Below are 144,179 nucleotides of genomic sequence, written 5' to 3' on the forward strand. Positions count from 1 at the left end.
TTTCCGATAATCCACAACTTCATGGTTCCTTTCCAGAATTTCCCAGGAATAATTCTCTTCAGTCCTTGGTTCTAAGCAACACAAAGTTTTCAGGGATATTGCCAAAATCTATTGGCAATCTCAAAATGTTGTTGATGATAGATATTTCGGGTTGTAGTTTCTCTGGATCAATCCCAAAGTCAATTCAAAAACTCACACAATTGGTTCATTTGTATATGTCATCAAATAGGTTCAGTGGTCCTATTGATTCTATTCACTGGGAAAAACTTGTTAATCTGCTAAATATTGTGTTGGACTCGAATTTACTCAGCGGGATTATTCCATCTTCGATTGTTTCTCCACCCTTTTTGGAGGAACTACTGCTTTCCCACAATCAATTCTCCGGTCAACTCCATGAATTTTCAGATGTTTCCTCCTACTTAGTTACCCTCGATCTAAGTTTCAATAATTTGGAAGGAATAGTACCCTTGTCTATATATAATTTTCAAGGGCTTGAAACCCTTGATCTTTCTTCAAACAATTTCAGCGGCTTTCATTTTAACAGTCCTCAACAGTTGAGTAATCTTTCGGTCATTAATCTTTCGAACAACAGCTTGTTGGTTTTATACAATGGTACAACTTCCTCATATTCCTCATTTCCTCAAATTGTGAATTTGAACTTGGCTTCTAACAATTTGAGAACATTCCCGGATTTCTTTAGAAATCACAACGGCTTAACTGTTTTGGACCTTTCACAAAACCAGATTCAAGGCACGATTCCTAATTGGATTTGGGGGCTCATTTCACTTCTTAATGTCAATCTTTCTTGCAACTCCTTCGTGACTCTAGAATGGCCATTAACTAATTCTTCCGGCGTGTCTGAGCTTGACCTTCACTCAAATCAACTTCAGGGACAAATCCCAGTTTTCCTACCTTATGCCGGTTATCTGGATTACTCAAGAAATCATTTCAGCTCAAGTATACCAACTGACATTGGTAATTTCCTTAGCATGACTAGGTACTTGTCTCTTTCAAGGAATAACTTGCATGGGATCATTCCCGTTTCCATATGCAATGCAAGTTTGGAGTTTCTTGATATGTCCGATAACTCTCTGAGTGGCATGATTCCTCAATGTTTGACTGCAATGAGCAGTCGAGTACTTAGTTTAAGGAGAAACAACCTTACCGGAACAATTCCTGGTGGAGTTCTTGAATACTGTAGTTTCAGGATTCTAGACCTTGGTGAAAATCAGATAGAAGGTCAGGTTCCAAAATCTCTAGCCAACTGCACAGAACTAGAGATTCTAAACCTTGGAATCAATCAGATAACGGACACTTTTCCATGCTTTTTGAAAAACATCTCCACCTTGCGCATTCTGCTTATGCGATCCAATAATTTATATGGAGGGATTGGTTGTTCAGAGACCAATGGCACCTGGCCAAAGCTTCAAATCATAGACCTAGCTCACAACAATTTCAGTGGTGGAATACCAGCAAGATCTTTGACAACATGGCAAGCAATGATGGCTAACAAAGATGATTCCCGATCAAGGGCTAGGGCTCTAGAATTTCCAAATGATCCAGGGAGAGCTGTGGTTGAATTTGATTATTATGCTGCAATAACAGTTATTGGGAAAGGTTTGGAGATGGATCTGCAAAAGATTCTAACCATCTTCACTTTGATTGACTTCTCTGGTAACAAATTCAGCGGATCAATACCTAAGGAATTGGGAGACCTCAAATCCTTGTATGTCCTCAACTTGTCAAGTAATGCTTTCACTGGTGAAATCCCATCATCCTTGGGTAACTTGCAAAAGCTGGAGTCCTTAGACATGTCAAGGAACAAGCTAAGCGGGCAAATTCCACCAGAGTTTGCAGAGCTTAACTTCCTTTCGTTCTTGAATCTCTCAAATAATCAACTAGTCGGCAGGATCCCAACAAGTACTCAGTTTACGACATTTCCCAAAGCCTCCTTCATTGGAAACAAAGGATTATGGGGGCCTCCTTTGACAGTGGATAGCAAAGCAGGATCACCACCACCACCACCAACATTAAATGGAAGTCAGCAAAATTCTGGAGATGAGATTGATTGGGATCTTATCAGTGTCGAAATTGGATTTGTATTTGGCTTTGGAATTGCAGTCGGGTCACTTGTGTTCTACAAAAGATGGAGTAAATGGTATTACAAAGCTATGTATAAAATCCTTGTTAAGATATTCCCTCAACTTGAAGAAAGAATTGGTCCTCATGTTCACATGACTCAAAGGCCAAGACGTTGAAATTGTAATGAGGAGCAATGCAGCTGGCCTCCTTGTTGTGATTGTGTTCTGTAAGAAATAAGATATTTGCTTCTGCTGTCGCATAATTATGAATTACGAGATGTAGTGCGAGTTGTTCTGTTACTTTATTATATATTGCTGTTGCAAGTTTTTAATCTTTTTGAATGCCAGGATTATCAATGTTTTCAAAATGGATTTCAAATCTTCTTTTCGATACAGGAATCATCATTGCTCGCTATAAGATCGACATATTTGTGATTAAATTTTCAAAGTACGGAATTTGACATATAAAACAAAATCCAAAAACACAGTTAAAACAAAATTGGCGATGCAAGCAACATTGAATCAATATAGCTTTACTTAAATCGCGCTTCATTCGACTCTGTTTTTTCTTTTTTGGCTTTGGTTCTTAGCTTTCTTTCTTTCGTGGTTTCTCCTCTTGCCTTTATTCTTCTGTTCGTTTGTTATCATGAACGCTTACTCTGTTTTAGCTTTGATTTTTCCGGATGAAGACTTCGTAGTCGTTGATACAACGTACAGCCGCCACCGCATCAATACTAGCTAAGCGGGGAAATTTATTCGCATTTCGGTGACTTAGCATGTTGAATCTCCCCTTCTTTCTAGATTGGCTGTGAGCCTTTGGCATCTATTACAACACTGTTTATAAAATTAACGGTACTACACTATTTACAAAACTTAACGGTACACTGTTTATGAAACTTAACAGTACTACACTGCTTATGAAACTTAACAGTACTCACTGTTCTAAAAGTCCTCGCCTAGGCCCCACCTAGGCACTAGACGGTTGGTCACCGCCCCGATTAATGCCTAGGCGTTAGAAAATTAAGAAAAGATGCCTAAACCTGCTAAGACGCCCGCCTAGACCGCATAGGCACCTGCCTAGCTCGCCCAAACCCGCCTAGGTTGCGACTCACTTAGACAGAAAATAGATAACTTTTCATTTTGCATTTTATTTTTTTCAATAAATTGTAAGAAACTTGTTGATTAATTAAATGAATACACATTATACGCATGTTCCTCATGTTTTAATTATGTTCCAATACTTCCTAATATATATGTCATTCTATTTTGTAATTTATAATGAAAATATATATATATATATATTATATTAAATATAAACAGACACTTATTTACATAAAAATAATAAATTTACTTAAATCTGCCTAGTCCGCCTAGGCCCCACCTAGCTGTCTAGGTGCTTAGCCCCAGCTTGCCGCCAGACTAGCGCCTAGTATCTTTTAGAACCTTGACGGTACTGCACTGTTTATGAAACATAACGCGCGCTAGGCACACGTGTTTATATTTTATGTTTTTTTTCTTTTTATCCTTATCATTAAATAAAGTTATTAGATGGTTTTTTATTAAAATGCAAAGTTTTAAAACCCTCTCCATTAATTTTTCTTAAAATGAAAATTATTTGTTGCTGGTAAGATGTGTGGCTATGATTTCCTCTGACCTAAACAAATAACATGCCAAATGTTTGGATACAGAGACAAACATACTTCCAGGTAGTGAGATAAAACTAGTGTCTTAAACTGCTCATCCATTTGCTAATAAATAATTAGAGTAAACAACAAAGGGAATTAACTGAATAACCTTCGTTGGCCAACGTTGAATAACATTCAACATCCAAAATATCTCAAATTTTGATATCGAAATTTGTCGAGAGGATGAAAGAGAAAACCAGAAACTAATGAGATATGAATAAATATGCAACTTGAAAACCATACTACAATTTTGGCTTGCACACATAGAGTGCACAACCTATTTGAAACCTCGGCCACCCATCTGTAAGAAAACATTTAACACACTTCTTATTTACAACTAAAAGAAATGTTCCAATGCAGCAAGATTTAGTACAGACCTTAACCAAGATGCGAGAAACAATTTGGGTGCCCTCCCAGCCAACTTTCCGGCATCCATGTGGTCAATGGACCAACTTTGACCCACCGTTGATCCGCCCCTGCGTAGGGGTATGTCTTATGTTCAATGTATTGCAAAACGGGAAGATTCCATTGCAACAGCTCCCTAAACTCAAACTAAAACATGCAATTGTACCTAAAAGGGGAGGGCAGCTAGGAAAAGACATAAAATTTCACAACGTAGTTTAGATGTTGAGTGGGCATAGAGCCTGAAGTTTGTTTCTACTACAACAAATCCCCGAACAAAGAAGTGAGTAAAAAATCTCGTAAGTAGCATGTATGGATGCACATCAGCTGTCTTGAAGATTAGGAATTAGTTGTGGAATAAACGATTAGAGACAAAGCTAGAATGAGTACAAATAACCTACTTGTTTCCTTGATGATGAGTCTGTCAAGCTAACTAAAAGATTAGTAGCTAAGTTAGTAGGTATAAACCAACTGTCTTTCCTTCCCTGGATAAGTACACAAAGATAGAAATTTAAAACTTGAGGTCAGGAAATGGTTAAACTTTCATCTGGGAAATTCTTACCAATTTAGTGCACGTTATACCAAGAATAAATCACAAAAGTATAACCTGCTGAAGTTTGATCAGTCCCAAATCTGCAAGATCCTTGACTATTTTCTTTTGCCTCTCATTCAATGTATTTATGTTATATGCCTAAAACACAAAAAAGCGAATAGAATCAAGAGGTGAGTGATTAATTCCAGGTAGAAACTTTCCATGTGGAAGAAAATACTTTTCTACAAAAGAAATAAAAGGGTGAATACTATGAAAAGTTCTTATGGCAACATTTACTGAACCACTATTCATATTTTAGTCGGAAATAACTACAAACAAAAAAAAATAGAGAACTTTAACGAAAAGCTCTTGGTACTATTTATTTTAACGAAAAACCATATTTTTACACTAAAAATTCAATCATGGAACAATTCTCTTTATCCTTTATTTTGTCCTTAATATTAAAACTCAAAGTTTTCAAGCTCTTTTCATTAGTTTTCCTAAAAAAATATAGGGGAATTCAATGAAGCATATGCTACTCAAAGAGAATAGTCATGTATAAAGAGCATACAACTAATACCTCGCCATTAACATGAAAATTAAGTTCTACCAGGAATGAAATCAAATCTGCAGAATCTAATCCACGCTCCTATGCCAAAAAGGAGAGGTGAGGAGAGACCAGCATAACTACTGTGAAGTAAAAAAAACACAAAATATCAGAACAACATCAAAAGTTACAGACTTGCAGAATCCCAAATTCATCGAGACAAATTTCTTAACTAATGTAACTTCTCTAGCTTTCGTAAAAATATTAGGTCGTACCCAGTACACAAGGCTCCCGCTTTATGCAGGGTCTGGAGAGGTGAATGTCGGCTAATCTTACCCCCATTTATGGAGAGGCTGCTCTCAAGTCTCGAACCCGAGACCTACTGCTCATGGGCGAAGGCACTTGCCATCGCACCAAGTGCGACCTCTTTTCGTAAAAATATTAACTTGGGTAAAATCATATTCCACAAAATCAGAAATTGGGGAGTGAGATTAAAGACCAAAACTTCACAGGGAGGCTTACCATTATATACGCAGGCATTGAAATCAAAACCTTCTTCCGCCATGGAAGTCAAATGTGATGTTTGAACTGAAAATCTATAAGTTGGCATCCTCATCTTCAATACATCCCTTGGGAACAATACAAAGTTGAATCTGCACCAAAATCAACAAACACACATCATCAAATCACATTCTATACATACATACATATAAATTTATATATGTAAGCTGGAACTGCTCGGCGGCGTACTTAGCCTTGCAATACGACGTGTCGGCGGTGTCGAAGCGAGATGGGCACGAAGTCGGAAGTGGACAGGTGGTTCTTGAACTCCTCCAGGGACCCGGGCAAATTGGACTTCGTCACTTCCTTCACGGCCCATTTCTTTGAGACATTGGTGGTGGTGGTGCTGAGAAAACGGCGCCGTATTAGTGGCGGCAGAGACGCACTCCGTGTCCTGAACTTGTGCGGACACCTGCCTGAACCTCCGCCTGAACTCGTCAATGTCGTTGAACGAACTCAACTCGCTCACTTCATAAACCTCGTCATGGTCGTCGCCGTAGCCGACGAACTTCACTCTCAGTCGATCACAGCCATCCTTCCCCTATCAGGACGTCGTACCAGGGGTCGTCCAAGCCAGACCTGAACTCGACCGCCATCCCAACTCCCCCTCTCTCTATACCTCTGCAATCCCTAGTCACAGGCCCTGAGCCATTTCGAGGGCAGGCCTCCAAAACCCAGGGCGAAGCCCACACACGGCCCAAAGGCGACAGCCCAAATCAGGACACGTGTGAGGAATGGTATAACTGTAGATATTTCAAATTCGAAGCCCAATTTCATAATGAAGATAAATAGTTCAATTTGAACCTCGACTTTAGCCTAAGGTAACTAGAAAAATTGTCGCACTCAGCTCCAGATTTTCAAACTATAATCGCCATGAATAATTCACAGAAAAATACATTAAAAAAGCAGTAGGAACACAACTGCATTCAAATGCAAGCCACTCGAATTCCGAACATGAGATTGGCAGGGATCTAATCAGTGTTGAAATTGGATTTACGTTTGGACTAGGAATTGCGATTATTTCTCCGGCAATAGTGAGTTGAAGCTACGTGCAAAACTAATCTAAATTATAGCTTAGTTTGGCTTAAAATTGTGTTCTGCTTTAAAGTTCTTTTTGTTGGGACTAAGCAAGTGCATGATGCAATGCAAATATCAATAAAATGAAAATCCATCAATTTCAACAGAAGCTTCATAGCCATTTGATCCGAAACTACATGGAAAGCTTTAGATTATGTACTTGCCGCATGCATGTAGTTTTTTCTTCAAATATGAAAAAACTAATGCCATGTTATATATGTCTGCTATACAATTACCTCTTCCAGCCTTGAAAAATATACGTTCAGTCATTTAATGGGAACCCGAAGAGCACGGGGGTAGTGTGAATGTGACTGTCAGTCATCTTCCACTTGGCTGTGCTGGTGTTTGTAGGGGCGAAATTTCTCTTTTGTTTCGCTCCTACAAAGAGTATATTAGCAAAACCGAGTCATAACTGCAACAATAGAGTATATTAGCAAAACCGAGTCATAACTCGAAACAAAGTGAGATTTTCCTTCTTGCCATAGATAAGCCTTTGCACGGTGACATCTTACATGGTTTTACATAAAACTAACTACGACGGTAGAGTATTTAGGTAACATTTAAGTAACACACAAGTCTTGTAGAGCTGTAACTATCTGCAATTTTCATTCTCAATCAAAATTAGAGACAGATAAATGAAAGAAACGAGAGAAATCGACATAATAAAGATTGTAATCAACAGCTGTGGGGCACAATCGTGCCTTGTACCTTCGAGGATATGAAGGTAAAAGAGTTTCCCATCGATGAAAGGAAAAACCTTGCACAATCTTGCCTTATATCTGCAATTTTTAGTCTCAATCAAAATTAGTAAGGTCTCTAAATAACTTATAATAAGTTGATATGTGTAAAATAAATAAATTAATAATTAAAAGATACATGGTCGGTTCGATTTAGTTCTGGTCGGTTTCCAAAGTATCAAAACTGAACCAAATTAAAAGTAAATCGGTTTGGTTCCCATTTTAAATTGTTTGACCTTTTTCTTGGTCAAAACCAAACCAAATCGACCAATATGTTCATATCGGTCATTTCAGTCAGTTGGATGTCCACTCCTATCCAAAATATACAGAAAAAGAAGAAAGAAAATAATATAGGCTTATTTTTAGCTACACCCCTTGAAACTCCGTTTAGATTTCACTTTACTCTCTGTAACTCAAAAGACATCACTTTACTCCTTAAAACTCAAAATTCTTTCCACATTGACTTGTGGACTCTCTCTTCTCCATAAAACTTATAAGTCACCTCTGCAAACATATGTGGGACACAACACCTAATAAGACTATGTCACATGATGTAATAAATTAACAAATCTAAGGTAATGTGGAGCGAATTTGGAGTTTTGTAGATACGACTTTCAAGTTTCAAGGGGCAAAATGGGATCAAAACCAAGTTCCAAGTGGCACAAAGGAGTGAAGTATGAGTTCCAATGAGTAAAGTGACAACTTTTGACTTATAAGGAGCAAAGTGATATTAAAATCTAGTTTCAATGAGCATTGCTAAAAATAAGCCAATAATTTATATTGGAATATTTAGAGCACCAACACGTATTAAATGCAAATAATCTAGAAAGCCATATTAGATGTTGTATTATAAAAATCAGATAATGTGGTAGAATTCTTATAAGAGAAAATTATAAAGACATTACAAATCTAAAGATAAAACTCTTTAAGACTAAGAAAAATTTTTGCAGCTTTTTGAGGTCTGTTGGTTTTTCCTGTTCTCGTGGGGAAGGAGGGATTGGCGCATCTACCTAGTCCTAGCAAAGAGCGGTAATGCCCCATCTATTCTAGCAAATCAAGGGAGACACAAGCATCAAGAATCAGGGGGATTTTGCCGATTCCGATTAACTTGTGAAAACAGGGGATGAAACATTTAGGGGAATTTTGATATAGGCGCCCCGTTTTTTAATTTTTTAGACTAAACATACACTCCTTTTGAAAATTTGATCAAACATTTTCCTAACATTTTGGTTATTAATTTCAGTTCCTATTATCCCTATTATCCCTATATTTATGCATTTATTATCCATCTCCTGGGCATTTCGTTTTTTTTTCTTTTCCTATTATCCCTATATTTATGCATTTATTATCCATCTCTATGCATTTTTTTTATTGTTTGTTATAATATTTACTTTTTTGTGAATATAGTAGAATATTTATAAAAAAAAGTTGTCAAATTTTATTATTTAGAAGACCCAACACATAGTAAAGATTTGTTTGATTATATAGCTACGTCTAGTTACCTATAATATAAACACATTTAGTTTTATAGTGGATTTGATTTTTTGTATTTCTTGGTACATTTGGAATGTAAATGTACCAAAAAGGTTATCTGATAGAGACATTTAGTTTTGTGGTACATTTGAGATTTTTTGTTCATTTGGTCTTTTAGTACAATAGGAATCTAAACGTACCAACATGATTACCTGACAATGGGCACATTTGGTTTTATGGTACATTTGAAATTTTGGTACATTTGGTTTCTCTGTATATTTGAAATCTAAACGTACCAAAATGGGTACATTTGGTTTCTCGGTACATTTGAAATCTAAACGTACCAAAAGTCGATACTTTTGTTCTCAAATGTACCATAAGTTTTAAGTATATTTTTTATATATCTATACATGAAAAAAATATGTATTGAAGACTTTTTATTGATACAATTTTAATAGAAAGAGTATTTTTTTTTTAAATACTGATAATAAGGAAATCAGGAATTAGTTAATTAATTTTTTTATTTTATTTTATTAAAAAAATGTCATTTAATGCACAGAAGGGGATTGAGGAAATTAAATTCCTATATTATAGGCAATTAGTTGCTAAGCTACCTTATGCCTCTATATAAATGCATTTAAATTAATGACATGTAAATTAAATAAATAGAAAATTATTGAGGTGGCAATTGATTGAAGCACCTTAATCAAATCTTTAAAAGAGATGAATGTTTAATCTAACAACAACAACAACAACAACAAAGCCTTTTCCCACTAAGTGGGGTCGGCTATATGAATCCTAGAACGCCATTGCGCTCGGTTTTGTGTCATGCCCTCCGTTAGATCCAAGTACTCTAAGTCTTTTCTTAGAGTCTCTTCCAAAGTTTTCCTAGGTCTTCCTCTACCCCTTCGGCCCTGAACCTCTGTCCCGTAGTCACATCTTCGAACCGGAGCGTCAGTCGACCTTCTTTGCACATGTCCAAATCACCAGAGCCGATTTTCTCTCATCTTTCCTACAATTTCGGCTACTCCTACTTTACCTCGGATATCCTCATTCCCAATCTTATCCTTTCTCGTGTGCCCACACATCCCACGAAGCATCCTCATCTCCGCTACACCCATTTTGTGTACGTGTTGATGCTTCACCACCCAACATTCTCTGCCATACAACATCGCTGGCCTTATTGCCGTCCTATAAAATTTTTCCTTGAGCTTCAGTGGCCTACGACGGTCACACAACACGCCGGATGCACTCTTTCCATCCAGCTCGTATTCTATGGTTGAGATCTCCATCTAATTCTCCGTTCTCTTGCAAGATAGATCCTAGGTAACGAAAACGGTCGCTTTTTGTGATCTTCGCTAGATTGCTCCGGTCATTAGTGTGGATAAGTATATAAATGGATAGAGATAGGAAAGCAAACACAAGATGTACGTGGTTCACCCAGATTGGCTACGTCCACGGAATAGAAGAGTTCTCATTAATTGTGAAGGGTTTACACAAGTACATAGGTTCAAGCTCTCCTTTAGTGAGTACGAGTGAATGATTTAGTACAAATGACATTAGGAAGTATTGTGGGAGAATGATCTCGTAATCACGAAACTTCTAAGTATCGGAGTGTGGTGTCGTCTTGACTTGCCTTATCTGTCTCATAGGTAGATGTGGCATCTTCTCTGGAAGTACTCTTCCTCCATCCAGGGGTGGTATCTTTAACTGGTGGAGATGCACAAGGTAATGTATCAATTTCACTTGAAGCTTACTTGTAGTTTCAGGCTTGGTCAAGCGCGATACAAACCATGTAGTAGGAGTCCCCCAAGTCGCCGAGCTAGGGGGTCTGCTGAAAGAGGTGACAGACAAGGTAAGCAATCAGAGCTCCGACTGATTGTTCACCTTCTCCCCATCTTGCAGCAGCATGAAGGATAAAGAGAAGAAAAATGAGAAGATATGATATGAGATACTTTTGCTTTTGAAGAAGTAACTTTCCACAGGCTTATTCTTGAACTGAGCTGGAGGGTTTTCTGGTTTCCTCCAGAGTATAAGGCCGACTGAAGAATTTGAGGGTCAAAACAAGTCCATCAAATCTAGAGTACGTTCCACCCTGCTGATATGGGATACTTTTGCTTTTGACAGAGTAATGGATGTATCGGCACGTGTGCTGTTACGCTTGTCTCCACATGCTTCCTTGTATCCTTCGCACTTGCCCTATCTGTTCCTCAAGCAGATGCGGAATCTTCCCTGGAAACATAAGATGATGAAGATGAGTACTCGAGAGCAATGCCAGGTAAGTAATCAGGTAAGGGGTTCCAGGCAGTCAGTTCCTGGCTGGAAGCTTGATTCCAAGTGCTGACTGATTGCTCTCTTTCTCCTTGTCTTGCAGGTAAAAACAAGGCCAAAAGAAAAAACAGGGAAAAAGCATGATATGGGATACTCTTGCTTTTAACCCTGATGATATGAGATATTCTTGCTCTAGTATAGCTTGTTTGCAGAGGTATTATCGGGGGGAAAGAAAGCTGAATATTTCGAAAGGCTTTGTTGGGAGTGCCCTCTCAGATATGATGAAGGGTTGAGCATTTTTGCAGGTCTGCCTGTCCGTTGGGGATGGAGGTCGACATATATAGGAGTCTCCCTAACAACAAGTAGTAATGCTATTCCTTTACCCTGCTTGGTCATAGCACGGTAGTGGGAGCTGCCAGTTTCACATGTTTTAACTCTGTCAGAGCACTTTGAAAAAGTGGTCTGTGGTATCTGGCTCTCGAGATTCGGAGAACGATGCCTCTTCGATTTTTGAGAAAGCAATCATGCTGGGGGTCTGACTCTCGAGATTCGGAGAGCAGTGTCTCTTCGATTTTTGAGGAAGTAATCATGTTGGGAGTCTGGCTCTCGAGATTCGGAAGGCGGTGCCTCTTCGATTTTGGAGCAAGCAATCTTGTTGGGAGTGTTGTCTCGAATGTGAGTAAAGGTTGGACATGTTTGCTAGTCTACCTTGCCACGAAGCACAAAGGTTGACACACAGGGACTTTCCAATTATCCAGCAATGGTACTGTTCCTTTACCCTCTCTTCGATTTTGAGAAAGTAGTCATGTTGGGAGTCTGGCTCTCGAGATTCGGAGGACGGTGCCTCTTCGATTTTGGAGCAAGCAATCTTGTTGGGACTGTTTTCTCGAATGTGAGTAAAGGTTGGGCATGTTTGCTAGTCTACCTTGCCACGAAGCACAGAGGTTGACACACAGGGACTTTCCAATTATCCAGCAGTGGTACTGTTCCTTTACCCTTGTGGGTAATAATATGGTAGCTAGACCTTCAAAATTTATGTGTCTAAACTTTGTTAGTGCTGTTTCTTTGCTATTCTTTTACCTTTCTTGGTCAGAGCGATGTAGTGGGAGCTGCAAGCTTCACGTGCTCAACTTTGGCAGAGAACTTTGGCAAAGTGATCTGTGGTACCCATGAGTTATTGTTGCGTGTGGGAAGTGGGTGATTGAACAGTAAGATTCATGTGCTTTCTACTTCACCAGAAGTCTTCGACAGAATGCCCATAATTTCTGCAAAGCTGAGTGTGCGTGTGACAGGTGCTGACAAGGCTAGAAAAGTAGATGCCTCTTCGATTTCTGAGATCGGCCCTCGTGGTCTCTGAGCAGCCCAGCTTTTGAGAAAGCGAGCGCCTTTTCGATTGATTCGGAGAACGGTGCCTCACCGATTTTTGAGAAAGCAATCATGCTGGGGGTCTGGCTCTCGAGATTCGGGGAGCAGTGTCTCTTCGATTTTTGAGAAAGTAATCATGTTGGGAGAGTGGCTCTCGAGATTCGGAGGGCGGTGCCTCTTCGATTTTGGAGCAAGCAATCTTGTTGGGAGTGTTTTCTCGAATGTGAGTAAAGGTTGGGCATGTTTGCTAGTCTACCTTGCCACGAAGTACAGAGGTTGACACACAGGGACTTTCCAATTATCTAGCAATGGTACTGTTCCTTTACCCTCTCTTCGATTTTTAAGAAAGTAGTCATGTTGGGAGTCTGGCTCTTTAGATTCGGAGGACGGTGCCTCTTCGATTTTGGAGCAAGCAATCTTATTGGGAGTGTTTTCTCGAATGTGAGTAAAGGTTGGGCATGTTTGCTAGTCTACCTTGCCACGAAGCACAGAGGTTGACATACATGGACTTTCCAATTATCCAGCAGTGGTACTGTTCCTTTACCCTTGTGGGTAATAATATGGTAGCTAGACCTTCAAAATTTATGGGTCTAAACTTTGTTAGTGCTGTTTCTTTGCTATTCTTTTACCCTTCTTGGTCAGAGCGATGTAGTGGGAGCTGCAAGCTTCACGTGCTCAACTTTGGCAGAGAACTTTGGCAAAGTTATCTGTGGTACCCATGAGCTATTGTTGCGTGTGGGAAGTGGGTGATTGAACAGTAAGATTCCTGTGTTTTCTACTTCCCCAGAAGTCTTTGACAGAATGCCCATAATTTCCGCAAAGCTGAGTGTGCGTGTGACAGGTGCTGACAAGGCTGGAAAAGTAGGTGCCTCTTCGATTTCTGAGATCGGCCCTCGTGGTCTCTAGGGAGCCCAGCTTTTGAGAAAGCGAGCGCCTCTTCGATTTCTGAGATCGGCCTTCGTGGTCTTTGAGCAGCCCAACTTTTGAGAAAGCAAACGGCTCTTCGATTTCTGAGATCAACCCTCGTGATCTCTAAGCAGCCCAACTTTTGAGAAAGCAAACGCCTCTTCGATTTCTGAGCAGGCGCCTCTTTGATTTCTGAAGCTCCGTCGAGTGCAGATTTTTATAGAGGCTGGCATTAAGTTCCAAAGAACACTTGAATCTCCACCAGTAGAAGCTTCATTCTTGCACTTCTAAGATCTTGATTTGTCCGACCTCTTCTCTCTTCAACACCTTTGAAAATGTCTGGCCCCTCCGACCGTCGTTTTGACTTGAACCTTGTTGAAGAGGCAGCCCCGCCTTCTCCAGACAACATATGGCGCCCATCCTTCGTCTCCCCAACTGGTCCTCTTACCGTTGGGGATTCCGTGATGAAGAATGATATGACTGCTGCGGTGGTGGCCAGGAACCTTCTCACTCCCAAAGATAACAGACTACTTTCCAAACGGTCTGATGAGTTAGCTGTTAAGGATTCGCTGGCTCTCAGTGTTCAGTGTGCAGGTTCTGTGTCTAATATGGCCCAACGCCTATTTGCTCGAACCCGCCAAGTTGAATCATTGGCGGCTGAAGTGATGAGTCTCAAACAGGAGATTAGAGGGCTCAAGCATGAGAATAAACAGTTGCACCGGCTCGCACATGACTATGCTACAAACATGAAGAGGAAGCTTGACCAGATGAAGGAAACTGATGGTCAGGTTTTACTTGATCATCAGAGATTTGTGGGTTTGTTCCAAAGGCATTTATTGCCTTCGTCTTCTGGGGCTGTACCGCGTAATGAAGCTCCAAATGATCAACCTCTGATGCCTCCTCCTTCTAGGGTTCTGTCCAGTACTGAGGCTCCAAATGATCCCCCTCCGGTGCCTTCTCTTTCTGGGGCTCTACCGACTGCTGAGACTTCTCCTAAGCAACCTTTGTGAAGGCTCCCTCTTGTGTGTTTATTTTGACTCATGTATATGTACATATTTGTAGCTTATCGGGGATATCAATAAATAAGCTTTCCTTCATTTCAACGTATTGTGTTAAATACACCAAAGCCTTCTTCGCTAAGTTCTTTGAAAATATGTAGGACATTCTAATTTTCCCAAACATTTATTACTATGTGACCATGATTAAAGTGAAATACAATTTTATTTTTTTTATTAAAAACATAATTATATAGAATTTCTCTTACTATATGAAATCTACATTTTGGCTAAATCCATTAGGATCATCAGAATGCATCGAGACATTTATCTTCATTTTTTTACAAAGATACATTGGTAACATATTTAAGGGTAGCCTACCTAGTTTCCTAACATACTTAGTAACATGTATAGATATTTTAAATGAATTTGCTCAAAATCGCAAGGAGAGATGTGTGATTTGTCATGCTTGTATACGCTATGAATTATGTCCAATTCCCACAAATTGCAAAGATTTCATAGTACATTTTAAGCATTTACAAATCTCAGGTTTTTCCCCTGTTGTAAATAATGAGTATGTTTGCCCACATGTGTATAGTAATGTGTATAGTAAAGTATCACATGTGTATACTATATACTCATAAGCTAAATAGTAATGTTTTGTAATTTTCCATTGAAGTAGCTCTATAAATAGAGCACTTCAATTGTGCAAAGATTAGTGAATGAGAAGAAGAAAGAAAAGAGAAATATATCTAATAGCAATAATATACATTACTTCCTCTGCAACAGCTTGTGTCGGTATATTACTCTGCAACTGCTTCGTTCCTTCACCGAGTAAAGGTTATCTCTCTATAAATTTTGCCTATTTATAACACGTTGTTGATGCACAAAACCGGAGATCTTGGAACAACGTAAATCCGACCGTGAATCTGCAAGAAATGTAAATAACACAAGATGTATCGTGGTTCACCCCAAGGTTTGGGCTACGTCCACACTGATTGTATTATATTTCTTTGTTGAAGAGGGAGAGAGAGCTTAGGGGATGTGAGGAGGCTTGGAGAGGGGTGAGGAACCTTATGAATTGGCCCCCCCTAATTGTGAGGATGAGGAGTCCTTTTATAGAATAAGGACTCCTCACTTATTACATATTTGCCCCTTCCCTTATTGCATAATTACATTTGAGTCCCCCGAGTATTTATACGAGGTCTAAATACGGAGGCCCTAAATATGGTATAAACAGTAGTCCCCCAAGTCTTCAGTCAAGAGAGTCTTTTGGCTGGAGACTTGAAATTCAGTCCATGTGTGGGCCGAAGTAACTAGATGTCGTCTAGAACTAATGCTTGATATGAGGCGGTGCCCAATTTGAAATGATGCTCAACTAGAAGTAGCACATGTTGCGAGGTCGCTCTGCTTGTAGCTTATGTTGCCTTGGTTGGCTCGGCTTGTGGCGTTGAAGGTGAGGGAGTCCCTTTTATAGAATAAGGGCTCGCTCCTCAATACATAAGTGATGGGCTAAGAGTTGATGATAACGGCGAGGCGGTTGCTCAGCTGGTGGCGATGCTCTTCTAATGATGGTGAGGGAGTCCCTTTTATACAATAAAGGCTTGCTCCTCGATACATGAATAATGTGGTAGAGTTGATGCTCACGGCGAGGCGGTTGCTCAGCTGGCGGTGATGCTCTCTAATGATGGTGAGGGAGTCCTTTTTATAAAATAAGGGTTCGCTCCTCAATACATAAGTGATGGGCCAAGTCCCCCAAGTATTTTTTATGAGGCCCAGTTGAGGCCCAATATATGGTACATAATGTAGTCCCCCAAGTCTTCGGTCAATAGAGTCTGTTGGCTGGAGACTTCAAATTGAATCCATGTATGGGCCGAAGTGGCGGTTATTCGAAGGCGGTATTTGTATACCCTGCACTGAAGCTTTGTAGGTGAAGTTTTGCAAGTGAAGCTTTGAAGCTAGAGCTCTGTAAATGAAGCTTTCGAAGTTGGAGCTTTTGTAAATGAAGCTTTTGAAGCTGATTGACATGAGTGATGCTCATGAATGTTTATGTTGATTGACATGAGTGATGCTCATGGATGTTGTCATGAGTGATGTTCATGAATGTTAACATGAGTGATGCTCATGAATGCTAACATGAGTGATGCTCATGAATGTTGACATGAATGATGGTCATGAATGTTTATGTATGATTGTCATAAGTGATGCTCATGAATGTTTATGTATGAATGACATGAGTAATGCTCATGTATAATTTGGAGTACTGGGCGTACTTTTGATCACCTGGTTGGTGGCATCAAGGAGAGTACGGGTTGTACATTTCATCACCTCGTTGGTGGCATGAATGGCTAGTTGCCAAATGATATTAGAGTATTTCATCACCTGGTTGGTAGCATGAATGGCTAGTTTCCAAATGATATTAGAGTACGGGTTGTACATTTCATCACCTGGTTGGTGGTAATAGCGGCAGGTTGCCGAATAATTTTAGAGTACTGGGCATACTTTTGGTCACCTGGTTGGTGATAATAGAGACAGGTTGCCAAATAATTTTGGAGTACTGGGCGTACTTTTGGTCACCTTGTTGGTGCTATTTTGGGCTTATGGGCCTTCGCCCTCCACACAACATTCCAGCCCATTTATTTTCGGCTTTGCCGTTTTTTTTTTTTTTTTACCCTCTGATGGGGTTTATACATATTACCCTCTGATGGGGTTTATACAGATGTCTTCGAAAGATAATAAAAATAAATTACATCATTCAGGTGGGGTGTTTATTCCTTACTTATGCTTTATCTTTTGCTTTCTGCTTTTGTTTTTTTGCTTTCTCTTTTATGCTTTGTTCCCCATTGCTTTTCTGCTTTTCTTCTCTTTTTTTGCTTTGTTATGTGCTCCCGAGGGAGCCGTCCTTTTTCTTTTCTCTTTTTTGTGTTGCCCACCATGTGTTCCCCCATGATTCTCCCTTTTTCTTTTTCTTTTTCTTTTGCATCTCTCTCTTTCGGCCTAGTTGCTGCTTGGGGTGCCTGGAGTAGCAGAGAAATCCTCCAATTTTAGCATCTTTTTCTCAAGCAAGGGAAACAACACTTGCAGGAAATTTTGCAAACTCTGCCACCTGAATACCAAAACTTTGATCATAAGCTCCTGGCTCAACCTTGTACAGCATAGTCAACTTGCGGCTTGGTGAGTCAATATGCGCACTGACGTGATAGTTTGCTACGCCAACAATTTGCTTCATATTAGCTTCCTGAACGCCATTTTCCTGAGATAATTCAGTTAATTCATGGAAGTGGGTTGCAAACGACGTAGGTGCTTTAATCACTTCAACAAGGTGTTCACAAATGGCCCAAGCTAAACCAAATCTATCATAAGTTGAAGTCCCTCAGCCTAACTCATCGATGATTATCAGTGACTTGTCTGTAGCTCCTTTCCGTATAAATGCAGTCTCAAGCATTTCTTGCATAAAGGTAGAAAGCCCACGTAGTTGGCAGTCGTTAACTCCCACCAGGGACTTTCTTATGGACAAGATTGTACCGAAGGAGCAGGTGACTCTTCTTTCTCAAGAGTTGTCAGGTGGGGGGAGAGAGAAAAAGGTATAGAGCTGTTGAGGTTGTTGCTGTGGAGGCTGGGCTTGCAGAGGTCGCGTAGGTCGGCGAGGTGGTCAGTAATTCGGCCGCTGAGGTGAAGACGAGGTAGGCGGAGCTCCTGAACTCGGTTATCTTCACTGCCAACGCCACATCAGTCGCACGGGGCTGACGGTGTGGACGCATCCCAGTTGTCCAGCGCGCCAAGCGGGTCGTAGAAGTTGCGTGGCGTCGAAGGATCGATCAGATCTGAAATCGAACGGTTGTGGTTCTGTTTCCCCTCGCCGCCGCAGTTCTTCACCAGAGTGCTCAGCTGCTGAACTTGAGCATTAGTCATCACAGCTGATTCCTCCTTCGTGCCGCAGTTCCCTATCTTGACTTAATTTGACCGTTACAAGTAGCATAAACGTCAGCGGAGGACGTAGTCCTGGAGCCAGTTCCCCATCTTAGAACCTAGGGAAGGACTGAATCAGTGCCCACCATTCGGCGGATAAGTCATCCACTGTCAGACACGTCAGCGGCATGAACACCGGAGCGTTGGGATTCAAATTCGACGGCGTCGTCGCGCTTCTAGAGATCGCGTCCATGGTCAGTTTGCTGTTTGCTTTCCTTGCTGTCAATCTTGAAACGACGTCGTTGAGAGAGAAAGAAAGAAACTGATACGTTTAAGGAGATGAACCAGCGGATCTTTTCTGTTTATGGGTCTTGTGATTTTGCAGATTCACGGTGAAGGTGAAAAATTGAGAAAGAACCGACATAACTTTTTGTATCGATTCCCACAGACGGCGCCAAATGTTGATGCACAAAACCGGAGGTCTTGGTACAACGTAAATCCGACCGTGAATCTGCATGTAATGTAAATGACACAAGATGTATTGTGGTTCACCCCAAGGTTTGGGCTACGTCCACACTGATTGTATTATATTTCTCTGAGAAGTGAGGGAGAGAAAGAGCTCTATGAGTGAGAGCTTTGAGAGGGGTGAGGAGAAACTTAGGAATTGGCCTCTGAGGATGAGAGTGAGGCCTCCTCTCATTGTGAGGGTGAGGGGTCCTTTTATAGAATAAGGACTCCTCATTTATTACATATTTGCCCCTTTCTTTATTACATAATTACATTTAAGTCCCTCGAGTATTTGTACGAGATCTAAATACGAGGCCCTAAATATGGTATAAACACACGTTATCAGCACGACTCTCTAATCTTTTTCTCATTTCCTTTCACCGAAAAAAAAATGTTTCTTCTAAGGTTTTTTCTGTTCTTCTTCTTCCTCTCCCTCAATTGCTGGGTATACCCTCGCGAAGAACTGTTTGCACCATGTTTACTTCTAGTTCTCCAACTAACAGTCACTTATATCTTTGATTTCTTGTTTGGTGTAGATATTGACTACTAACCCACTGATTATTTATGCAATCCAAGATTGTGCGGTTCTATCGCCTATCTTGGACTGCAGATCTAATTTTACTGCAAATTTTAAGTGGAGCGGTATAATCGCCCGCTCTATCCTGCATATTTAAATTTTCCCGTTATTTAATTTTATCGCAATTTTAGGTGGTGTGAAATAATCACCTACCCTGCTTTACATATTTAATTTTATCACAATTTTAGGTGGTGTGAAAATCACCCACCCTGCTTTACATATTTAATTTTATCGCAATTTTAGGTGGTGTGAAATAATCACCCACCCTGCTTTACATATTTAAATTTTATCGCAATTTAAATTTTATTGCAATTTTAGGTGGTGCGGTATAATCGTCCACCCTGCTTTGCATATTTAATTTTATCGCAATTTTAGGTGGTGCGGTATAATCGTCCACTTTGCTCTACATATTTAAATTTTCCTGCTGTTTAAAGTAGTGCGGAATAATCACCCATCCTATACTTATTTCGATGAGAATGGTGCGGTACAATTGCCCTTCTCATTAATTGTGTAAATCTCGAGCCTGAAGTTTCGAGTACTTATCATTTTGGCCTGAAGATCAAAAAAAAAATTTGTAAGAACCAGAAGTTCTAACAATATATTTCTCCAGTACACATATTACTGCAAGTCCTTACACACCTCATTTTTCTTTCAGAAAAGAAAATGGCAAACTTGGCAAAGCTTGATTTTGCTGCCCTGGATATTACTGGAAAGAATTATCTTACATGGGTACTGGATACCAAGATCCATCTGGAAGCAGCAAATCTTGGAGATACCATCAAGGAAGAAAGCAGCTCATCCTCTCAAGATCGGGCAAAGGCCATGATTTTTATTCGTCGCCATCTTAATGAGGCACTAAAGAGCGAGTACTTAACGGTTGAAGATCCGTTATCCCTTTGGAATGCCTTGAGAAGCAAATACAATCACCAGACAACGATGATTCTTCCAAAAGCTCGCTATGACTGGACTCACCTAAGGATCCAGGATTTCAAATCAGTGGCTGAGTACAATTCGGCGTTGTTCAGAATTACCTCTCAGATGAAACTCTGTGGGGATACTATCACTGAGGAGATGTTATTGGAAAAGACTTTCAGCACATTCCACGCCTCTAACATGGTACTGCAACAACAGTATAGAGCGCGAGGCTTCACTGAATACAACCAGCCGATATCTGTGCTCCTGGTAGCTGAACAGAACAATCAGCTTCTCATGAAAAACCATAATTCCCGACCTACTGGATCAGCACTGTTCCCAGAAGTGAATGTTGCTTCCCTTGAAAGGAATACCATATCCTCCCGTGGCAATAATTACAAATGAGGACGTGGCCACAAGCAAGGTCGGTGGAAAGGGAAAAGCAAGAACCATGGTGTCCAGTTTCACAACCAGGTTCCAAGGTATAATCCAGGCCCGAGCTTTAAAAATACCAATCGCCAGAAAGGAAAAGCTCATGTGAACACTCCTAGAAATCATGAAGGAGGTTGCCATAGGTGTGGTGGCAACGGACATTGGGCGCGTACTTGTCGCACCCCAAAGCATCTGGTGGAACTATATCAAGCCTCCTTCAAGGAGAAGGGTGTCGAGATCAATTTCCTTGACCAGGCTAAACCAATGGAAACCCCTGATCCATTGACCAATTTATCAGGACAGTTAAACACAACCCACCTGGATGCTACAAACTTTATTAATGAAAGAGGGAATGAAGTTTATGGGTCCGATTGAATTATTTATGTTTAATGTACTCATGTTATTTGTACCTGTGGTTTAATGCTCGCATTTTCAATTCAATAAAAGTAGTATTCCAGTATGAATAAACTGCTTTTTCTTTACTCAGAGATCATGGATAAAAATTATGGTTATTCTCAAAACAAGATCAATGGCGGAGACTTTTGTCTTGCAGATAGCGCAACCACGCATTCAATACTTCGAGATCGAAAGTATTTCTCGAATTTGGTACTTGCAAAAGTAAAGGTAACAACAATATCAGGACCATCAGATGTAATTGAAGGCTCGGGAAAAGCCCAGATTATGTTACCAAATGGAACAATATTGTCTATAAAGAATGCATTATATGCTACTCGGTCCATTCGAAATTTGTTGAGTTTTAAATACATACGTCTAAATGGATACCACCTTGAAACAAAAAGTGTAGAAAATGTGGAATATTTATGCATTACCTCCAATGATACCCAGAAGCGTATATTGGAGAAGTTGCATGGTTTATCGAGTGGATTGTATTGTACATACATAAAGACAGTTGAGGCATATACTGTCATGAACCAGAAGTTCATTGATTCAAAGGTTTACATGCTTTGGCATGACCGTCTAGGTCATCCAGGATCTACCATGATGCGTAGAATCATTACCAACTCTAATGGACATCCATTACTGAGCACACACATTAATGTCTCGAATAATAATCCTTGCAAGGCTTGTTCCCAAGGGAAGTTGGTAATTAGACCATCACAACTAAAGGTTGATGATGAATCCCCATCATTTTTGCAAAGAATTCAAGGGGACATTTGTGGACCTATTCAACCACCTTGTGGACCATTTCGATATTTTATGGTTTTGGTTGATGCATCTACCCGATGGTCACATGTTTGCCTATTGTCTACTCGAAATGTAGCTTTTGCGAGACTTCTTGCTCAGATAATTAAGTTGCGAGCACATTTCCCAGATCATCCCATTAAGTCCATTCGACTTGATAACGCTGGTGAATTTACGTCTCAAACCTTTGATGATTACTATATGGCACTGGGCATTAATGTTAAACACCCTGTTCCTCATGTCCATACTCAAAATGGTTTAGTAGAGGCATTTATCAAGCGGCTTCAATTAATAGCCCGCACTCTGCTCATGCAAACGAAATTACCAGTTTCTACATGGGGACATGCCATATTACATGTTGCATCATTGGTTAGATTGAGACCCATAGCCAACCACCAATACTCATCAATACAACTCGTGTTTGGACATCAGCCAAATATTTCACATTTACGAGTTTTTGGTTGTGCTGCTTATGTGCCTATTGCACCACCACAACGAACTAAAATGGGACCTCAGCGCAGATTGGGAATTTATGTGGGTTTTGATTCACCATCTATCATTAGATATTTGGAACCTTTGACTGGTGATGTGTTTACAGCTCATTTTGCTGATTGTCATTTTGATGAGACAATTTTCCCGTCGTTAGGGGGAGAAAAGACTGTTCCAGAAGAACGACAAGAGCTAACATGGGTTGTTCCCACCTTATCTCATTTTGATCCAAGAAGCACTCAATGTGAAAACGAAGTGAAAAGAATCGTTCATCTTCAAGATATTGCTAATCAAATGCCAGATGCATTTAATGATGCTTCGAAAGTGACACAGTCATATATACCGGCCGCAAACGCACCTGCAAGAATTGATGTCCCTGTTGGACAAAATAAAGTGGCAGCGAATGATTCATCCAGTGCACGCCTGAAGCGTGGTAGACCCCCAGGTTCAAAAGATTCAGCCCCTCGAAAGAGAAAGATGAGGGCCCAATTGAACCCAAATGATATCATTCAAGAAAAGGAATTGAATGATAAATCCACAATTCGTGACTCTGTACTTCCAGAAAAAGAAAATGTCCTTGATGAGACACATGTCCCTGAAGAGACAGAAGTACATGAAAGCAAAGAAATATCCATAAATTATGTATGTACTAATGAATTGTGGGATCGAAATGAAATAATCATCGATGACATGTTTGCATTTGCAATAGCCACTGAAATCATATTAAGTGATGATATTGAGCCCTGCTCTGTTGATGAATGCAAACAGAGACAAGATTGGCCTAAGTGGAAAGATGCAATCCAGGCAGAATTAAAATCCTTGGAAAGACAAAGTGTTTTTGGACCAGTAGTCCAAACCCCGCCTGGTGTGAACCCCGTAGGTTATAAATGGGTATTCACAAGGAAACGCAACGAGAAAAACGAGATTGCAAGATATAAAGCACGACTCGTTGCACAAGGTTTTTCACAAAGACCTGGAGTTGATTATGAAGAGACATACTCTCCTGTAATGGACGCAATTACGTTTCGTTACTTAATAAGTTTGGTGATTTCAGAAAAACTTGACATGCGACTTATGGATGTCATCACCGCGTATCTATATAGAGAATTAGATACTGACATATATATGAAAGTCCCAGAAGGACTTAAGTTGCCTGAAGCAACTAACAAACCACGGGGTATGTTCTCAATCAAATTAAGGCGATCACAATATGGGCTGAAACAATCTGGGCGAATGTGGTATAATCGTCTTAGTGAGTATTTGATTAAAGAAGGATATGCCAACAATGTCATCTGCCCTTGTGTATTCATTAAGAAATCAAATACTGGATTTGCTATAGTGGCAGTATATGTCGATGATATGAACCTAGTTGGAACCCCTGAAGAGCTCAACAAAACTGCTAAATATCTGAAAAGCGAATTTGAAATGAAAGACCTTGGGAAAACTAAATATTGTCTAGGCCTGCAGATCGAGCATTGTGTTAGTGGAATTTTGATCCATCAATCAACTTACATTGAAAAAATACTGAAGCGATTTGGCATGGACAAGGCTTATCCACTTAGCACCCCAATGGTCGTTCATTCTTTGGACATTAAGAAAGATCCATTTCATCCAAAAGAAGATGATGAACTGGTCCTTGGTCCAGAAGTACCATATTTGAGCGCAATAGGTGCTTTATTGTATTTAGCACAATGTACTAGACCAGATATAGCTTTTTCAGTTAACTTGTTAGCCAGGTACAGCTCTGCTCCAACAATTCGTCATTGGAAGGGAGTCAAAGATGTTCTACGATACCTTCGTGGGACAACAGATATGAGTCTCTTCTACTCAGACAAGCCCACAAATGAACAAATCCTTGTTGGATACGCAGATGCTGGTTTTCTCTCTGATCCGCATAAAGCCCGCTCACAAAATGGATATGTGTTCACTAATGGAGATACTGCAATTTCATGGCGATCAACAAAGCAAACGCTAGTTGCAACATCTTCCAATCATTCGGAAATAATTGCTTTACATGAAGCAAGTCGTGAATGTTCTTGGTTAAGATCAATGATCCATCACATCCGGAATTCATGTGGTCTACTTTCAAAGACAGACACTCCAACTGTCATCCATGAAGATAATGCAGCCTGTGTCGCCCAGATGAAGGAAGGATTTATCAAAGGTGATAAGACTAAACACATATCTCCAAGATTTTTCAGCGCACATGAGCTTCAGAAGGCTAAAGTTATTGAAGTCAGACAAATCCGTTCCAATGAAAATTTAGCAGACTTGTTCACCAAATCTCTACCAAAGTGCACATTTCAGAAGTTGGTACAGGGAATCGGATTACGTCGGCTTACAGATTTGAAGAATGCGGAATCAGGGGGAGATACAATTCAGGGGGAGCATCCATGATACATGCATGTTGTACTCTTTTTCCTTCGCTTAGGATTTTTCCCACTGGGTTTTTCCTATCAAGGTTTTAACGAGGCAACCTAAGCATGCTCAACACCATCCGGGTAAAGTTGTACTCTTTTTCCTTCGCTATGGTTTTTTCCCACAGGGTTTTTCCAAGCAAGGTTTTAATGAGGCAACTGATGTTGATATGTGGGCATCCAAGGGGGAGTGTTGTAAATAATGGGTATGTTTGCCCACATGTGTATAGTAATGTGTATAGTAAAGTATCACATGTGTATACTATATACTCATAAGCTAAATAGTAATGTTTTGTAATTTTCCATTGAAGTAGCTCTATAAATAGAGCACTTCAATTGTGCAAAGATTAGTGAATGAGAAGAAGAAAGAAAAGAGAAATATATCTAATAGCAATAATATACATTACTTCCTCTGCAACAGCTTGTGTCGGTATATTACTCTGCAACTGCTTCGTTCCTTCACCGAGTAAAGGTTATCTCTCTATAAATTTTGCCTATTTATAACATCCCCATAATTTTGAAGAATTTCACTCATCAAAATCCATAACTTTAGACAAACCAATCAAGACTTCAAAAATCAACGTCAATCCATAGAAGCAATCTCACAATTCCACAACGTTGTGAAATCCAATAATATCAATTAGTATCTCTCATGTTACAAATTTCGACATGCGTTGTATAAACTTAGAGGTTTTTTTCTAAATTTGTGATTAGGGCTTGGTCAAGGGACTTCCCTACACTCACGATGCAATAATATATTGCTACTAATAAAATTATTTAACTGAACATAATAAATCATACACTCTTTTTGTCTCTCTAGACTCTTATTTTTTTCTGTGATTTTACAAGAATTATTTAATTCAATGATCTAAAATAAAGCGGCATATGTATAAGAGATAAAAAAATGTGTGGGATTTTCATTTTCGTATTTGCTAATGAATGCAAAAAGAAAAAAAACTAAGACTTCAAAGTCTATAAGAGCAGTTCCACCCCTAACAAAAATGCGCCAATACCCAGCATATTTATCAACTCAGTAAACAGTAATAGACCCCAATGAACAGTAATAGGCCAAATGTATCTTCACACCTAAAACTAAATAGTTCAGTCAATTTTATTAAAATTTTATTATAAAATAATAATTTAATTTTTAATTTCTAACATGATCCCTTCTTCTTCTTCTTCCCAATTTTCTCAAAAGGGTCTCTCTGGACTCCCTTCTTCTTTTTCTTCCCTGATTTTGGGACACAAATTGTGTTGCTTGACAAGCCTTAGATTGCAACTGACGTAACTTCGATGCCATTGATCCCCAAATCAATCCTAAGTTACAGTACAACCAATCACCCAATACAATAATCAGTTAATCGCCCCCCCCCCCCCCCCCCCCCCCCCAAAAAAAAACTAAGTAAAATAACTACAATTCACCAAAAATAAGTAATCTTAGCACCACCCAACACACACAAAAATTTCATCATTTTGCACCAAGCACAATAAACCCCTTATTTTTTTTCGAAATTTACATAAAACCTAAGTTTTATCAGCCTCAAAGCAGAAAATTGACAATTGGGTATTGAGCTAAACCCTAATCATCGAGATTAAAACTAAATTAAATCAGCAGAAAACTTCATACTCTAGAACAAATCAAATCTTTGTCAAAACCCCCATATCAACCATACAGATTTTCACGCTCCGATTAAAAATTCAAAGCAAAACACCAAAAGGGTCAGTCCTAAATCGCAAGATCTAAACAAGCAAAAGCTTCAGAGCCATGAGAAAAATCAACAAATAGTGAATTGAACCAAGGAGAGCAAAATCTAAAGGGGTTTTACCTTCGCGTTCATGCTCCTGGATTCCAATGCAAATCCGAAGAGAGAGTGAGACTCTCGGAGTCCTTAATCTCACCAACCTCGCTAGGAAATTCGGCGACTGCTTCCTCCTCCGCATGGGGCAGTGCAACCTCGTTGTCGTCTCCTCACCGGAGCTCGCCAAGGAGGTGTTCACACCCAGGGAGTCGAATTCGGGTCGAGGGAGGCGTGGCAGTATCACGTGGCATCATGTAGGCCGGGCAAGGGCTCAGCACATTGTAACATCCCATATCGCCCAGGGGAATGATTCTTAAATGTATATTCTCATCCCTACCTAGCACGAGGCCTTTTGGGAGCTCACTGGCTTCGAGTTCCGTAGGAACTCCGAAGTTAAGCTAGAAGGAGGCCAGAGCATTCCCAGGATGGGTGACCCACTGGGAAGTTGCTCGTGAGTTCCCAAAAAAAAAACCGTGAGGGAATGGTAAGCCCAAAGCGGACAATATCGTGCTACGGTGGTGGAGCGGGCCCGAGAAGTGGTCCGCCCCGGGTCGAGATATGATAACATTCTGAGCCAGCCTAGAGACCAGCTTGGGCTGGGTGCCAACCTATCTGCTCGGCTAGAGTGGATTGGCTGGGTGCCGGCCTAAAGGTTCCCTGGTGGAACTACTCTAAATCAACAAGTCAACCAAGCAATATTGCAATTCCACATCATAACTTATCTCATCTACTCCAGGCTTACGCTACATTGATGGCCCAAAGAATTTAATGGCAACCCCAGAAAGCACGTAGTCAAGCCACCAAAACCTGACACTTTTTTCCCATTTCGCTGGCCAATGGCCATTTAATGGGAAGGATGAGGATCCCCTCACATTTTATCTGTTAATTGTATATTGAGAGATCATTTTTCGTTAGGTACAGTTTGTGTTTAATTTTAAATAAAAATTTTAAAATAATTTATGACCACACGATATACGATGAACGGATAAAATGTAAGGATCACTAGGATCCTCACAATGTTATAATAATTACCATAAAAGGTTCAATGATGGATATGGTTAAGATTCTATTTCGGGACTAAGCAAGTGCATGATGCAATGCAAATATCAATAAAATGAAAATCCATCAATTTGAACAGAAGCTTCATAATAATATGATCCTAAGCTACATGGAAAGCTTTAGATTATGTACTTGCCGCATGCATGTAGTTTTTTCTTCATATATGAAAAAATTAATGCTATGTTATGTCTGCTATACCATTACCTCTTCCAGCCTTGGAAAATCGACATTCAAAGTCATTTAATGGGAACCTGAGAGCACGGAGGTAGTGTGAATGCGACTGTCATCTACGCTTCTTCCACTTGGCTATGCTGGTGGTGTTTGTAGGGGCGAAATTTCTCGCTCTCTTCCACACCCTTTTTTTTTCTTTGTGCACGTTAATTAATCAGGCAGATGTGGTAAGACTTCAAAGCCAAGTAACGCACAAGTCTTCTGGAGCTGTAGCTATCTACAATTTTCAATCTCAATCATAATTATAGACAGATAAATGAAGAAACAAGAGAAATAGAGACAATGAAGATTGTAATCAACAGCTGCGGGGCACAATTGTGCCTTATACATACGAGAATGTGAAGGCAAAAGAGTCTCATATCGGTGAAAGGATAACCCTTGCACAATTGTGCCTTATATGTGCAATTTTCAGTCTCAATCAAAATTAGTAAGGTCTCTAAATAACCTATAATAAATTGACATGTGTAAAATAAATAAATTAATAATTAAAAGATACATGGTCGGTTCGGTTTAGTTTTGGTACTTTTCAAAAGTATCAAAACGGAATCAAATAAAAAGTAAATCAGTGTGGTTCCCATTTTTAAATTGCTTGACCTTTTTCTAGGTCAAAACCAAACCAAATCGTCCAATATGGTTCACATTGGCCGCTTCGGTCAGTAAGATGCCACTCCTATCCAAAATAAATAGAAAAAGAAGAAAATAATTTAGGCTTATTTTTAGCTACATCCCCTGAAATTTCGTTTTGGTTTCACTTTATTCTCTTAAACTCAAAATTTATTCCACTTTGACTTGGGGACTCTCTCTTCTCCTTAAAACTTATAGGTCGTCTCCGCAAACATATGTAGAACCCAACACCCAATAAGACTATGCCACATGGTACGATAAATTTGATTATTAATCTCCATTATGCATTAACATTCAACAATCAGTAAATATTAAGTTTAAAAGAAATTTAAGAGATGAAAAAAAAATTTTGATTAGCTTGATGCACTCAAATCAAACCCACGCAAGAAACTAATATATCTAAGGTAATGTGGGGGCGAATTTTGAGTTTTATAGAGACAATTTTAGTTTCAAGGGGCAAAATGGGATCAAAATAAAGTTCCAAGGGGCACAGTGGAGCGAAGCATGAGTTTCAAGAAGTAAAGTGACGACTTTTGAGTTACAGGGAGCAGAGTGAGATTAAAATTGTGTTTCAAGAAATGTAGTTAAAAATAAGCCAATAATTTATATGAGAATATTTAGAGTACGAACACGTATTAAATGCAAATGATCTAGAATGGCATAGTAGATGTTTTATTAGAAAAATTAGATAATGTAGTAGAATTCTTATCAGAGAAAATTATAAAGACAATACAAATTTAAAACAAAACTCTTAAGACTAGGAAGGATTTTTGCAGCTTTTTTCATACGTATCAGTGTTTGTGGTCTGTTAATCTTTTTTGTTCTCGTGGGGGAAGGCGGGAATGGTGCATCTAACTGGTCCTACCAAAGAGCGGTAATACACCATCTATTCTACCAAAGAGCGGTAATACCCAAGCATCAAGAACAAGAGGGGATCTTGCCGATTCTGATTAACTTGTGAAAAACAGGGAAAACCATACTTGAACATTTATTACTGTGTGGACCATAGGTGTTGCCCCGTATTCATATCCAACCGAACTTAAAGTGAAATACAAGTTTTTTTTTTTTTTAAAAAAAACATAATTATATAGAAATTTTCTTACGATATGAAATCTACATTTTGGCTAAATTCGTTAGGATCATCAGAAGGAATCGAGATTTTTATCTCCATTTTTTACAAAAACACCATTGGTAAAATATTTATGGGTAGTCTACCTGGTTTCCTAACAAGCATGGTAACGTGTATAGATATTTTAAATGAATTTGTTCAAAATCGCAGGAAGAGAGGTGGGGTTTGTGATGCTGAAAATACACTATGAATTATGTCAAATTCCCTCGAATTGAAGAGATTTCATAGTACATTTTAAGCATTTTCAAATCTCACATTTCTCCCCATGATTTTGAAGAATTTCACTCATCAAAATCCATAACTTTAGACAAGCCAATCAAGACTTCAAAAATCAACGTCAATCCATAGAAGCAGTCTCACAATTCCACAACGTTATGAATAAATCCAATAATATCAAATAGTATCTCTAATGTTACAAATTTCGACTTGCGTTGTATAAACTTATAGGCTTTTTCTAAAATTGTGATTAGGGTTTGGTCAAGGGACTTCCCTACACTCACGATGCAATAATATATCTCTACTAATAAAATAATTTAACTGAACATAATAAATTATACACACTTTTTTTTCTCTCTAGACTCTTATTTAATGTTTTCGTTGATTTTACAAGAATTATTTAATTCAATGATCTAAAATAAAGAGACATATGTCTAAGAGATAAAAAATGTGTGGGATTTTCGTATTCGCTAATCAATGCATAAAGAAAAAGAGAGAAAAAGAAAAAGATTAAGACTTCAAAGTCCATAAATCAACAAGTCAACCAAGCAATATCGCAATTCCACAACGTGACTTGTCTCATGTACCCCAGCCTTACGCTACATTAATGGCCCAAAGAATTTAAAGAAAACTAATGAAATAGACATGCAAACTTTGAGTTTCAACAATAAAAACAAAATAAAGGGTAAAGTGAATAGTACCAGGATTGACTTTTTAGTATTAAAATGTGGTTTTTCATTAAAGTTCCCAAGAATTTAATGGCAACCCCAGAGAACATGTAGTCAAGCCACCAAAACCTGACACCTTTTTGCCATTTTGCTCGTCAATGGCCATTTAATGGGAAGGATGAGGATCCCCTCACATTTTATCCATTCATTGCATGTTAAGATGTCAGTTTTCGTTAGATACAGTTTGTGTTTAAATTTAAATAAAAAAATTTAAAATAATTTATGACCGCACGATGTACGATGAACGAATAAGATGTAAAGATCCGGATGCGATCCAAATCCTAATGGGAATCCGAAGAGCACGGGGTAGTGTGAATGTGACTTGTCATCTACGTTCATCTTCCACTTAGCTATGCTAGTGTTTGTGGGGGCGAAAGGGGTATAAGGTGCCTGAGTTTGTTCTCTTTTCCGGTGAGGAGAAGAAGTCGACCATTGAGCATATAGCTAGCCCTCTTCCCCACTTCTTTTCTTTGAAGGATTTGGATCCTCTCCTGAGCCAATGGAGAGGATCCTCCTGACCAACCTTTGTGGGCCGTTGAATTTTCATCAAACGGCTCTGTTTGTAGTCGTTGGATGAAAATCTAGCGGCCCACAATGGTTGGTCAGGAGGATCCTCTCCATTGGCTCAGGAAAGGATCCAAATCCTTCTTTGAGCACCTTTAGTCAGCCCTAGCCCCACTAGACAGATGTGGAAAGACTTGAAAGTCAACAAAGCACAAGTCTTTTGAAGCCGTAGCTATCTGCAGTTTTCAGTCTCATCAAAATTAGAGAAAGATAAATGAAAAAACTGAAGAGAAATAGAGATAACAAAGATTGTAATCAACAACTGCGGGGCACAATCGTGCATGATACCTTGAAAAGAGAAAAAAAAAACTGAAAGTGTTTGGATACAAAGAAAATTATGAAGTCAGAGAGACATTAACGTAATGATAATAACTAATTAACCGAAATCATAACAACTAAACTCGTCTAAACAACAATAGATTTCGTGTGAGTTTAGGCTCAGACCAGTTTTCGTCAGTGACACTTGTTTTTCTTTTAAGTGAGATATGCTATTAATAGTCAATTATCTTTCAAAATTTTGGATTAGCTTTAATTGGTACTTAGGCACTGATGATGTCTGGTTTAAAATCTTCGGCTTCCAACCCTAAAGTTCAATAACAATTGTAGTCCGAAGCCATGAATACGGAACTGTGAGGGTGAATTATCGCAGCTTTCTTCCCCACGTACACGCAGTGCAGTGCTGGCCCTACCGGGCCTACCCCCACTCTCCTTTCCCAAGTCCGTCATTTTTTACCCATGTGGTGTGCCCCACATGTGAGAGTGGAAAACCGAATGTGAAGCCCAGTCACCCAGGTCTCACTCTCAGACTCGCTGGCACGTGCCAACCGCAGCACCAACGAACCCCACCCACGTGGGCATGTACCCCACGTATTGGCAGCCATAATGAGCCTAACGGCTCTTTTTTCTAATCCAACGACCACAATTTAAATGGGCCGTTGGTTGATCCAATGGTCCACGTTCAATTTATTTATTTGCTTTATATTTATATATTTATTGAATCCAACGGTTGAGATCAAATATAATCGAATTTAACAGTAAAACAAAATATCTAAAGGCCAAAATTTAAATTCAACGGCTAAAATAATTAAAAAAAATTATATAACTCAAAATTCACCCAAAGATTCTATAAATACCTATTTAGTTTATCAATTGTCGTTTGTATTAAGTTTATAGCTTATTAATTATTGTTTCTATTAATCATGGTTTATTAATGATCTGATTTATGGATGCCTTCAATAATTCAAAGGGCCTTCAATGTCACATCCCGGCCCGGGCCCTCACCGCATTCTGGGCTCGACTCAGCCGTAGCACGATATTGTCCAGTTTGAGCCTCAACTACACCCTCACGGTTTTGTTTCTAGGAACTCACATGAGAACTTCCCAGTTGGTCACCCATCCTAGGAATGCTCTCGCGTGAACTCGCTTAACTTCGAAGTTTTGATGGAACCTGAAGTCAGTGAGCTCTCAAAAAACCTCGTGCTACGTAAAGATGAGAATATACATATAAGGCTTACAAGATCCACTCCCCTGGATGATGTGGGATCTTACATTCAATCATTCAAAAGACTTGACAAAAAACATGTCAGAAGAAAACAACGACACTAGCACACTTAAAATTATTACAAGAAAACAACCACACTAGCACACTTAAATTTATTAGAAGAAAACAACGACACTAGCACACTTAAAATTATCCATCATCACCGTTCTCCTTCTCGATGCCACATATGCTCAAAACCAAACCAAACCGACCAATATGGTTCAGATCAGTTGGTTTGGTCAGTTTGGTCGATTCGATGTCCACTTTTATCCAAAATAAATAGAAAATGAAGAAAAAAAATTATATGAGAATATTTAAGTTACGAACACATATTACATGCAAATAATCTAAAATGCCATATTAGATGGTGTATCAGACAAATCAGATAATGTAGTAGATTTTTTTTTTTTTCATACGTGCCCATGTTCGTGGTCTATTTGTTTTTCTGTTCTTGTGCGGGAAGGTGGGATTGGTGTATCTAACTAGTTCTAGCAAAGAGTGGTATTGACTCATCTATTCTAGCAAGAACAAGACGGGATCTTGCCGATTCTGATTAACTTGCGGAAAATAGGGAAAACCATACTTCGAAACATTTATTATTGTGCAGGCCATAGGCACTGCTGCATATTCCTATATATATATATATGTATATTTATTTAACCGGACTTAATGTGAAATACAAGTTTTTATAAAAATCATAACCATATGAATTTTTTCTAACTATATGAAATCCATACTTTCGCTAAATTCTTAAGGATAATTAGAATGCATCGAGACTTTTATCTCCATTTTTAAGAAAAATACCATTGCTTACATCTTTAAGGGTAGCCAACCTGGTTTTCTAACAAGCTTAGTAACATGTCGAGATATTTTAGATGAATTCTCTCAAAATCACATGGGAGATGTAAGATTTATGAATGCTTAAAATACACTACGAATTAGTCCAATTCCCTCGAATCAGAGAGATTTCATAGTGCATTTTTCAGCAATCACAAATCTCACATTCCTCTAAGATTTTGAAGAATTTCACTCAAAAATTTACATGAAAATATCTAAAAATTAAATTCCATCAAAATCCATAAATTTAGACAACCCAATGAAGACTTCGAAATCAACATCGAGTCATCAACCCATAAAAGTAATCTCACAATTCCACAATGTCATGGATAAATCCAATTATATCATTAGTATCGTCTCAAGTGATAAATTTCCACTTGCTTTGTAATAACTTAGAGGCTATTGTAAATTTGTAATTAGGGGTTGTCAAGGGACTTACCTACACTCTTATTTAATCTTTTTTGTTGATTTTATTGAAATTATTCAATTTAATGATAGAAAATTTTAAAGAGATATTGATAATTTAATTTAAAATAAGGAGTTTTTGAACTTTAATCCTTCAAGAAGATTAAAATTTAATAAAAACAGGTGTTAGATTGAATATTGATTTTAGTCCCTTAATGAGTACTTAATTCAAATTTATATTATATTTTTTTAATATTTAATAGATATCGTATTTAATGTCATTACATTAAATTTTAAATTTACTATTATACACATTTTAATTCATTAATTTTATTTAACTTCATCTAATTAGTGTACCTAAACGTCTGTATCATAATATATTTTTACTAATTTAGTGTACCAAAATGTATGTACCTAAATATATTGTAGTAAATTAGTGGCACATAAGAAAATATGCAAAAATATAAGTGTATTAAAAATTCCGTACCTAACTATATGATCCTAAACTAGTGTACTGAAATGTCGATATCTAAATATATTATACTAAACTAGTGCACCTAAATGTCTGTACCTAAACATATTATACTAACTCAGTATACCTAAATGTTCGTATCTAAATATATTAATTAGGTTCTAGTAATTATTGAGCTTTTGTATGTAGGTTATATATACCTCATAAACAATAAAAATATTATTTGACAATTACTATTAAGTTCCCACAATAAAAAAAAGCTATATATATATATCATATATTCTTCATTGTGCGTAAATTTCTCTATATATATGTATATGCATATTACGTACCTATTTATGTATTATATTTATGTTCCGAAACATTTTGTACCAAAACTTATGTACCGATACATTTGTATTGAAACTTATGTACCAATGTAATCGTACCGAAACTTATGTACTAATACATTCGTACTGAAACATATGTACTGATACATTCGTGTCGAAACTTATGTACTGATGCATTCATACCAAAACTTATGTACCGATGCATTCGTACCGAAACTTATGTACACTATAATATTCGAATTGTCCTTTTCATATCAAGTAAATTATATGGATTGGACATGAGACCCACATTTGTACCAAAACATATGTACTGATACATTCGTACCGAAACTTATGTACCGATACAATCATACCACTATAATATTGTATCGAAACTTATGTATCAATACATTTGTGCCGAGACATTGAATACATATGCTGACATTTAATAGAATCTAGGGACTAAAATGTGTGTAATTATTTTTTTCATATTCACTTATCATTGTAAAAAGAAAAGAAAAAAAATGGAGAAAAAAAACCAAGACTTTGAAGTCTATAAGTCAAGAAGTCAACCTAGAAATATCACAATTCCACAAAATGGCTCATCTCCTCTAGCCCCTGCCTTACGCTACATTTATAATGGCCCGAAGAATTTAATGCCAACCCTAGAGAGCACATAGTCAAGCCAACAACACCTGAGGCCTTTTATCCAATTCGCTGGCCAATGGATGTGCCTATAAAAGTCACCCAAACCGTTCTCTGTTGTCCAATTGTTTTTTGTTACTTTCTCTGCTAATTAAGCTTAGCAAATTCAGTGTTTGAAAAATGAAAACTTTGCTCCAATATTTCTTCCTCCTATTCTTGTTCAATATCTCCACCTCACTACTACATGTGCTAATACCATCCCTGCAGTTCACCACCAATGTATTCAACACCAGCAACTGTTGTTGCTCAATCTCAAGAAAACCCTTACATTCGATGATCCCCAGTTGAAAGCTACTCCCTCACCCCAGTTCATATCATGGAATTCAAGTATCGACTGTTGTTCTTGGTTGGGTGTTACTTGCAGTACTAATGGACATGTTGTTGGTCTTGACATTAGCAGCCAATCTATCTCCGGTGGGATTGACAATTCGAATAGCCTCTTTGATCTTCAACAGCTTCAAAGCCTCAATTTAGCCAATAATGTATTTAGCTATGGCTCTCACATTCCATCTGCAATTGGAAAGCTTACAAACTTGAGGTACCTAAATTTATCAAATAGCTATAATTACGGCGAGGGGAAGATTCCAGTTGAGATTTCACAATTGGCAAGGTTGGCTGTCCTTGATATTTCTCAATCTTACAATCAGTGGTATAGGTCACTTGAGAGCTCTAATTTAAGCATGCTCTTTCACAACCTCACAGATCTCACATAGCTATATCTTGATGGTGTAAATATATCAGCACCGGGGAAAGAGTGGTGCCAAGCGATATCATCTTCACTCCCAGACCTGAGGGTGTTGAGCTTGTCTAACACTCTTCTTTCAGGTCCTGTTGATCAGTCCCTGGCTAAGCTTCAGTCCCTATCCGTGATTAAATTGGATAATAATTACGGAATCTCCGGTCCAATACCAAGATTCTTTGCTAACTTTTCAAACTTGAGGGAGTTCAGCTGGGATGGTAACAACGTCTCCGCTCCGTTTCTATGTTTCTTTTGCGAATTTTTCAAAGTTGGCTTCCTTGAGTCTCTTCGATTGTTCGTTGCAAGGTATATTTCCCAAAGAGATCTTTTAGGTACCTACTCTGAAAATTATTGACCTTTCAGGTAATGAAGAACTTCTTGGTTCCTTGCCGGAATTTCCAAACAATGGATCTCTTCGGTCCTTGGTTCTACCCTCCACAAATTTTTCAGGGTTACTGCCAGGCTCTATTGGAAACCTCAAGCATTTGGAGAGATTGAACTTTTCAACTACAGTTTCACTGGATCACTTCCAAAATCAATGAAGAATCTAACACATTGGTTTATTTGGAAATGGTCTCAAACCTGTTCAATGGTGCAATTAGTTCTATACAATGGGAAAACCTTATTAATCTAGCAAACCTTCATTTGGCCGACAATCTACTTGAAAGAAGTATTCCGCCGTCTCTCTTTTCTCTTCCCTTGTTGTCAGAATTAGAACTTTCCCAAAATCGATTCTCTGGTCAACTCAGTGAGTTTTCTAACGCCTCTTCCAACTTGGTTACCCTTGATTTGAGTTTTAATAATTTGGAAGGTCCAATTCCTGTGTCTATCTATAATTCTCGAGGGCTTCAGGATCTCTCTCTTTCTTGAAACAATATCAGTGCCTTTCCTTTCAACGGTCCTCGGCATCTGAAAAATCTGACCTTCATTGATCTTTCGTACAATAGCTTGCTGATTCTGTATAATGGTACCAATTCCTCATACTCCTCATTTCCTCAAATTGCTACACTGAATTTGGCTTCTAACAAGTTGAGAGAGATACCAGGTTTCCTGAGAAACCAATCCCATTTATTTGATTTGGACCTTTCAGAAAATCATATTCAGGGTGAGATACCCCATTGGATTTGGAGTTTCACAATTCTTTCCCTAAATCTTTCTTGTAACTCCTTGGAAACTCTTGAAGCTCCTTTCAGTAATTCTACTTTGAGGGAGATTGACCTTCATTCAAACCAACTCAGGAGAAATCCCTTACACCTTCCCGTTTGCCCATTATCTAGATTACTCCAACAATCATTTATGTTGTAGTATTCCAGTTGACATAGGCGATTTCTTTAATCCGGACGCTTCATTCTTATCTCTTTCAAACAATAACTTACGTGGCATCATTCCAGCGTCAATATGCAATGGAGGTCTTAGGGTTATTGATTTGTCCAATAATTCTTTGAGTGGCATGGTTCCTCGATGTCTGTTTACAAAAAAGGGTCTGGGAGTACTTAATTTGAGGAGAAACAACCTCACTGGAACTACTTCAAATTTTGAGTTTTCAGAACCATGTGAATTGCACACGTTAGACCTTGGGGAAAATCATATTAAAGGTCAGTTTCCAAAATCTCTAGCCAACTGCACATCATTAGAGTTTTTAAACCTTGGAAACAATCAGATAAAAGAAGCCTTTCCTTGTTTTTTGAAGAAGATATCCACTTTGCGTGTTCTTCTTATGCGGTCCAACAAATTTTATGGAGGCATTGCATGTCCCAAAACCAATGGCACCTGGCCAATGCTTCAAATCATAGACCTGGCTCACAACAATTTGAGTGGTGAAATACCGAGAAGATCTTTGACAACATAGCTGGCAATGAGGGCTAATGCAGATGATTCCCTTGCCAAGGCCAAACACCTAGAATTTTCAAGTGAAGCAGGAAGATGGGGCGGAGTTGGTTTTTCTTTTGAGGATGGCATAACAATTACCGGAAAAGGTTCAAGGATGGATATGGTTAAGATTCTAACTATCTTGACCTTGGTTGATTTCTCAGGCAACAATTTCAGTGGACCAATACCTATGGAAATGGGAGAGTTTAAGTCACTACATTTCCTTAACCTGTCTAGTATTTTTTTCACAGGCAAAATCCCATCGTCATTCGGCAACATGCATCAACTCGAGTCGTTAGACCTCTCACAGAACAAATTGAGCGGGGAAATTCCACCACAATTGGCGAAGCTTAATTTCCTTGCATCCTTGAATCTTTCAAATAATCAACTTGTCGGCAAGATCCCAACTGGTACTCAAATTTCAACATTTCCAAAAAAATCATTTACGGGTAATTAAGGATAATGGGGGCCTCCGCTGACGATGGATAACAAGGCAAGATTGTCACCACCACAGGCAAATGGAAACCATCCAAATTCTAGACATGAGATTGACTGGGCTCTTATTAGTGTCGAAATTGGATTTGTGCCTAGCTTTGCGGTTGCCGTTGGGTCACTTGTGTTGTGCAAGAGATGGAGTAAATGGTATTACAGGGCTATGTATAAAATCCTTGTTAAGATATTCCCTCAGCTTGAAGAAAGAATTGGTCCTCACTTAAGGCATGTTCACATAAATTAGAGGTGGTGAAGTTGAAATGTTCACATAAAGCGTTTGGGGGTAGCGTAACTGGTAAACCCTCAGGAGACACAACTTCTCCTACTAGGGACACCTAGGGGTTTAAAGGCTTGTTGCACATGCCCAGTGTAATCGTTTCGCCAGTGAAAGTGAGCTTAGATTTTTACCTTTTATTTTAGTTAATTTCTTGTTTTTGTTTAATGTTTTGCTTAAGGACTAGCAAAAGATAAGTTGGGTTGCATATTTTGTATTTCTTTTTATCTATTAAAGTAGCTATGACTTTATGTTAAATTGCTGAACTTAATTTTTTTTATACGAGTTATGTAAAAAAGATAAGTTGTGAATAAAGCATGGAATTTGAGTTTTAAATTGAACATGTTCGATTTGCAGAGGATGTAGTGTGAACACAGAAATTCCTGCGATGAACGAGACAAGAACACGTGTACAAAATAATATTTGTATTAATGATTTAGGGGTTACAATCTCTTCTAACTTGATCCTCTGATTCGGTCTCCGTAAGGTGTAAATTTGTGGATCGTGTTGTTGATCCAATGGCCGTCGGGGCTTGATCCTGGATAAACAGTTGTGCGGATTTGTTGATGTCGTTGATCCAAAGGGTCGTCGGGGCTTGATCTTGGGATGAACGGATGACGAACACTTTCTTCAAGGGCCGTCGGGGCTTGATCTTGAATTGGTGGAAGTTCTTCAAGGGCCGTCGGGGCTTGATCTTGAATGATGAACGGATGGAAGTTTGATGAACACTTTCTTCAAGGGTCATCGGGGCTTGATCTTGAAGGAGGATTTGACGAAGAACGAAGAGAGCTTTCTTGATCCTTCGGGATTTGCTTGGGAGCTTTAGAGTTTCAAAGTTTCAAGGTTTTGGTGTAATGTGAATTGGTGAATTGAAATGAATGAAATTGGCTTCTATTTATAGAATTATAAAACTTGATTTTTGGATTTAAATAATCAGATGAAATAAATAATTTCTGCCAGGTGTTGACACATGTCCTATTTGATGACTTTTCCGATTTATTTTGATTTTTTGTTTAGTTACACGCTACGTGTAAAATTTATGTGACACGTGAGCGTTGAAATTGTAACTATTAGTCAACATTTATTTCACCGAAATTTCGATGTCTACATGTAGTTGTCTTCCTAATGATATCTCTCAGCTAGTAGTACCAAAACAGTCGTATGACTGTTCTAAGATCCCACATGCACATTACGCTGTCTGCTGAGACGATGCCCATACATAATTACATGCATATTACGCAGTACTGCATTCAGAAAAATTCATACATACATACATATATGTTTTCTCATTTCCGATATACAAATTAAATCAGGAAATGTTTATTGAAAGCTTCAAGCTATGTCAATACTAGTTGTTTTGTGATAATTTTGATACTTTGATTTATATTTTCAATGTAGAACATTTGACTTTCTCTGGAGTGAAACGTGGTCAAAAGAAGGAATTTCGGAGTGATTCGAATTTGAGGACATTCATGTGTCCCTCAGCTAGTTCGTGTCAAAGTTTCACATTTTCCCACCGAACAGTTATTTATGGCAATCAAATAAATGAGCAGCATGCAATGCTGTCAAAGTGACGTTTTGGGCTTAATTGGGCTTTTTGCCGGCTAAGACGATGTCTTTTGGGTTCTAGGCTTTCTGCAATTATGTTCTAAACATCTCAAGCTTTAACTCTAGCCATTTTGGGTCTGTTTGAAAGTCCATAAATGTGGCTGTTTTGAGGCTGTGCAGATTTTGGGCGAATTTTACTAGTCAATTTAGAATTATATTTTTAAATTTATTTTAATTTATTTGATTTCCTAGTATTATTCTAAGACCTTTTCTAGGTAGGGTTTTATTTTCTACTAGTGTAAATAAGGCTTTTTTAGCCATTAGGGTTTAGAGACTGAGGAAGGAGAAGAATGCATAATATATTGGAAAACTTTGCTAGGCTTTGACAATTTGTATTTCAAGGTGTTTTATATTCTTATTGTTAATAATATTTTGTTTATGATTGTTCAAAATTGATGCCGTTGCCAGAGATTGAGCTGGGACACCGTGTGACAGACGGGAATACTTACCACAATAATACAACAAAAGAAATTTTTTAAACTAACACAAAAATTAAAAACCTAAAAATTCTTATTTCTCACTCCCAAACTTAAAACACACATTGTCCTCAAGATGTGAAAAATAAAATAAAAGTAACAATAAACTTAAAAGAAAAAAAAAGAAAAATAAACAAAGACCCTATTTTAATAAAAAGAAAAGACAAAAATGAAAACTAGAAAAAAAAAGGGAGACTTTGGATGCGGTCCCTAGTTATGAATAGTCTTTGACTGAAACCTTGTTGGTTTTCAATTTTTGATCCAAGTCCCTGAAATTAATTGATAATTTATTTCTATGTACGTTACTATATTTTTTAAATTAAAAATTAAAATTTATAGTTGTTTATAGTAATGAGATTTTAAATAAAAAACCATAATTTGTGGGATTAAAAATATTAAAATATAAATATACTATTGTGTGTGTGTGTAAACATGGGTACATTCATAAAAAATAACCAAAAAATTATTGTATCAAAACATGGGTACATTCTTCAAAATGGGTACATTTAGCAAAAATAAAAATGGGTACAAATAAATAAAAAAATATGGGTACAATACAAATAAAACTTTAAAAAATATAGGCACAAAAAGAAATTAATATATGGGTACAAATTAAAACTGAAAGGAAAATTGGTACAAATTAAAAAAGGGTTGCAAATTAAAAATGGGTACAAACTAAAAATAAAAATATATGATAAAAAATTTAGCCATAAATATAAATATACTAATTGTAATATTTTTAATATTAAATGAATATATTTAGAAATAAAAAATATTTTATTATTGAAATAATTAATGATATTATTAATACAAAGGACCTTGATCAAAAATTGAAAAGTAATAAGGTTTTAATCAATAGAATAGTAAAAATAAGGATGAAAACCTAATTACTCCAAAAAAAAATAATAATAATCAACAAAACAGAAAATAAAAGAAATAAGAGGGAATTGGACACACCTGGATTCGAATCGATGACCTCGTGCTTGATAGATTGATGTGAACTATTGGGCTAGGAGAGATCCAAGTCAGCCACAAGCCTGAGCAGCCATTTGTTTGTTGAAGTCCAATCTCCGAAGCAAGCCCAGAACCAAAAAGAGATGAAAATGCTGAGGAACATAAAAAGAAAACACCATCATGAGGTGTCGAAACCCCAGCTGCTCCTCCATAGCTGCCTCACCTCTTCTCTTCTCTCTAACCTCTCATCCGTTCTTGCATCTCAGAACCAAAACCACACAAATATCCCAAGTTAAAACCCCCAAACTTTTTCTCTGCTGTCTCCATTTCTTGATTTCAGAAGGAAAAATAAAATACTAACACATGCAGGTGGTCTTTCTGTGCTAGGTGAACATGGATCTAAAACCCCAACGCCGATCTGCTACTCCAAGGGAGACAAACGAAACCGCTTAAAGTCTCCAGATACGTGAGCCAAATGTATAGATTTGTCTCAGTGCATGCTCAGTCGTGATTTTGTTTTCTGAAAAGTCTGAATCTGTAAACTCTGAATGAATTTGTCATGCATGAACGAAAATAAAAGCAAGGAAATAAAATGAACGAAAATAAAAATAGGGGTTTTTGACCTCTAATTCTTGAAGAAGATTAAAATTTAATATAAAATTGGTATTAGATTAGATATTGATTTTCGTTCTGTACTTAATTCAAATTCATATGATATTTGTTTTAATATTTAATAGATACCTTATTTAATGTCATTACATTAAATTTTAAAGTTATTATTATACACATTTTAATTCATTAATTTTATTTAACTTCTAATTAGTGTATCTAAACATTTGCATCATAATATATTTTATTAAATTAGTGTACCAAAATGTATGTACTTAAATATATTGTAATACCTAAATACATTGTAGTGAATTAGTGGCACATAAGAAAATATGCAAAAATATAAGTATACCAAAAATTCCGTACCTAAATATATGATACTAAATTAGTGTACCGAAATGTCCGTACTTAAATATATTATACTAAACTAGTGTATTGAAATGTTCGTACCTAAACATATTATACTAAACTAGTGTACCGAAATGTTCATACCTAAATATATTACAATGAATTAGTGGCACATAAGACAATATGCAAAAATATAAGTGTATCGAAAAATCTCTACGAAAATATTTTCTTGCATAAGATACTTACTATAATGAGAATTAAGTTTTATAATATAATTTTAAAATTTTTATTATGAACACCATAAAATTATAAATAAAAAAACGGACGTTAAATAAATATACATGCATTAAGTAGAGTCTAAGGACTAAAAGGACAATACTTGGGCACTCATTATTTAGTACCACAACTAGACTGACTCTAATGTGGCCCACTAACAAGCATACACATATATGTTTGTAAAATACCTACTATTCTTGCAACCAAACAACTATCATCTCTCTGACTTCAACCATAGAGAAGCACAAACCTATTTTTACAGACCACTTTAATGGCCTTCCTCCCAGAAGGCAAGTTTCGAACCTTCCTCTTTGTTGTCCTTATGCACCATCCTCCTCTTACCAACCCCAATGGCCTTAGATCTCTTTACTACTGATAGATTTTTCATTCACAATCAATAACGTGTAATTCCAGATCCGTGGGGATGGGTCTTCTTTTCTCCATGTTTGTGGTTTGGGAATGGGATTAACAGAGGTCCGGAGGAGAGTCGAAGAAGGGATTACGGTGGGGATGACGAAGGAGGGGGTGGGAGTGGGATCGACGGGAAAGGAGATGCGGTTGCAATGGATGGAGGAGAGGTTGAGGGAGGAGGTGTGGGGATGAGATTGATGGAAAGCGATTGGGGTGCCTGGTTTGGGACATAAGCAAGGAAGAAGATGGGTGTTTGGATGTGGGTTGAAGATAAAGTTGGGTGTTTGGTTAACAAGATAACAGGTATTCGGGAAGAGTTTTAAATGACAAGTGTTTTAATATTACTTGGTCATGTCATTAGATCAGTATATTGGGTACTGTATAGTCAGTACCCAAGTATTGTCCGGACTGACTAGATAATTATTCCACTGCTTCCTTTTTTTTTTGTATAGAGAAGCTAATGCTTTGTTCTAACTGACTGACTAGTTAAATGAAAGGAAAACTAATGAAAATGGCTTTAAAACTTTGAGTTTTAACGATAAGGACAAAATAAAGGGTAAAGTGAATAGTACTAAGTTTCACTTTTTAGTGTAAAAATGTAGTTTTTCGTTAAAGTAAACAGTACCGTGAGCATTTCGTTAAAACTCTCTTAAATGAAATCATCACAACTCATCTAAATAGCAATAGATTTTGTGTAGGGATGGCAATGATTCGCTTTGGCCGTCAGAAATGCTATATCTATCCCCATAATCATAAAAATTAACCATATACATAATCACAAATTAACCATCAGGAATTATCCATAACCATATCTACCGGGTTCGGATTTCCTATCGGTTAACAATTATATCCATCTTTGTCAAGATAAAAAATATATTTGTTTGTTTTTTTTTCAAAAAAATATATTCGTTCGATTGATGTATTATATAATAAATACTAATTTGTCATTATAATATAATATATACATTGATGATGTTGGCTGATCTTTTGATCTCTCCCATAAGCACCATTGAATTCTCATTGATTTTGATTCAAAACTTTTGGACTTTTCCACAAAATGCAATTTTTGTAATCAAGGTAATGGGTTAAGTGAATATACATACATATATATATATATATATATATATATGATATTATACAATACTATATATTTTATATAAATTATATGGATTTTCCTTGTTTTCAGACTATATTTATATAGCTTTCTTGCATTCCACTTCTCAAATTAATGTGCATTTCGGCATACATGTTCGTCTTAGTTTCTTGATTTTTTCCTTAACCTTGTGATGTTGCTTATTCTGTTTTGCAGGTTTAGACTTTTAGGTTTGGCTTTAGAAGGGGGAGGGGTTAGGTTTCATGTCCCCCTATTTTCCTTATATCTTTGTTGATTTTGTTTCTAAAGGGGTAAGGTTTTTATGTCCTCCTTTCTATTCATGTTTTTTTTTAAAATCTTTTTTTCTTGTATTATGAGGAGTTAGGTTTATGTGTGTACTTTTTTTCGATATTAATAAAATTCTCCTCATACTATTGAGATTTTCTTTAAAAAAATTAAAAAAAAATCTTTTTAGTTTAGTCCATAGTCAACAGTCACCACAAACTGAAAATTGGGAAAGCAACAATGCTGCCCCACTAGACAGATTGGGAAATAATTGCACAATCAATTGAACAAGCAACCCACAAGTCTTGTGGAGATATTTTTCCACGATATTAAAAATGTTGTGCTAGGATAGCACCAAATATGAAACCAATAAGCAACAACGGCAAAATATGACAATACAAAAATCCAAATGACACAAAGGATTTATATTGGTTCGGCGTAAGCCTACGTCCAGTTCCGAGACGGCGAGAAAATTCCACTAATATCAAAAGGAGATTACAAATTGATGTTTTAACTCTCAAACCCAAAGCCCATATACACCTAATAGCTCTCACTCTCACAAAGAAACAAATGGAGAAGATGGAAACATATACCAAATTGCTTCTCTCCCAAAAGCCACAAAATGTAGCACAAATATCTTTGATTGAGTGATCACTAACAAAGGGGGATTACAAACAAATGGGAAGGAGCAGCACTGTTTCAAATGGGAGAGTCGAATGCTTTCTCCTCTGCTCTACTTGCTCTCTGCAGAAAATGAGTTCACACCTTTCCTTTAAATAAAAATCAGCCCCTTTTCTTCTCCTCCTTTCTTCAAGCCGAAAACCAACTAATTATGGCTTTGAAAAAGCCACAAAATAAGGAACAAAACAAGCCACAAAACAAGGAACAAAACAAGCCACAAAACAACAACAACAACAACAACAACAAAGCCTTTTCCCACTAAGTGGGGTCGGCTATATGAATCCTAGAACGCTATTGCGCTCGGTTTTGTGTCATGTCCTCCGTTAGATCCAAGTACTCTAAGTCTTTTCTTAGAGTCTCTTCCAAAGTTTTCCTAGGTTTTCCTCTACCCCTTCGGCCCTGAACCTCTGTCCCGTAGTCACATCTTCGAACCGGAGCGTCAGTCGGCCTTCTTTGCACATGTCCAAATCACCGGAGCCGATTTTCTCTCATCTTTCCTACAATTTCGGCTACTCCTACTTTACCTCGGATATCCTCATTCCCAATCTTATCCTTTCTCGTGTGCCCACACATCCCACGAAGCATCCTCATCTCCGCTACACCCATTTTGTGTACGTGTTGATGCTTCACCGCCCAACATTCTGTGCCATACAACATCGCTGGCCTTATTGCCGTCCTATAAAATTTTTCCCTTGAGCTTCAGTGGCCTACGACGGTCACACAACACGCCGGATGCACTCTTACACTTCATCCATCCAGCTCGTATTCTATGGTTGAGATCTCCATCTAATTCTCCGTTCTCTTGCAAGATAGATCCTAGGTAGCGAAAACGGTCGCTTTTTGTGATCTTCGCTAGATTGCTCCGGTCATTAGTGTGGATAAGTATATAAATGGATAGAGATAGGAAAGCAAACACAAGATGTACGTGGTTCACCCAGATTGGCTACGTCCACGGAACAGAAGAGTTCTCATTAATTGTGAAGGGTTTACACAAGTACATAGGTTCAAGCTCTCCTTTAGTGAGTACAAGTGAATGATTTAGTACAAATGACATTAGGAAATATTGTGGGAGAATGATCTCGTAATCACGAAACTTCTAAGTATCGGAGTGTGGTGTCGTCTTGACTTGCCTTATCTGTCTCATAGGTAGATGTGGCATCTTCTCTGGAAGTACTCTTCCTCCATCCAGGGGTGGTATCTTTAACTGGTGGAGATGCACAAGGTAATGTATCAATTTCACTTGAAGCTTACTTGTAGTTTCAGGCTTGGTCAAGCGCGATACAAACCATGTAGTAGGAGTCCCCCAAGTCGCCGAGCTAGGGGGTCTGCTGAAAGAGGTGACAGACAAGGTAAGCAATCAGAGCTCCGACTGATTGTTCACCTTCTCCCCATCTTGCAGCAGCATGAAGGATAAAGAGAAGAAAAATGAGAAGAGATGATATGAGATACTTTTGCTTTTGAAGAAGTAACTTTCCACAGGCTTATTCTTGAACTGAGCTGGAGGGTTTTCTGGTTTCCTCCAGAGTATAAGGCCGACTGAAGAATTTGAGGGTCAAAACAAGTCCATCAAATCTAGAGTACGTTCCACCCTGCTGATATGGGATACTTTTGCTTTTGACAGAGTAATGGATGTATCGGCACGTGTGCTGTTACGCTTGTCTCCACATGCTTCCTTGTATCCTTCGCACTTGCCCTATCTGTTCCTCAAGCAGATGCAGAATCTTCCCTGGAGACATAAGATGTTGGAGATGAGTACTCGAGAGCAATGTCAGGTAAGTAATCAGGTAAGGGGTTCCAGGCAGTCAGTTCCTGGCTGGAAGCTTGATTCCAAGTGCTGACTGATTGCTCTCTTTCTCCTTGTCTTGCAGGTAAAAACAAGGCCAAAGGAAAAGACAGGGAAAAAGCATGATATGGGATACTCTTGCTTTTAACCCTGATGATATGAGATATTCTTGCTCTAGTATAGCTTGTTTGCAGAGGTATTATCGGGGGGAAAGAAAGCTGAATATTTCGAAAGGCTTCGTTGGGAGTGCCCTCTCAGATATGATGAAGGGTTGAGCATTTTTGCAGGTCTGCCTGTCCGTTGGGGATGGAGGTCGACATATATAGGAGTCTCCCTAACAACAAGTAGTAATGCTATTCCTTTACCCTGCTTGGTCATAGCACGGTAGTGGGAGCTGCCAGTTTCACATGTTTTAACTCTGTCAGAGCACTTTGAAAAAATGATCTGTGGTATCTGGCTCTCGAGATTCGGAGAACGATGCCTCTTCGATTTTTGAGAAAGCAATCATGCTGGGGGTCTGGCTCTCGAGATTTGGAGAGCAGTGTCTCTTCGATTTTTGAGGAAGTAATCATGTTGGGAGTCTGGCTCTCGAGATTCGGAGGGCGGTGCCTCTTCGATTTTGGAGCAAGCAATCTTGTTGGGAGTGTTGTCTCGAATGTGAGTAAAGGTTGGGCATGTTTGCTAGTCTACCTTGCCACGAAGCACAAAGGTTGACACACAGGGACTTTCCAATTATCCAGCAATGGTACTGTTTCTTTACCCTCTCTTCGATTTTGAGAAAGTAGTCATGTTGGGAGTCTGGCTCTCGAGATTCGGAGGACGGTGCCTCTTCGATTTTGGAGCAAGCAATCTTGTTGGGAGTGTTTTCTCGAATGTGAGTAAAGGTTGGGCATGTTTTCTAGTCTACCTTGCCACGAAGCACAGAGGTTGACACACAGGGACTTTCCAATTATCCAGCAGTGGTACTGTTCCTTTACCCTTGTGGGTAATAATATGGTAGCTAGACCTTCAAAATTTATGTGTCTAAACTTTGTTAGTGCTGTTTCTTTGCTATTCTTTTACCTTTCTTGGTCAGAGCGATGTAGTGGGAGCTGCAAGCTTCACGTGCTCAACTTTGGCAGAGAACTTTGGCAAAGTTATCTGTGGTACCCATGAGCTATTGTTGCGTGTGGGAAGTGGGTGATTGAACAGTAAGATTCATGTGCTTTCTACTTCACCAGAAGTCTTCGACAGAATGCCCATAATTTCTGCAAAGCTAAGTGTGCGTGTGACAGGTGCTGACAAGGCTAGAAAAGTAGGTGCCTCTTCGATTTCTGAGATCGGCCCTCGTGGTCTCTGAGCAGCCCAGCTTTTGAGAAAGGGAGCGCCTCTTCGATTGATTCGGAGAACGATGCCTCATCGATTTTTGAGAAAGCAATCATGCTGGGGGTCTAGCTCTCGAAGATTCGGGGAGCAGTGTCTCTTCGATTTTTGAGAAAGTAATCATGTTAGGAGTCTGGCTCTCGAGATTCGGAGGGCGTGCCTCTTCGATTTTGGAGCAAGCAATCTTGTTGGGAGTGTTTTCTCGAATGTGAGTAAAGGTTGGGCATGTTTGCTAGTCTACCTTGCCACGAAGCACAGAGGTTGACACACAGGGACTTTCCAATTATCCAGCAATGGTACTGTTCCTTTACCCTCTCTTCGATTTTTAAGAAAGTAGTCATGTTGGGAGTCTGGCTCTCGAGATTCGGAGGACGGTGCCTCTTCGATTTTGGAGCAAACAATCTTATTGGGAGTGTTTTCTCGAATGTGAGTAAAGGTTGGGCATGTTTGCTAGTCTACCTTGCCACGAAGCACAGAGGTTGACACACAGGGACTTTCCAATTATCCAGCAGTGGTACTGTTCCTTTACCCTTGAAGGTAATAATATGGTAGCTAGACCTTCAAAATTTATGGGTCTAAACTTTGTTAGTGCTGTTTCTTTGCTATTCTTTTACCCTTCTTGGTCAGAGCGGTGTAGTGGGAGCTGCAAGCTTCACGTGCTCAACTTTGGCAGAGAACTTTGGTAAAGTTATCTGTGGTACCCATGAGCTATTGTTGCGTGTGGGAAGTGGGTGATTGAACAGTAAGATTCATGTGTTTTCTACTTCCCCAGAAGTCTTCGACAGAATGCCCATAATTTCCACAAAGCTGAGTGTGCGTGTGACAGGTGCTGACAAGGCTGGAAAAGTAGGTGCCTCTTCGATTTCTGAGATCGGCCATCGTGGTCTCTGGGGAGCCCAGCTTTTGAGAAAGCGAGCGCCTCTTCGATTTCTGAGATCGGCCTTCGTGGTCTTTGAGCAGCCCAACTTTTGAGAAAGCAAACGCCTCTTCGATTTCTGAGATCAACCCTCGTGATCTCTAAGCAGCCCAGCTTTTGAGAAAGCAAACGCCTCTTCGATTTCTGAGCAGGCGCCTCTTCGATTTCTGAAGCTCCGTCGAGTGCAGATTTTTTTAGGGGCTGACATTAAGTTCCAAAGCACACTTGAATCTCCACCACTAGAAGCTTCATTCTTGCACTTCTAAGATCTTGATTTGTCCGACCTCTTCTCTCTTCAATACCTTTGAAAATGTCTGGCCCCTCCGACCGTCGTTTTGACTTGAACCTTGTTGAAGAGGCAGCCCCGCCTTCTCCAGACAACATATGGCGCCCATCCTTCGTCTCCCCTACTGGTCCTCTTACCATTGGGGATTCCGTGATGAAGAATGATATGACCGCTGCGGTGGGGGCCAGGAACCTTTTCATTCCCAAAGATAACAGACTACTTTCCAAACGGTCTGATGAGTTAGCTGTTAAGGATTCGCTGGCTCTCAGTGTTCAGTGTGCAGGTTCTGTGTCTAATATGGCCCAACGCCTATTTGCTCGAACCTGCCAAGTTGAATCATTGGCGGCTGAAGTGATGAGTCTCAAACAGGAGATTAGAGGGCTCAAGCATGAGAATAAACAGTTGCACAGGCTCGCACATGACTATGCTACAAACATGAAGAGGAAGCTTGACCAGATGAAGGAAACTGATGGTCAGGTTTTACTTGATCATCAGAGATTTGTGGGTTTGTTCCAAAGGCATTTATTGCCTTCGTCTTCTGGGGCTGTACCGCGTAATGAAGCTCCAAATGATCAACCTCTGATGCCTCCTCCTTCTAGGGTTCTGTCCAATACTGAGGCTCCAAATGATCCCCCTTCGGTGCCTTCTCTTTCTGAGGCTCTACCGACTGCTGAGACTTCTCCTAAGCAACCTTTGTGAAGGCTCCCTCTTGTGTGTTTATTTTGACTCATGTATATGTACATATTTGTAGCTTATCGGGGATATCAATAAATAAGCTTTCCTTCATTTCAACGTATTGTGTTAAATACACCAAAGTCTTCTTCGCTAAGTTCTTTGAATTTTCTTTTGTTGAAGCTTGTATGTTGAAGCTTTCTGAGTGGAGCATGTAGGTTGGGGTAGTGTTCCCTTAATTTTCCGAGTGAGGAAAACTTCTCGGTTGGAGACTTGGAAAATCCAAGTCACTGAGTGGGATCGGCTATATGAATCTTAGAACGCCATTGTGCCCAATCCTGTGTCATGTCCTTCGTTAGATCCAAGTACTCTAAGTCTTTTCTTAGAGTCTCTTCCAAAGTTTTCCTAGGTCTTCCTCTACCCCTTCGGCCCTGAACCTCTGTCCCATAGTCGCATCTTCTAATCGGAGCGTCAGTAGGCCTTCTTTGCACATGTCCAAACCACCGTAACCGATTTTCTCTCATCTTTCCTTCAATTTCGGCTACTCCTACTTTACCCCGGATATCCTCATTCCTAATCTTATCCTTTCTCATGTGCCCACACATCCAACGAAGCATCCTCATCTCCGCTACACCCATTTTGTGTACGTGTTGATGTTTCACCGCCCAACATTCTGTGCCATACAGCATCGCCGGCCTTATTGCCGTCCTATAAAATTTTCCCTTGAGCTTCAGTGGCATATGGCGGTCACATAACACGCCGGACGCACTCTTCCACTTCATCCATCCAGCTTGTATTCTATGGTTGAGATCTCCATCTAATTCTCCGTTCTTTTGCAAGATAGATCCTAGATAACGAAAACGGTCGCTCTTTGGTATTTCTTGATCTCCGATCCTCACCCCTAACTTGTTTTGGCCTCCATTTGCACTGAACTTGCACTTCATATATTCTGTCTTTGATCGGCTTAGGCGAAGACCTTTAGATTCCAACACTTCTCTCCAAAGGTTAAGCTTTGCATTTACCCCTTCCTGAGTTTCATCTATCAACACTATATCGTCTGCGAAAAGCATACACCAAGGAATATCATCTTGAATATGTCCTGTTAACTCATCCATTACCAACGCAAAAAGGTAAGGACTTAAGGATGAGCCTTGATGTAATCCTACAGTTATGGGAAAGCTTTCGGTTTGTCCTTCATGAGTTCTTACGGCAGTCTTTGCTCCTTCATACATATCCTTTATAGCTTGGATATATGCTACTCGTACTCCTTTCTTCTCTAAAATCCTCCAAAGAATGTCTCTTGGGACCCTATCATACGCTTTTTCCAAATCTATAAAGACCATGTGTAAATCCTTTTTCCCATCTCTATATCTTTCCATCAATCTTCGTAAGAGATAGATTGCCTCCATGGTTGAGCGCCCTGGCATGAACCCGAATTGGTTGTCCGAAACCCGTGTCTCTTGCCTCAATCTATGCTCAATGACTCTCTCCCAGAGCTTCATTGTATGACTCATTAGCTTAATACCCTTATAGTTCATGCAATTTTGTACGTCGCCCTTATTCTTGTAGATAGGCACCAAAGTGCTCGTTCGCCACTCATTTGGCATCTTCTTCGTTTTCAAAATCCTATTGAAAAGGTCAGTGAGCCATGTTATACCTGTCTCTCCCAAAAGTTTCCACACTTCGATTGGTATATCGTCTGGGCCTATTGCTTTTTTATGCTTCATCTTCTTCAAAGCTACAACCACTTCTTCCTTCCGGATTCGACGATAAAAAGAGTAGTTTCTACACTCTTCTGAGTTACTCAACTCCCCTAAAGAAGCACTCATTTCATGTCCTTCATTGAAAAGATTATGAAAATAACCTCTCCATCTGTCTTTAACCGCGTTCTCTGTAGCAAGAACCTTTCCATCCTCATCCTTGATGCACCTCACTTGGTTTAGGTCCCTTGTCTTCTTTTCCCTTGCTCTAGATAGTTTATAGATATCCAACTCTCATTCTTTAGTATCTAGTCGTTTATACATATCGTCGTAAGCCGCTAACTTAGCTTCTCTGACAGCTTTCTTCGCCTCTTGCTTCGCTTTTCTATACCTTTCACCATTTTCATCGGTCCTCTCCTTGTATAAGGCTTTACAACATTCCTTCTTAGCCTTCACCTTTGTTTGTACCTCCTCATTCCACCACTAAGATTCCTTTTGGTGTAGGGCAAAGCCCTTGGACTCTCCTAATACCTCTTTTGCTACTTTTCGGATACAACTAGCCATGGAATCCCACATTTGGCTAGCTTCCCCCTCTCTATCCCACACACATTGGGTGATTACCTTCTCTTTGAAAATGGCTTGTTTTTCTTCTTTTAGATTCCACCATCTAGTCCTTGGGCACTTCCAAGTCTTGTTCTTTTGTCTTACTCTTTTGATATGTACATCCATCACCAACAAGCGATGTTGATTAGCCACACTCTCTCCTGGTATAACTTTGCAATCCTTACAAGTTATACGATCCCCTTTCCTCATTAGAAGAAAATCTATTTGTGTTTTTGACGACCCACTCTTGTAGGTGATCACATGTTCTTCTCTCTTCTTAAAGAAGGTGTTGGCTAAGAAGAGATCATATGCCATTGCAAAATCCAAGATAGCTTCCCCATCCTTGTTGCTCTCCCCAAAACCATGGCCACCATGAAAACCTCCATAGTTGCCTGTCTCCCTGCCCACGTGTCCATTTAAATCTCCTCCTATAAATAACTTCTCCGTCTGAGCAATTCCTTGCACCAAGTCTCCAAGATCTTCCCAAAATTTCTCCTTCGAACTCGTATCCAACCCTACTTGAGGTGCGTACGCACTAATCACATTGATAAGTTCTTGTCCTATTACAATCTTGATTGCCATGATTCTATCTCCTACCCTCTTGACATCTACAACATCTTGTACCAAGGTCTTGTCCACGATGATGCCAACACCGTTTCTCGTTCTATTTGTGCCCGAATACCAAAGTTTAAACCCTGAGTTTTCTAGATCCTTTGCCTTACTACCAACCCACTTAGTTTCTTGTAGGCACATAATATTTATCCTTCTCCTCACCATAACTTCCACTACTTCCATAGATTTTCCCGTTAAGGTTCCTATATTCCACGTTCCTAAATGCATTTTGCTCTCTTGAACTCTACCCTTCTGTCCTAGCTTCTTCACCCTCCCCCGTCTAATAGGATCAAAGTACTTCTTTTGTGTGTCCCGGGTAAAGTTGATAGGAGCATATGCTCCCAAACAACTTTGAATGGAGTCGTTCGAAAAGAAGTTTCTATGGCCCCCTTGCTCATTTAACACTGCATCGGGTGCCGATGGAGATACAGCGACCCTTGCTCACTTATCACTGTGCTCGGGCCACACAGCGCGCCACTTACGGGTGACGCCCTAGCTTTAGCGCGATTTTGTTATGGATTCATTTTCATAAGGATTCGACGTGATCATGGAGTGCCGGCTGTCGACTACCTGACGCCCTCCCCCTCCTCCTTTATCCGGGCTTGGGACCGGCCATGTAAGACATAGGCGGAGTTAAAACAAGCCACAAAACAAGGAAACATAATCCTCATCATGATGTTCCCTCATCAATTTTCTTTCATTCTTTTGTTTTGTTTCCTAGCCTAATTTGGCCACTATCCAACAATCTCCACCTTGGCCAAATTCTGAAAACATCACAGAGAATCAAATCAACAATCACCATAATCACCCAAAGTACAAACTAAAGACAACGGGAACTAAATCAAATTCCCCAAACTTTCCGGTACTCAAAATGATCTCCACCTCGACTCAAAATGTACCAAAGACAACAAAAGTAGACCATTTCTCTACCGTCTTCTCCAAATTTGCAAACCATAAGTGCCTTGATCAAAACAAAAGGTGATTCAAACGAAGAACTGAAATTATTCAATATCACCAACAAAAGATCAAGTACACCATACCAAAGTTAGACACACAATGAACTCCACCTGCTCACAAACACCATGGTCTTAAACTGCACCAATAGACTCATTCACATAGCATGGCACATTCTCCAAGTCAAAACTGATTACAAATTTGGCAACAAAGTCTCACATACCACATACGAAAATATGCCCTTCACTCAAGTTTACCATCATCACATGAGCACCAACAGGACAACCAAAATTTCAAATTCAAAAAATCAGCAGGAGATCCAAAACCATACCTCAACTGGAGTCTTCAAGAAAACTAATTGCAGATGATGGAGACCAACAGACCAAATAGCAGTGGCAAACAAATCCAACCAAATGTCCATAGCCCAAACAAAGTTAGAAAGCATATAACTTGCCTTCTACACGAGGGTTCCACACAAATGTTCTGCAGTGCATGTGGTGTATCCAAAATAGTGTGGTGCCTCACTATCCAAACTTGCAGAACTCAACAAATTGGCCCTCACTGAATTCAACTTTACCAAAAAAAGAAAAACCATACCAATATCCAAAACAATAAAAACACCGATGAAGAGCAACTAACATAACACAAACATACATAGAGGCTACTAAGCAACTTTCTCAAATCATAACAAAGAATCTTTACAAACTCTTAAATCTCCATATGTAGCGGAGAGATTTAAGAGTACCCACAACACCAGATTCCTTTTTTTTTTTTTTTTTTTTAATTTCAAATCTGGTGTAGCCAACTGTCATCATAGAACAAAGTCGAAGTCGTCATCGACAACATTCGCACTCGCACCAGCATTATCTTTCAGTTTTGGACAATCAACTTTCCAATGCCCTTCCTTGCGACAATAGTTGCATGTGTTGTTTCTGGTCTTAGACTTCGATCTCAAATTTCCTTTATTACTCCCTGAACCATATTCCCTATCTCTGCCTCTTGCTATCAAAGCCTCAAAATGAGAATCATTCAAATTTCCAAATACTTTGTTCTTTAACTCTCTTGAATTCAAAGCGGCTTTTACATTCTCCATACAAATAGAATCTCTCCCATATAACAAAGTTTCAACAAAATTCGCATACGAAGGAGGTAAAGAACACAACAAAATCAAAGATTGATCCTCATCATCAATTTTATTATCCATACTTTTCAAATCCATAATAACCTTATTAAACTCATCAAGATGATTTTGAATAGGCGTACCTTCAGTCATACGGAGAGTGTACAAACGTTGCTTCAAATACAAACGATTGGTGAGGGATTTGGTCATATATCTACTCTCCAACTTAAGCCACAAACCAGATGTAGTAGTTTCATTATCCACCTCACGAAGAACTTCATCAGATAGTGATAACATAATTGCACTATGTGCTCGATTCAAAGCGTCTTCTTTTTCTTCAGCAGACCAATCTTGTGGCAAGGCTTCTGTAACACCCGCCTCCATTTATAAAATTATACGTGTGTAATGTTCCCTAAATATTCTAAATCTAGCAATTTTACCCTTTTTGGACTACCTTATCAGGATCTAAACATTGGATCCCTTATTTATTTTCACACTGCCACGTGGCAGCTCCCTAGCAATTTCCCTTTCCTTCTCTCTCTGTCCCCCCCCCCCCCCCGTGACTCCTTCTTTCTTCTTCTTCTTTTTCTGTTTTCTTTTCTTTCCTGCTTCTATCTCTCTCTCTCTCTCTCTCGGCCCTCTCTCATAGCTCCATCATCTCTCTTCTTTGCAGCAACCCGCACGCACGCACCCGTCTCCCCCGCGCGAGGAAGACCCATCTCCTTCTTCTCTCTCCCTCTGTCCCGTGCTGCAACCCCAGGAAACCGGAGAGGAACTCCGGCGAGTTTCCATTTTTCCCGGTAAGGTAAGCTCCAAACCTTCCGTTTTTCATCCTAAAATCTTGTGGGTTGAGTTTTAATGGAGGTTAATTCGTGATTTTCGAGGTTTTTAGGACGAATCGAAGCCGGGTGTAAGCACACCCAACTTCGGCGATCCCGAGGGTGTCGGGGCTTTTTTCGGCCATCTCCAGCCGTTCCACGACGAAAGGAAGGTATAAAAACACTCCCCTCGTCTTGCTCTTCGTTTTGGTACCTAGATCGGACTCTAGGGTGGTGTGTGGTAGTCGGCCGGAGCTGTGAAGCTCCGGTGGTGGTGCTCCGATGAGGCCAGGCCTCCCAGGCCGGTTTCGAATAGCAGGAGGGCCTTAGGCCCGTGTGGTGAGGCCAGCCCAATCCAACCCATTTCCTTTTAATTGTTTAAGTTAATTTCTGTTTTAAGACCAAAGGCCCTTGGGCCGTTTTTACTTAGGGCTGAAGCCCATTAGCCAAACCCAAAAACCTTTTAAGGTTTTTGTTATTTTCTGTTATAAAATTAAGGCCCTTGGGCCGTTTATGTTTAGGGCATTAGGCCCGTGTGTGTAGCCCAAGCAGATTAGGCCTTGGGCCAATCTGAGTTGGGTTTTCAACCCAAAACCCTTAAAGCCCATTCGGCCCAACCCAAATTCAAAGCCCAGTTGACTTTGACCTCTGACCAGTTGACTGTTGACTGTTGACTCGGTCAACGGTCAACGTTGACTTTTTGAGTTGACTTTTCGGGGTTTCGTTCAGGACCTCTCCTAGGCTAATTTCAACGTCCTGAACCAGTTTTTGAAGTCCGTTTTCCCAAATTCAATCGTTTGATTAGAGTTTGACCAAAGGTACTCCTTTATGTGAATAGGTGAAATTATTAACGGTGATTCTGCTATACCTTTTTGGTACAGCTTTGCATCATCGGTGTACAGTGAGTGGACCCCTTCAAAATCATGTTTTAACAATAGAAATGCATACACGAAAAACATGATTTAATACTTATGTTTTACAAAGTACTTTATGAGATATATGCTTACTGAGGCTAGATTGAATTATTACTATTTTTCCTATAACCCATGTTCTTATAGAATATCCGATGGATGACGATATGATATTTGGAACATGTTTAGAACACCTCTTTGTAGTATAGATGATGGATGACTTTATACTACGAAGTTGTTTTTCAATATGTTTATGCTCAATGGTTTTGTACTTACCTAGTGGTCCTTTCCGCTACGGGACGTAGGGATAGATTCCGGTCCGTCCCGAGCGACGGTTTGGTGTTGGCATAGGGCCTGGAGTGTGTTTCCTCTAGCTATTTAGCACAGGGACGGGGAGCCGGCATGGGGCCTGTAGTGTATTTTCCTCTGGCTGTCTGCTCAGAGACGGGGAGCTGGCATGGGGCCTGCAGAGTATCGGACAATTCACTAGTGTTTATTACTTATACAAGTTATGAATTTGAAATATTGCACAGCATGCTAGGTTTCTGAAAACCTATTTTGATCATGATATATATATGTTTTCATAAACCTAGGGGTTAGTATGTTGATAACTGTTTTATTATATTTATATCAAATTGGTCCACTCATGTTTGTTTTGCGCCCCCTTCAGGACCTACGAACGAGGATTACGATATAAGCTACGAGGCATTTCCCTACCAGTGATCCAGTGCTATACTTCTTCTGCTTCGATATCTTTTGTAATATAGCACATCTCTATCTTAAATTCTGTTTGTACTCTGTAATAGACGTATGCTTTGACATTATGCGTTGATCCTAATGTTATTAATTAGAAGTTGATTTTGTAGTATTATTGTGGCTAGTCCTGCTGCCTGTTTTAGCTTATTTATGAGTTTTTACTTAAATTAATGGCTTTCGTCACCCTTTGGGTGTCGGCCAGCACGTGATCATCCCGATGTCACGAGGACATCGGGATCGGGGCGTGTCAGATTGGTATCAGAGCATGATTCATTCAGAGCATACTTAGGATTTTTTTCCACCATTTGGTAATTATAATTCTCTTTATATCCTTAATTTTCTGTTGTTCTAAATCTTTCTTGTTTCTTATCAGAATTATGGATCCCGCTGGTGGGCATGTACCTCGTCGAGCTCGTTCTGGTATAGGGGGAGGACTTGAGCAATTGGCTAATGTTTTGCGAACTGCCCTTACTGGTAGATCATCGAATCGCACCTATATTGAGATTGCTACCAGTCATGGTATTCCAGAGTTTAAGGTAGTGGGAGCCTGTCCGGAGGCTGAGGAATGGTTAGAGTAGGTGGAAGATACTCTGGAGGGTATGAGATGTCCAGCAGGTGAGTGGACGGAGACTGCTGGTTTTTTTCTTAAGGGTCCTGCAAAGATTTGGTGGAAAGGAGTGAAGCATTCTCGTCCACGAGGCACTTCGATGACTTGGGTGGCATTCCGGAAAGCTTTCAGTGCACATTTTCTGAGTCCCAGTTATCAGTTGAGGATGAGACAACAATTTCTGGAGTTTCGTCAAGGCGATCTGAGTATCACAGAGATGGATAATACTTTTCGACACCTGTCGAGACACCATCCGGTGACTTATGATAACCCGAATGAGAAGATGGTTCAGTTGCTGGTTTGTTTGAACCCTGATTATCGTGAACGAGTGGCAGCCATAAGGCACAGAAGTTATGAGGAAATGATTGAGACTTGTTTGAGGATTGAACAATCTAGGTGGGAGATTCAGCACCAGGAGGAGCAGGCGCAGTATCAAGAACCACCCAGATATCAGGAACAACCTCGGAACCAGAACCAGAGAGGTCGTGGTTTTAGATCTCGGAGTGTGAGGGAATCTGGTAACTCTTCTAACTTTGTTGGCCCTAGACACTCTCATTCCTTCAAACGTCAGGGTCAAGGTTCAGGTTCTTCCAGCGAGGGTTCGGGTAATGAATCAGGGATGCGATCTTTCAGTTATTTCCGGTCGCAGGTTACATGCCACAGGTGTGGAGGCATGGGACATATTGCCAGATTTTGCCCTTCAGGACAGCCTGCTGAGAGTTATGCATCGGTGCCGAGTTATGATGGAGGGAGTAATCCGAGTTCTAGCTATGGAGGTAATTACACTCAGAGCTATGGTGGAAGTGGAAGTGGAAGTCAGAATACCCAATTTTCCACTCAGAGACAGCCGCAACAGTTTGGTGCAGCTTCGAGTAGCCGTTCTCAGGGGAATCGAGCAGGCCGTAATAATCAAGGTTTCAGAGCTCGTGGTAACCGTAACAGTGGAGCAGGACGTCAGTTTCATGGATGTATCAACGCCATGACACAGCAGGAGGCTGATCAGGATCCTCAAGTCATTACCGGTATGTTACTTATTTGTGGTAATTGGGCGAAGGTTCTAATTGATCCGGGTGCTACCTTTTCTTTTGTGTCTTCATCATTTGCACCGAATTTAAATGCACCACCTACACCTCTTGGTTATGATATGCTTGTGCAAATGCCGCAAGGGGATCTGTTTTGTGCTCAGTGGGAGTATAAAAGTTACCCAGTGGTAGTTGAAGGGGAAATGATGGAGGCTAATATGGTCCCTTTTCATTTGGCGGAGTTTGATGTGATTTTGGGGATGGATTGGCTATCCAGGCACCGTGCTTATGTCGCATGTTGGGAGAAATCTGTGACGTTCAACCGGCCTGGACGACCGTCAATCACATTTCAGGGTGAGCGACGAATCCTTCCTAGTAGTATTATTTCCGCTATTCAGGCTACTAGATTGTTGAGTAGGGGATGTGTGGGATTCTTAGCTCATGTAGTAACGAGGGATAAATCTTCGTTGCGTCCTAAGGATGTGCCAGTGGTGAAGCATTACACCGATGTTTTTCCGGATGATTTACCAGGGTTACCACCTGCGAGGGAAATTGAATTTACCATCGATTTACTTCCAGGAACAGACCCTATCTCTTTAGCACCTTATCGCATGGCACCGGCGGAGTTGAGGGAATTGAAGGTTCAACTTCAGGAGTTGGTGGATAAAGGTTACATCCAACCCAGTATGTCTCCCTGGGGTGCTCTTGTTTTATTTGTTAAAAAGAAGGACGGATCGATGAGACTTTGCATCGACTATCGGCAGTTAAACCGGGTGACGGTGAAGAATCGTTATCCTTTGCCTTGGATCGATGATCTGTTCGACCAGCTGAAGGGTGCTCAGGTTTTCTCTAAGATCGATCTTCGCTCAGGTTATCATCAGTTACTAATTCGGGAGGGAGATGTACCGAAGACTGCTTTCCGCACTAGGTATGGACACTTTGAATTTCGTGTCATACCTTTCGGACTGACGAATGCACCTGCAGCGTTCATGGATTTGATGAACAGAGTTTTCAGACCGTATTTGGATCGGTTTGTGATTGTGTTCATTGATGATATTCTGATCTTTTCCAAGAGTGTCAGCGACCACAAGAAGCATTTGAGGTTGGTGTTGGAAAGGTTGAGCAGTGAGCAGTTGTATGCTAAGTTTAGCAAGTGTCAGTTCTGGCTAAACCAAATTAGCTTTCTCGGTCATGTAGTATCTGCTGAGGGGATTAGTGTGGATCCTCAGAAGGTGTCAGCAATAACTACGTGGGAGCAACCGAGGAATGTTACTGAAGTGAGGAGTTTTCTAGGTCTAGCTGGCTATTACCGAAGATTTGTTAAAGGTTTCTCAGCCATTGCCTTACCTCTGAATAAGTTGACTCGAAAGGAAGTGGAGTTTAAGTGGGATGAAGATTGTGAGCGGAGTTTTCAGGAACTGAAGCGATGTCTTACTCAAGCTCCCGTTCTTACTCTTCCAGATAATAGCGGTGAGTTTGATATCTACACGGATGCATCCCTATCAGGTTTGGGTTGTGTACTGATGCAGCATGATAAAGTCATTGCTTATGCTTCCAGACAGCTCAAGACTCACGAGAGAAACTATCCCACTCATGATTTGGAGCTCGGTGCAGTGGTATTTGCTTTGAAGATCTGGAGACATTACTTGTACGATGAGAAGTGTCGTATCTTTACTGATCATAAGAGCCTCAAGTATATCTTTACTCAAAGAGATTTGAATTTGAGGCAGAGAAGATGGATGGAACTTATCACTGATTATAACTGCACGATCGAGTATCATCCCGGACATGCCAATGTAGTGGCGGATGCACTTAGTCGGAAATATCATGGATAGCTTGCATCTCTCCAAGCTATTCATGTTCCACTACTATTTTCTCTGCGAGAAACAGGTTTGTCGGTGAGACCGGGTGAGCAAGGAGCGTGGTTGGCAAATTTCCAAGTTAGACCTGTTTTGGTGGATATGGTCATAGAAGCTCCGGAGCTTGATCAGGAAAGTGCCAACATTAAGGTCTCGGTGGAAAAAGGAGAAGAGGAGCATTTTATCATCCGAAGTGATGGAGCCTTGATGTGGGAAAATAGATTGTATGTTCCTCATGATAACGAAGCAGTGAAAAGAGCAATTCTGGATGAAGCACATCTGTCAGCTTATGCCATGCATCCGGGAAGTACTAAATTGTATCGTACTATCCGTCCGTTCTATTATTGGTTAGGAATGAAGCGGGATGTGGCGGATTATGTGAGTAGATGCATCATTTGTCAACAAGTGAAGGCAGCGAGGCAAAGACCTGGAGGATTGATGCAGAATCTTCCGATACCAGCATGGAAATGGGAAGACATCACCATGGATTTGTGTATGGTCTGCCGAGGACGCGGTCAAGATTGGACGGCATTTGGGTAATTGTTGATCGACTGACTAAGACCGCTCATTTCTTGCCTGTTCGACAGACCTATTCACTAGAGAAATTATCGAAGTTGTTTATCGATAATATTGTTAGACTTCATGGTGTACCTGTCTCTATTGTTTCAGACAGAGATCCCAGATTTACTTCCAGATTTTGGAAAGCTTTTAATACTGCCATGGGTACTCAGTTGCTGTTTAGTACTGCTTATCATCCATAGACTGACGGTCAGTCTGAGAGGACAATACAAACATTGGATGACATGTTGAGAGTGTCTGTTCTTCAGTGGAAGGGTAGTTGGGATAGCTATCTGCCGTTGGTTGAGTTTGCATACAACAACAGCTACCATTCGAGTATTGGTGTGGCACCTTATGAAGCCTTGTATGGGAGAGTGTGTCGAACGCCGTTGTGTTGGGCAGAGGTCGGCGAGCGAGTATTGTTGGGACCGGAGATTGTAGACACTACCAATGAGAACATCCAGCTGATAAAGAGAAATCTCAAGGCAGCTCAAGACCGACAGAAAAGCATAGCGGACAAACATTCAAAAGATCATGAGTACAAGGTTGGTGACTTTGTATTCTTGAAGTTGTCTCCCTGGAAGGGTGTGGTTCGTTTTGGTAAGCGAGGAAAGTTGAGTCCTCGATATGTTGGTCCTTATCAGATTACGGAGAGAATTGGTGCAGTTGCCTATAGATTGGAGTTGCCACCAGAGTTATCTCAGATTCACAATGTTTTCCATATTTCTATGCTTCGGAAATATGTATCGGATCCCTTTCATGTTATTCAACTAGAGTCGCTGGAAGTAAGTCCGGATGTTAGTTATGTTGAAGAACCAGTGGCTATTCTTGACCAGCAGAATAAAGTGTTGAGGAACAAGGTCATTCCGTTGGTGAAAGTGCTGTGGAGGAACCACGCTACTGAAGAAGCGACGTGGGAAACGGAAGACCTGATGAGGAGTCAGTATCCGTATTTATTTGCTTGAAGTTGTAATTTCGGGGACGAAATTTTTATAAGGGGGGTAGATTGTAACACCCGCCCCCATTTATAAAATTATACGTGTGTAATGTTCCCTAAATATTCTAAATCTAGCAATTTTACCCTTTTTGGACTACCCTATCAGGATCTAAACATTGGATCCCTTATTTCTTTTCACACTGCCATGTGGCAGCTCCCTAGCAATTTCCCTTTCCTTCTCTCTCTGTCCCCCCCCGGTGACTCCTTCTTTCTTCTTCTTCTTTTTCTGTTTTCTTTTCTTTCCTGCTTCTATCTCTCTCTCTCTCTCTCTCGGCCCTCTCTCATAGCTCCCTCATCTCTCTTCTCTGCAGCAACCCGCACGCACGCACCCGTCTCCCCCGCGCGAGGAAGACCCATCTCCTTCTTCTCTCTCCCTCTGTCCCGTGCTGCAACCCCAGGAAACCGGAGAGGAACTCCGGCGAGTTTCCATTTTTCCCGGTGAGGTAAGCTCCAAACCTTCCGTTTTTCATCCTAAAATCTTGTGGGTTGAGTTTTAATGGAGGTTAATTCGTGATTTTCGAGGTTTTTAGGACGAATCGAAGCCGGGTGTAAGCACACCCAACTCCGGCGATCCCGAGGGTGTCGGGGCTTTTTCCGGCCATCTCCAGCCGTTCCACGACGAAAGGAAGGTATAAAAACACTCCCCTCGTCTTGCTCTTCGTTTTGGTACCTAGATCGGACTCTAGGGTGGTGTGTGGTAGTCGGCCGGAGCTGTGAAGCTCCGGTGGTGGTGCTCCGATGAGGCCAGGCCTCCCAGGCCGGTTTCGAATAGCAGGAGGGCCTTAGGCTCGTGTGGTGAGGCCAGCCCAATCCAACCCATTTCCTTTTAATTGTTTAAGTTAATTTCTGTTTTAAGACCAAAGGCCCTTGGGCCGTTTTTACTTAGGGCCGAAGCCCATTAGCCAAACCCAAAAACCTTTTAAGGTTTTTGTTATTTTCTGTTATAAAATTAAGGCCCTTGGGCCGTTTATGTTTAGGGCATTAGGCCCGTGTGTGTAGCCCAAGCAGATTAGGCCTTGGGCCAATCTGAGTTGGGTTTTCAACCCAAAACCCTTAAAGCCCATTCGGCCCAACCCAAATTCAAAGCCCAGTTGACTTTGACCTCTGACCAGTTGACTGTTGACTGTTGACTCAGTCAACGGTCAACGGTCAGAGTTGACTTTGACTTTGACCAGTCAACGATCAACGTTGACTTTTTGAGTTGACTTTTTGGGGTTTCGTTCAGGACCTCTCCTAGGCTAATTTCAACGTCCTGAACCCGTTTTTGAAGTCCGTTTTCCCAAATTCAATCGTTTGATTAGAGTTTGACCAAAGGTACTCCTTTATGTGAATAGGTGAAATTATTAACGGTGATTCTGCTATACCTTTTTGGTACAGCTTTGCATCATCGGTGTACGGTGAGTGGACCCCTTCAAAATCATGTTTTAACAATAGAAATGCATACACGAAAAGCATGATTTAATACTTATGTTTTACAAAGTACTTTATGAGATATATGCTTACTGAGGCTAGATTGAATTATTACTATTTTTCCTATAACCCATGTTCTTATAGAATATCTGATGGATGACGATATGATATTTGGAACATGTTTGGAACACCTCTTTGTAGTATAGATGATGGATGACTTTATACTACGAAGTTGTTTTTCAATATGTTTATGCTCAATGGTTTTGTACTTACCTAGTGGTCCTTTCCGCTACGGGACGTAGGGATAGATTCCGGTCCGTCCCGAGCGACGGTTTGGTGTTGGCATAGGGCCTGGAGTGTGTTTCCTCTGGCTATTTAGCACAGGGACGAGGAGCCGGCATGGGGCCTGTAGTGTATTTTCCTCTGATTGTCTGCTCAGAGACGGGGAGCTGGCATGGGGCCTGCAGAGTATCAGACAATTCACTAGTGTTTATTACTTATACAAGTTATGAATTTGAGATATTGCACAGCATGCTAGGTTTCGGAAAACCTATTTTGATCATGATATATATATGTTTTCATAAACCTGGGGGTTAGTATGTTGATAACTGTTTTATTATATTTATATCAAATTGGTCCACTCATGTTTGTTTTGCGCCCCCTTCAGGACCTACGAACGAGGATTACGATATAAGCTACGAGGCCTTTCCCTACCAGTGATCCAGTGCTATACTTCTTCTGCTTCGATATCTTTTGTAATATAGCACATCTCTATCTTAAATTCTGTTTGTACTCTGTAATAGACGTATGCTCTGACATTATGCGTTGATCCTAATGTTATTAATTAGAAGTTGATTTTGTAGTATTATTGTGGCTAGTCCTGCTGCCTGTTTTAGCTTATTTATGAGTTTTTACTTAAATTAATGGCTTTCGTCACCCTTTGGGTGTCGGCCAGCACGTGATCATCCCGATGTCATGAGGACATCGGGATCGGGGCGTGTCAGCTTCCACACCCTGTAGCGCCTTAAGCAACCCTTGTTGAACTAGCACAGCTCGCATCTTAACCTGCCAAAGGCTAAAATCATTCCTCCCATTGAATTTTTCAATATCATATTTCACCGACATATTCGAAGGTTTCATAGACATACTTGTACAAAGCCCCAAGTCGAAACCCAGAGCTCTGATACCACTTGTTGTGCTAGGATAGCACCAAATATGAAACCAATAAGCAACAACGGCAAAATATGACAATACAAAATCCAAATGACACAAAGGATTTATACTGGTTCGGCGTAAGCCTACGTCCAGTTCCGAGATGGCGAGAAAATTCCACTAATATCAAAAGGAGATTACAAATTGATGTTTTAACTCTCAAACCCAAAGCCCATATACACCCAATAGCTCTCACTCTCACAAAGAAACAAATGGAGAAGATGGAAACATATACCAAATTGCTTCTCTCCCAAAAGCCACAAAATGTAGCACAAATATCTTTGATTGAGTGATCACTAACAAAGGGGGATTACAAACAAATGGGAAGGAGCAGCACTGTTTTAAATGGGAGAGTCGAATGCTTTCTCCTCTGCTCTACTTGCTCTCTGCAGAAAATGAGTTCACACCTTTCCTTTAAATAAAAATCAGCCCCTTTTCTTCTCCTCCTTTCTTCCAGCCGAAAACCAACTAATTATGGCTTTGAAAAAGCCACAAAATAAGGAACAAAACAAGCCACAAAACAAGGAACAAAACAAGCCACAAAACAAGGAAACATAATCCTCATCATGATGTTCCCTCATCAATTTTCTTTCATTCTTTTGTTTTGTTTCCTAGCCTAATTTGGCCACTATCCAACAAAAAAGCTACTAAATCAACAGTCTGAGTTGATACAATTTCTCCACTTTTGTGTTCTTTCGTGGTTTCTCCTCTTGTTTGTATTCTTCTACTTGTTTGTTATCATGAACGTTTACTCTGTTTTAGCTTTGATTTTTCCGGATGAAGACTTGGTAGTCTTTAATACAACGTAAGGCCCGCCACCACATCAATACGAGCTAAGCGGGGAAATTTCTTCGTACTTTGGTGACTTACAGCATGTTGAATCTCCACTTCTCTCTAGATTAGCTTTGAGCCTTTGGCATCTATGAAGTGAGTTGAAGAGCTTTACATAATGGTATCTAAACTATTTAAGAAACAAAATTCTTGCACTAGGAATTGTACTCCCCGTGTATCTGAATCAGTCTCTCTCCTCACGCGACAATTAGGAGCGGTGTACATGTAAGTTTTAGCCCGGATGTAGGCCGGAAATGTCACCCTCTCTTCTCCGCTTGCTCACTTGTTTCAGCACCTTAATCAATAGTATGTCGACATCGAATAAGGACCCTACTTGTAGCAGGCTGTAAACCCCACTAGGAAATTGGGGAAGGACTTCGACGTCGACTAGTCAAGCAAGCCACAAGTCTCGTAGAAACCTTCCCCACAAAGTTAAAACAGTAGCAATCTCATTCTTCCACAATCTGTCTCAATCCAACTATACACATTAATGCATGCGAATTAGTAGCCAATGAAAAAAGTAAAATTACGAAAAACAAAAAGGAAATCTATGCATAAATGAGTACGAACGTTGATGTCTCCTCCGTGACGACTGCTGAATATATTCCTAATACCCTGAGCCTAAGCTCTTTACGGCATTTTCTGTCATATATCAGCAAGAGCTTCCGATGAAAATTCCTCTGTTTTCATGGCCTTTCTTAATACCCCTTTACTACCTTTCACTCAGCGTAAACATATTTCTTGTCTCCGGCCAATGTCCAGGGGATCAGCAATCTTTGTTGCTACAATTGAAGAACAGCCTCACATTTGACCCTGCAACATCTAAGAAACTTGTGAAGTGGAAGAATGGATCGGATTACTGCTCTTGGGATGGTGTGTCCTGCAAAAAGGGTTGTGTTTCGAATCTGGACTTGAGCAGCGAGGAAATTACAGGTGGACTTGATAATTCGAGTTCTCTTTTCAGTCTCAAGTCAATCGAGAACCTGAATTTGGCTTACAACTTCTTCAACCATACTCAGATTCCATCCGAGTTCAAGCAGCTAACCGGTTTGAGTAATCTGAACTTGTCGAATGCTGGCTTTGCGGGGCAGGTTCCAATTGAGATTTCGCACCTGAAAAGGTTGGTAACTTTTGATTTGTCTACCTTTTATTTCCCCGGAACTCCTTCGTTGAATCTTGAGAATCCGAAATTGGATGTGCTGCTTAGGAACTTTTCTGAGCTTGTTGAACTTTATCTTGATGGTGTGAATATATCAGCACAGGGGACTGAGTGGTGCCAAGCGATATCATCTTCATTGCCTAACTTGAGGGTGTTGAGCTTGTCCACTTGTAACCTTTCAGGCCCTATTCATATTTCATTACTGAAGCTTAAGTCACTCTCAGTTATTCGTATTGACAGCAACAATTTGTCTACTCAAGTTCCGGAGTTCTTCTCGAATTTCCCAAATTTGGCTTCCTTACAAATCATGAATTCTGGATTATATGGTGCATTCCCAAAGAATATCTTCCAGGTGCCGACACTGCAGACCATTGATTTATCCGGTAATCCGCAGCTTCAAGGTTCCTTACCAGAATTTCCGAAGAATGGCTCTCTTCGATCGCTGGTTCTCAATGGGGCAAATTTCTTAGGCCAGATGCTTCCGAACTCTATTGGGAACCTCAAATTGCTGTCCAACATAGATATTGGAAATTGCAATTTCACTGGATCAATCCCCAAGTCAATGGAAGACCTTACACAGTTGGTTTATTTGGACTTGTCGATGAACAAGTTCAATGGTTCAGTTCCATCTTTCAGTATGGCCAAGAATCTGACCCTAATAGATGTTTCTTACAATCAGCTAACGGGTCAGATTAATTCCTCACTCTGGGAAAACCTGACTAGTCTGGTGAATCTCGACTTGCGACGCAATCTACTTAATGGGACTATTCCACCATCTGTGTTTTCTCTTCCCACGCTACAGAAGCTACAGCTTTCTAACAATGAATTTTCAGGTCAGTTGCTTGAATTTGATGCTATATCTGCACTGGACACCCTTGATTTGAGTAGCAACAAGTTGGAAGGGCCAATTCCCAAGTCTATCTTGAAATTCCGAGGGCTTAAGATTCTTTTACTATCTTCAAACAACTTCACTGGCTCTTTTCTTCTGAATGATATTCAGCAGCTAAAAAATCTTTCGAGTCTCGATCTTTCATACAATAGCTTGTCTATTAATTACACTGAGACCAATTCCTCTCATTCTTCATTTCCAAATATTACCACGTTGAAGTTAGTTGCTGGCAATTTGACAAGAATCCCAAGTTTCTTAAGAAGTCAATCAAAATTAAGCACTTTGGACCTATCACAAAACCAGATTCATGGTGAGATACCCAACTGGATTTGGAGGCTCAGTAATCTTGTTCAACTAAATCTTTCTTGCAACTCTCTGGAAACTCTAGAAGGTCATTTCCTCAATCTTACTTCTATTTTGTCTGTGCTTGACCTTCATTCCAACCAGCTTCAGGGACAAATTCCAATGCTTCCAGGATTGGCCACTTATCTGGATTATTCGAGAAACAACTTCAGCTCTAGCATACCGGCAGACATTGGTGATTTCCTTATGTACACAGTGTTCTTCTCTCTTTCAAGCAATAAGTTCCAAGGCAGCATTCCAGAATCAATCTGCAAGGCGTCATATCTTCAGGTTCTTGATTTGTCCAATAATTCTCTAGGTGGAACGATTCCCTGGTGCTTGACTGAGATAAGCAGGACACTGGCAGTACTTAATCTGAGGAGAAACAGACTTGGTGGCTCTGTCCCTAATAGATTTCCACAGCATTGTAGTTTAAAAACTCTCGACCTCAGTGGAAATCAGATAGCAGGTCTATTTCCAAAATCTCTTGCCAATTGCACAATGTTAGAGGTTCTAAACATGGGAAACAATCAGATAATGGATATCTTTCCTCGCTTGTTGAGGAATATATCCTCCTTGCGTGTCCTAGTTTTGCGATCCAACCACTTTTATGGACAAGTTGGATGTAACACGACCAGTGACGCCTGGCCAAAGCTTCAAATTGTTGACATAGCTCACAACAATTTTAGTGGTGAAATACCAGGAAGATGTTTGATAACCTGGTCAGCAATTATGGCTGACGACGATGATGCCATGGCAAAGATCAATCAACTCCAATTTCTAGTTCAACAGTTCAGTCAGGTATATTATCAGGATACTATAACAGTTACCATCAAAGGTCTAGAGTTGGAATTGGTAAAGATCTTAACAGTCTTCACCTCGATTGACTTCTCCTGCAACAAATTCAATGGATCAATACCTGAGGAAGTGGGAGACCTCAAATCACTCTATGGCCTAAACTTGTCTAGTAATGTTTTCACAGGTACAATCCCATCATCACTGGGTAACCTACGACAGCTTGAGTCCTTGGACCTTTCAGACAACAAATTGAGCGGAGAAATTCCACAAGAGCTTGTCAAACTTAATTTCCTCTCGTTCCTGAATCTCTCAAACAATCAACTGAATGGGAAGATTCCAACTGGCACTCAGATTCAATCTTTTGCACCAGATTCTTTCGCTGGCAATAAAGGATTGTGGGGGCCTCCTTTGACAGTTGATATCACCTCACGATTGCCACCACCACTAGAAAAAGGTCATTCTAATGCTCAACCTGAGATTGATTTTGATCTTATAAGTACTGAGATTGGATGTATCTTCGGCTTTGGAGCTGTCATCGGGCCACTCGTGTTCTGCAAGAGATGGCGGAAATGGTATTACAAAACTGTGGAGAGCATCTTCTTTAAGGTATTTCCTCAACTTGAAGAAAGAATCGGTCCTCACCGAAGACATGTTCACATAACTTAAAGGCTGAGACGTTGAAATTATTATGAGGATTGAGGAGCAATGCAGCTGGCCTCCTTGTCATGATTGTGTTCTGTAAGAAATAAGATATTTGCTTCTGCTGTCCCATAATTCTAAATTACGAGATCTAGTGTGAGCTTGTTCTTTCACTTTTTTATATTTTGATGTTGGAAACTTTATTAGTAAATGTGGATTAGAGTTGTCTGCATTCCATTCTTGTTTTTGAACGCCAGGATTATCAATGTTTTTAAACAATATTTCAGTCGTCTTTCCAGTACAGGAATCAGCATTGCTCGCTATAAGATCGACATATTAGCAACTAAATTTTCGAAGTATGGAATTTGACACATAAAAACACAAACCAAAAACAGAATTAAACAAAATTGGCGATGCAAGCAACATTGAATCAATATAGTTTTACTGAAATCGCGCTTCATTTGACTCTGTTTTCACTTGTTTGGTTTTGGTTCTTAGCTTTCTTTCTTTCGTGGTTTCTCCTCTTGTTTGTATTCTTCTGTTTGTTTGTTATCATGAACGTTCACTCTGTTTTAGCTTAGATTTTTCCGGATGAAGACTTGGTAGTCTTTGATACAATGTAAGGCCGCCACCGCAACAATACTAGCAAAGCGGGGAAATTTCTTCGTATTTCGGTGACTTACAGCATGTTGAATCTCCACTTCTTTCTGGATTAGCTGTGAGCCTTTGGCATCTATGAAGTGAGTTGAAGAGCTTTACATAAAGCTATCTAAACTATTTAAGAATCAGTCCGTCTCCTCACGCGAGAGTTGGGAGGGGTGTACGGGCGAAACGTCACCCTCTCTTCTCCAGCTGCCTGCGTAATTCATCACCTTAATCAATAATCTGTGGACATCGAATAAAACAGCTTACTTGTAGCAGATTGTAAACCCCACTAGTAAAATGGGGAAAGACTTCGACGTCGACAAGTCAAGCAAGCAACAAGTCTCGTAGAAACCTTCTCCACAAAGTTAAACCCACCATATACCTTACCATCACCACAGGTCCACAGTTTTCCTTAGCCTCTCAAAGAGGAATACAATGATAAATAAGTCAATCCCTTAATGCAATCTCATTTGTCCGCAATATCAGTCTCAATCCAACTATACACATTAATGCATGCGAATTAGTAGCCAACGAACAAGTAAAATTACGAAAATGAAAAAGGAAATCTATGCATGAATGACTACGTACCGTTGATTTTTCATTTGTGACAACTGCTGAAGATATTCCTAATACCCTGAGCCTACACTCTTTACTACATTTTCTGTCCCATATCAGCAATAGCATCGATGAAAACTCCTCCAATTTCATGGCTTTTCTTGATGCTCATTTCCTATGCCTCACTCAGCTTCCATACATTTGTGGTCTCTAGCCAATGTCATCCCAGCGATCAACGATGATTGTTGTTGCAATTGAACAACAGCCTCGAATTTGACCCTGCACAATCTAACAAACTTGTGCGGTGGAATAATGGCTCGGATTACTGTTCTTGGGAAGGTGTCTCCCGCAAAGATGGTTGTGTTTCTCATCTTGACTTAAGCAGCGAGTCAATTTCAGGTGGACTCAACAAGTGCTCTTTTCCATCTGCAGTACATCGAGGACCTAAATTTGGCTTACAATGACTTCAACTACACTCAGATTCCATCCGAGTTTGGGCAGCTAACCGGTTTGAGTAGTCTGAACTTGATGAATGCTGGCTTCGCGGGGCAGGTTCCGATTGAGATTTCGTACTTGACAAGGTTGGTAACTCTTGATTTGCAAGAGAAGATCTTCCAGGTACCTACACTGCAGACTATTGATTTATCACGCAATCAACAGCTACAGGGTTCCTTAACAGAATTTCCAAAGAATGCATCTCTTCGGTCCTTGGTTCTACGCGGGGCTAACTTTTCGGGGTTACTACCGAACTCTATTGGCAACCTCAAAATGTTGTCCAAGATAGATATTTCCAGCTGCAATTTCACTGGATCAATCCCAAGGTCAATAGCCATTATGCTTGGCTTCATCAAAGCCCTAGCTTTTCTGGTTTCAAATTTCCAATACCCAGCGAATAAGAAGCCGTCTGATGAAATCGAAGAGCTGATTCTGTTCTTAGTAAGATATATGCATGATAAAGTTTCAGAATACACTAGAAGATATGTATGCGCGTTGCTGCAGGAATTGAATATATTAGTTGCGACAAGCATGAATAATTTCCACACAAACTAAAACGACGGTTTAGTACCTAAGAACCAATGAAGTAAAACTTTGCTTGCTATATGCATGCTATAAGAAAGCATTCACTTGTAGATCGTATTGTACCATCAGTATTATACTCATAGTTTCAAGTGCTCAACTTACTATATGGGGAAAAACACAGAAATGGGAAAGCAGAAAGGTAGAAGACATAATATTTGAGCATTTGGCAGGAATAGTAAGTTTCTAAAAAAATTGCTAAACTATCACAAATTCAATCATTAAACATTACATTGTGACCTAAGATAAAGATAAATTATATAGTTCGTTCACAAATCAAAACAAAGTGCTATCAAAGGAAAATGTTTAAGATGATGAAAATAAAAAACTGGACTCGGCAACCATATTTCCTATCGGTAACCAAACGAATAATTTAGAATGATACAAACCCAATTCTAGCTCATCTGGTTGCTCTCATCCTCAGCTCTGTATTTCAAAGGTTGAGTATCCATGTTTGCAGAAGTTGCCAAATAATCACCATCTGAAGATTGAGAATAACCCACATTGTTCACATCGCACAAAATTTTATAGAAACGGGGACAAATTAACATATTTCAAGTAAACATTAAGATGTAAACATATTCAAAGGCTGAGTAGCTGATTGGATTCGTTTAATTTTTCAAATTCAATAAAAATACAAAACGAAAAGGAATTAAAGAAAAGTTACAGTTTAAGTATTTTAAATTAGTGATTAATCAACCAGTCAGTCTCCATAATCTATCAATACCATGGACATCATACAAAAATTCAAGTAAACCTTGTAAACTATCAACTCCTCAACTCCATCACTCTTCCACCATTGTTTCTAATTTACCTCTCCTTGGAGCTTTTTGATTACTAATTTATATACAGCAAATTGAACTATCCATTTCAAATCAAATTTACATGGGCAGAAAAGCAAAACCTAAACTCCCGCCACATAAATTAATTAATAATCAAACAAAGAAAAATTCTTGGAGACCAGAACAAATCCAATTGAATTTTCATGCGAGTGGTTGTAATTGCCAAACAAAACACATATATTTAAGTGCCCAAAATTTAAGCTTTACATCATAATCTATTCTTGTAACAAAAACAATTTCTCAGCCGTTGGGTATTTTCTGTGGCTTTCGAACAATAGTTGTACTTATATAGAAAAAAAGTAAAATAGTCGAACACAAATGAAAGAAAGACGGATCAAATTATTAAGAAATCTAGAGTTGTTAAAATTCACTTTCATGTGTATGATTCAAACTTCAACACATTTATTCTTACATTTTACCAATTGTAAGACATTGCTAATTGCCAAGATAGCAAGATAATGAATTCCATGAACGAAAAAAATAAATGACATGCAACCAAGAATCTATGTTATACTTGATTTGTGATTCCATTATAATTTCACACAAAAAAAAAGATCAAATTTTGATTGAAACATCAAACAAAACAATCTCATCTGTTACAGATTGGACCAACCAAATAAAGAATCTATTGAAATGGTTGTCAACCTAACTATAAAGGTGCTTTATAACAGCGCAATCAACATCATTTGAACCCATCTAAAAAGAATCTGATTGTATGTTATAAATTCCATGGGTAATTTGATTTTGCAAGTTAAAAAGAGTCGAAAAATATTGAAAATTACTAAACCCCATCACAACATCGCATCAGCAAAGATGCAAATCCAAATGTAAGCTGTAGGAGAGTGACAATTGCATAAAGAATATGATAATAGGAAGCATAAATGGGATATTGAGGATCTCAAGTAAATTCGCAACAACACAAAACCCAACCAGCAACAATTCGTTCATGACATCTTAAAACACCAAATTTCGTCCTGAAAACAGGACATTTAATGCAGAAAGCTTAAAACTTTGCCTCCCAAAACTAACATCTGAGAAAGCATTGCAATTTTTATCTTTAAAAGCATGAATGGTGAACTTAATAAAAGAATAAGAATCTGCAATGAACTAATAAAAATACAATTTCTATAAACATTATTTGCACAAAAAATAATTGTATTGAGAAACTCACCATCCTACTTCTCACGATGATGCATGATGATAAAACCAATTAGTGGGTGCACTGAAATATATTCACAGGCCCATTAAACGCACGAACATCATATAGTGAATTGCACATAAAGTACAACATTATCAAGTATACCTCGAGGCGGCATTGAATACGATCATTATAAAGTCTTCATCTCTGACACCAAAAGCACTCAGCATCTCAGAACACACATTCATTATACATTTCTCTAATAACTAATCAACTACCTGAATTTAAAATTAGCTTCCAAACCAAAAAAGTTCTGAACTTTTAATTCTGCAATCACACTCAGTTCTTCATCTCTTACTCTAAATCCCAATTACAGAAATATCTAAACATTACTTCAATTTAATATTGATTTCCCCCAAAATAGCACAATCCCACAAAAAAAATACGTTTAAAAAAAACAACATATCATAATTAAATTAAACTTCTCACCTCCACCTCCAGTAGAGCTTTCACATTCTCAACCTATCACAAAAAAATAAAATCAAATTCACATTAAAAAAGGGAGATCTTCAACTTCCAAATTAATTGACAGAACTATAAAATCAATTAAGGGTTTCTGCTGAAGTGAAAAGTAAGGGTTTTACATTCTTGTGAGGATCGACGTTTAAGGAGAGGATCTGTTCGTCTTCGGTGATCATTGTGAACTTCATCTTCTTTAATCCGTCGTAAAAAAACAACAATAAATCAAAAATTAAATTAAAACTTCTCACCTCCACCTCCAGCAGAGCTTTCACATTCTCAACCTGTCGCAAAAAAAATCAAATCAAATTCAAGTAAAAATAAAAAAGAGAACTTGAATATAGCAACCCTACTCCCCCTCTCACAGTTTAATATGTAAGGAAGTTGGAATCCAATCATGTTAAATTCACCCTTTTAAACGCCACAATTTATCTAATAAAAAGAGAAATTGAAAGGAAAAAAAAAAAAACCTAAAACGGAAAGTAGTGATCGTAAGCTTCCTCTACTATCATTTTTTGCCTAAACTCTGTGAATTAATCGGAAACGAAGGAAAACTAAGAACTTGATTAATTGAGTGATTAAGAAAACATCGACTTGGTTAACTTGATATATAAAAGCTGAACTCATTGAAAGATGCTTCACATACATCATGCATCCACCGTCTATTTCCAGAAAAATGATACATTATCTGGATAACAGCACCTAGTAATGAATTGATATCAAAAATCCCACAAAACCATCCACAAATACATATTTCACTATAAAGCATGAAATGAGAAAGATTAAGGCTCAAAGGTAACTGTTGGGTGAAGTGCAACGAATTCGAATGATGGCGCTAAGTAAGAGGACCTTGTTTCAGAAATGAATGATGTTGAGGCTAGTGGGAAGCTCCACCGATTCCGCCATATTTGCAACTTGTAGTGAGCGGAAAGAAGAAGAAACAGAAAGGAGAGTCAGAGGATGAGCTAGAGAAAACAGGCATTACCATATAAGTGCCCTAAACCAAAAACAAAAAAACTTAAACACAGAATTATGGATGTCGTTGGAGACCATTTTAAATGAAACAAATAAATATTGGGAAGCACTCATTGTCAAACTAACCTGACGAACTTCTCTTGCTGAAAATTCATGACTACAACTTATTTTCTAGAATCTCCAAACGAAAAGTTAACCTCTGAATGTTTGGATAACCCGAAGAACTTCCTCATGCACCACCATGTTCCCAAAAGCAGTCCCCTGACAACGATTCAAAGTGAAATAAAGTGAATTCAACATAGAAACTTCTATAATTTCACATGTTTCCTAAAATTACTTGGCTAGGTGTTCATAAAAGGGGAAACTTTTTCTGAAGTCCAAGAGCAATATCAAAGTGTCATTTGCCCCAATTCAAGAAGCAAAATCGCACTAATACTAAATATCCATACAAAAATATCTTCATTTGAGCAATATCCCCCTAAATTTAGCATCCACTGTTTTCATACATTCATAAATTCATTGCTACCAACAAAATGTAATAAATAAATAAAATATAAAATAAGGTCAAAATTGGACCATCGGGACCCCTTGGATTCAAATTTTTGAACCAAAAATCAAATAATTTCAACAAAAAGTGATATTTTGGATTTCCAATTTCATATCCTTTCAAGAAAAGATCAAAAAACTACATTGTTAACATTCCCAAACACTGAAAATCCAATCTTTGGGGGAAATCCATGAGAGCATACAGTTGCATCAGTCAAAATATATTCCTTACCTCAACTAATTGGATTAACCAATAGAGCTAATTTTTATGATATTTAGTTAATTACACATCTAGAGCTATCAGCTATAGCGAATCTTTTATCTCCAACCTTAAATATTACTCCCTTAATTAGTGCTTCTTTTCATACCACAACATTGAATACGATTAATTAGGTGCTACATCAGTGGTGATTTGTGAGGACCACTATACTAATTAAATTGTACAATACAATTTCAAGATCTAATTGCAACAACTCGAAATCATAGCAAGACGATCAATCGACACAAGAAAGAGACCTTAAGAGCGGGGATCATTTTTCCTTGAATATGAATCCGCATCATGTACCCAACTAAGATATAAATCCCCATAAATCCATATCTGGAAAGTACTAAAATACCCAAAACAAATATATATATATATATATATATATGAGGGATTGGATGAGGAAGTCTAAATATACCAGTAATGGCGAGTGGTGAGGATAAGCTTGATACTGACACCATGTTCTTGGGCTGCTTTCAGAACCCTCTCAGGTTCAACTGAATCCACAACCGCTGCTTTTTTGGTACTCTCGTCAATAATTCTAAACACCAATAACAATTGAATTTAGAACTGAGCAATATTTAAGCATAATTAATTAATAAAACCCTAATTAGGATAATCAGAAATTGAGATGAAAAGGGTGGATACAACCTTTTTGCTTTAAAAAACATGCTATAAATTTGTTCCGCACTTAGAAATACAGGAAATTAGAGAATTTTAATCAAGTGTTCGCAAGCGAATGACATTACCTGCATCCCATTCATGAAACCAAGGCTTATACACCCAAACTAAAAGGCAAAGCCCTTGAATGCATCTCCTGGGGCTAAATCAACAGAAAAAAGTTAATACCTGATCATTCACATTTATTTATATATCATATACCAACACGTTAAACTCAGTCGCAATGGGTGTATCAAAACCTGCTACATAAAATCAGTCGCAGAAAAACATTGCCAAGAAATGAAAATCAAACAAAATGGGCAACTCAGATGTTAAAAGAGAACACAATTATCTAAGATTCCCAAACTCCTTCAAACACATAAATTTTCTAGACTGAAAGAGAACTGTTACTTAGAAATCTGTACCATGTAATTGGGGCTGTACACGGGCTCCATTTTGTACACCGCCATGTTCCGCAGAAGCAATACTAGAATCCTTAGTGTTCATAGTGGCTACACTTGCTCTGGATTGTCCTCCTTGTGCATTGTTATTATGCTACTTAAAACTGAATATTTGAAATAAAAATCATCAAACCCTAAAATTTCCAACAATCTCAAAATTTCCAAAATGCATTAAAAACCTCAATTTGAAATAGTAATCCCAAGCAATATAATTGCATAGATTGTAAAAGTGAAGAAAAACTGATCAGGAATAAACCCTACACAAAAACACATATGCAAATAAGTAGATATGACACACACACATATATATATATGCACCTACGGTTGGAGGAGATGGAAGGGCCAAGCCCATCGGTGCCGGTGCCCATAGGGTAAGCGGGTGAGTATCCCCTGTGGAAAATATGAAATCTTGTGAAAAGAGCGCATGTGGGAAAGAACAATATCAGCATTGAACGCATAGAACCTGCAGCAGTAATAACATTCAAAAAAGTATTTGTTCTATGCGACACAATAAAAGAAATAACAGTGAGCCATAAAAAGTAAAAATAAAAAATCGGGGATTGTAAATTGTAATCCAATCACCCAATAAAAAAAAGAAATTAAGCACAACAATATCAAAATTAAACGGAAGGAATAATATGAAACATTGTGCATAGAACGCTCGTGAGAATGAATCACACAACAATCAAGGGTGGACAAATCACAAACGTGACAACTAAAGGGCACCTAACGGACACCCCCATCTCTCTCTCTGCAACGGCAATTGCAAAAATCCCTCGGGTTTCAGGAAGCAAATGGAAAACGAAGTGCTTTTCCATCCCCTACCCATACCCATACCTCCCTTGCCCGTTCCCTTTACCCTCATAGAAAATCGTCCCATCTCTCGCTCTGCAAATCGCAGAAAAGAAACCCTAAACAAATCCATGAAATCCCTCACCTAAATCCTCCCACATCTCTCTCGGACACCCCTATCTATCTCTTTGCAAACCCTAAACCAAATCTCCTAAATCCTATCTCGGACACCCCACAAACAGCCAAGAAGCCAAAGATATTAAAGCAATCTCTACATAATACTTTGGAACAGTGAAGCAAACTGGTACTTACTTTTCCTTGTCCAAAACCGTTGGTGCCGCTGTACATTGTTATCAATTGTGGGTCTAACAAATCCCTCATGGCTTAGACTGCATGAAGAATTAAAAACAAAAAGATGAATATATGATGTAAATCATCATATAAATGTAACTGCATTTAAAAAAAAGAAGGGAATGATAAAATCGAATTCTATTTCATCAGCATACTGCATGAAAAGTTACATTGAATGCAGACTCAATCAATTTCCCCAAAGTTATTGTTAACTGAAAATCAATACCAAACCCATAAATACCACCATTGAATTTGGCAAAACCCAAAAACAAAATACAAAAATTTACTCATATAATCACAGAAAAACATGAAATTTGAGCACCCATTTGGCCAAGTTAAAGGATAAAGGCACTCACATCATCGAAGTACTGTTTGAGAAGACCTTCTAATACTAGTTCTTCCTTTTTCGTGCTCTTCCGCAGAACTGCCATAAAAAAACCGGAGAAGCATACAAATTCAGAAAAGGAAAGGACCAAAACTGCCATAAAAAATCCAGAAAGCATACAAATTTATCAGAAAGAAAAGTTCAAATTACAAAAACCAACTGATGTGAGTGAGTAGTGAGAGATTGTGTTAGGCACCTGAAACACGTTTTGGTTTCAATTGAGAGGGCCAGAGCCTTGCATGCGAGGAAGATGACGCTAGGATTCCAGAGACGGAGAAAGGAGGAGTAAGACGACGGAGGCGAGAGGAGGATAGGACAGAGGCGAGACCGTCTGTGTCGTGGGTCTGCGAGACGGAGGAGGCAAGGAGGGTTTGAGAAGCAGATGGAAAAGGCTGGCTTTACCATCGTTTTTCCCTTCCCGCGATCATCAAAGCGTGTGCATCAAGATCAGCGGAACTGATAGCCTGTGGCAGACTCGTAAATAAAGTGAAATTGAGCCACTAAAATCAGCATGGTGGCAAACTCGTAAATAAAGTAAATTTGAGGCAAAATTGTAGGTGACTTGCTCAATTGTCGAATATTGTCATGTAATCTTATTGTTAATATTTACATCTTTCCAAAAGTTTTTTGTGAAGTTTGAATGAATGTGAAGCTTCAACTTCTACCAAATTTATTTCGACTTTAATCTCATTTATTGGCATAACTGATTGTTTTAAGACGTAAAATCATAATTTAAAACTTATACTTTCTCGCCATTAGATCGGTTAATCGCTTCACCGGCCACAATCTAATACTTAAAACCTAAAATCAGAGCTCTAAAGACAATTACCCCTCGTAACCAACCGGATCAAAATTGAAGAAAATTGTACAGCTTAGAGTGGACTTGTAGATGAGTGAGCTAACTGATAAGTTGAAATTTCAAGTCCGTTGTTACTTGGTAGTGACAACCTATCTACCTTTGCCTAACGGGCAGGAAGACTCAGGGTGTGCTAGTCTAAAAGGGAAACCGGGGCAGTTGGGGTAGGACACATCGCATTGCATGGGACCCTTTTGACTCTTTTAGGCAGAATATTTAACAACTACATAGACTCCAAGAATGGGGGACCACATATATCAAACGACTCCTTTTAATCCCTTTTTTTTTTTTTTTTAGTTGAACGATATTGTCGTTAAGTTAGAAATTAGATTTGCTACTGACAGAACTTGAATCCATATCATCATACAAGAGCTTCACTCATCTGCCTCACTGTGGTAGAGGGTCACCTGCTACTTTTAATCCTTTTTACTTTCTAAACTGGTATGAAACTCCAATCATTAACCTTATTTTTTGATTTTTGGATGTATGTTTTGGTGCAAATACGAGTCCGGGAATGTTTGGGATTGTTTCTGATTGTATTTGATAGAAAAGTTAAAAAAGTGTTTACAATTCCTTCTGAAAAGTGTTTATGAGCTATAAAAGCATTTTTTTGAAGAACTTGTCAAATGTGAAACACTTTAAAAAACTTTTTGAGGAAGCACTTGGAGTTGTGATAAAAAAAAAACTTCAACTTGTTTCTCATACCGACAAAATTGCATGACTTTCGCTCTTTACCAACAACGACACTGAAATCAGCTTCACAATCATCCATAATTACAAAAACAAAAATAAAATTTATCCATCTCTTCGAAGAATTGACATCCAATTCGAGATGGCCGACTTGTCAATAACTTCACACTTTCTAAATTATTTAATCCGTCGGGTGCCGAAATCAACACTTCTGACCAAGAAAATGATGCATTCCAAATTAGAAATTCGCATGTTCATCGTTTAACGCGCAAAGCATCAATTTGAAAACCAAAAGAGTGAAGATATTTTGTATAAATAACGTATGTACATACTTTTCAGCAATACGATTCAGGGTAGCATATTACATTTTATTAGTTTAGCCCTAAAATACTGTTGTTGAAACATGCAAACGAATCCTACTTAACTTTAAAAATCTAATACCCATCACGGGGTGGCTCAATAGACGGGTTCGAATTTCAGTCTTCTATTTCATACAGTATGTGTTCAATTCTTGCCGCTAGCAAATTACACAATGATAGCTAGAAAGAAGCTGAAATTTTTATGTGAGTCTTTCCTATCTCCAAAATGAAGTCTATTTCTTTATTAAAAAAAACTTTAAAAATCTAATTATTTAACGATGATGACGGTCTGGTTTTGCAACAACCACGATTACAAGAATTGATTAATATTTGAGAGACAGCCACAGTTAGCCGGAATTGAAGACTATTTGAGAGACAGCCACAGTTAGCCGGAATTGAAGACTGATTCTTCTAATTATTTTTCTAATTATGCTACAATGCTATATTATTGTTAATATTTGTTAATGGGTAATACATGAGATTCTATGATTATGTTTCCCAGAATTATTTAAACTTTAAAAAATCAATTAGCTTTTGATCTATAGTAGTAGTCTTCACTTGACTTCATGAGGGTTCGACTAACTTGTGATGAGTTCAATACCTGATTGTTATGTAATTTGTTGCGTATGTGTTGGTTAATGACATACCTAATTATTATGTACTTTGTTGAGTATGTGTTGGTCCATTGTCATTAAGAAATTTTTTCTGCATCAATAAAACAATCCTTTTAGTTTTATGTATCAAATTTTGGGCCAACTAAAGTGATTCATCTTTTTTTTTTAACAAACGATATTATCTACACAAGAGAAATATGATAGGTTTAACCTTACAATAGGCTAATAATAATGTGATTCAAATTCGACTTTATTGAGAATCGAACCTAAGACCTCTCACTTACAAATGAAGAAGAATATCACTAGACTGTAGTTCTAAGTAGCCAAGTGATTCATCTTAAACTAAATGATGTAATGGCTGATGATTGGATTATATTACATAAGTGTTAATCAATATGCTTATTTCCTATGATTAACACATCATTTAGTTTGCAAATTAAAATTTTAGTTTCACCGATCTTTCCCAACATGACTACAAGTGAGCTTCTCCTAACGCGGAGATAAAACGTTATAATACACAGAGCCCCACCATTGGAATAATATCTCCATGAACTTCTTATTTTTTCAATAAAAAGAATTAAATTTAAGGACAACTAATAAAAATGGCTTGAAAACTTTGAGTTTTAACGATAAGGACAAAATAAAGGATAAAGTGAATAGTATCAAATTTAACTTTTTAATGTAAAAATGTGATTTTTCGTTAAATTAAACAATGTGATGGGTTTTTTGTTATAACTTCCTTAAATTTATCCAAACGCATTGATTGGATCAAGAAAGGGAATGGTTATTTTTCCACAATACAGAACAAGAAAGTCAACAACCAATCCGCGAAGAGACGAACACCATTTGGGAGCTTTGAATATTCCATGTTTGCAACTTGCCGCAAGTAATCTAAGGCCGCCCAGAGGAAGAGCGTACGAGTCAAACATTATACAAACGGGCACACGCGTTTCAGGGACTCTTCTTTCAGATCCCCATCCCAACAATTCTCTCCGTTTTTTCTTCCTCTGAATTCTTCGTCCTTCCGTGCTAACTCCGCTGGATTTTCGTCCGGCCAAGGACCCGAATCCACGGCCCAAAAGGGTCTTTTCATGGATCTTTGCCTTCATGTATCCATTGAGAAAGTTCTAGCCTGCTCTGCTTCCTTTTCTCAGAGATTTCAATGAAAATTCCCCTGTTTTCATGGCTTTTCTTAATACCCTTTTACTACTGTTCCATCAGCATCAACGTATTTCTCGTCTACGGCCAATGTCCCGGCGATCAGCAATCTTTGCTGCTACAATTGAAGAACGGCCTCACATTTGACCCTGCAACGTCTAAGAAACTTGCCAAGTGGAAAAATGGCTCGGATCACTGCTCTTGGGAAGGAGTGTCCTGCAAAAAGGGTTGTGTTTCGAACCTGGACTTGAGCAGTGAGGAGATTACGGGTGGACTTGATAATTCGAGTTCTCTTTTCCGTCTGCAGTCAATCGAGTACCTGAATTTGGCTTACAACTTCTTCAACTACACTCAGATTCCATCGGAGTTCAAGCACCTAACCGGTTTGAGTAATCTGAACTTGTCAAATGCTGGCTTTGCGGGGCAGGTTCCGATTGAGATTTCGCACCTGAAAAGGTTGGTAACTCTTGATTTGTCTACCTTTTATTTCCCCGGACCTCCTTCGTTGAATCTTGAGAATCCGAAATTGGATGTGCTGCTTAGGAACTTTTCTGAGCTTGTTGAACTTTATCTTGATGGTGTGAATATATCAGCACAGGGGACCGAGTGGTGCCAAGCGATATCATCTTCATTGCCAAACTTGAGGGTGTTGAGCTTGTCCACTTGTAACCTTTCAGGCCCTATTCATATTTCATTACTGAAGCTTAAGTCGCTCTCCGTTATTCGTATTGGGAACAACAATTTGTCTACTCATGTTCCGGAGTTCTTCTCGAATTTCTCAAATTTGACTTCCTTACTAATTATGAATTCGGGATTAAATGGTTCATTCCCAAAGAATATCTTCCGGGTGCAGACACTGCAGACTATTGACTTATCCGGTAATCCAAAGCTTAAAGGCTCCTTACCAGAATTTCCAAAGAATGGCTCTCTTCGATCGCTGGTTCTCAATGGGGCAAATTTCTCAGGCCAGATGCTTCCTAACTCTATTGGGAACCTCAAATTGCTGTCCAAAATAGATATTGGATATTGCAATTTCACTGGGTCAATCCCGAGATCAATGGAAGACCTTACACAGTTGGTTTATTTGGACTTGTCGGCGAACAAGTTCAATGGTTCAGTTCCATCTTTTAGTATGGCCAAGAATCTGACCCTACTAGATCTTTCTTACAATCAGCTAACGGGTCAGATTAATTCCTCACGCTGGGAAAACCTGACTAGTCTGGTGAATCTCGACTTGCGACTCAATCTACTTAATGGGACTATTCCACCATCTGTGTTTTCTCTTCCCATGCTGCAGAAGCTACAGCTTTCTAACAATGAATTTTCTGGTCAGTTGCTTGAATTTGATGCTATATCTGTACTGGACACCCTTGATTTGAGTAGCAACAAGTTGGAAGGGCCAATTCCCAAGTCTATCTTGAAATTCCGAGGGCTTAAGATTCTTTTACTATCTTCAAACAACTTCACTGGCTCTTTTCTTCTGAATGATATTCAGCAGCTAAAAAATCTTTCGAGTCTCGATCTTTCATACAATAGCTTGTCTATTAATTACACTGAGACCAATTCCTCTCATTCTTCATTTCCAAATATTACCACGTTGAAGTTAGTTGCTGGCAATTTGAGAAGAATCCCAAGTTTCTTAAGAAGTCAATCAAAATTAAGCAGTTTGGACCTATCACAAAACCAGATTCATGGTGAGATACCCAACTGGATTTGGAGGCTCAGTAATCTTGTTCAACTAAATCTTTCTTGCAACTCTCTGGAAACTCTAGAAGGTCATTTCCTCAATCTTACTTCTACTTTGTCTGTGCTTGACCTTCATTCCAACCAGCTTCAGGGACAAATTCCAATGCTTCCAGGATTGGCCACTTATCTGGATTATTCGAGAAACAACTTCAGCTCTAGCATACCGGCAGACATTGGTGATTTCATTTTTTACACTGTGTTCTTCTCTCTTTCAAGCAATCACTTCCACGGGATTATTCCAGAATCAATCTGCAAGGCGCCATATCTTCAGGTTCTTGATTTGTCCAATAATTCTCTAGGTGGAACGATTCCCCGATGCTTGACTGAGATAAGCAGGACACTGGCAGTACTTAATCTAAGGAGAAACAAACTTGATGGCTCTGTCCCTGATAGATTTCCTCAGAGTTGCAGTTTAAAAACTCTCGACCTCAATGGAAATCAGATATCAGGCCTATTTCCAAAATCTCTTGCCAACTGCACAATGTTAGAGGTTCTAAACATGGGAAACAATCAGATAATGGATACCTTTCCTCGCTTGTTGAAGAATATATCCTCCTTGCGTGTCCTTGTTTTGCGATCCAACCATTTTTATGGACAAATTGGATGTAACACGACCAGTGGCCCCTGGCCAAAGCTTCAAATTGTTGACATAGCTCGCAACAATTTTAGTGGTGAAATACCAGGAACATGTTTGAGAACCTGGTCAGCAATGATGGCTGACGAAGATGATGCCATGGCAAAGATTAATCACCTCCGATTTCAAGTTCTGCAGTTCAGTCAGGTATATTATCAGGATGCTATAACAGTTACCACCAAAGGTCTAGAGATGGAATTGGTAAAGATCTTAACAGTCTTCACCTCGATTGACATCTCCTGCAACAATTTCATTGGATCAATACCTGAGGAAGTGGGAGACCTCAAATCACTCTATGGCCTAAACTTGTCCAGTAATGCTTTCACAGGTACAATCCCATCATCACTGGGTAACCTACGACAGCTTGAGTCCTTGGACCTTTCAGACAACAAACTGAGCGGAACAATTCCACAAGAGCTTGTCAAACTTAATTTCCTCTCTGTCCTGGATCTCTCAAACAATCAACTGGAGGGGAGAATTCCAACTGGCACTCAGATTCAATCTTTTTCACCAGATTCTTTCACTGGCAATAAAGGATTGTGTGGGGCACCTTTGAGTCTAACATGCAGTGATAACAACGCCTCACGAACAGATCAAAACAAAGTGTCAAAAGTTGATTGGCAGTCCATATATACTGGAGTGGGTTATGGAGTGGGAGCAGGAGTTGTTGTTATCCTCTTAATCGTGTGGGAAGAAGGAAGAAACTGGTTAGAGGACAGCATTGACAAAATTCTTCTGGCGATTCTTCCAATGATGGGATATTCTTACAAAACCCGTGCCGAATGGGACGATGAGGAGGAGGAAGACTTGGAAGAAGAGAGCACGTATATCATGCAAGACTATAGCAGAGACGAGATTGTTTCAGAAGACAGAGTGTTTCGGGGTCCATATTGTGTGTTTTGTTCAAAACTTGATATGAGTAGGAAGAGGGTCATCCATGACCCAAACTGTACATGCCATTTCTCTCCACCTATTACATCTTCTTCTTCCTCTTCGCACTCATTTTCGCCATAGACACAAATTGTTTTGTTTTCAACTTTCTTCTTTACTTTTTCTGAACTTTTACTTTTGTTGGTGTTATACTTTCATATAATTATAAACCGCGAAATGGCGGTGACAACGACGGAGACTAAGTATATGTATATATATAATGTTGTAATCTTCGTGGTCTGAATATAATGCCCCTCAGAATGATGCAGATGTTCAGTGAGGACTTTCATCAAACATGTGGTGAGCCATCAAACATGTACACCACCACATAAGGGTTTAACAGTTGAAATTTTTAGGGTAAGTACCTGAACAGAAGTGCGCCATTGATGCGCTCTCTCCCTTCTTTGCAAAATGTGGAGGGCAGCAGCATGGCAAGATGTGGAAATCCTAAGATTTGCTAAGGTTCCCGCCAGTGGCTCTTACGGAAGGGGTTGTTGGACGTAAAAAACGAACAACTGTATGGGCCATATGTGGGTATCTGGGCATACTATAGGCCCAATGGGTTTACGGTTTAGGAATCAATCGCGTTTTTTAACTTAACTTATTTTTATTATTGTGGTAAATGACCACTTGCAATTGCGTCTTTCATTTATTTTTACTATAATTGACTCATTCACATAATCAAAGAAAAGCAAATTACATGAAATATACGCCACTTTGTTTAGACATCGGAACGCAAAATAGAAAAACTTCGCTTAGGTCAAAAATATTTTTGAGATTAGGAGTCGAACATGTTTTCTTTTTACGTTTTTAGATGATTGAAGCTACAAATTAAACTTATGCACCCGAAAACATTAGAGGAAATGAACATCATTTTTTCTATTGGCATTAGAAAGAAAATGGTAAGAGATCTCCAATGGACTCCCTAAATGAGCTCTTAACTAGAATTTAAGGAGGATTTCAAACAATCAACTCCAATCATGCTTCCCATAATTAGCGCTAGTTGTTTTAATATTACTTTAAATAAATACATAATTTTTATTGGCTAATTATTGACTTATAGTCATTATGATTCTCTAAAATACAGAATGTGATTAGACCGTTGGAGTACAACATGTTGGAGTGCTCTTAAAATAACTTTTGATAATTTTAGCTAAAACTTTCCTATAAAATTAAATAACATGGTTAGAGATGCTTGAAGTTTGGTAATCTAGTTTCCACATTTCAAAAATCCTTTTGGTAAGAGAGATTCTAAAAATGATTGTATGACAAACTAGAATTAAAAAGAGAAACATTAAAACAACAAATTTAAAAAGGTACGGTAACCAGTTTTCCAACGTGCTTGGTGCATTTAATTAGCTTTCTCATGTGTTGATGACTCATTAAGTACTACTTTTTTTTAAAGGAAAGTACAAATTGAGAATAGCGTGCAAAATGGACCTTGATAAAATCTTGTTGGGGGATTTCAACCCGATTGAAGGAAAAAAAGTGTTCCGCATAACAATATAACCTATCCTCAACTGATAATACATAGGCAAATTATAAAACATTTTCGTACAAAATATTGCTAAGCAAATCGCGGGGTTCTTCAAACCACACAAACTCTTCATTGCTACCAATGTATCTTACATTGCCGGTCCCAAGCCCGGATAAAGGAGGAGGGGGAGGGCGTCAGGTAGTCGACAGCCGGCACTCCATGATCACGTCGAATCCTTATGAAAATGAATCCAGAACAAAATCGCGCTAAAGCTAGGGCGTCACCCGTAAGTGGCGCGCTGTGTGGCCCGAGCACAGTGATAAATGAGCAAGGGTCGCTGTATCTCCATCGGCACCCGGATGCAGTGTTAAATGAGCAAGGGGGCCATAGAAACTTCTTTTCGAACGACTCCACTCAAAGTTGTTTGGGAGCATATGCTCCTATCAACTTTACACGGGACACACAAAAGAAGTACTTTGATCCTATTAGACGGGGGAGGGTGAAGAAGCTAGGACAGAAGGGTAGAGTTCAAGAGAGCAAAATGCGTTTAGGAACGTGGAATATAGGAACCTTAACGGGAAAATCTATGGAAGTAGTGGAAGTTATGGTGAGGAGAAGGATAAATATTATGTGCCTACAAGAAACTAAGTGGGTTGGTAGTAAGGCAAAGGATCTAGAAAACTCAGGGTTTAAACTTTGGTATTCGGGCACAAATAGAACGAGAAACGGTGTTGGCATCATCGTGGACAAGACCTTGACACAAGATGTTGTAGATGTCAAGAGGGTAGGAGATAGAATCATGGCAATCAAGATTGTAATAGGACAAGAACTTATCAATGTGATTAGTGCGTACGCACCTCAAGTAGGGTTGGATAAGAGTTCGAAGGAGAAATTTTGGGAAGACCTTGGAGACTTGGTGCAAGGAATTGCTCAGACGGAGAAGTTATTTATAGGAGGAGATTTAAATGGACACGTGGGCAGGGAGACAGGCAACTATGGAGGTTTCCATGGTGGCCATGGTTTTGGGGAGAGAAACGAGGATGGGGAAGCTATCTTGGATTTTGCAATGGCATATGATCTCTTCTTAGCCAACACCTTCTTTAAGAAGAGAGAAGAACATGTGATCACCTACAAGAGTGGGTCGTCAAAAACACAAATAGATTTTCTCCTAATGAGGAAAGGAGATCGTATAACTTGTAAGGATTGCAATGTTATACCAGGAGAGAGCGTGGCTAATCAACATCGCTTGTTGGTGATGGATGTACATATCAAAAGAGTGAGACAAAAGAACAAGACTTGGAAGTGCCCAAGGACTAGATGGTGGAATCTAAAAGAAGAAAAACAAGTCATTTTCAAAGAGAAAGTAATCACCCAGTGTGTGTGGGATAGAGAGAGGGAAACTAGCCAAATGTGGGATTCCATGGCTAGTTGTATTCGAAAAGTAGCAAAAGAGGTATTAGGAGAGTCCAAAGGTTTTGCCCCACACCAAAAGGAATCTTGGTGGTGGAATGAGGAGGTACAAACAAAGGTGAAGGCTAAGAAGGAATGTTGTAAAGCCTTATACAAGGATAGGACCGATGAAAATGGTGAAAGGTATAGAAAAGCGAAGCAAGAAGCGAAGAAAGCTGTGAGAGAAGCTAAGTTAGCAGCTTATGACGATATGTATAAGCGACTAGATACCAAAGAAGGAGAGTTGGATATCTATAAATTAGCTAGAGCAAGGGAAAAGAAGACAAAGGACCTAAACCAAGTGAGGTGCATCAAGGATGAGGATGGAAAGGTTCTTGCTACAGAGAACGCGGTTAAAGACAGATGGAAAGGTTATTTTCATAATCTTTTCAATGAAGGACATGAAAGGAGTGCTTCTTTAGGGGAGTTGAGTAACTCAGAAGAGTGTAGAAACTACTCTTTTTATCGTAGAATCCGGAAGGAAGAAGTGGTTGTAGCTTTGAAGAAGATGAAGCATAGAAAAGCAGTAGGCCCAGACGATATACCAATCGAAGTGTGGAAAGTTTTGGGAGAGACAGGTATAACATGGCTCACTGACCTTTTCAATAGGATTTTGAAAACGAAGAAGATGCCAAATGAGTGGCGAACGAGCACTTTGGTGCCTATCTACAAGAATAAGGGTGACGTACAAAATTGCATGAACTACAGGGGTATTAAGCTAATGAGTCATACAATGAAGCTCTGGGAGAGAGTCATTGAGCATAGATTGAGGCAAGAGACACGGGTTTCGGACAACCAATTCGGGTTCATGCCAGGGCGCTCAACCATGGAGGCAATCTATCTCTTACGAAGATTGATGGAAAGATATAGAGATGGGAAAAAGGATTTACACATGGTCTTTATAGATTTAGAAAAAGCGTATGATAGGGTCCCAAGAGACATTCTTTGGAGGATTTTAGAGAAGAAAGGAGTACGAGTAGCATATATCCAAGCTATAAAGGATATGTATGAAGGAGCAAAGACTGCCGTAAGAACTCATGAAGGACAAACCGAAAGCTTTCCCATAACTGTAGGATTACATCAAGGCTCATCCTTAAGTCCTTACCTTTTTGCGTTGGTAATGGATGAGTTAACAGGACATATTCAAGATGATATTCCTTGGTGTATGCTTTTCGCAGACGATATAGTGTTGATAGATGAAACTCAGGAAGGGGTAAATGCAAAGCTTAACCTTTGGAGAGAAGTGTTGGAATCTAAAGGTCTTCGCCTAAGCCGATCAAAGACAGAATATATGGAGTGCAAGTTCAGTGCAAATGGAGGCCAAAACGAGTTAGGGGTGAGGATCGGAGATCAAGAAATACCAAAGAGCGACCGTTTTCGTTACCTAGGATCTATCTTGCAAAAGAACGGAGAATTAGATGGAGATCTCAACCATAGAATACAAGCTGGATGGATGAAGTGGAAGAGTGCATCCGGCGTGTTGTGTGACCGCCGTATGCCACTGAAGCTCAAGGGAAAATTTTATAGGACGGCAATAAGGCCAGCGATGCTGTATGGCACAGAATGTTGGGCGGTGAAGCATCAACACATACACAAAATGGGTGTAGCGGAGATGAGGATGCTTCGTTGGATGTGTGGGCACACGAGAAAGGATAAGATTAAGAATGAGGATATCCGGGGTAAAGTAGGAGTAGCCGAAATTGAAGGCAAGATGAGAGAAAATCGGTTACGGTGGTTTGGACATGTGCAACGAAGGCCTACTGACGCTCCGATTAGAAGATGTGACTATGGGACAGAGGTTCAGGGCCGAAGGGGTAGAGGAAGACCTAGGAAAACTTTGGAAGAGACTCTAAGAAAAGACTTAGAGTACTTGGATCTAACGAAGGACATGACACAGGACCGAGCACAATGGCGTTCTAAGATTCATATAGCCGATCCCACTCAGTGACTTGGATTTTCCAAGTCTCCAATCGAGAAGTTTTCCTCACTCGGGAAATTAAGGGAACACTACCCCAACCTACATGCTCCACTCAGAAAGCTTCAACATACAAGCTTCAACAAAAGAAAATTCAAAGAACTTAGCGAAGAAGGTTTTGGTGTATTTAACACAATACGTTGAAATGAAGGAAAACTTATTTATTGATATCCCCGATAAGCTACAAATGTGTACATATACATGAGTCAAAATAAACAAACAAGAGGGAGCCTTCACAAGGGTTGCTTAGGAGAAGTCTCAGCAGTCGGTAGAGCCCCAGAAAGAGAAGGCACCGGAGGGGGATCATTCGGAACCTCAGTACTGGACAGAACCCTAGAAGGAGGAGGCATCAGAGGTTGATTATTTGGAGCTTCATTACGCGGTACAGCCCCAGAAGACGAAGGCAATAAATGCCTTTGGAACAAACCCACAAATCTCTGATGATCAAGTAAAACCTGACCATCAGTTTCCTTCATCTGGTCAAGCTTCCTCTTCATGTTTGTAGCATAGTCATGTGCGAGCCGGTGCAACTGTTTATTCTCATGCTTGAGCCCTCTAATCTCCTGTTTGAGACTCATCACCTCAGCCGCCAATGATTCAACTTGGCGGGTTCGAGCAAATAGGCGTTGGGCCATATTAGACACAGAACCTGCACACTGAACACTGAGAGCCAGCGAATCCTTAACAGCTAACTCATCAGACCGTTTGGAAAGTAGTCTGTTATCTTTGGGAGTGAGAAGGTTCCTGGCCACCACCGCAGCAGTCATATCATTCTTCATCACAGAATCCCCAACGGTAAGAGGACCAGTAGGGGAGACGAAGGATGGGCGCCATATGTTGTCTGGAGAAGGCGGGGCTGCCTCTTCAACAAGGTTCAAGTCAAAACGACGGTCGGAGGGGCCAGACATTTTCAAAGGTGTTGAAGAGAGAAGAGGTTGGACAAATCAAGATCTTAGAAGTGCAAGAATGGAGCTTCTACTGGTGGAGATTCAAGTGTGCTTTGGAACTTAATGCCAGCCCCTATAAAAATCTGCACTCGACGGAGCTTCAGAAATCGAAGAGGCGCCTGCTCAGAAATCGAAGAGGCGTTTGCTTTCTCAAAAGCTGGGCTGCTTAGAGACCACGAGGGTTGATCTCAGAAATCGAAGAGGCGTTTGCTTTCTCAAAAGTTAGGCTGCTCAAAGACCACGAAGGCCGATCTCAGAAATCGAAGAGGCACTCGCTTTCTCAAAAGTTGGGCTCCTCAGAGACCACGAGGGCCGATCTCAGAAATCGAAGAGGCACCTACTTTTCCAGCCTTGTCAGCACCTGTCACACGCACACTCAGCTTTGCGGAAATTATGGGCATTTTGTCGAAGACTTCTGAGGAAGTAGAAAACACATGAATCTTACTGTTGAATCACCCACTTCCCACACGCAACAATAGCTCATGGGTACCACAGATAACTTTGCCAAAGTTCTCTGCCAAAATTGAGCACGTAAAGCTTGCAGCTCCCACTACATCGCTCTGACCAAGAAAGGTAAAAGAATAGCAAAGAAACAGCACTAACAAAGTTTAGACCCATAAATTTTGAAGGTCTAGCTACCATATTATTACCCACAAGGGTAAAGGAACAGTACCACTGCTGGATAATTGGAAAGTCCCTGTGTGTCAACCTCTGTGCTTCGTGGCAAGGTAGACTAGCAAACATGCCCAACCTTTACTCACACTCGAGAAAACACTACCAATAAGATTGCTTGCTCCAAAATCGAAGAGGCACCGTCCTCCGAATCTCGAGAGCCAGACTCCCAACATGACTACTTTCTCAAAAATCGAAGAGAGGGTAAAGGAACAGTACCATTGCTGGATAATTCGAAAATCCCTGTGTGTCAACCTCTGTGCTTCGTGGCAAGGTAGACTAGCAAACATGCCCAACCTTTACTCACATTCGAGAAAACACTCCCAACAAGATTGCTTGCTCCAAAATCGAAGAGGCACTGCCCTCCGAATCTCGAGAGCCAGACTCCCAACATGATTACTTTCTCAAAAATCGAAGTGACACTGCTCCCCGAATCTCGAGAGCCAGACCCCCATCATGATTGCTTTCTTAAAAATCGAAGATGCATCGTTCTCCGAATCAATCGAAGAGACGCTCGCTTTCTCAAAAGCTGGGCTGCTCAGAGACCACGAGGGCCGATCTCAGAAATCGAAGAGGCACCTTCTTTTCTAGCCTTGTCAGCACCTGTCACACGCACACTCAGCTTTGCGGAAATTATGGGCATTCTGTCGAAGACTTCTCGAGAGCCAGATACCACAGACCACTTTTTCAAAGTGCTCTGACAGAGTTAAAACATGTGAAGCTGGCAGCTCCCACTACCGTGCTATGACCAAGCAGGGTAAAGGAATAGCATTACTACTTGTTGTTAGGGAGACTCCTATATATGTCGACCTCCATCCCCAACGGACAGGCAGACCTGCAAAAATGTTCAACCCTTCCTCATATCTGAGAGGGCACTCCCAACGAAGCCTTTCGAAATATTCAGCTTTCTTTCCCCCCGATAATACCTTTGCAAACAAGCTATACTAGAGCAAGAATATCTCATATCATCAGGGTTAAAAGCAAGAGTATCCCATATCATGCTTTTTCCCTGTCTTTTCCTTTGGCCTTGTTGTTACCTGCAAGACAAGGAGAAAGAGAGCAATCAGTCAGCACTTGGAATCAAGCTTCCAGCCAGGAACTGACTGCCTGGAACCCCTTACCTGATTACTTACCTGGCATTGCTCTCGAGTACTCATCTTCAACATCTTATGTTTCCAGGGAAGATACCGCATCTGCTTGAGGAACAGATAGGGCAAGTGCGAAGGATACAAGGAAGCATGTGGAGACAAGCGTAACAGCACACGTGCCGATACATCCATTACTCTGTCAAAAGCAAAAGTATCCCATATCAGTAGGGTCGAACGTACTCTAGATTTGATGGACTTGTTTTGACCCTCAAATTCTTCAGTCGGCTCTGGAGGAAACCAGAAAACCCTCCAGCTCAGTTCAAGAATAAGCCTGTGGAAAGTTACTTCTTCAAAAGCAAAAGTATCCCATATCATCTCTTCTCATCTTTCTTCTCTTTATCCTTCATGCTGCTGCAAGATGGGGAGAAGGTGAACAATCAGCCGGAGCTCTGATTGCTTACCTTGTCTGTCACCTCTTTCAGCAGATCCCCTAGCTCGGCGACTTGGGAGACTCCTACTACATGGTTTGTATCGCGCTTGACCAAGCCTGAAACTACAAGTAAGCTTCAAGTGAAATTGATACATTACCTTGTGCATCTCCACCAGTTAAAGATACCACCCCTGGATGGAGGAAGAGTACTTCCAGAGAAGATGCCATATCTACCTATGAGACAGATAAGGCAAGTCAAGACGATACCACACTCCGATACTTAGAAGTTTCGTGATTACGAGATCATTCTCTCACAATATTTCCTAATGTCATTTGTACTAAATCATTCACTTGTACTCACTAAAGGAGAGCTTGAACCTATGTACTTGTGTAAACCCTTCACAATTAATGAGAACTCTTCGTTTCCGTGGACGTAGCCAATCTGGGTGAACCACGTACATCTTGTGTTTGCTTTCCTATCTCTATTCATTTATATACTTATCCACACTAATGACCGGAGCAATCTAGCGAAGATCACAAAAAGCGACCGTTTTTGCTGCCTAGGATCTATCTTGCAAGAGAACGGAGAATTAGATGGAGATCTCAACCATAGAATACGACCTGGATGGATGAAGTGTAAGAGTGCATCCGGCGTGTTATGTGACCGTCGTAGGTCACTGAAGCTCAAGGGAAAATTTTATAGGACGACAATAAGGCCAACGATGTTGTATGGCACAGAATGTTGGACGGTGAAGCATCAACACGTACACAAAATGGGTGTAGCGGAGATGAGGATGCTTCGTGGGATGTGTGGGCACACGAGAAAGGATAAGATTGGGCATGAGGATATCCGAGGTAAAGTAGGAGTAGCCGAAATTGAAGGAAAGATGAGAGAAAATCGGTTCCGGTGATTTGGACATGGGCAAAGAAGGCCGACTGACGCTCCGGTTCGAAGATGTGACTACGGGACAGAGGTTCAGGGCCGAAGGGGTAGAGGAAGACCTAGGAAAACTTTGGAAGAGACTCTAAGAAAAGACTTAGAGTACTTGGATCGAACGGAAGACATGACACAAAACCGAGCGCAATGGCGTTCTAGGATTCATATAGCCGACCCCACTTAGTGGGAAAAGGCTTTGTTGTTGTTGTTGTTGTTGTTGTAGCTCGAGTGCCTAAATTGATTTTACACACTACCAAAGCATTTCATTTTATTCATGTTAGTTTTGGGGAACTTTGTATCACTTTTATTATTTGACTAGAATTTTAATTCATGGATTTGAAGGAAAAGTAAACGATACTCGTTAATAACAACCTAGTTCATTAACAATTTATTACTTTATCCTCTAGTATAAATATAACGTTGTATCAAAAAAATTTAACAAACATCAATATTGCAGATGATTACAAATGTAACACTAATTTTAACTAGAAAATTAAGGATTCAACGTTTAGTAAAAAAGACATGGCCGGCAAGGTGAACCCTAATTAACTCAAATATTAATTAAAAATTCTAGTGTTTCACAAAGAAGTGCATATGTTTCTTTATAAAACGCTTTTAGGTTGTATAAACGTAATCATAATTTTTTTTTTGTTAACACACTTTTTACTCTTCCGAAAACGTTCCAAACAAACCATATCAGTGATTGATTTTTGTTTGATTAATAATTTTGACTAATTTACTCTTTGTATATTCCTTTTTCTCTCTTTAGCATAATAAGTACAAACGAATTCAAAAACAGTCAAACAACTTTCCATTACATTTGCTTCCTTTTAAATGTAAGGTTTAATTTTATGGCATGATAGAATATGGATTGTGCAACAATTCTATTATCCGTCCAATCATTCTAGTTAGCAAGAAAAATACTTAGTTAGCAAAAAAAAAAAACAAAAAAAAACTAAACTCAATGCTCGTAAATCGATCTTTTTGTAAGAAAAACACTTCTTAGCAAAATATAAAAAAAAAAACTAAAAACTTGTAAATAGTGGGTGGGGATATGAAATGATTGCAAGTTTGCAACAGCATTTTGATACGAGAGAACCCCCTTAATACCGGAGGAAACTAATGAGTACTGACCCAGAAGCATATTTATCAACATGATCTACTGATTCAGCCTAAAACCCACTGGATATTTAAGCTAATCCACACTTTTAGGATCATTCCTAGGTTCATCAGCACACCATGTTTGCACTTAATCTAAATCAGTCAAGACAGAAACCAATCAAACACAGAGAACATTCCTTTCCATATTTAGAGCAACACAAAGTAACATTAGTTAAAAGAAACATTTTTGTTATTGAAACACACCACTACTACCATCTAATCACATCGAACTCCCCAACATACTAATTCATAACCTAAGAGAGAGACAGACAGAGACTTAAGCTAGCTATTTTCTGATGAAAACAAATTAAGATTAAGCGAAATTAGTTCTTCGTCAATGGTCGTGTGAGGCACCAAACCGTTTTCCATGAGAAAAGAACCAATGCGAAGAGAACCCGCTCGCCCGTCCCCTCTTTACTAAAGCTAGCTATAATATTTTATATAGGCTTCAATATTGCCAATTGTTCCTTGACCTTTGGAAGCAATTGTACTCGGGCATTATTGGAATATTAACTGCTGGTGGTGACGGTGGTTGCACTGAAGCATCAGTACTAATGACATCGCCGTGAGCGTACAAATCATGAGTCTGCTGATGAAGCTGGTGAGAAAGATGATCAAAGCACCCAGTTGGAAGAAGATCATGATCAAGACACCCAATTGGATGAAGATCATGATCATGAGCTGGAATATCCATCAACATGGACGGTGGTGATGATGACGACGAAGGATCATGGTAATCCTCCGCAAAGTTGATCATGGTCTGGTGAAGCCATATCTGAGTCTTGAGGAACTTCACATAGTGGATAGCCTCCTCCAGCATGGACACCGTGTCCAGCTTCGTCCCGCCAGGAACCAAGCTCTGCAAGATCTTGAAGCGGTCGCTGATCCTGTGCCTCCTCTCCCTAGCCGCCACGCTCTGTGGGTCAGTGGACAGCCTCACTCCATTACTTTTGTTCTTCCCACCACCACGATTGTTTTTTGTCACGGAAGAAGAGTTGGCGAAATTATTTGAGTTAGAGTCAGTGGCAGTGAGGTAGTCCATTTAGCTAGGCAAGCACAGTAAAACTGGGCTTTTGTTGCTTAAAACTGGGCTTTTGTTGCTAGCTAGAACTTGGTAGGGATAAGTGCTTTTGGGTACATATTTATAGACAGGGAAAGATAGACTCTGGATTTCTCTATTAATTTGATGATTTTGAATGAAGGAGGAGGAGGAGAGGTGGAGAAAGATGTCGTCATGTAAGTCAGCCAATCTTTGGCGCAGGATTCGGGTGTCTACCCTAGGGTCCTATAGCGCCTAGCCAGGAGGCCCAGGAGTTCTTTAGCCTAGCCAAGGTTTCCTTTGCTTTTTGCTTCTCTTTTCCTTTGTCATTTGGTAAATATTATATGCTCGTACGATATGTCTTAACTGACTTTGTGGTAACGTTGCTTTCATTCAAATTATTGTTCGGTTGATGTGGTGAACAGTGGCGATAAGGGGTGCAAGTTGGAATGATATTTCTGATGCCGAAATTAAATTTTTTAATTTGAACTCGAAAATCTAAGTATCTTTAGAAAAATGTAGTTTTAACGAAAAAAATCGCGGTACTGTTTACTTTAACGAAAAATTATGTTTACATTAAAAAGTCAAACCTATTACTATTCATTTTACCCTTTATTTTGTCCTTATCATTAAAACTCAAAGTTATCAAGTCATTTTCATTAATTTTTCCTTAGAAAATTTGGAAGGGAAATGAGAATGCATTTAGAGATTATGATAATTCTAAATTTCCAATTCGATTTTTTTCAAAGTGTTCTCAAGAGTTCAAACTTATTCTGACGAAAAAGGTTATGATATTCTCATTTTTATAGTTATTTACTCAACTTATGCATTTTATAATCAACTTTCATATTTTATTGTTATTTTTGGTGCCTTTTGTTCATATATTGAACACACACTTGTATATTAAAAAGGATAAGCATACTAGTATACTAAAAAAATTGATTGAATTTATACATAAGCATATACCAAAAATTAAGAAAGAATAATAAATTATATGTACAGAAAAGTTTGAGAATATTCAAAAACAAATCAATTATATAAATTTCCGAATTATGTTCCTAAATTTTTTAGATTACTCTAATTCTGAAATTCCGAATTTGAAAATCATATTTCAATCCACCCGAAAATCACCCATAGTGGCGATCCCTTAAATAATATCCTAGGTGTTTTAGTGTAAAAATGCAAACTTTTTTAACAGGAAACAACTTGTGCCGCATGCAAATTTTTTTTCAGTTCAGTTGGTTTTTGTTAGTGAGGCATTTTATGAAGCTTTTGGGGATTATGTCCTAATCTGTTGAGGCTTGTCGAGCATGACATGTCAAGCCCTACCAACATCTGCCGAGCGAATAGTACAATGTATAATACAATAAAACCTCTCAAAAGTAATACTCTATAAAGGAATAGCCTCTTTAAAACCATAGGTCGCAACTTGAGACTAGTTATTCATAAATTTTCTTTTGTCTCATCTTAAGGAACCACATATATGTGGAGTCTAAAACATCCCAAAAATTCTAGAGGCGACACATGTATTTTTATTCAAGAAAGACAAGATTGCCCTCAATAAATGAGCAGGTTTCTCATATGCTCCCACACACAACTCACATCCCTGGAGGTCACAGCAGTTGAATACGACTGTGCACATCTCATCTGCCTTTGGCAAGGAATTAAAGATCAGGATTAATTACCCAAATCCTATCTTTAATACATTCCCATTTGAAAATTGACTCTAATCAAGTAAGTAATCCTAATTTAAATCAATTAGGGATAATTACTCCATTATCTCAAGATATTATTTCCTATTTAATATCTTGGGAATATTTAGAGAATATCTCTCCATTAAACACTATGGCCGGCCCTATCCCTATAAATACCCCATATTCTACCAAATTTTCAAAGTTTTTGCAAACCCTAAAAAAGCCCTAAATGCTTTACTCTCTCAGAGAAACTAACTTAGGCATTAGAGATCCGTTGACCTAACCCCCTAACCTTATGGGCGCGTGAGGCTTAGGTCTTCGATCAAAGATGTTGATTGTTTTACAGGTGCATTTTCGTCAAGACTGAAGACGGCGGAAATTTACATCGACAAATTGGTGTTGTCATAGAGAGTTCATTCAAAATACCCGAAGAAGCTTCTCGCATTTGTTTCTTGAATTTTCTATTACGTTGAATTTCTCACACGTCGTATCAATTAATTTTTTTGAGAAAAGTTTCTCGATCAATCCCTGTAGAAATGATGCAATGGTAGGAAATTCAGAAACTACGATGAACAGAACCCTGTACGTGTAAGGATTTGGATCGGAGAGTGGAGATGAGGACATAGCCCCACGACGGAGATCCTCAAGGCTCAATGCGACGGAGGGAGGAGCCCTACCGCTACGAAGCCGTGCCACTACCACCACCACCGTGACCCAGCAGCCACAGCAATGCCATCAGGTCACAACATCACTTCCACCGTCACTGCCATTGCAATGCCGCACCTAACCAAACCCTAAATAGGAGGCCCAGGTCCTTTTCCAAGCCTAAAGGTAGGAGGCCTAAAACTTGGCAGCTGCCTAGTAGGCCCAGGTTAGGAGGTCCAGCCCACTGCGACAGCAGGCCCAAACCCGAGCCCAGAACGCAACAGCTGCTACCAGCCAGACAGCTTAACGGGCCCAAGCCCAAGCCACTCAGCCAGCAGGCCATAATGTGGCAGCCCAACGACCAAGAAGACCCGTTTTGGGCTCAAGCTTTATATATGCAGTCCACTATACTTCTACCACACAAGGAGACACCCATTTTCCAGGCTCTTCCAATCCAAATGGCGAGCACCACCTGCCCCAGTAGGTCGTCAATTTGGCGAACGCCCGCACGCAGCAGACCATTTTGGTGAACCAACTCCTCAAGTGCATCGACATGCAAAACGCCCCAGACGAGGTGTCCCAAAGCAGGACAAATGCGGAAGAACGTGACTCATTCTACCGTCGTCCAGACAAAGAGTTGTTCAGCCCGCCACAAACGGAGTGTTCGGGTAGTGTGCACTCTTGTTTGGGACCTCGGGGAAACGTTTTCTCTCGCCTAGATGTGCAGAGAAGCGTTCCTTTCCGATTCAGCTCACTAGTCAGTGTGCATTCAAGGTTGGGTCCATACTCCAACGAGCACTTAGGACATTCTAGGAGAAGTGTCCATATGAGGCTAGGCCCACAAAGTGATCCTTCTATAAGACAATAGAGTTGGTAGTTACGTGACGCCCAGAGGAGAGCACGAGAACAATCCAGCTTAAGTTCCACTTGCAACCCCACCAAGAGCGACGGCGGGCAGCACATGGCGAACCACGTGCACTATAATCACGGCACAGATGAGCAAGATATGCTGAAGAGCAACATAGATCGGCAGGTCAACGCCGATGGCAATTGGAGGCTCCGCTGCCCCACCAAGCACCAATCCAAGAGGAAGTACAAAGGCTTGTAGCAGAACAGCTACGCGGATTTCAACGCATTGACACTACTGACGATTCCTTTCAGAGAGACATGGCCAACCTGAGTAGGTCACCTTTTACATACGAGATTGAACAGACGAAGCCACCGCGGAAGTTCAGCCCATAACATTTCACCTTGTTTAAAGGAGATGAAGATCCAGACAAGCACCTGATGCACTACCGAAGCACTATGACCCTCTACGCCAACAATGACGCTCTTATGTGCAAAATCTTTACCACTACGCTCTAAGATGAGGTGCAAGACTGGTTTCACACCTTGCAGCCACTCTAAATCAAGAACTTCAACGAACTTTCCTTGGTTTTCACTAAGGAATATTCATCCTACCTCTCGATCAAGAAGAAGTTTGACCACCTCTTTAACATGAAGGACCCAAAGGAGTCACTCCGCACTTATGTCAAGAGATTCAAGGCAGAGAAGGCGAAGATCATCAGATGCGATGACAGCATCGCATACTTAGCTTTCTGAAAGGGGCTCCCAGCAGATCACCCATTTTTTGAAGAATTGATTATAGGCGAGAACTTGATCCTAGCAAACTCTTATGCTTTGGTAGAAAAGCACTCCCTTTGGGATGAGGCCAAGTTGTCCTAGAAGTCGCCTGAGCAACTGTGTAAAGACGTAGAGCCAACTGAGAAGAAGGCAGGTGACAAACTGCTCAATGACAAAAACAAGCTGGGAAGCAAATGTAGGGACCGATCCCTGATGAAAAGAGGCACAGCACCCAAGTCGTACACCAAGTTCTTAAGGAGTCGAAGAAGAAGTTTTTGGCCCCAGCAGTAGCAGCTGAAGTGTAGAAAAACGATTCTACCTTCACCAAATAACAATCACAGCAGACGGGTTAAGAAGATGGCGTTAAGGTCGACAATGCCTTGGCAGATGAATCAGGATGGAAACTTGAAAAAGACGCCGAGCACATCTTCCTTGACCCTAAGCAGCGGTCAGACCATGCAAAACACACATCTAAAGAAGATCTGAGTAATCCTGGATATGAAGTCCCCCATCACTCTGAAAGAGATCTAAGGTCTGACCTGACAAGTAGCTGCACTCAGCTGATTCCTCTCACGACCTATCGACCGATGCAATCCAAGCTGGAAGCAGCGGTGGATCTATGCATCTATATGGCAATATCTAAAACAACAATGAGCTTTACCCTCCTATGAGAAGAGTTGGGCGCACGACCACTTATATTCCATAGTTCAAAAGCTCTCATCAATGAGAAAACCAGATACTTGAAAATCAAAACATTGATTTTGGCGCTAGTTGTTGCAACCCGTAAACACAAACTGTACCTTCAGGCATACGCAATCATTGTGGTGATGCAATATTCTGCACAATCCAGATGCACAATGTTAAAGGCACAAAAACTTACGGATGTTCGAACGAGCGCAGCAACTCAGCCTAACCCCACCTGCAGGTGATTTTCGGCACTTGCACGACGATGTATCATCCAATTACCAGGGATCAGGAGCAGGCCTAGTTATTACTACTCCGGACTGTTCGATGCTCGAGTAGGTGATCCCTTTAAGCTCTAAGGCGTTAAACAACGAACTAGAGTATGAAGCCCTACAAGCAAGTTTCCAATTGGTGAAAGACCTGGCGGTGAAAAAGATCGTGATATATTCCGATTCCCATCTGATCACCAACCAAACCTCGGGGGAGTAGGCAGCAAAGCATCCAAGTATGGCCCGATACCTCGAGAAGGTACAAAAATAGCTAGCAACGTTCCAGGCGTACACACCCACTCAGGTTCCAAAAGCAGAAAATGCCCACGCAGACGTACTAGCAAACCTAGGCTTCGCATTATACCATCATTGCAAGCGCTCCACCCCAGTCAAATATTTGGAGGAGCCGAGCATAGATAAGGAACCAGCAGTCGAGATGGCGTAAATCAACACAACTCTGAGTTGGCAAGATCCCATCATCGACTACACAGTCAATGAAACTCTCCCCGCAGACAAACTAGAGTTCAGAAAGCTCCAGATGAAGGCAGCACGCTACTACATGTGGAACGGCATCCTCGTTCATAGATCATTCTCAGAACCACATTGTCACGCCCCGATCCCGGCATACTTTGAGGATCGACACATGACAAGGGAAAAATAACATTCGTTAAATACGTCATAAGTTACAGAATGAAATACTTTAACTGATAAACCAAAAAAAATATAAAGGTGGCTAAGATCAACACAAGATATTTACAAATATGTTCATTCCAAAAAGAAACACCACCTTCACTAGACTAAGAACAAGTTCGAGGTGCTCAAAAGAAAGTCCCAAAAGATAAAGTACAAGAAAGGATAAAGGGTAACCTAACGCTCCAAATCTCTGATAACTGCACTGCTACTCCCACCTATAGACTTATCGAAGTCTACTTAGACATGTTACCTGTATGATCAGTGCCTACACCATCGGAATGGTGCACCAACAAACAACAACCCGGATGAGCTAAGTGATAATAATACAAAGTATGTGATAACAATAATAACACCAAACATCAATCACAATTTATATACCTTGAATATAAAACATTTATAAGAAATCAATACCAATCATTTGAAATCTCCGAATGAGTCACCTAGACATCCAACGGCTTTTCTAATTCAACCACAAGATTCTCAAAACCATCATTCATAAATACATTAAAAATTAGTGCTAGAGGGGCACTGGTTCGGCCGAAGCCTACATAAGTAACCAAATAGAAAGTGGCCCCTATCGCGAATTAACTAAGCAAAACCACCCATGCAGTAACCAAGTAGGCAGTGACCCCCTATCGCGGATTAACCAAGTAGAGTCACTCATACACATCTGTTAGGCAGTGATCACCTATTGCAGATTAACCAAGCATGATCACCCCTAAGTGTGTGTGTGTGTGTGTGTGTGTGGCTATACCAAAGATATAAGGATTGCCTATCGTGGATTAACCAGGCACGATCCATAAATAGTATGATCCCCTATCGCGAATTAACTAAGCAGGACCATAGTCCCCTATCGCGGATTAACCAAGTAGGTAGTGACCCCCTATCGCAAATTAACCAAGCAGAGTCACACCTACGGAACTGTTAGGCAGTGATCACCTATCACGGATTAACCAAGCATGATCACTTCTATGTATTTATGGCCATAAGGATCGCCTATCGCGGATTAACCAAGCACGATCCTTAGAAAATATGGTCCCCTATCGCAGATTAACCAAGCAAGACCACTAGTGACCCCCTATTGCGGATTAACCAAGCAGGGTCATAGTCTGTTACTAGCCCTCAATTTAACAAACATTTCAAATATATATTTTCAAACACATTTCATAAACATTTTAATAAGTAAGTCACATAACATTTCATAAAATAGATCGATGGTAACTTTATAAAAACAATTATTTAGCATAAAACCTAATTTTAGAAATTCATGCGGTATACACAAAGTATACTAGCATGGGAGTTTTCAAGGTAATAACAATATCACATATATTAAAGTCACTCACCTGGAGTACGCGCTAATGCACCCTAGCATGAAAATCAAGGCATCACGCTCTATCACCGCCTAAAACAAAGTACAAGTCCACATTCAGATTTCCTTCCATAATTCATATAACCCCAACTTCAATAGGTTTCTCATAAAAACATTTTAAGAGAAGTTGGACCGTTGTTCAAAGATAGGGTCCATGATCCCACGCCACTTGCTCCATAAGATCCAACCACTAGATTTTCGATTAGTAAGTTCCTAAGGTCCTTAAATTTTACGTACAATAATACTTCAACGTTTGGTAGCGATCCAACGGTCGGATCGTCGTTTGCCCAAATATCCAAGTGGTAAACCTTAATGAAAATATACTCAACCGACGAAATTTCATTAATCAGATGCCCAATATAGAATCGGGGCATCAAATTTAGCTTAGGATGGTCAGTGGGTGCCTCGGCCCACGCGCCGCCGCACGTGGCAATTGGCCATCCCAACTCGCTGGAAAATTTTTCAATGCAACCCTAATAAAATGGACATCAAAAGTTGCATTATTGCCTTTTCCTTTTTTAGACAAAGATTTTTCTTTGCAAGACCCTTTTAGTAAATAAAGTGCCTTGAGCCGATATCTTCCAGTCCAAACATTAGAGAAAGTGTGGGGATAAGGTCGACCTCATTCCGCTACATTCATGAGATTCTACAGTTTAGGGAGTTCGCTGCTCGTGATTGACCGGAAAGGATCCGCCTCTAAACTTTTTCCAAAAATTCCAAAATTTTACAGGAATAAGGATCTCAATAAGTAGAGTAAACTTTATACATGTGGCCAAGTTCAATTTGGCCGGAAAAGGCTCCAAATTGACTCGCACCTGTCGGAAACCCTAAGGTGGGTGTTCTTCGATTCGACTTCCTTGGTGTTCCAACGTCTCTACAATCAGTTAGGTCTTGTTCTTTGGTCCAAGGGAAGTTGATTAAGGGTGGTGGTGAGTAGTGAAAATCGCCAGAACGGCGAAATCGTCTTGAAAAACCTTCGTGCACCCACACGGTTTATACAGTTTTTGGGCTTAAAGTTCATTCAAAATTGTGTGGATATGGTAGATAGGAGGTAATGGAAGATGTGGCAGGTGTGGGATGGTTAAAGATCACCTGAAAATATGGTGGAAATGGCCGAAATTAGAACCGGTCCAAGGTGTTGTCGTGGGTGTATGGTCAACGAAAATGGAAGGGGAAAAATCCCTCTTTTTCTTTTCTTCCCTTTTGATTGGCTGCTGCCTAACCTTTCTAAAATCTGATTGGTCTCTTCCCTCTTTTAACTAATTGGTCCCTTAACCCAAATATCTGATTGGGCCTCTTACCCACAAAGTGGGAGTTTAAATAATTCCTAAAATCTATAGTATCACAACTTCAAACATCCGTAAGTATACCGTTATAATCTAAACTCGCAAACAGCTTTCACCTATGCGTTCGTGGTTTCAAGATCTATTTGAAAACACTAGTTGTAACTTAGAAAGGTCGACGAATGTTAAAGATTGGTTATGAAACTTCAAATTCGATAACCAAACGATTAAAATTCCTAAAATAAACGGAATTAAAATTAACTAATAATAATAAAAAATAACGTAATCGTGAAATATGAATTTAAACTACGAGATACGTAAAAAAATATTGAAATTCCGGGGACGAGATTTTACACACATCTTCGTTGCCTATCACCTTCTGATAACTTGAAGATTCTTAGCTCAATCCACGAAGGCGTATGTGGAAACTAGTCTAGAGGCCGCTCATTGGCGCAAAAAAGCTCTCAACATTGGCTATTACTAGCCAACCATGCATCAAGACGCTAATGAGTATGTTCAAATGTGCGACAGCTGCCAGCGCTTCAAGCCTGTGCCTGCACTACTTGCCAGTGAACTTCACCTGCAGACGAGCCATTGGCCATTCATGCAATGGGCGATTAACCTTGTAGGACTAATGCCACCTACTACTAATGGCAGAGACACGATAATCGTAGCGACCGACTACTTCACAAAATTGGTCGAAGCCAAACCTATGACTAAAACTACCCAGACAGACATAGAACGCTTCATATGGAAGAATATCATCTGCCGCTTCGGCATCCCACACTTCATCGTCACAGAAAATGGTCCACAGTTCGTGGGCAAAGACTTGGGGAAGTTTTTCAAAAAATATGGCATCAAGCAACACATATCCCCGCCCTGGTATCTGCAGGGCAACGGGCAGGCCAAGAAGTCCAACAAAACCATCATCGACTGCCTTAAGAAGACCCTCTCAGACAAGAAGGGCAAGTGGCTAGACGAGATCCCTAGTGTTCTATGGGCATATCGCACCACCAAGAGATGAGCAATCGGCGAAACTCCATTCTCCCTAGCATATGGTTCTGAGGCGATCATTCATCCTAATGTTGTGATGCCAAGCATCAACACTGTACTGCCAAATTTAGAGCAAAACAAGAAGGAGATAGCCACCAACTTAAACCTCGCAGAGGAAGAGCGTGAGAATGTTATCACCCATATTGCAACCTATCAGCAGCAGCTCCTCTCCAGCTACAACAAAAGGGTAAAAATCCGACAGTTCCAGCCAGGAGACTTAGTCATTAGAAAAACCTTCATCACCGTCCGATGAGAAAACTCCAAAAAGATGGTTCCTATATGGGAATGTCCGTACAAAATCAGCTGAGTATGCGGAAAGAGTAGCTACACCCTCATCACTATGAGTGACAAAGAAATCGACAAGTAGTGGAATGCCTACAACCTGATAAAGTACTACGTGTGACCTCCTACCATTCTTTAGACCTTGTTCAAGACGAAAAAGTTCAAAGACTCAAGCAACTCGACGAATAAGACCTTACATGTCGAGAATTATCAGTTGTTATGCCATCACTGACTACGACAAGTTAATAAAAGCCTATATTTTTAATGAAGATTGAAGGAATTATTCACAAGCCTGGGCCAAATGCGTAAACAAGCTGACAAACCCTGTGACAAGCAAAAAACACCATCTGCCCTGCAGACATAGCGTAAGCTCTCCAGCGTGAGAGGGTAAACTAATTCCCTGACACCCATCCGGGTAAGCTCTCCAGCTCGAGAGGGTAAACTAATTCCCCGACACCCATTTAGGTAAGCTATCCAGTGCAAAAGGGTAAACTAATTCCCTGACACCCGTCTAGGGTCCACTCTCCAATACGAGAGGGTAAATTACCACAACATATCCAGATGTAGATGGGTGGTACGACTGCTCAGTTTTCCTTAAATACAGTGACTACCTGGGCTGGACGACTCCCAGAATTGGCCACGATAGTCATTCCCCTATAATAGGCTTAGCCAACTGAAGGTTTTAATTTCGCAGGATCCTAGGTCTCTAATCGAAAAAGACATTAAGTGCAGGACCCCTGCCTACGAAAGAGTTCGCATGACAAGATGGTCTATCCTCGACGTGCAAGTCTCCATGAACGTGGCTTGGTTTTAAAGTGTGCAATACTAGTTACGCGACCTGCGGAATCAATATATAACTCGAAAGGATGTGGCCTCTGAGGCACGATTTCGCATACACTTCACGCCTAAAATGCCTCTAAGAGCTAGGGATGACGCCTGAAGTGGTTACGTGGGTCGTCTGCTTCTGTAAGTAAGATGCCCGGCTAACGACCCAACGACTAACAGTCTAAGGAAATCTGTAAGCCAAGACTTACACCTGCTATAACTATGCGGACTCGCCTACTTGCTCAAAAGTAACGTTTCTGGCTGACGGTCTACAATTTAAGTTTTGCTGGGACAAAGCTGAGGTACGACTATAGCAACTACGCAGACCTCATCTGTTGCCTACGAGAAGCATAAGTCCAACCGATGACTCTATAAGTTAAAACTTCGCAGCACGCCCTGGGAGGGCCTAGGCTCAAGAAGCCACTTGAAAGCCGAAATACAACCATAGTGGTCACGCGGACTCTTCTACTTTCTAGGAGAAGCACGTGTTCGGCCGCTGGCCCTATTTCGCAATACGCCCCGAGAGGGCTAAAGCTTATGAAGCCACCTAAAGCTGATATTCACAAGTATAGTAGCTACGCGAATTCGCTTACTTCTTGCGAAAACGTGAGTCCGGCTGACGGTTCTATAAGTTAAAAATCTCGCATTTTTTCCTCTTGCAAGTAAAGCTCTAGAAGCCCCAAAGCCAAGACTAAAGCCTAAAGTGACGATGTGGGATCGACTACTCCGTCAAAGTGGCCAACATAACCGCACATCCTACGACAAAGTTTTGCAAGTCACCTCAAGCAAGCAAGGCTCCGAAAGCCCTAAAGCCAAGACTAAAGCCTAAAGTGACGATGTGTGATCGACTGCTCTGTCGAAGTAGCCAACACAACCACCCGTCCTACGGCAAAGTTTTGCAAGTCGTCTCAAGCATACAAAGCTCCCGAAGCCCTAAAGCTGAAACTAAAACCTAAGTGACGACGTGAAATCGACTGCTTCGTTGAAGCAGCTCACCCAGCCGCCCATCATACAGTAAAGTTTCACAAAAGACATGGCGAAATAAAAGGATTGAAACAAAGCAATGTAAGCTGTTTATTAAATTTCTAGCAAATTGATAAACCGGCTCGAAGGCAAGGAAAAGAAGAAAAAAAATTCTAAGTCTAAGCAAAAAGACTAATTCTTGGTAGCTTGTGCAACCACTGGTTCCTCAACTGCCACGCCTTCAGCAGCCGCATCGCTCTTAGCAACCAAAGCTTCCATCAGCTCATCCTTAGCCGCCCCTGCTTGGATTGCCTAACCCTCAACTGCTCTACCAAAGGCAGCCTCAAACGAGAAATTAAGAAGATCAACTGGAGAAATGGAAAAGGTCTCGAAGTCATTCTCGGAAAACTCATAATCCAACGGCCTGCCTTGAAGATGGTTTACATAGCTAAGCTTGTAGAAATCAGCCTGACAAGAAACAAGCGCCACTTCATGACCAGTTTTCTCATTCTTCAGCTGCACATTCTCTTCAACATGCCTAGTGTGAGCATCATGGGGCTCATCCAATTCTTTTTTTCAGGTTCTCGCTATCAAATAACGTACCTTGTAGATCTATTTCCTTGGACTCAAGCTTACTGGCAACCTTCTTGGGACGAGACACTTCAGCATGCATGAAGATAAGCTCATCATCCTTGGCAAAACAAGCAGATCATAGCTCCGAATTGACACGCTCAAGGTCCTCGACCACCGGAGAAACACAACTGACTTCCTTCTCTGCAACTTCCAACATCGCTTGAGTCGTACTAAGATTAGCCTTCAAGTCAACGATCTCTTGATGAACGATCTTCAATTGCACATAAGTGGAGGCAAATACATCAGACCCCTTCAAAATGACGAGTTCAGATTCGAGCTTCTCCATCTTTTCAACAGCCAAGTGAAGTTGAGCCACCAACGCCACTTCAGCCTCCATAGCACACTTGACAGCATCCTGATCAATGCGCATAGACTCAGCTGTCAGGATCAAAATCTTATGCATAGTAGCGATCAGGGATGACCTCCTTGAGTAGGCATGATGTTTCGCTAAAAAGTCTGAGCGGATGACAACTTTCCCAACACCGTCAACAAACTTGGCATATACATCGACGTCATTAAGCAGGTCAGCCTTCAGCAACGCATAAACTTCGAGAAACTCTTCAGCCTTAGACTTTATGGTTCCTTCACAACTGCCCGTGCAAGCAGATTTCCCCTTTTCAACAGACAAGTCAGTCACAACAAAATGAAGAGCAGGCCCAGGCACCATCTTAGCAGTAAAATCCACATTCCCGCTCTTTATAGCGACGAGCCTCTCAGAAGCGGAACCAGACTTTGCACCCGACGGACTCTTCGATACAAACCCAGACATTGGAGGCGTCACCGAACCCTTCCGCTAAGCAAAACTCTCTGCAATGGATGCGGTCACCTTCGGAGTAGCAGGTTTTACAGGCTCAGGCTCAACGGTCTTCTTTACCCTCTTGGGGGAAGTTAGATCAATGACAAGCTTCTCGGTAGCAAACGAGTACCCACGAGCAGTAAAAGAAGTCTTTGGCTTTTTCTCAGTCGAAGGCTCACACGCAGGTAAGAAAGATCTCTTCTTTCCACCCTTATTGACAGCAGGCTTAACAACAACGATTGGGAAAGCCAACGCCTCATCCTTTATCCGTTTTATCTCTTTCTTCGAAGGCAGACTACCTTTCTCCCAATGAAGAGAGCTGAGCAGCCAGCACCACTCGCAGTACTCAACAGGAATGCCCAAGGCGACGTGCACTTTCTTCATATTTACCGAAGTCTTTGGAGTTGAGCCAAACTCCGAATATACACAAAATAAGAAAGATGATCAATAAATTGAAGTCATAGAGTAGCTTAACAAAAATTCAAGTAGGACAGGAATGAAGCAGTTCACTTACCACTGATAAAGGTAGTCGGGACATGCAGCTCAGGAAAAGAGTCAGACTCCCACTCTCCGCTCACCTCCAAGGTATATCTCACCCACTCATGATCACCTTTGCTAGAAGCATCGAGCAGCCTATGGCGAAACCTTAGCTGCCCTACACCTTCTTTGTGGCCGATCTCAAAGAAGTACCAAAACTCATTTATGGTCAAGTTAAGATCAAATAACCTGTTTAAGTTCGAGAGTCCGACTATCGCACAAATTGCATTTGGGGAGCATTAAGCAGACTCGCATTTCATGGAGAAAATCACCGCCTGGAAAAGACGCGACATGGGAAAAGTAAATCCCAACACAAAGTAATACGGATGGAATTTGGTGGCCTTCTTCCTAGCATTGGCGCCCTCGTCGCATGGCTCATGACCGTTATCATCTTTCACCCGCTTAATGCGAACCCCTGACAGAAAAGCATGCTTGTACACCTCAAGAAAATCCTAAAACAGTTCGTCTGAATTAATCTTGATATGTGCATCCTTGAAGTAGCCCACTTTACCGGAAGAACCACCTTGACGGTACAAAGGTGGAGAATATTCGTCACTTTTGCAATCGGAGGAAGACATCTCAAAATCTTTACAAAAAGTATGAGGAAAAATATTTAGAAGGCAGCTCGCGAAGAGAGAATAAATAAAAAAAAATGACCGCCGAGCCCAGCGCCTCAGCGCCAGGCCCCACGACCCAGCATACCGCCACGGCTGGGCCATAAAGGCCCAGCTTTCTCTTCTATAGTGCAGCCTGAAGGCTTCAGGCCCCTATGCATACTACCTATGCCACTCAACCCAGCGAGAGAAGAGGTCTGCGCCTCATTCCTCTCTCATTCTTCTATGCCTAGAGCACCCCAAAGCAAGCCCAGGCCTTTCGGCCTAAGTCTCAGACCCCAAAGAATCAATCCACGCTGGTCTCTCTCCCTTTCACCATTCACTTGCATGGGCCCCTGCCCATCAGCTCTCAAGGTCCGGCCCGAGTAGACCTTTTAACGCGCCAACACCTCAGCCAAGCCGAGCCCACCCTCTTACCGCACCACCTGTAGCCTAGTGGCATCCTTACCACACCACTCACACCTCCTCGGCACCCACCGAGCCAATTTCTCAAGTCCCAAGACTCCCAAAAAATTCAAGAAGAAGAAAATTCAAATTTTTCTTACCTTGCTACGACACAGAGAAGAAGAATAACAACGAGAGATGACTCTTTGTAAGGGCAATAAAAGAAAAACGCTAGGGGTGGGGGAATAAAATTTTCCTCCGGCTTCTCTTCCTTGTTGGAATAAAGATTGCTCTCCAAATTTATTTAATCCCCTGCTTAAGGCAGAATTATATAGGTATTGGGGGCAATTGGTTTCCTTTTCTTAAAAGAAGTCTCTCTCCAAATCAAGAAAGAAGATCAAGTTCAAATTGGGAAACAATTCTACAAACCCAAGCAGCTTGTGATTTCTACACCTACTGCCATTTCTATGCATGCAGCACAGTAGGTGTGGTGGCATTTGTGGAGCCTAAAATAATCCCAAAAATTCTAGAGGCGACACATGGACTTTTATTCAAGAAAGACAAGATTGCCCTCAATAAATGGGCAGGCTTCTCAGATGCTCCCACGCGCAGCTCACATCCCTAGAGGTCCCAGCAGCTGAATTATGACTGCGCACAGCTCACCTGCCCTTAGCAAGGGATTAAAGATAACGATTAATTACCCAAATCCTATCTTTAATACATTCTCATTTGAAGATTGACTTCAATCAAGTAAGTAATCATAATTTAAATCAATTAGGGATAATTAATCCATTATCTCAAGATATTATTTCCTATTTAATATCTTGGGAATATTTAGAGAATATCTCTCCATTAAACACTATGGCAGGCCCTATCCCTATAAATGCCCCATATTTTACCAAATTTTCAGAGCTTTTGCAAACCCTAAAAAAGCCCTAAACGCTTAGGCATCAGAGATCCGTTGACCTAGCCCCCCCCATGTAGAGAATACCTCGTGGGCGCGTGAGGCTTATGTCTTTGATCAAAAGCGTTAATTTTTTTGCAGGTGCATTTTCGTCAAGACTGAAGATGGCAGAAATTTGCATCGACAATATTCACATAATAATAATAGTCAATGAGTACAAAAATATATAATATCACAAATAAATATTTAAGATGAACTAAAATATTTTTCTAAAGTTGTTTAGGACAATGCTTTAGTGTTTAAAGTCGATGCCACGTCCTTGAGTTTGCCTGCATAATACTTCGTCAACATGATATCTTATTGTCGAAGCCAAAATATTTCTAACTTCTCAAGCATGTTTACAACTTCTTGGCATAAAACTTTGGTATTTCCATAATGTCATCCTCAGGAATCTTGTTTAACAAATACAATATTTAATAAAGATAAATAAGTTAATAAAATAATAATTTTTCACTACACCTCTATTAAGTAATAACCCCCAACAATTTTAGACTTGGTTTTATTTTAACTTTATAACTTTATAACTTTATAACTTTATAGAAGTGTTGTTGTACATGATTAAGATGGCATAAAACACAATTGGTACAAATAATTTATTATTTCTAACCCAAGACTTCGCTGATGGTAACATATATTTTTTTTCTTCCACAAAAGCAAGAAGTGTGACCGAATTCAACGGATTAATTTGAGCTATTTTTGTTGAGAATAAATTTTACGTTAACGAGTGAAGGGATTTTGTATGTACTTGCTAAAAAATTGAGTTACTTTTCATATTACCAATTAGTTTTATGATGTAATCTTAGCTTTCATCTTTGTATGAGAGTAGGTTGTCTTACTTGTGAAACTCAACGGCCATACGTGCTCCACGTTATTCCATTTGTATTGAATATGGGTTAGACTTAAAAATTCGTAAGACATGAGAGAGCGTGTTAAGAATAAATCTCACATTGATGAGATGATAGATCTTACATAAGTTTATGAGGTTTGACTATTCCTTATATTATCAACAATTATGGTGAAACTTCAGCTCTCTTCAATGTCATTTTATATATTTTCTTGTATCTTTTTTTAACTTATAACCGATTATATAAGGCAAATTATTTATCTTCAATTGAGAGCGCCTTCCTCCTAAAATAAAGGAATAGTGCCTCTAAATCAGTCGGCAAGAGAGAATGAGAGAGGGTGTATTGTTGTTAGGGTTGGACCGTTGGAGTCAAATTGGCTTTTCTTGTCTGGTCAGGAATTAAGGGAGAGACTAAAGAGAGAAGTGGGTGGGGGTGGGGGTCCTTTTTTGGGAAATCTAAGTGGATGTAACGTAGTTGCAGGTGTGTCTAAATCCGAGGACCAAATCCTTGCCGGGCTTTTAAATTGTACGATTATGCTTTTTATAGTTTTTATCCTTAGGATATACACTGTTTTCTGAAAGAGATTTACTATTCATGTCCCCTCAATTACACCTCTTTAGGAAGAAAAATAAAAGGATTCGAGGTCTAATCATGAACTCTTCTTTTGAAGAGATTTATTTTAGCAAAACTTGCTTCCACTACCTACTGTTACTATCCAAGCTAAATACTGGCCTTGAACAATTAACCCGAGAGTAATATTGTTAGTTAAATTAAATTTACAAATTAAATAATTTGTCACGAATAACAAATAAGTATGTTAATCAACACTTCAATAATAATTCAACTATCAATTTTTATGTCATTTTGTTTATGTTGTATAATATATGTATAATATTATAGGTGAGAAATTTTTTGAAACCAAAAGATAGAAATTAGGCAAATATATTATGTTGTATGCTGATTTCTCTTTATTCTTAGATCTCATATCATAATAGTACTTTTAAATTTCCTCATGAAAGACATTTAGCAAGTGAAATACAAGTGAGTGGAGAGTCTATTTAAACTCGCTTATTGAGCGAGTCGTGCTAGCATCTCCCATATATATATATATATATATATATATATATATATATATATAATTCTTTAGCCCTAACTAGTGCACATGCATGGAAAATATTTTGCCCTAGATCACAACAGTACTTTCATCAGTGTTCTCCATTCCATTGGGCATTGAAAAACACATTGATTCATTCATTACAAGTTTCGTTTCACTTGGTAGATTCAAATTTTTTGCTTTCAGCTGTACAAATGATGGATTGTTACTTTTCCCTCAAGACAAAAAGACAAAAGCAAAGCAAAGGAAATTAAGGAACCAGGTGGGGCTTGGGGTCCCTAGCAGGACACATGAGGCTCCAGTTTATTTGACAATAGGAGTGGGTAGAACCCTAATTATTCTTACTTGTTCAAAAGAAAATTACCTGCTACATCTGTTTTCGTCAAACCGCACATCAGTCACAAACTTCAGCAGATGTATGAGGTGATGGTCTTGGCCACATATTGATTTGACATAAATTCGTTTTTCTTTTTCTATTCAATTATTTGAATGCCATCGTATATATCTCCCGGTAGTTTGTATAAGTTAAGTATGTTTAGCCAAAAAATATAATAAATTTAAGTCTGTATATAGCTAATTTACGTGGACAAAAATGGAGCTAGAAATTAATTAAGTGAGCATATCTTACAAAGTTCAATCTCCATTTTCTTGACAAATTAGGGTAATTTGTTCAACTAATTGTTACAAAAGCCCAATTTAATTTGTCACATTTTTCTCCAATATTTCCTTTACTCATTGTATTAACAAAATTATGCAACACAGCATGGTTTTAGACAAGAAAGTAAGTGAGAAAATAGATGGGTTTAGAAGCACTTAAGAATTAATTGGAATTTTGTAAATAATTTAACAAGATTAACATAAAATTCCCAAATGAAAAGGGTGAGAGTGGCATGTGTCTAAAGGGCCACCTCACTCTTAGATATTTTCTGTTATGTAACAGCTGTAAATTTGTCACATGTGTTTTGTTGTTAATCATACTGTTAGTGATTAATCTGGGGTCATTAGTAACTAAGCTTATTTGGCAAAGTGTATATAAATTCTCTTGTATTACTTCCTGATTAAGAAATGAAATATACGGAAAGTATTCTTTCTATCTTGGTATCAGAGCCTCTCTGCTTCACCGCTTCTCGATCCTCTCATCTCCTTTCTGAGCGATTCCCGATCTCTCTCTCGATATTTCTCTCGATCTTCAAGCTCTCTCTTGATTCTGCAACCATGGTGTTGTCCACTTCTTCTCCTGATATTGTTCCTCCGAATCCTACACCGACTGAGTTCGTCGCCCCCAATTTCTCTGCGATGAGCCCTAATTTCCCAAATTCGTCAATTTCTTCGATCACGATCCAGAATATCAATTGTATGGTGCCTACGAAGCTGAAACGTGACAATTACCTAGTCTGGAAAGCTCTCTTTGCTTCGATCTTCCAGCGCTATAAACTCTCTGGCATCGTTGATGGCTCCGAGCCTTGTCCATCGCCTTACATTCTTGATGTGATTGGTCGTTCTACTAGCACTCCTAATCCTGCCTATGAAGCCTGGTATGAGAAAGATCAAAACATACTGATTTGGCTTAATTCTACTCTATCTGAAGAAATTATTCCCTTTACTGTTGGTGTGACTTCATCACGAGATCTCTGGCTTAATCTTGAGAATCGATTCGGGGGAGTATCTGCGGCTCACATTCATCAACTCCGATCTCGTTTACACTCTATTGCTAAAGGTGATCTCTCGATCTCTGAATATCTGCAGCACATCAAAGGTATTTCTGATGCTTTAATGGCGGCTAGTTCACCAGTTTCTGATCATGACCTTGTTGATGTCACTCTCAATGGCTTATTTGATGAATATGAATCTTTCATTGATTATATTATGTTATGCATTTCCTCAACTACTCTGGATGAACTTCATGGTCTATTGATTAACAAGGAATTATTCATGAATCGCAAAAAGAAAGGCATTGTTGCTTCCACTCACGAACCTTTTTAGGCCTTTGCTGCTCAATCTCAGGGTCCTCTCCTTCCTACACCACTTTCTTTTCCACAAGCTTATGCAGTGCAGTTTAATACTCCTCCCATATTTCAGAATCATCGTGGAAAAGGATCATTTCAGCGTAACTATCGTGGTAACTCTTCTAAATCCTTCAACAACTTTCGTGGCAATTCTCATAATCCTAGCAATAGCTTTGGCTCTTTTCGCAATACCTCTGGTAATCGCTCTCATTCTGGTGGATTTTCTCGCAATAACACCTACTCTAGTGGTAAAAATCCTTGTCAAATTTGTCATTCCTTTGAGCATGAAGCTCTTGACTGTTATGAAAGGATGAATCATGCCTTTGCTAGAAAAATACCTCATGCCAAGTTAGCTGATATGTGTGCGCACACTACATCTAAACCTACCTCTCATACTTGGCTTATTGACTATGGAGCCACATCCCATATCACCAATGATATCTCTGCTATTCATTCTATTATTCCCTATTCTGGCGAAGAGAAAATGTATATTGATGATGGGCAAGGTATGTCTATTCATCACTATGGCCATTCTGTGCTTAAAACACCATCAGCTACTTTTCGTTTGAATAGTGTTCTGCATGTTCCCATGATGAAGTACAATCTTCTCTTTGCTTATCAGTTTTTAAAAGATAACAAGTGTGCTTTAACTCTTGATTCTGATGGATCTCTAATCAAGGATCGCTCTACGGGGAGGATGTTTTTTCAATGACCAGTTAGAGATGGTTTCTACCCTCTCCAAGGCATTCCCTCCACCTCTCCACACTCAGCATTTTTCAACACTAAGGCTACACTCCATACATGGCATAGGAGGCTTGGGCATCCTTCTACAGCAATGTTTAGGAAGATTTTCAATAAAGCTTCCATTCCTCCAGTGGTGACAAATCTGTAAATTTCTTTTGCACAGATTGTGCTATAGGTAAAAATCACAAGTTATCATTTTCTTCTAATACTAGTGTTGTCTCTGCTAGTCTTGAGTTGATTCACTGTGATGTTTGGCGGCCAGCTCCAGTACTTTCTGTTAGTGGTTACAAGTACTATGTGCTCTTTGTCGATGAGTTTACTAAATACACATGGTTGTTTCCTCTGAAAGCAAAATATGAGGTTTTCTCTGTATTTGTCAGATTCAAAGCATATGTTGAAAATATGGTTGGAAATAAAATAAAAACTTTCCGATCAGATTCTGGTGGTGAATTCACATGTTCTGCATTCAATTATTTTCTTGTTCAACATGGTATTTCTCACCAATATAGCTGTCCTCACACTCCTGAGCAAAATGGGTGCGTTGAGCGTAAACATCGTCATATCACAGAAACTACAAGAACTCTTTTAGTAGCTTCAAGTGTTCCTCCCAGATACTGGGTTGAAGCTTTCTATACGGCCTTGTATCTCATTAATCGATTGCCTTTATCAAATTTGGACAAATCTCCTTGGGAGTTACTCTTCAACAGGGTCCCAGATTATTCAAAGCTTAAGACTTTTGGTTGCAGTTGTTATCCATGGCTCAAAACTTATGTCTCATCTAAGCTTGCTGGGAAAAGTACTATCTGTGTGTTTCTTAGTTACAGTTTGCAGCACAAGGGCTACAGGTGCTTAGATGTTCAAACACATCGTTTGTACATCTCAAGACATGTTCTTTTCAATGAAGAACATTTCCCTTTTCAGTATTCTCCAAGATCTCAACGTACTGCACCATTGGAATCTGCATCCTCCGCTGTTTCATCCACTTTTACACTACCTTTTCTAGTTCCTCCACCAAGGTCTCCTCTGCCAGCTTCTTCATCCATGGGTAGCCCTGCTAATTCTGTGCCTATTTCAGATCCCTTACCAATATCTTCATCTCCACAATCAACTCCCTCACACCTACCTGCTGCTTCTTCGACACCTGTTACTTCTCAGCTACCTGTTGCTTCTCAACTACCTGATGTCTCTACTAATATCCATCCAATGGTAACACGGTTCAAGGCTGGAATTTTTAAACCCAAGGTATTAGTTGCAACCAAGCATCCAATTGATTCAAGCAGTTTTGTTCCTACAACTTACTTACAGGCTTCCAAACATGATCATTGGCTGAAAGCAATGTCTGAAGAATTTCAAGCCTTACAAACTACTGGTACTTGGACTCTTGTACCTCCCTCTCCTCATCAGAATATTGTCGGGTGCAAATGGGTTTTTCGAATCAAACGAAAACCTGATGGTACCATTGATCGGTACAAAGCCCGCCTTGTTGCTAAGGGATTTCATCAGCAAGAAGGAGTTGATTTTCAGGAGACATTTAGTCCTGTTGCAAAGCCAGTCACCATTCGAATTTTACTAACCCTTGCCGTCCAACAGAACTGGTTTCTTAATCAACTGGATATTAGTAATGCCTTTCTTCACGGCACTCTTCAGGAAGAGGTCTTCATGCAACAACCTCCCGGCTTTGTTGATTCAACAAAATCATCCTATGTCTGTAAGCTTAACAAGTCTCTTTATGGCTTGAAACAGGCTCATCAGGCCTGGTATGATAAACTTTTTCAGACTCTGATCTCTCTTGGATTTGAAAACTCTAAATCTGATTGCTCTCTCTTTGTTCAGCACAAACCCTCTCTAATTATCGTTCTAGTGTATGTTGATGACATCCTAGTGACTGGTCCACATTCATCTGCTTGTCAAGCATTTATTCATTAGCTCAACACCTAATTTCTTGTTAAAGATTTAGGTCATCTTCATTTTTTCCTTGGTCTCGAAGCTCAAAGAACTACTGATGGTCTTTTTTTTATCTCAAGGGAAATATGCTCATGATCTGCTTGTTAAAACTCATATGGATGGTTGCAAACCATGTTCTACTCCACTTGGCACAACCAAGTTGGATCACACTGGTCCCTTACTTGATAATCCATCTGAGTACAGATCTATTGTGGGTGCTTTACAGTACCTCACTTGGACCCGACCAGATATTTCGTTTGCAGTAAACCAAGTGTGTCAATTCCTTCAGTGTCCCGGAGAATCACATTTTCAAGCAGTCAAACGCATTTTACGCTTTCTCAAAGGTTCAGTTCATCAAGGTATGTGGTTCAAGAAAGGTTCTTTACATCTCACAACTTTTTCAGATGCTGATTGGGCTGGCTGCATCTTTGATAGACGATCAACCAGTGGTTATTGTGTATATTTTGGGCCTAACTTGATTAGCTGGAGTGCAAAGAAGCAACATACCGTTGCTCGATCGTCCACAGAAGCTGAATATCGTTCTCTTGCCCACACAGCTGTAGAATTGACATAGAACCGCAAAATTCTTCACGATCTCCACTTCCCACTTCGACAGGTGCCCCACCTTTGGTGTGACAATGTCTCTGCCATTTCTCTGGCATCCAATCCCGTGTTTCATGATCGAACGAAACATGTCGAGATTGATTACCATTATATAAGAGAACTTGTTTTAGCTAATCTGATTAAAGTCCAACATGTCAGTACTCATCATCAAATTGCCGATATTCACACCAAGGCACTTTCCAAAGCCAGATTCAAGTTGTTACAGTCCAAGCTTTCTCTCGGGTCTCCTCCGTTTAGCTTGAGGGAGGGTAAAGGGCCACCTCACTCTTAAATATTTTCTGTTATGTAACAGCTGTAAATTTGTCACATGTGTTTTGTTGTTAATCACACTGTTAGTGATTAATCTGGGGTCATTAGTAACTAAGCTTATTTGGCAAAGTGTATATAAATTCTCTTGTATTACTTCCTGATTAAGAAATGAAATATACAGAAAGTATTCTTTCTATCTGTGTCCCTGGACCTATGCTCCATTCGTCCATGCAGGTGGATCGAAGTGCACATGCATACGGCCAATTCCTATATATAACGTGAGTGATCCTAAAAGTCAATCTGGCATAAAGTGACCCAAATTCATCTTTTGAATTCTGTAAGGCACATTTTACATGTTAAAATCCCGAACCTATTTCATATATTTGATGTAATATATATTTTTTGCACAATGACATGTATTTCTGTAAAATAATGCATTAATTAAAAAAAATCCAAGAACTGATAAATTATTCCACAGTCCACACGTACTGGGATGGAGGGAGTTGGTAACCTGCGGATTAGCCACTTGATGTTTGAGTATTGGGCCCACGAAGATTGGAAATGGAAACATCGACATCATATGTAGTGATATTTACTGTTGAGGGAAAGTAAGTTACTGTTACGAGCCGGCAGGAATGGTTTTTAGCTTTATAAGGTGAATACAGTGCACAAGAAACGATTCTTGCCGGATACTTTTTTTGAGGATTCAGATATTTTGTGATTGTGACCGTTTATTGTATATCATGCGGTCAATTTTCGTTATGTACTATTTATATTTAATTTTAAATTTAAATAATTTACATAACGAAAACTGACTGCACGATGTACGATCACGATCTCGGGATTCCCAGAATTTCCAAAAAAAATAATCCGGCGATGATCCTTTTCCACAGTGCACAGGGTAATTTTACTGTTGCTGCAGTTTTTGAGTAACAGAAACGTTACGAAAGGTCTTCTGTGTTGCCCTAGCTGTTTCATTTGCTTTTCTTTTTTCATGGTTTTACACTCATCCTTCAAAGTCTCAAACCTTCTCCACCTTCCACATCTCTTTCTGCATTTAATGGAAGTTGACATGTTCTTACTGCTTATACAGTTTTTGGGACCGATACGATAAAAGTAGAATTAAGGAGGAGCACACGCAAGTACAAGAATCACGGAACTCCAGACTATATAAAAGACACATCATTTTAAATTACTTATCAAATATTGGTTTTTGAGTTGACATTATCACATAGAATTTAGCTGAAAACGTTGGAAGAATGTAGAAGTCTGAGTCCCCAACTTCCCTGCACTGTTAAAAAGCCATAAAATGAAGATTATAGTTGGACTTAACACACAGATACATAATATTTTTCCCATATTTAATAATACAGACCATATGTTGAAATGCATTGTGCGGCTTAACTCTGTTTCCCTTCCTTTTAGTGTGTGTGTAAAAGAAAAAGAGTACATAAACATGATAATAACAAATTTGGTTGAAATTTAGAGATTTGAATATCAGCCATCACAACATACATATATATGTAGAAATGTTCTCTTAATTGTTGAAAAAGACCAAATCCGTTTGAAAGATAAAAAGAAGAAATAGATAAAGATACAAAATCGATGGTCGGTTAATTTTCTCGGGTTCCCAAAAGGATCCCAAGCGTAGAACAATATAGTAAAGTAAAAAAAAAAAAAAAAAATTATATTGGCACGTACCGGAAAAATCCATATATCACATTCTAGAAATATAAAAGCATGTTGGACAAAATTTGCATGAGTTATTTACTCTTTCTTTAAGTTTTGTTTATCAAAATTAAAGTTAATCATCTAATCAAATTAAGTTTAAACTCAGATTTCAACAAGAAAAAGTACATAAACATGAAAAAAATAACGACTTATATAGCTTATAATCTGTTTATAATCATTATGCATCTCATTTGTATAAATCTATTCAATAACGGAGTCTGCTATGCAAGTTCTTAAGCGGCTGCTTTATTGTGATTTTCAGATGATATCGTTTTACGTGTAAAGCTAGAAAAATAAGTCTTCGAAAATTCAGTTTCAGAACTGCAAAAAGCAATATATTCCTGGGAAACATATATGGGCTGCGCCTGCATGAACAAGATTATAGTGTACGTACTATATATTTGACCAAACAAAAGAAGATGCACTAAATATTGTTCTATACAAATCGGCCTTACAACGCATGATCAATGGAGACGTATCAGAACAGGGGCTATCCTTAGCACTGATCTGCTACTATGCCCTATCACTTCATCGACACATATATACATACACACATGCTACTTGGAATGCTTTCACCTTGTCTTAAGACAACACGTGCCTGCCAGATGGAACTGTTTTTCTTTTGAGTAGATGCACAAAATTGTCAAACACCCTACAGCAACAGCAGCAGGATTGGATGTTACGATGCGTTTAGGCATATATATATATTATTACGGACAATTATTTTGTTCAATGATATTTTAAATATCTATTTTTATTGTTTCAAAAAATAATATACATGTTATTTAATTTTTCTTGCACCTAAAAAAATAAGGAATATGTTACATTTGAACCAAATGAAAAATAAATACATAAAACACTCACTAGTGAATACCTAAACATTATTGCACCGTTATCATAATAGACCACAACAACAACAACAACAACAACAACAAAGCATTTTCACACTAAGTGGGGTCGGCTATATGAATCCTAGAACGCCATTGCGCTCGGTTTTGTGTCATGTCCTCTGTTAGATCCAAGTACTCAAGTCTTTTCTTAGGGTCTCTTCCAAAGTTTTCCTAGGTCTTCCTCTACCCCTTCGGCCCTGAACCTCTGTCCCGTAGTCACATTTTCGAACCGGAGCGTCAGTAAGCCTTCTTTGCACATGTCCAAACCACCGGAACCGATTTTCTCTCATATTTCCTTCAATTTTGGCTACTCCTACTTTACCTCGGATATCCTCATTCCCAATCTTATCATTTCTCGTGTGCCCACACATCCCACGAAGCATCCTCATCTCCGCTACACCCATTTTGTGTCCGTGTTGATGCTTCACCGCCCAACATTCTGTGCCATACAACATCGCTGGCCTTATTGCCGTCCTATAAAATTTTCCCTTGAGCTTCAGTGGCTTACGCCGGTCACACAACACGCCGGATGCACTCTTACACTTCATCCATCCAGCTTGTATTCTATGGTTGAGATCTCCATCTAATTCTCTATTCTCTTGCAAGATAGATCCTAGGTAGCGAAAACGGTCACTTTTTGTGATATTCGCTAGATTGCTCCGGTCATTAGTGTGGATAAGTATATAAATGGATAGAGATAGGAAAGCAAACACAAGATGTACGTGGTTCACCCAGATTGGCTACGTCCACGGAATAGAGGAGTTCTCATTAATTGTGAAGGGTTTACACAAGTACATATGTTCAAGCTCTCCTTTAGTGAGTACAAGTGAATGATTTAGTACAAATGACATTAGGAAATATTGTGGGAGAATGATCTCGTAACCACGAAACTTCTAAGTACCGGAGTGTGGTATCGTCTTGACTTGCCTTATCTGTCTCATAGGTAGATGTGGCATCTTCTCTGGAAGTACTCTTCCTCCATCCAGGGGTGGTATCTTTAACTGGTGGAGATGCACAAGGTCATGTATCAATTTCACTTGAAGCTTACTTGTAGTTTCAGGCTTGGTCAAGCGCGATACAAACCATGTAGTAAGAGTCCCCCAAGTCGCCGAGTTAGGGGATCTGCTGAAAGAGGTGACAGACAAGGTAAGCAATCAGAGCTCCGGCTGATTGTTCACATTCTCCCTATCTTGCAGGCAGCATGAAGGATAAAGAGAAGAAAAATGAGAAGAGATGATATGGGATACTTTTGTTTTTGAAGAAGTAACTTTCCACAGGCTTATTCTTGAACTAGGCTGGAGGGTTTTCTGGTTTCCTCCAGAGTATAAGGCCGACTGAAGAATTTGAGGGTCAAAACAAGTCCATCAAATATAGAGTACGTTCGACCCTGCTGATATGAGATACTTTTGCTTTTGACAGAGTAGTAGATGTATCGGCACGTGTGCTGTTACGCTTGTCTCCACATGCTTCCTTATATCCTTCTCACTTGCTCTGTCTGTTCCTCAGGCAGATGCGGTATCTTCCCTGGAAGCATAAGATGTTGAAGATGAGTACTCGAGAGCAATGCCAGGTAAGTAATCAGGTAAGGGGTTCCAGGCAGTCAGTTCCTGGCTGGAAGCTTGATTCCAAGTGCTGACTGATTGCTCTCTTTCTCTTTGTCTTGTAGGTAAGAACAAGGCCAAAGGAAAAGACAAGGAAAAAGCATGATATGGGATACTCTTGCTTTTAACCCTGATGATATGAGATATTCTTGCTCTAGTATAGCTTGTTTACAGAGGTATTATCGGGGGGAAAGAAAGCTGAATATTTCGAAAGGCTTCGTTGGGAGTGCCCTCTCAGATAAGAGGAAGGGTTGAGCATTTTTGCAAGTCTGCCTGTCCGTTGGGGATGAAGGTCGACATATATAGGAGTCTCCCTAACATCAAGTAATAATGCTATTCCTTTACCCTGCTTGGTCATAGCACGGTAGTGGGAGCTGCCAGCTTCACATGTTTTAACTCTATCAGAGCACTTTGAAAAAGTGGTATGTGGTATCTGGAAAGCTGATGTTGCGTGTGAAGATTACAGACAAGCTTTATCCAAGGAGATCCAGCTCTTGAAGTTGGGAAAGTGGTGCCTCTTCGGTTTTCGAACAAGTAATCCTGTCGGGGATCTGGCTCTCGAGATTCGAAGAACGATGCCGCTTCGATTTTTGAGAAAGCAATCCTGCTGGGGGTCTGGCTCTCGAGATTCGGAGAGCGGTGTCTCTTCGATTTTTAAGAAAGTAATCATGTTGGGAGTCTGGCTCTCGAGATTCGGAGGGCGGTGCCTCTTCGATTTTGGAGCAAGCAATCTTGTTGGGAGTGTTTTATCGAATGTGAGTAAAGGTTGGGCATGTTTGATAGTCTACCTTGCCACGAAGCACAGAGGTTGACACACCGGGACTTTCCAATTATCCAACAGTGGTACTGTTCCTTTACCCTTGTGGGTAATAATATGGTAGCTAGACCTTCAAAATTTATGTGTCTAAACTTTGTTAGTGTTGTTTCTTTGCTATTATTTTACCCTTCTTGGTCAGAGCGATGTAGTAGGAGCTGCAAGCTTCACGTGTCTCAACTTTGTCAGAGAACTTTGGCAAAGTTATCTGTGGTACCCATGAGCTAATGTTGCGTGTGGGAAGTGGGTGATTGAACAGTACGATTCATGTGCTTTCTACTTCACCAGAAATCTTCGACAGAATGCCCATAATTTCCGCAAAGCTGAGTGTGCGTGTGACAGGTGCTGACAAGGCTGGAAAAGTAGGTGCCTCTTCGATTTCTGAGATCGGCCCTCGTGGTCTCTGAGCAGCCCAGCTTTTGAGAAAGCAAGCCTCTTCAATTTCTGAGATCGGCCTTCGTGGTCTTTGAGCAGCCCAGCTTTTGAGAAAGCAAACGCTTCTTCGAATTCTGAGATCGACCCTCGTGGTCTCTGACCAGCCCAGCTTTTGAGAAAGCAAACGCCTCTTCAATTTCTGAAGCTTCGCCGAGTGCATATTTTTATAGGGGCTGACATTAAGTTCCAAAACACACTTGAATCTCCACCAGTAGAAGCTCCATTCTTGCACTTCTAAGATCTTGATTTGTTCGACCTCTTCTCTCTTCAACACCTTTGAAAATGTCTGGCCCCTCCGACCGTCGTTTTGACTTGAACCTTGTTGAAGAGGCAGCCCCGCCTTCTCCAGACAACATATGGCGCCCATCCTTCGTCTCTCCTACTAGTCCTCTTACCGTTGGGGATTCCGTGATGAAGAATGATATGACCGCTGCGGTAGTGGCCAGGAACCTTCTCACTCCCAAAGATAACATACTACTTTCCAAACGGTCTGATGAGTTGGCTGTTAAGGATTCTCTGGCTCTCAGTGTTCAGTGTGCAGGTTCTGTGTCTAATATGGCCCAACGCCTATTTGCTCAAACCCGCCAAGTTGAATCATTGGCGACTAAAGTGATGAGTCTCAAACAGGAGATTAGAGGGCTCAAGCATGAGAATAAACAGTTGCACCGGCTCGCACATGACTATGCTACAAACATGAAGAGGAAGCTTGACCAGATGAAGGAATCTGATGGTCAGGTTTTACTTGATCATCAGAGATTTGTGGGTTTGTTCCAAAGGCATTTATTGCCTTCGTCTTCTGGGGCTGTACCGCGTAATGAAGCTCCAAATGATCAACCTCTGATGCCTCCTCCTTCTAGGATTCTGTCCAGTACTGAGGCTCCGAATGATCCTCCTCCGGTGCCTTCTCTTTCTGGAGCTCTACCGACTGCTGAGACTTCTCCTAAGCAACCTTTGTGAAGGCTCCCTCTTGTTTGTTTATTTTGACTCATGTATATGTACATATTTGTAACTTATCGGGGATATCAATAAATAAGCTTTCCTTCATTTCAACGTATTGTGTTAAATACACCAAAACCTTTTTCGCTAAGTTCTTTGAATTTTCTTTTGTTGAAGCTTGTATGTTGAAGCTTTGTGAGTGGAGCATGTAGGTTGAGGTAGTGTTCCCTTAATTTCCCGAGTGAGGAAAACTTCTCGGTTGGAGACTTGGAAAATCCAAGTCACTGAGTGGGATCGGCTATATGAATCTTAGAACGCCATTGTGTTCTGTCCTGTGTCATATCCTCCGTTAGATCCAAGTACTCTAAGTCTTTTCTTAGGGTCTCTTCCAAAGTTTTCCTAGGTCTTCCTCTACCCCTTCGGCCCTGAATTGCAAATTACATACCTCCTAATCTTTCTTTTTTCTTCTTGTGAAGTTTGAAGCTATATAACGTACTCCCTGCTCTTATTTGGTCTCTCTCTTTCTTTCGTCTAATCTAATCACAAAATCAGAAACTTTGGGAGGAATTGACATGGTTAAATATATTCTTGGATCGGACTAGCCCAATTTTCATGAATATAGAAACCCTACGAAGCTCAAGATCTAGGATCTCATCTGAGGAAGCTAGGCAACTCTATTGCAAGGTCAGCGTGGACTTTGACGAAACTAAAACATATATAATCTCATTGCTCTGTGAGGTTGATCGAACAATCTACGTAGTCAGATGGTTTTACTGAAAAAAAAATCGTATTTAACAGAGGGCAAGATATTATGAATTCAATTAAAACAGCCAAGACTCTTAAATTAAAGTGAACCATCTGAGAAATAAAATAAAAAAATGCTAGAGATACCATCAATGTAACATAAATATGTGATTTACATAGCATTACTCATAAAAACGATAATATCCTATTGAGTATAACTTAATTGGATTCAAGACACATTCATGTAAGCATGTGAGTGTCAATGAATATATTTATCGATTTCTTTCCAATTCATTAACTTGGCTAATGAGTTAATTGGTGTTGAGGAAATTACAGAATCTCGTTTTAATTAAAATTTGGAGTCCTTATTGTGCAACTAACCAAAGGGACTTATGTGGTTAGACAAGATATCAATATCATTTAAAACTCTAATGTTATCTTATGATTTGGCAAATCCTTACTAATTAGTAATAGGCCGGATCATAAGGAGACTCATCACTATAATAGGTAGTCTCTGTACTCATATCATCCTGATCAATGCTAAAAACCGTATTCTATAACAAGGATTATCGGCTGTTGTTTGCATAAGACTCCCTTCAAAACCCTAACAGTCATGGCTTATTCTTCCTCCTCTTCGGTAGATTAAGTTTGTTTTTCCTTTTAATTGTTTGATTGATTTATTGTAATTCTATTTGTTATACCTGTGATGCTAGTAGCTTGTTGATTGCTAATTACTTCTTACAATTCATGCATGAACCAATTGAGATATATAAAAAAATACAATGTTCTAATCCATGTCTACATTTTCATTGATTTTTTTTTGTTTCTTTCATTTCAGTTCTTTAGGAATCCTAACAACTATTTTACAGTGATGAAAGCTCAAAAGGTAAAGACATGGAAACAACGATTATGGTGAATCAATTGTATGATATTTTTGTTGAAGAAGATCATACTGTCAAACCACTGAAAAATTATTTATGGACAGATCAACATGATGCACGTCAACCCTAATGAAATATTGCTTAGGTCTAGGTGATGATCAAGCTCCATGATATTCCGATGAGAGATTTTGGGGGCGCTATCGAGTGCGCCTACGTAATATTTTGTACAAAGACCAGATGCGCTAGAAGTTATGCCGTTATCACTCTATCAAAAGACATTTGCGCTCTAAATGAAATGCCAACTGAATTGTGCGATGAGTATTGTAACATGACGGAAATTTTTGTAAGGTATTTATGGTCGTGCTTTTCGTCATTTTCCACTACTCGTCACATAAGACATTTGCATATGCTATCATTTAGAACGCGGTTGTTATCTTTTGATAAGGCGATAAACCAATAACTCCCAGTTTATATGATTTTTGTATAAAATAATCATCGTTGCTGACAGCTCCAACTATACAATTTTGAACCATGAAGGCAGCAATCGGTAGCTCCTCCGAAATTGCTTTCGCGATATATCTTGGAGGTTGATCACATAAGACTGAAACACTCTTTCATTAGCCATTGATGTGTATTATAGTGGAGCTTCAAAAAATTTAAGAAACTTTAACGAAAAGCTTCCGGTACTGTTCATTTTAATGAAAAACCATATTTTTATACTAAAAAGTCAATCCTAGTATTATTCACTTTACCATTTATTTTGTCCTTATCGTTAAAACTCAAAATTTTCAAACTATTTTCATTGATTTTCCTAAAAATTTATGACATTAGAGTAGGTTATTCGCATGTTAGTTAACGACTACACATACTTCACGTTTTATTTAATTTAGTTTGCTCATTTAAAAAGCTTGAGAATAAATTCGAGTAAAAGATAGAAGGGCTTTCTATGGTAAAACTTCAATCTGACATATTCTTCACGAATAATGGCCTCTTAGAAATGGAAGACTCCAGCAGGCTCCACAAGTCATCGTACGTGTCACATCATGATACACCACGCACCTTCTATCGCCAACACGAAACTTCTTCACACAGACGTGTCTAATATTTGTGCACCCAAAAACCAGATCTGTATAAAGCTCGTAGCTAAAAATAGCCATATAAATCATCAAAGTGCATATGCACAAACCAAAAGAGCTATGGCTTCCGGCGACGAATTCAGATTGACATCACCCGAAATAGACCATGAAGGAAGGTTGCCCAGAAAATACACAGGAGAAGGTCAAGGAGCAAAAAAGAACATATCTCCCCCTTTAGAATGGTACAACTTGCCACAAGGGACCAAGAGCCTAGCCCTAGTTGTACAGGACATTGACGCACCCGACCCAAAGGGTCCTCTCGTGCCTTGGACGCATTGGGTTGTGGTGAACATTCCACCGACTCTGAAAAAACTGCCGGAGAGTTTTTCCGGTAAAGAAAAGGAGGTGGGTGGTGAGTATGGCGAGATCAAAGAAGGTAACAATGATTGGAAGGTGCCTGGGTGGCGTGGGCCCATGCTGCCTAATCATGGTCATAGGATCGAGTTCAAGCTTTATGCTTTGGACGATGATCTGCACCTAGGTCACAAGGTATGTTTGTAGGTCTATGTTCTCTTGTTAGACTATTTGACAACATAAATAGTTAAGTCAATTCGTATATATTGTTAAATTGTGAATCTGATTAATCACGTGAATCGACTATGTGACAATATAATTAGTTAAATCAATTCTTATACATTGTTAAATTGTGAATGTGATTGATCAAGTAAATCTTCACTAATGCATGACTCGGATTTAAGCAAATATTAGTAAGAGAATATTAAACCTTTTAGAAACAGTTTTTTATTTTATTTAAATTTTATCAAATGTTAAAATTTGGGTGAGTTGCACTTGCAGGTGACGAAGGACAAGGTGTTGGAGGCAATTAAAGGGCATGTTCTGGGAGAAGCAGTGTTGATGGCCATTTTCTGATGCTAATTACTATATATTAGTTGTTTGGATGTTGTGCTGTGACTTTTTGATCATGCACTCTTTTTCAATTAACGTGTGATGTTATCTTTAGTTTCTCAAGTTCTGAGCAAGACAATAATGGAAAATTAGTAAAAAAAAAAAAAAAAAAAAACCTTCAAAAGAGTTGGAGTTTTCGGAGCAAATATATATTACATGAAGTTGGAGGTCTGCAGGGCAACTGTTGCTTGTAATGCATGCCAAAGACCAATTTATTCACCAGAAACAAAATTTGGAAGACTGATCACCAAATTCAATGAAACTGTACATGATTTAAAAAAAGAAAAAGAAAAACTCACGGAACAAATTAGCCCTTCGTATGATTTGGTCGATTTTATTGTGCCTGACCTTCTGTTTGATTTTGGACACATTGTGAGCAAAGGTAGGCACGGCCCTAGCCTCAAATATTAATCCCAAGGCCCATGGTAATAATGTTAAGCAAATGGTTTATAACGTATGTGATGTTCTTCACCTAATTTGTGACGCAACTAATTTCCTTCAAACCCTTTTCGGCATATTTGCGGTTAACTCTTGCACTCAATTTTTGTAGAAACTGTCATATAACCTTCAACTTGATTCAGTTCAATAATGACCATTAGAGCTGCTCCGTTTAATGATGATAACATTAGTAATTGGAATTGGAGAATGTGTACGTGTAGTATCGAAGAGGGACTGAAAGAAGTGATTGGTGTATTTTGGATTTTCGGTATTCCTTTTGGGCCCTATGATACTTGTTTTGGTTTGGAAAGGGTTTGGCAAGATGAGTCCAACACACGGCTTTTTTGTGACATAAGACGTTTTGGGTGTTTGAACATCGTTTAGGGGTTTAGAACAGCGATGGGAGTAGTGTATTTTCGGCTTTTCGGTAATTGAATTTGGCCCATGATTCTTTTTTCGGCTGGGAAAGGCTTAGGCAACACGAGTCCAACGTGTTTTTGGGCGTTTTTGGAGGTTTTAGGGGTTTAGAACAGCTTTTCAAAAGTTTGTTGAGTGTTTTTGAGCAATTCTGTAATTTTATTTTAATTTCTTTTGCAATTAGGATTTTCCTATGACTATTTGACTTTTAGAGTTGTGTTGATTTTTTATTTTTTATTTTTTTAAAAGGGGATAACTGGTGACAAGTCACGGTTATTCTTTCTTTTTGGGCCCGAAGAGGTTATGGAGAAATTTATCCTGCCCGTGGTCACAGTCAAGTAGATTTATCAGCTCGGAGCATCAAACTCGGAACCTCCCATATTTTTGGTTTATTAGGAAGCCGCAATTCGCGCCCTTACCAGTGGATTATCAGAGTTTTACTAAAACGAAATAGTTCGTGAACCCTTAATCAGATACTTTCCCTCTGCCAATTATGACCATCAAAGCCTAAATAAAAGTAGTACCATGGTTCGTGACTCTGAATCCAATAACTACCTTTTTTTACATTTGGGGGTGGTTGGGGACTGAGTTTGGAATTCTGTGGGGGAGGGATGAGTGCTTTTATGAAGATGATCTAAGTCTCACATTTGTCATCTTATAAAATAAATCACAATTTAAATAGTCTCACTCCTGTATCGAAGCCTTTTGAATAAAAAAATCTTTGTATTAATGTGCGGGTGATTAAGTAGAGATAATTTCGATGTCATTAGTGTGGTCGCAGCCCGTCTCTCTGAAACTTTAATTAGAACGGATTTTAGATTTGGGTCTGAATTACTGTTTTTACTTATAAACATAACCAGTATAGCTCTACTTTTGGCCCACTCCAAAGTGGTCCTGTTTTTTCGGGGCGTGTCAAATAAAAGAAAAAAACAGCATCGACTATCTTATAAAATAAATCACAACTTATATCAAATGATCTCACTTCTAATTGCACCAAGATCTTTTACATAGAATTCTCATACTTATTAATTGCACGTGTGATTAAATAGAGACTATCAATGTTTTTAGTAATTGATAGTGGCCCGTCTCTCTGAAACTTTAATATAAGTTCCTTGCACAATTAAGTGCCCTTAGACTTTTGGCTAGTTAAATAAATAACGACTCCAAATATATAGTTTTCATTTTCTTTGTATGATTTGTATTATGAAACAAGAGATGTTAACAAGTTTCTTCTTTCGATCTTATGCTTCTACCTTCTATTTATTTTTTTCGAGCATGTATTGTTATTAGACGATCGGAGCCGTCCATGCTCTAGCCTACTTAAAAAATATCGAAAATGGTTTAGCTGATCGATTCACGTTGTATAGTTTAAAGAACAATAATCTACTTACGCTATTTTACACGTTTTATGTCCTGGTAACTTAAATAATTGATAAACATGACTTGCATTGCAAAAAGTAACTTCCTGGATAAGACAAGAAAGCTTCACTTCCAGCTAATCGAACACGATAATCTTCACTTATGTTTGACTGAGGTTTCTCAAGAGTTGCAAAATCTGGAATCACCAAGTAGTAAACAAGCTACATCTGCCTATCTCTCTCTTCAAGCCCTCATCCATTACCCCAACTACCTTATAACTGTTAATCTTCAGAAATGTAATGTGAGAGAAAAAGGAATTCGAGAGATTTTAGAGAGAGAGAGAGAGAGAAGTAGGAAAAATGAAGAACTTCAGCATATTGATTTCTTAGCTATTACGCAAGTATATTATACAACATTTATACATTTCTCAATTCTTCTAACAACCTAACTAATAGACTCTCTAATCTTCATACAAGTGGCATAATCTCAGCCACACAACCTATCTCTATCATCCTCCCTCAATCTTATACTTGGAAGATCTTAGCATGAGATTGTTACAATAAACACGAAACAATGGAGCAATGAGTCCTTTAGTTAAAATGTCTACAAGTTGCTCCTTTGATGACACAAACTGCACCAGAAGCTTGTTTGTTGCTACCCTCTCCCGAACAAAGTGCACATCAACCTCGATGTGCTTGGTCTGTTGATGTTGAACTGGATTGAAGGAGAGTGCTATAGCAGAAAGATTATCACAAAACAACACAGGAGGTGCATATATGGGAATTTGAAGAAAGGCAAGAATTTGGTGAATCCAATCAAGCTCGGCCATTGTAGAAGACAAAGCTCGATACTCAACCTCAGTGGAGGACCTGGATACGGTTTGTTGCTTCTTGGAAGACTAGGAAATGGGATTATTTCCTAAAAACACAACCAAGCCGGTTGTAGAGCAGCGATCATTGGGATTACTTGCCCAATCCGCAACACTAAAAGCATGTAAGGCCAAATCACCTCGTGAATAAGAAATGCCAACATCCATAGTTCCTTTCAAATATTTGAAGATCCGTTTTACTGCAGTGAAATGAGAGACTATTAGATTTTGCATGAACTGCCATACTTAATGCACGCACAGAGAAGGCAATATCGAGTCTTGTGAATGTGAGATATTGTAGAGCACCTACCACACTTTTATGTAATGTGGGATTAGAATAGGGCTCACCATCATCTTTTAATAACCTGTTGTAGGGAAGACAAGGTGTATCATAGGCTTTTGAGTCAATCATTTTTGTTTTAGCAAGTAACTCTTGGACATATTTTTGTTGGGACAAAACCAAACCATTGGGAGTCGTAGAAATCTGAATCCCAAAAAAAAAAAAAAACATGAAGAGGACCTAAGTCCTTGATATCAAACTCAGATGTTAAATCAGTGATCACTTGTTGTATCTCAGTGGTTGCACTTCCTGTGATGATTATGTCATCAACATAAAACAATAATATCACAATATGTGATCCAACAGTTTTCACAAATAAGGAAGAATCTGAGTATGTATTTTGAAATCCCAATTTAGGCAGAAAAGTAGTGAACCTATCATTCCATGCCCTTGGGGCCTGCTTCAATCCATAGAGAGACTTGTGCAATTTACACACTAATGAGGAATTCTGTGGATCCACAAAGCCAGGTGGCTGGGCCATGTACACTTCCTTTTGGAGAATGCCATGTAGAAAGGCATTCTTAACATCAAGTTGCCTAAGAGACCAATTGAAGTGTGCAGCAAGTGCTAAGACGATCCTCACTGTGGTTGGTTTAACAACATGACTAAAGTTTCACTATAGTTAAAACCAAGTTCTTGACTGAATCATTTGGCAACCAATCTGGCTTTATGCCTTGCAGCCATCTGAATGCCTCTTGATTTTGAAGACCCATTTGCACCCTACTAGATTTTTATTAGCTGGTAATGAAACCAAACTCCATGTTCCTTAACCATGTAATGCACTGATTTCCTCCTGCATGGCTTGAAACCAAACTGAACTCTTAAGAGCTGATTTGTATGTTGAAGGTTCACAGAGAGACATATCAACATCCTTGAAAGCAACAAGTGTAGATAAAAACACAATTTTCTTGCTGATCCCACTCTTACTCCTAGTCTGCATATGATGTAGATTGAGTGGTGGTATGGAATGAACCACTTGAAGTGTATCAAAACTATGATCAAGTGCCATATGATGTAGATTGAGTGGTGGTATGGACTAAAGAGGCCTCTGTGTATTTAATGAAAGAGATGATGATTGAGATATGTGAGGAGACAATGCAACAATGGAGGAATGTAGGGGTAAGTGAGTTTGACTTGAAGTTGGAAACAAGGTAGATGGTACTGGATTTGTGTTTGTGTTATGGGATAACATGGTGACTACATTTTGTGATGTAACTACAAGGGGAGGAACATTAGAATTCACAGAACATGAGTATATAGGATTGGTATGTGCCAATAAATCTGTATAAGGAAATTCTTGCTCACTAAACACAACATGTCTAGAAATAAAGAACATGTGCTGAGAAACTGCATAACATATGAACCCTTTGTATTTGGAGGCATAACCCAGAAATATGCATTTGGTTGTCTTGGGTTGAAGTTTTGTAGTATTATATGGTCTGAGAATAGGGTAACAAGCACATCCATAAGTTCATAAGTGTTGAATCACTGGAACTGCACCATACAAAGCTTCAAATGGAGACTTATTGGATAAAATGGGAGTAGGCATCCTATTAATAAGATAAATCATTGTTTGACGTGCTAATGACCAAAACTTAGGAGGCAATTTAGCTATTTGAAGTAGTGTAATTGTGGTTTCAATAACATGTCTATGTTTTCATTCAGCCATAGCATTTTGTCCGGGGTATAAGGGCAGAGTTTTTGATGTGAGATGCCATTTTGTAGAAGAAATGACTGAAAGGATTTACCCATGTACTCACCACCACCATCACTTTGCAATATTCTTATTTTTGCAGAGAATTGAGTAAGGACATAAGCATGAAAACCAACAAAAGTAGCACAAAGATCGGATTTATTAACCAAAGGGAAAATCCAAGAATACTTGGTACATTCATCAATGAAGGTAATATAGTACCTATATCCATCCACAAATACACAAGGTGCAGGACCCCAAAGATCACTATGCACCACTTCAAATGGAATTATAAATTTATTGACACTTGGAGAAAAAGGGAAGTTTGCAAAATTTGCCCTCTAAACAGCTTTGAAAAATTACAAGACTAGAATTTTTTAGGAAATGCAACATTAGAGACACAACAAAATTAGATGGATGGCCTAATCTATTGTGCCAGATAGTAGAGTTAACAAGCTGACCAAGAAGGGCTTTATGATGAACCATGCCTTAAGAAGTTGTAGAACAAACATTGGCACGAGAAGAGATTAAGTAAAGTCCATTACTGCACAGTCCTTTGTAGAGTATCCTCCTTGTGGCCTTGTCCTGGATCCAAAAATAGAAGGCATCAAATATAAGCCAACAGTTATTGTCCAAACAAATTATGTGCACTGATAAAAGATTATGTGATAATTTTAGGCATATATAACACAAAATTCAGTTTTATAGGATGTATATAAGGTTTGATAACAGTGTTACCAATGTGTGATACATGCAAACCTTCACCACTTGCAGTTTGAATGACTTCATTAGTGGGATAAGGAGAAGCCAAAGACAGATTTGAAAGATCAGCAGTCATGTGGTTTGTGGCTCCTAAATCAGTGAGCCATACTTATGAAGGAGATGAGGAGACTGCTGAGTGGGTGGGCTGTGACACCATAGTGTGAAAGGCCTGCATTGGTGCTTAAGATTGAAACTCATGTCCATGAACTCGTGAGGAAGACCCTTGTTGTGGATAAGAATTCATTTAAGAGTATTGATACCCTTGCTGTGGATGAGAATTAGATTGATGCTGATTGGGAAATGCACCAAGTACACCAGGACTTGGAGTTTGTATAACATGTGTTTGAGTAGGAAGGTACTGCCTTGGTAAATAGCTTATGTTATTTTGATTAAACCTGCCCATTCCCTTGTTCTTGTAAGCATTGAACTGCTTGAATCCACCAGGTGTAGAACCATATTTAATAGGCTCTTTTTTGAGTTGAATTATTTGCAACCATAGCTGTCATAAATGGTGCGTTGACAATAGACTCCAAAATAGCCTATTCAGCAAGAAGTTGGGACCGAAACTCTTTTAGAGAAATAACATTCTCACGCCTCCTTATCACAGTTCGAAATGTGTTATATTTTGCTGGTAAACCATTCAATGCAAGTATGACAATATCTTTATCAACAAAATAGATTCCAGCAATAGAAAGATAATCTTTGGCCTATTTGATTTTCTGTAAGTATTGAGCAACAGAGTTGGAGCCCTTTTTAAATGTTTGCAGGTTTGATTTCATCTGAAAAATACTAGTCTTAGAGACAGTGGAGAACTGTTCTTTCAATCTAATCCAGAGATCCTTAGAGCTTGTACTACCAATAGCACACGACATAGCCACATGACTCAAATAGGCAATGAGAAACTGCATCAGAGCTTTATCATGCATCATCCAAATCAAATATTCATCATTATCAGATGAATTAGAAGAATCAGAGTCTCCAGATGGAGATGAATGTCAAGCAAGACATAGATGAGTACCATAAACAAACCCTAAAATTCCGTTACTTTCAAGCAGTAATTTCATTTGAAAATGCCAATTGAGATAGTTTGAATCATCTAGCTTAACATTCACAGATGTAGAAATTGATGAAACTAGGGAAATTATTGGTGATTGAAGGAGCTATAATTGAGAAGCAGTAACCATGTTTGCTAAATGACTGATAAAAAAACGACCGAATTTTCTCTGAGAAAAAACACCAAACACCTGGAGTGCACGAATTGAAGAAGACGAAGAAACAACCAGAACGCAGTTGCAAAGCACCAGGGAGCAAAAAGAAACCCTAGATTCTAGAGAAGACGGAAGCAATTCGAGCAAGAAACACCGTGAAGAAGCGAGAGATCAGAAGAAGACGAAGTATCAGAGCTGCGAAAGCTTCAGATCGAAGATTAAGCGTGAGCTTTCATGGCGATTGATACCATGTTAATCTACAGAAATGTAATGTGAGAGAAAACAGAATTCAAGAGATTTTAGAGAGAGAGAGAGAAAAGTAGGAAAAATGAAGAACTTCAGTATATTGATTTCTTAGCTATTAAGCAAGTATATTACACAACATTTATACATTTCTCAATTCTTCTAACAACCTAACTAACAGACACTCTAATCTTCATACAAGTCGCATAATCTTAGCCACACAACCTATCTCTATCAATAACAACCTATGTAATCTCTTGACAAGTGTCACTCAACCATAGATTCATCTTTCACTTGAATATCGGTTTTCTTCACTTCACTATTCTTACAATGGGGTGATGGCGGACTTAGCCTTACAATGGGTTAGCAGTAATGTGGTTCAAATTTACCTTTGATGAGAATCAAACCAAAGACATCTCACTTACAAGTGAAGAAGAATCTCATTAGACTATAGTACTAAGTGGGCGTTTATCTTGAAGTTGTTAGTTTGAGAATATATATGTTCTGGTAAAAGGTTTGCTTTTGGGTCTTCAACGTCCTTTTTTCAAGTAATTGTTTTAGGGTAAATCACACTTCTTCCTACCGTTACAATTAAATTGCGTAAGTTATTTCATTTCTTGCTTATTTCCGTAATAGGTAAGGTATCTTTAACCTACAATTAAATTGCGTAACTTATTTCATTTCTTACTTATTTCATTTCAAATCACATATCCATTAAATCTATATATATCCAAAGCAATTAAGCATACTCCTGGAAGTGCTATTGACACCTTATACATTTCACTAGCTTCTTTTCCTACCTCTTCCCCTAATTTTTGACTTCCTTCTTATCATTTTATTACAAATGAAAGAGGAAAAAACAGTCAAGAGTGAGTCTTTATCTTAGTTTGGGTCAAGCATTGTTGGTTTGCACCAATTGCTGGAAATATTGGAGACTGCTCAAAAACCTAGTGGGAGTGGATAATGGATTCAACTTTTGGGTCTGCTAAACGGCTTCCTTAGCTATAACTCATTTGTTTCTAGACCTGCTTTAAATATCAATCACCATATAAAGCGATAAGTTGAGGTAATTAAACCCCTTAGCTCATTTATCTCTACAATTATTTCCATGTTTTGTTTTCATGTGATTCTCTCGTTCTTTTTCACACATCCTAAGATGAGTTTGGCAGTTCTAGTACAAATTCGTGTATCTCATATTCCTCTTATTATTTATTTATTGCGTATATATTGTTGTGTGAGTGTTTTGTGTTTGACGAGAATTTTTTTAACGTGTCCAAGATACGGGATGATGCAGCACATGACATTAAATAAATTGAGGGTCACTTGAAGAATAAATTTTCCCTCCACTTATAATAACATGTGATGTACAACTTCGTGATCTGGGCACACTGATTTTTTATTTTTTTATTTTTTATTTTTGTATTTAACAAATGATAGGATAATCTACATTGATTATTGGAATATTAAGGGGAGAGGAATTCAGGATCTTACAACTTTTATGGCTGAAAGACGCTGCTTGTGTTTAATCTCTAGAAATAATGAAGCTAGTAATACTATCTTATTTTGAATAGCTAGTTCAATTGCATAATCGATCTTTGGTTGAAAGAATCATTTAATTTTATAAGATGTCAAAAGAACTTGAGAAGCACTTAGATATTCATAACAAATTCCAAAGAGGTTCTAATAGGAGTAATGCCCGGTAGACCAAATTTTTAATAAAAAGAATTTCTAGCAAAAACTCTTCCAAGCATAGCATAAGCGTTTTCTATATAAGTGAATCTTAAATGAGCCATAAATAATCATTTTGGTATTGGTTGAAGTGAGTGCCGATTCATGAATATAACTACTCGTGGTTCAGTTTCCCACTATATAAAATCCTAGCTAGATATGTTCAGTTTAATGTTGAGTAAAGAGCATTGTGTGTGATATGTTCAGTTTAATGTTGAGCAAAGAGTACTATTGTGTGAATGTGTGTGTCTATATATTAATCTTTTGGTATTCTTGTTCAGTACCCTTATGAAGTCTCGCAAAATTTCCCATTCAATGGCGCCCAGCCTCCCTGATGAAATCAAACTCGACATACTCTCGAGGCTGCCGGTTAAATCTTTAATGCGATTTCGGTGTGTGTGCAAACCATGGCTTCATGTAATCTCCAATCCTCAGTTCGTTGCGCAACACCAGAGAAACACAGTAGTCACAAGCACCAGCAAGAACAACTTCAAGCTCTTCGTTGCAAAAATGTCAGACGACCATCTCGATCTCCTTTCCATAGACTATAATGATGATGTTGTTTCAACCAGAGTGCTCAATTATCCGTCAGTAATTAAACCAGATATGGTTATCGATATTTTGGGTTCGTGCAACGGTTTGGTATGTCTAGAAATTGACTTTGGCGAATTCCCTTACAACATTATCTTATGGAACCCTTCCACCGGAGATACCAATGTGTTACCGGAACCTCCTTATGTTGACCGTAATAAGATATTTTACGGATTAGGGTACGATTCCTCCGCTGAAGATTACAAGTTAATATTGGGCAGTCGTGACAGTACAACTTCAACTGAAGAACCTTTCCGATCCATGATACATGTCTTTACAGTTAAATCGAATTCATGGAGGACTTGTCGAGGCCTGTATTATCTTGAGAAGAATGATCAACGGGGCTGCTTCTTAAATGGAGCTCTTCACTGGATCCAGCTTCAGAGAAGAAGTTCCAAGATTGTCTCTTTTGATTTAGCAGAAGAAAATTTTAAGAGCACACTGTCATTGCCCCAACGTGACGATAGAGATATATTCGTCGGAATCGGGACCAGCCAAGACTGTCTCTTTGTGTATACTTCAGCGCTCCAGGATAAAACTTTTTCGATATGGATTATGAAGGAATATGGAGTCAAGGAATCTTGGACAAGAGTCGCGAAAATTTCATCAACGAGATTAGCTAGACAGATTTTTGTTGACTTTTGTGATCTTACTGTGATGCCTGTATGCATTTTCGAGAGTGGTGAAGTTTTGCTGGATCATGAGGGAAGGATCTTGGTGATCTATAATCCCAGGCAAAAAACATACAGAATTATTATCGAGGCTGACGACGAAAACGACGTTGAAGCAGTTACTTATCCAGAGACTTTGGATTTACCTGGAGGTGGTGCATACATGTGAATGTTTCAGAAATCTGTCTTGGCTATTTCTGTGTTTGTTAGTTATTTCTTATATCTTTTAGTTTTGGTATGAAACTTTGATCTCAAGAAGCAAAATTATAGACGAACGAATTCAGTGGCACATAGGCTGCTGTAGAACAAATGACCGAATGGATTGAAGAAAAATGGACCGTTGGAAGACAAAAGGATGCATCATGAATTGCAAGTTTGGCGTTTGAGCTTTAATTTGGACTCATGATACATTTTAGCCATTCAAGACCGTTTCAACCTCTAAAACACAGTTTTAATTTCTCTAATTTGGACTCATGATACCTTTTAGCCATCCAGGATCGTTTTAACCTCTAAAACACATTTTTAATTTCTCTAATAAAAATTGGACCTTCCATTTCCATCCGATTAATGTCATTTATTTTCGTTGAATTTCCTAGTTTTTGAGTTGTCGAAAGGAGTTGTAAATGACTTATATATTTAAGTTGTTACTTCTTCAAAAGCAAAAGTATCTCATATCACATTTTCTCCTTTTCTTCTCTTTATCCTTCATGCTACCTGCAAGATAAGGAGAAGGATAACAATCAACCGGAACTCGAAATCAAACTTCTGATCTGGGACTGATTGCTTGGAGCTCTGATTGCTTACCTTGTCTGTCACCTCTTTCAGCAGATCCCCTAGCTCGGCGACTTGGGGGACTCCTACTACATGATTTGTATCGCGCTTGACCAAGCCTGAAACTACAAGTAAGCGTCAAGTGAAATTGATACATTACCTTGTGCATCTCCACCAGTTAAAGATACCACCCTTGGAGGGAGGAAGAGTACTTCCAAAGAAGATGCCACATCTACCTATGAGACAGATAAGGCAAGTGAAGACGATACCACACTTCGGTACTTAAAAATTTCGTGATTACGAGATCATTCTTCCACAATATTTCCTAATGTCATTTGTACTAAATCATTCACTTGTACTCACTAAAGGAGAGCTTGAACCTATATACTGTGTAAACCCTTCACAATTAATGAGAACTCCTTTACTCCGTGGACGTAGCCAATCTGGGTGAACCACGTACATCTTGTGTTTGCTTCCTGTCTCTATCCATTTACATACTTATCCACACTAATGACCGGAGCAATCTAGCGAAGATCACAAACTTAATATTTAAGATGATATTCTTTGGTGTATGCTTTTCGCAAACGATATAGTGTTGATAGATGAAACGCAGGAAGGGGTAAACGCGAAGCTTAACCTTTGGAGAGAAGTGTTGGAATCTAAAGGTCCTTGCCTAAGCCGATCAAAGACAGAATATATGGAGTGCAAGTTCAGTGCAAACGGAGGCCAAAATGAGTTAGGGGTGAGGATCGGAGATCAGGAAATACCAAAGAGCGACCGTTTTCGCTACCTAGGATCTATCTTGCAAAAGAACGGAGAATTTGATGGAGATCTCACCCATAGAATACAAGCTGGATGGATGAAGTGGAAGAGTGCATCCGGCGTGTTGTGTGACCGTCGTAGGTCACTGAAGCTCAAGGAAAAATTTTATAGGACGGCAATAAGGCCGGCAATGCTGTATGGCATAGAATGTTGGACGGTGAAGCATCAACACGTAGGTGTAGTGGAGATGAGGATGCTTCGTTGGATGTGTGGGCACACGAGAAAGGATAAGATTAGGAATGAGGATATCCGAGGTAAAGTAGGAGTAGCCGAAATTGAACGAAAGATGAGAGAAAATCGGTTACGGTGGTTTGGACATGTGCAAAGAAGGCCTACTGACGCTCCGGTTCGAAGATGTGACCACGGGACAGAGGTTCAGGGCCGAAGGGGTAGAGGAAGACCTAGGAAAACTTTGGAAGAGACCCTAAGAAAAGACTTAGAGTACTTGGATCTAACGGAGGACATGACACAAAACCGAGCGCAATGGCGTTCTAGGATTCATATAGCCGACCCCACTTAGTGGGAAAAGGTTTTGTTGTTGTTGTTGTTGTATCAGTTCAATCTTTAATAAAAAAAAGTCTTTAGGATTTCTCTCAAACAACCGGTGGATTTCAGATTTTAGTTCTTTAAAGATTCACGCTTGTAATCCTTTTTCGCTTTGTGCTGCATCATAGGCTGGCACGTTTTGGTTTATCTACGTCACAAAATTTTGGAGTTTGAGGAGCCTCCAAGTATCATTTCAAATCTTATCTAGAGGGTAGTTAATCTATATAATTGTGGTGTGGGATGCTCTTTTTCCTTGTCCGAATTGAAATTCCCAACAAAATTTTATTGAGCCCCAAATAAAGCACCTTATCCTCTTCTTTATGATGCCCCAAATTTAGTAATTACACAGACGTGTTAAAAAATGTAAAACTACACCTTGTTTCATATATGTAACATTTTATTTTATTATTTCCAAATCACGGTCGAAACTCGTTTAATAACCATTTCATCTTTAATTATAAATCATTTGACAAATCACATAACGTTGCTGACCTTTCAAATTCACACTCGGCAAATTCATAATAAGATGTTTAGTTTGTTTTTTCTTTGTGGCTACACAATGTAAAGAAGATTTTAACCCTAGAAACGGATAAATCAAGCATAAATTAACTGGTCAATACGCTTCTTTCCAACAACCGGAGCAGTTAAATACATAATCTTTTGTCAAATTAATCATAAATTGCTTAGGGTCTGTTTAATACTCTGTTTGAGTACAAGTTTTTCAAGTTAAAAACTGTTTTTGAGTTACAAATCTTGAATTCTTCTTTGATAGACCATTTTAAGAAATTAGACTTGAAAATAACTCAAAAACCATG

General features: G+C 39.5%; 9 protein-coding genes, 2 long non-coding RNA genes and 1 pseudogene across 16 annotated transcripts in view; 9 read left to right on the plus strand and 3 right to left on the minus strand.

Annotated features, from left to right (window-relative positions):
* The window catches only part of LOC103434005 (receptor-like protein 7), a 3,111-nt gene extending 853 nt beyond the window's left edge, over window positions 1–2,258 (plus strand). The window contains exon 1 of the mRNA XM_029101678.1: window positions 1–2,258. This exon is cut by the window's left edge and continues 853 nt beyond it. Coding sequence (XP_028957511.1) covers window positions 1–2,258 — 2,258 coding nt within the window.
* A 1,604-nt stretch (window positions 2,259–3,862) lies between these two features.
* On the minus strand, window positions 3,863–6,395 carry LOC103433674 (general transcription and DNA repair factor IIH subunit TFB2-like). Of its 5 annotated transcripts, XR_011580152.1 has the most exons (8): window positions 5,998–6,395; window positions 5,770–5,900; window positions 5,281–5,349; window positions 4,776–4,859; window positions 4,570–4,653; window positions 4,338–4,426; window positions 4,144–4,242; window positions 3,863–4,067 (listed from the first exon to the last, which is right to left on the minus strand). XR_011580152.1 is itself a non-coding variant. In XM_029101291.2 (6 exons), exons 2-6 carry the CDS (start codon window positions 5,785–5,787, stop codon window positions 4,207–4,209), a joined length of 291 nt encoding a protein of 96 aa, XP_028957124.1. In that variant the 5' UTR covers window positions 5,788–5,900; window positions 5,998–6,395; the 3' UTR covers window positions 4,069–4,206. The 5 variants fall into 5 exon arrangements, 1 of the variants encoding a protein (XP_028957124.1); XR_003772712.2 differs by lacking the exon at window positions 4,338–4,426; XR_003772714.2 differs by having other exon boundaries at window positions 4,338–4,653.
* Window positions 6,396–20,288: 13,893 nt separating this feature from the next.
* LOC139195066 (uncharacterized) lies at window positions 20,289–20,942 on the plus strand. The gene has a single exon (XM_070820255.1). It carries the CDS (start codon window positions 20,289–20,291, stop codon window positions 20,940–20,942), a length of 654 nt encoding a protein of 217 aa, XP_070676356.1.
* An 8,691-nt stretch (window positions 20,943–29,633) lies between these two features.
* Window positions 29,634–36,976, plus strand: LOC139195067 (receptor-like protein 7). Its single transcript, XM_070820256.1, has 4 exons — window positions 29,634–29,665; window positions 36,060–36,300; window positions 36,409–36,679; window positions 36,798–36,976. Exons 1-4 carry the CDS (start codon window positions 29,634–29,636, stop codon window positions 36,974–36,976), a joined length of 723 nt encoding a protein of 240 aa, XP_070676357.1.
* Window positions 36,977–57,949: 20,973 nt separating this feature from the next.
* On the plus strand, window positions 57,950–63,314 carry LOC114823233 (uncharacterized; annotated as a pseudogene).
* Window positions 63,315–63,867: 553 nt separating this feature from the next.
* LOC114824574 (uncharacterized) lies at window positions 63,868–65,621 on the plus strand. Of its 2 annotated transcripts, XR_003772861.2 has the most exons (3): window positions 63,868–63,975; window positions 64,681–64,743; window positions 65,424–65,621. It is a non-coding gene; the product is annotated as an uncharacterized lncRNA (long non-coding RNA). The 2 variants fall into 2 exon arrangements; XR_011579824.1 differs by lacking the exon at window positions 64,681–64,743.
* A 1,846-nt stretch (window positions 65,622–67,467) lies between these two features.
* On the plus strand, window positions 67,468–70,653 carry LOC103434008 (receptor-like protein 7). Its single transcript, XM_029101293.2, has one exon. It carries the CDS (start codon window positions 67,468–67,470, stop codon window positions 70,651–70,653), a length of 3,186 nt encoding a protein of 1,061 aa, XP_028957126.2.
* Window positions 70,654–73,116: 2,463 nt separating this feature from the next.
* LOC139195329 (uncharacterized) lies at window positions 73,117–76,403 on the minus strand. The gene is made up of 6 exons (XR_011580154.1): window positions 76,252–76,403; window positions 75,528–75,686; window positions 75,373–75,405; window positions 75,049–75,090; window positions 74,917–74,967; window positions 73,117–73,384 (listed from the first exon to the last, which is right to left on the minus strand). It is a non-coding gene; the product is annotated as an uncharacterized lncRNA (long non-coding RNA).
* A 6,678-nt stretch (window positions 76,404–83,081) lies between these two features.
* LOC103408568 (receptor-like protein 6) lies at window positions 83,082–87,115 on the plus strand. The gene has a single exon (XM_008347408.3). The coding sequence runs from the start codon at window positions 83,516–83,518 to the stop codon at window positions 86,903–86,905; it is 3,390 nt and encodes a 1,129-aa protein (XP_008345630.3). The 5' UTR covers window positions 83,082–83,515; the 3' UTR covers window positions 86,906–87,115.
* Window positions 87,116–97,067: 9,952 nt separating this feature from the next.
* On the minus strand, window positions 97,068–98,255 carry LOC114824412 (transcription factor LAX PANICLE 1-like). Its single transcript, XM_070820343.1, has one exon. The coding sequence runs from the start codon at window positions 97,997–97,999 to the stop codon at window positions 97,406–97,408; it is 594 nt and encodes a 197-aa protein (XP_070676444.1). The 5' UTR covers window positions 98,000–98,255; the 3' UTR covers window positions 97,068–97,405.
* Window positions 98,256–129,938: 31,683 nt separating this feature from the next.
* Window positions 129,939–130,961, plus strand: LOC103433675 (uncharacterized). Its single transcript, XM_008371940.4, has 2 exons — window positions 129,939–130,490; window positions 130,797–130,961. The coding sequence occupies exons 1-2, from the start codon at window positions 130,062–130,064 to the stop codon at window positions 130,869–130,871; spliced, it is 504 nt and encodes a 167-aa protein (XP_008370162.3). The 5' UTR covers window positions 129,939–130,061; the 3' UTR covers window positions 130,872–130,961.
* Window positions 130,962–140,278: 9,317 nt separating this feature from the next.
* On the plus strand, window positions 140,279–141,394 carry LOC103408569 (F-box/kelch-repeat protein At3g06240-like). Its single transcript, XM_008347409.1, has one exon. The coding sequence runs from the start codon at window positions 140,279–140,281 to the stop codon at window positions 141,392–141,394; it is 1,116 nt and encodes a 371-aa protein (XP_008345631.1).
* Window positions 141,395–144,179: the final 2,785 nt, after the last annotated feature.

Source organism: Malus domestica, chromosome 04 (genome assembly GCF_042453785.1).
Source record: "Malus domestica chromosome 04, GDT2T_hap1".
Taxonomy (NCBI): domain Eukaryota; kingdom Viridiplantae; phylum Streptophyta; class Magnoliopsida; order Rosales; family Rosaceae; genus Malus; species Malus domestica.

Bases quoted from the DNA above. Each gene is read 5' to 3' on its own strand.
- LOC103433674 (XM_029101291.2), bottom strand. The intron at 4,860-5,280 runs GTATTAGTTGTA...TTTGTGTTTTAG, and splicing joins ATTTTCATGTTAATGGCGAG to GCATATAACATAAATACATT. The intron at 4,654-4,775 runs GTTATACTTTTG...GTACTTATCCAG, and splicing joins GACTGATCAAACTTCAGCAG to GGAAGGAAAGACAGTTGGTT.
- LOC139195066 (XM_070820255.1), top strand. From the start codon at position 20,289: ATGGCAAACTTGGCAAAGCTTGATTTTGCTGCCCTGGATATTACTGGA.
- LOC139195067 (XM_070820256.1), top strand. From the start codon at position 29,634: ATGGTGCATCTAACTGGTCCTACCAAAGAGCG. The intron at 29,666-36,059 runs GTAATACACCAT...TGTTACTTGCAG, and splicing joins ACTGGTCCTACCAAAGAGCG to TACTAATGGACATGTTGTTG. The intron at 36,680-36,797 runs GTTTCTTTTGCG...TTGACCTTTCAG, and splicing joins CGTCTCCGCTCCGTTTCTAT to GTAATGAAGAACTTCTTGGT.
- LOC103434008 (XM_029101293.2), top strand. From the start codon at position 67,468: ATGAAAATTCCTCTGTTTTCATGGCCTTTCTTAATACCCCTTTACTAC.
- LOC103408568 (XM_008347408.3), top strand. From the start codon at position 83,516: ATGAAAATTCCCCTGTTTTCATGGCTTTTCTTAATACCCTTTTACTAC.
- LOC114824412 (XM_070820343.1), bottom strand. From the start codon at position 97,999: ATGGACTACCTCACTGCCACTGACTCTAACTCAAATAATTTCGCCAAC.
- LOC103433675 (XM_008371940.4), top strand. From the start codon at position 130,062: ATGGCTTCCGGCGACGAATTCAGATTGACATCACCCGAAATAGACCAT. The intron at 130,491-130,796 runs GTATGTTTGTAG...TTGCACTTGCAG, and splicing joins ATCTGCACCTAGGTCACAAG to GTGACGAAGGACAAGGTGTT.
- LOC103408569 (XM_008347409.1), top strand. From the start codon at position 140,279: ATGGCGCCCAGCCTCCCTGATGAAATCAAACTCGACATACTCTCGAGG.